Source organism: Phoca vitulina, unplaced genomic scaffold (assembly GCF_004348235.1).
Source record: "Phoca vitulina isolate PV1807 unplaced genomic scaffold, GSC_HSeal_1.0 scaffold9, whole genome shotgun sequence".
NCBI classification, from domain to species: domain Eukaryota; kingdom Metazoa; phylum Chordata; class Mammalia; order Carnivora; family Phocidae; genus Phoca; species Phoca vitulina.
In genome coordinates, this window is record NW_022589712.1 from 10,240,845 (window position 1) to 10,383,953 (window position 143,109).

General features: G+C 45.1%; 3 protein-coding genes and 1 non-coding gene across 6 annotated transcripts in view; 3 read left to right on the forward strand and 1 right to left on the reverse strand.

The window, feature by feature from the left end:
* ZDHHC14 (zinc finger DHHC-type palmitoyltransferase 14) overlaps positions 1 to 32,706 on the reverse strand; it is a 267,133-nt gene extending 234,427 nt beyond the window's left edge. For both annotated transcript variants that reach the window (XM_032407580.1, XM_032407578.1), the window contains exon 1: positions 32,425 to 32,706. In XM_032407580.1, the coding sequence (XP_032263471.1) occupies positions 32,425 to 32,669 (245 nt within the window). In that variant the 5' untranslated portion in view covers positions 32,670 to 32,706. The remainder of the gene's footprint in view (positions 1 to 32,424) is intronic.
* Positions 32,707 to 53,891: 21,185 nt separating this feature from the next.
* Positions 53,892 to 54,103, forward strand: LOC116634819. The gene has a single exon (XR_004300054.1). It is a non-coding gene; the product is annotated as a small nucleolar RNA U3 (small nucleolar RNA).
* A 20,768-nt stretch (positions 54,104 to 74,871) lies between these two features.
* On the forward strand, positions 74,872 to 105,162 carry TMEM242 (transmembrane protein 242). Of its 2 annotated transcripts, none has more exons than XM_032407583.1 (4): positions 74,872 to 75,184; positions 75,754 to 75,854; positions 81,208 to 81,345; positions 94,664 to 94,753. In XM_032407583.1, the coding sequence occupies exons 1-4, from the start codon at positions 75,097 to 75,099 to the stop codon at positions 94,703 to 94,705; spliced, it is 369 nt and encodes a 122-aa protein (XP_032263474.1). In that variant the 5' UTR covers positions 74,872 to 75,096; the 3' UTR covers positions 94,706 to 94,753. The 2 variants fall into 2 exon arrangements, with proteins under 2 accessions (XP_032263474.1, XP_032263473.1); XM_032407582.1 differs by lacking the exon at positions 94,664 to 94,753 and adding an exon at positions 103,109 to 105,162 and having other exon boundaries at positions 74,885 to 75,184.
* Positions 95,433 to 97,933, forward strand: LOC116634383 (L-lactate dehydrogenase A-like 6A). Its single transcript, XM_032407581.1, has one exon. It carries the CDS (start codon positions 95,490 to 95,492, stop codon positions 96,615 to 96,617), a length of 1,128 nt encoding a protein of 375 aa, XP_032263472.1. The 5' UTR covers positions 95,433 to 95,489; the 3' UTR covers positions 96,618 to 97,933.
* Positions 105,163 to 143,109: the final 37,947 nt, after the last annotated feature.

Consider the following 143,109-nt stretch of genomic DNA (forward strand, 5'->3'; position numbering starts at 1 on the left):
GGCTCTGATAAGAAGAATGAAAAGAATTCAGGATTAGGTCAGGCAGTTCAGAGAATCGTGAGCAAGCTGCGAACTTGAACCAGAGGGATGGAGACTTGAACGGAGTCTTCCCAAATAGGACATTAAAAATGGAAAGAAGTTGTGAAAGAATTTCACAAGGCTGTCACTTCAACTCAGAAAGAAATACCACCAACTGAATGGTATGGATGCTGAGTATTCTCTGACATCACGGAGTCTGTAAAGGGGGCTTGGGTAGAATCATCCCCACAGATACAGCCCATGGGCCTCTCGGCCCAGATGGAAATCTCAGGCTCCAACCACAGCCCAGCAGAAATGGCCGGCCTCTCGCCGCCATAAATCATCTTCCTGGTAACCTCAAGCTAGCAGTCTCAGCACTTCCCAGAGGACTCCCTCACCTCCCTGGCAGAACGCGAACCGATGCAAAATACCCGCTTGGGTTTCATTTCAAAGGTGGGAGGAGAAGAATTGGCAGCAGGAGAAACTGGCTCCAGTCATCAAAGATGCTAGCCAGCCTAATTTTATAGATTCTCAGATGGCCAGGGATGGAGGAAAGCTTCGAGGCCACTCAGCAGTTGTTACAGATGAAGAAAGGAGAGCCCAGAGAGGGCCGGGCAGCTGGCCAAAGCTCTCAACATGGTTGGAGAGCAGCAGAGCGAGGACGAGAACCCAGGGCTCTCTCCATGAATCTGTTATGCCTCTCTACACCCGAGTGTCGAAATTCACTTTGGATTTTTTTGTTAGAGAAACAAGCCAAACACTCAGTGTTTCGTGTACAGCGGCCTGCCGTCCGACTTATCAAATAACCTTTAGACCTTCTCCCTTACTTGTGAAAGAAGGGCAAGAAGTACAGCTCAAAGTCCTGTCCTATTGACAAGCCCAGGTCTTCGGTTCTTGGAAACCAATGGGCTGATGGAGGTAGTTGGCAGTTTGTATCCCAGGCGACGCCTTCTCCTCATGCAATCGAGCCAGCCCAGGCGAACAGGACAGGCTCAGTTTCCACCAAGAAGATCCTTGCCAAAGGCAGCGGATGGTGCCCTTCCCTTCCCAGTAGAAGATTCTAGCAGGTGTGAGGGAAATTCAGCCTCTGAGACCCCAGGTTCATTGAAAGCTCAACAGGGACTCCCACCTGCGGGCTCTGATGGCTGGAAACCAGGCTGGTGGGGAGAAGGGTAATTACAGGTGAAAATGGATGTTTGTTCTCAGTGTTTCCGCTCTCTGCTCTGGTCAATCATCTGACATGGTTGACAACATTCCTTTTTTTCTCCTTTGTCTTATGTCCCCCTTCCTTGGTAAGCACTGTTTAAAGATCTAGCTATGGCATTTAATTTTGTCTAACACATCATCACCAATGTTAAATGCTTCGGGAAATACTGTTTACTTATGGAAGTCCCCAAAAAAGCCTGGGATAGTTTCCCCATAAGCAGTGGGGTCTGTGGTACTAAATAAGATACGATATCACTATCCAGACCCAAATCCAGAGAGGTCAAATGAGAACACAGGGAATTTTAAAGTAAGCCTTTTGGCCATGGCCGGCTACATTCTGGACTTCCATAGTGAGAACCTGCCTTCCCCCAGGCTCCCCCGCAGGCCACGTGGAGAAGGGTCCCCCCGTCCCAAGGCCAAGCCCTCCGCCTGGGCTGTAGAACCTACACCTCCTGCCTTCTCAGGAACCCTGCACTGTCAAATAAACTGACTTTCTCTTAGAGTCAACCGGATCCTTGGAAATTTACTTAGGTGTCTACTATTTTAAAGAAAAAGGCCTCCCAGCCTCATACCCCTCTTCCAGCGGCTGACCTATTCCTTCCTTCCTGGCCAAACTTTTAAAGAGCTGGTTGCTTCCTGCCTGCCACTCATTCCTCAGCTCACTCCAATCTGGCATCCCTGCCACGGTTCCACCACAATGGCCCCTGTCAAGGTCACCAACGACCTCCATGTCACCAAATCCAGCAGTCCTTTTTAGCGATGGCATTTAATTCTGTCAACCACCACCCCTGAAACACTCTCTTCCTCTGTCTGTGCCCCAACAGCAGCCCCTCCCTCTCTGCCACTTCTCCGTATCTATGACATCCTCCTCTGCCCAGTCTCTATGTGTCCCCAGAGGCTTCTCCTTCATCGTAAACTCTCTTTAGATGCAATGCCCACCTGTAATACACAGATAACTCACAAGGTCCAAGAGAAGCACCTCAAACTCAACAAGTCCAAGCAAGTCTTCACTTGCTCTCTCTCCTCCTCCCTCTCCAGCCCCCTCATTCAACGCTGCAAACCAAGAACCCAGGAGTCATCCATGACCCCTCCTGTCCTTCACCCCCACCCTGATATCCAGCCTAAGCACGGTCAGCTCTATCTTCTCCAAGGTGTCTCACACTGTCCACTTCTCACCATCTCTGCTGCCATGCCTTGTCCACATGCCACCGGGTCTTCCTCAATAGGCTCCTAATTCTGCCTCCCAACTCCTGCCCCCTCTACTCAGCTCCCCACCCTTAAACCATTCCAAAGCACACTTCTGATAGTGCTCTATCCTCCATTTGAGGGCTGCTTGCTGTCTCCCTAAAAGGCCTGCACATCCATCTTCTCTCAGTGCCCCCAGGAGAGCCTCCCCTCCTCCCCGAATTTGCCTACTTAATTCCTCTGCACTCCTCAGACCTCAGCCTCCTGGGGAAGCCCGCCCTGGGCTGTCCCCTGCAGACAGAGGAGATCACCTCACTACACTCTCCTAACACTTTTTACTTGGCTTTTATTAGAGTTCTTCACAGCTCTAATTTTACAGTTGCTCATGTGATTATCTGGTTAATATCTTCACCCATCCTTAATCCTATGTCAGACATGAGAATGCGCTTCCCACACCTCCTCCTACAGGGAGCATAATGGACTGAGGCAAGTCCCAGCGTTGGAAATCCATCTCAGTGCGTGTGCACGCTGGAAGCCATGGCTCCTAGAGGGTTACCTAGTCAATGACTGAATTCAGTGAAAATACTCAGACAGACCCATTCTTCTGACTTTGTCTCAGGCACTCTGACTTTGTCCTCTGAATTTGACTCAAGGACTCCCCAGCAGCTTTGCCAAACTTCCCTAGACCACATGGGATGCTTCTACACAAATTTCTCTCCCTCTCACCTTCACTGGGGGTCAGATCTGCAATGGTCTAAAGGCTCTCCCCAAGTTTCCAGCTTCCTCCCCATGTTCTTCCCTCTTAGGGCATTTCCCCTAATAAAATCCTTGCACATCTGAGCCCTTTGCATCTGCTTCTCCAAAGACCCAAACTAACAAAACCCTCAAACGATAAGTCCCACGAGGGCAGGGACCTTGTCTGTTTGGGTTGCCAGTTAATTTCCAACACCTAATGCAGCCATGCTGAATGCATATTTGCAGAACAAATGAGTGAATCAATTAAAATACCATTTTTGAAGGAACTTAGAAGACAAACACATCCAGAATCTCTTATTGATTTTATGCCCCTTACTTACTGTCACCTACATCGACATAAAATACTGAGTAAATTCTCAAGGCGGTCACTGAGTTAGGGCAAGTTCCCAAGTGACTGGCAGGAAGTCACAGTGAAACCTAACCCGTTTGTCACACTCCAACGTGAGTGATGCACTAACTTCTATGAACTGTAAATAAGTACAGAAAGAAACACGTTGGATGCCCTTTGTGGTGCCACTCCACACTGCCTTTCAGGAGAGGAAGGAATACAGTGGCATTTAACAGACAGAAAACTTATAGCCCATAGCAAGAGGAGTGCCCGTGAGACACGGGTGGAACCCTGAACAAAATTTCTGGAGAAAGAAAAGAATACACTGTGGGTACACAAGAGTTTTGAGGTTCCATGGAGATATGCTTTCGACAGAAAAAGACATTTTAGAAAATGCAGTGTAGAAAGCTTTTCAGCACCCACACGTCCTTCCCACTAAGTATCTGAATGTGAGAAATTTTTGGCTGCCTTGTGACTTAAAAAAAATGCCCTAAAAGAGAGATACCTAAAAAAGAAAAAAAAAATCATCTTTCTGAAAGAACGCTGTCTGTTGCTCCAGGTAATTTTAAAACCATGATATAAGAAATTCCCCTTCTGAAGGCAAATTGTCTAAGGCAGTGACGTCACATCCCCGAGTACTGGTGACACAGAATCAGAGAACGTGTGGGCACCCGCAAGACACCAAATGGAATGAGGAGCGGCGTTGTTCATCAGCCTTCTCAATACATATCAATCTTTAGTGGCATCACATAAGCAAAACCTCCACATGTGTGAGGTCATAAAGATGAAGTCTTGACCTGATAGGCAGAGAGACAGGGGAACGATCTCCCACTAGGGTGCCGAGTCCCCATTGCTTCTACAAATATGCACTGCGTCTCCACGCTATGCCAGGCTCCGTTCTCAACATTTGAGAGGGCTTACCGCTCTCCCTCATTCACTGTCGCCCTCCCTTCCAAGGCTGTATTCCTCAAGTCCCACTTCAGTCTGTCATTCAGAAGTGCAAGCTAACCACCTTTCACTTCGGTGACAATCCCAAATAGCTAACTCCACCGGCTCTCTCAAACCCATGTATTTGAAAGCTGTTCTATCTGTAGCCCTTTTGCTTCCCTAGAGAACTTATTTTGCAAGCCTTTGTGCGTACTGGTGCTCTCCTTCGAGGTTACTCGCAGAATTGCTTGTCTAAAGTCTGACATGTTGCTGTGCTCTGACTCTGAACTGTGTATCTTGTTGGGCCCTCTCCCCTCCCCCGGTGAGCTGTGGTGCTCCTCCCTCCCCCGTTTACCGAAGTCCTGGCAGCTGTACAGGCATTTCCACCCGAATCTCCCAGCTGAGAGAATTCCCATTCCAAAGTGTGCTTCATCACGCAGTCACTGATAAATACTCAACGCACTTCAGATCCAAGGCCAATCTACCCGCACGCACCCCTGCCCAGTTCCGCACAAGCCCGACAGGCCCCAGGTGCGCACACATCCAAAGATTATGCAGTCTCAACCAGTGGTTGCGTATCAGAGGCACCTGGAAAGTTCTTTTTAACTTTTTATTTGGCAATAGTTATGGGCTCAAAAAAAGTTGTAAAAATAGTGCAGAGAGTATTCAACCTTCTCACGTCTCTCTACTTTCCTTTTCTTATTCTCCGACCTTAATCTTCTTGGCACAGGTCTTACTTTCCATGTAAGAATGTACCCATCGCTCAACCCGCCGCAATAGTGCCACCACACAAAACTAAAAGAAGATGGTTGGCACAGTGCAATGAGCTAAACCACAGGCCTTATCACACGGCACCATTTTTTGCATGCATTCCTTTGATATATCTTGTGTATAATTTTATGACATTTCATCTCTTAAACAGATTCACCAAGATACAGAACCGTCCCAGCAGCCCAAAGGGACAACTGGTACTTCCTGTTAGAGTCACACCTGCCCTCCAGGTCCCTAACCCCTGGCAACCAGGTGTCTGGTCTCCATCTCTACAGTGTTGTCCTTTGAAGAATCCCACGTATGAAATGGCATCGTACAGTATGTAAGCTTTGGAGATTGGCTTCTTTCACTCTTTGCTTGCTTTTAGTAAATGGCATCTCCTGAGCTTTACCACCCTCCCACCACCCGACCTACTGCTGCCCAATAAACATCTATTGAGGGACATGTTTACCCAGCGCCAAAGGGAGTGCTCAGGCCCCACGTCAAACGCCTCCCCAGAAGAGAACAGGTCACCTCAGAGAACACTACCTGCCCTGTTTTCTAGAGAAAGGAGCCCGAGGGTGCAGGGCTTGCTGCATGAGCCACAATGTGGGATAACCTGCTGCTCCTCGCCTCTGGAAGGTGGGTCCAAGCAGAGCTTCCAGAACCAGATACCTGATGAGCTGTCACCTCAATGCCACAGAGCCCCCCCCACCAGGTCCCACACAGAGCAGCCTCAGATGGTGGCACCCCCACTCTCTGTGTGGATTCAACACACCCACTTCCCTAGACACGCAGAGGCGGGAAGTGCTAGCTGTTCCTCGGTAACAGTTTGCCTCCTCTTATGTAATAATAGAGGGTTTAACGGGTCATGCAGAAGCATAAAGCAAAGACTCATTTCCCAGCTGTCTTTGCAGTGAGGTAGGACTATGACCTGGCAAATGGGATGCAAGTGGGATGTCACACAGCAGCTCTTAAAGAAGGCAGGTAGGGGTTCCTCTTTGTCCCTTCTCCTTCTCTTTCCCGTCCTTGTGCCCGGAACTCGGAGGCAATAGCCAGCGCTCTGGCTGTCACCTGGATCACAAGGACAAGAGTCACACCCTAGGGAATAAGGAAGGCTGAGCCAGGGGGAGCCCAGCTCTCAGAAGACCTCGTGGCGTAGGGTCACTACGCCTGCCTGCGCTGCCAACCTCTGACGTTTTCTATGGCAGAAATACAAACTCTTATCATAATTAACCCATTGTTATTTGGGGGCTTTCCAGTATCCACAGCAGACCGAATCCTAGCTAAAACTGGTGCATAAAACGGAGATACACCCGACATATCACATCCACGGAACAACATGACTTCCTAAATATTTGTCATCATTACTACATCTGACTCCTTCTTGGGCCTATTTCTACATTTGACCTTTATCATTTCTCAAACAAAGAGCTTCATATTTCCTAGCAACATGACAGTACTTGCAAGAGCATAGAGGACTCACATAAAAACAACCTGCTTCCTGATGACTTGAATCCTGAGAAGCAAGTGATGAGTTTATTTAGCCAGGTGGCCCACCCAACCAAAGTTTATTTAGCTCTCAGTTCACACGTCATCCTAATCAACCTGAAATAAATATGGATATGGGGCCAGGCAAAGAAGAAGTGCCTGTCCCATCAAAATGTAATTAAATGAATACTGAAGCACCCAGTCCTGCCTTTCTCGAGGGTGAAGGCACACCAATTTCATCATCATCATGTGGCCAAAGCACCAACAGTAAGTTTCAAAGGAGCCCACCCTTCCTTCTCCTCTAGGGCTGAGACAGCTACCATGTCTTCTCAGAGGAAAAACGACTTGGTCTGGGCAGTCTAAAACAATTATTTGAGGAATTTAATTTCATAATGGAAAGAACGCTAAGAGTTCATTTTCCTTACAGGGTACTGCTGGGAAGCTCTCTTGCATCCAGACAACTCTGGCTTCATGAAGGCCAGCAAAACCTAGGAAGGATATAAAATGGCTGGACCTTGATCCAAATGAGGCCTATAAGGCGGAAGGTTCCCTATCCGGAGACCACCTCTGGACTGCTGCCTGTACACACAGGCGATGCAGGGCAGGGGAAGGCAAGGTACCACCCCAGTGCCAGAGGGGGAGGCCTCAGGGCAGCCCAGACTTGTGGAGCTGGCTGGAGGGGCAGGGGAGGCTGAGGTCCACAAGGGACAAGAACAGCTCTGCAGCCCCGTGGTCTGAGTTCATATCCAATTCTGCAACTTACTAGATGGGTGGCTGTCCACCTGAGCCACAAGAACTGCCTACATTATAGAGCCACTTGTTATAAGGACTAATGATAGATATCAAAATTCCTGGCCCATAATGAGTGCACATTACATTTATAGAAATACTATTATATATCCAGGGCACTGCTAATCCAAGGTTGAGAATGGCACTGCTACAATGAAAAGCCAAGGCATGTATTAATGCCTGATACCCAGATATCTGGCAAGCAGGACTCTATCTCCTTTCTCCCTGCCTCCCTTTGTGACTTGCAGACAGGCACAGGCCCTTCTGCACTTCAGGCAGTTAACTCAGTGGGGACTGAGCATTGTCAGAGGGATGGAGAGAGCAAAGGACTAGAGAAATAAGAAGCAGGGCTGCATGTTCAGTTGCATAGTTTGTGCACTGAACAAGGGCATTACAAGTAAGGGGCACTATTTACATTGTAAACATCATTGAATTATGTCTTTATTTTGATAGTTTTCCAGCAGAGAAAAATATTTTGTTTTACTAAAAATATTTATATGATGACAATTATCTGACAGCTAGAGATAAACCATCTAGAAGAAGGAAACACTCTCAAATTTACACAAAGGTGTCATATGAATTAGTGATGCAGCAATCAGGACCCCTGATTGCTGGAGAACCCCTGGCTTGAAGAGATATTCCTTCTGAGTCTGGAACTGTGCCCTCTCCTAACTCAGCAAGCCAAATCCCATCTAATCCTTGGAGCAAAATTTTTCTGAAATCATATTCAACCCAAGTCATATTAATTCAGTGTCCTAGACTGTCAACCTTCATAAACTCAACATGACAACTATGATCCCACTTACAGCAAACCTATGGACCATCACTGGTTCAGGAAGGGCCAAACAGACACGTGGGTCCCTGTGACTTTGGAATCCCTTCAACCTTCTTTCTCCTTCTTGTGCTCCTCCCTCCTGGATCCCAGTCTCTGCACCTTCCCTCAATATCCCCAAACACAGCTTCCTGTTTAAGGCCTCAGGCCTGGTGAGAAAGTGATAAGCTAATGCACACTCTGGAGCTGGTGTGATACAAACTTAATGCATTATCTCTCCCATTGGGAATTAATATTTAAAAGAGTGTGACCTCAAAGGGATAAGGCTTAGCTCAACAAAAGACACCAAAGGTGACATTATCCCAATCAGAAGGGGGGCAAAGAGGAAAAGATGGCAGTGGTCAGGGTGGGTGGGGCTGGGGAACAGTAATCCAGAATTCTCAACTGAGACCCCATCTAAGAATTCATCTTCACGGAGCAGTGCATGCCCCTCTCCATAACACTGACTTATTACAGAATCATGGCAAAATGTCTTTGCTTGTACACTGTTTTATTTATAAGGCCGATCATCACGTCTAAGCACTGAACTACAGCCTCACTTGTAAAGTGAAAGCAATGCCAGGCTGTTATTAAAAACAATCACTGGGTCGCCTGGGTGGCTCAGTTAAGCATCCAACTCTTGATCTCAGCTCAGGTCTTGATCTCAGGGTCATGAGTTCACGCCCTGCATTGGGCTCCATGCTGGGTGTGGAGCCCACTTAAAAAATAGTAATAATAATAATCATTTATGTTTGCGTAAATCATTGGTCAAAATTCAGTTCCTTGTGCAAATATGTACGTATTATGATTATTAACAACACAATGTACTTTCCTCCTTCTCCTCCTCCTCCTCCTCATCATCACCCTTAAGACTATCGGTTTACTGACAAAATTCCCACAGTCCCAAAGAAAAAAGAACATTAAAAAAAAAGTTTTTTTAAGTCTACTCGGGAAAGTTTTGCACTGGATCTCGGTGATGCAAAAATGTTCGCAGATGGATGGCTCTCCTTGTTTCATATTTCTAGATTCAGACCTTAACATAATATATTTCTGAGCCGCTCAGAGTCTATTTTTTAATAAGCCAGGAAAATAAATAAATAAAACAGGAGATTCGGCTTCACAAAGGCTGGACTCTGCCACTTCTGAAGGCATAGGTGTATGAATGCTCTGCATCGACGGATTTGGGAGAATCGGTTTGTACCCACCGCTTCTAATTTGTTTGTATATCTCATTCTCAGAAATGTCAGTAGTGCCTAAGGAATTCATTCATTAACTCTTAACTCCTGATGAGAAAATCCATCAAGGGCTAAAAAGCATATGAGGAAGAGGTGAAATATGAACAAGCGAACTAAGAAGTTACCTAATACCATTTGCACCATTTTTCTGTAAATCTAAAATATGCTAAAATAAAAAGTGTATTTAAAAGCAAGCTACCTAACCAAAGAAAAGATCCAACTTCCAGAGAATGTCTGCGAGCCAAGCACAGTGCGAAAGGCTCCAGGTAGCTTCCCTCCTTGGATCGCTGCCAGGAAACTGCCAGAAGCTACTACTGTCCCATTTTTAGAGGACAAAACTGAGGACCAGACAGCTGCACATTTAAGAAAAACAATGGAGAGACTCTCAAGAAAGCAACTCACAAATATCCACTAAGGTTTCTGCCAGCACTGGGGGTCTACCTAACAAAGCAACAAACACAGAACAATGGCCCTCCTGATTAGGATAGGAGAACATAAACTTCTTTTTAGAAAACACCCATTGGCCACTTTCAGCTTTTATGGACAACACGCTCTAAAGATCTATAACTAGATCTGTTTTCTCATGTGTAATCGGACTGATAGCAGTAACTACTACCGAGGCTGTGTGAGGATTAAGTAAGATGATCCATGAAAGCCCCTCGCGGGCACCAGGCCCTCACAGGCAGGCCCCACAGGGAAATGTCCTCATGTGGAACGCTGCTCTGTGCCAACTGTGCAGGGCACCTGTCCGGGCGCATGCTGGTGCCGGTCTAGCAGGAGTCTGGGACAGGGGAGATGTGCACACCTTCCTCGGCCGCCTTTCATTCTCCCCGACACTGGTGCTTGACAGTGTATATGTTATGGTGTCACATTAGCTAATGAGATCATACTTGCTAAACTAAGCTAAGCTAATGAGCTCTGCTTAGCTAATCAGCTCCAAAGAAATGAGCTTTCTTTTTCTGGTGAACAGGCAGCCCCCTAAGTTATTTGAAACTGGGAATGTGTTTCCCCATAGAAGAGTGACAAATGAAGGCAGAGTTCTCAGGCCGGCCTCACACCCTTTTTATTCCTTAAGGAAGGGAACAATAGTGCACGAATTCTGGGTTCTAGGAGCTGTGGGTCTGTGGTACAGGAAAGAAAGAAATTGGCTGTTTTTCCCTCTCCTGGGTGCACAGGTTGGGTGAGGGTCGAAAATAGAAGAAAATAATAAACATCAGTGACAATTTCATTCTAACCCAACTAAATGACCACAAGTTTCACCAAGTGTATTCTCTGGTTCCTCAGCTCGAAGGTTATTTACTTTCATTATGGCTTGTGACAAATCAAAATGCTATGTGCTGAAAGGGACAAACCGAAGTAATTATATTAAGACCCTTTCCTACCCCCAAGAGTGCTCATTGGGAATTCTGTTTGTGTTTCCTTGTCTATATAAGGTCTAAGGCCAAATCTGTGAACTCCAGTGAAGATAAGCATGACTTTCTTTAAATGGGCCCCATGCCCAGCATGGAGCCCAACACTGGGCTTGAACGCATGACCCCGAGATCAAGACGTGAGCTGGGATCAAGAGTGCGATGCTGCTGCAGCAATGTCCGCAATAGCCAAACTGTGGACAGGGCCGAGATGCCCTTCAACAGATGAATGGATAAGGAAGATGTGGTCCATATATACAATGGAATATTACCCAGCCATCAGAAAGGATGAACACCCAACTTTTACATCAACATGGATGGGACTGGAGGAGATGCTGCTAAGTGAAATAAGTCAAGCAGAGAAAGTCAATTATCATATGGTTTCACTTATTTGTGGAACATAAGAAATAGCATGGAGGACATTAGGAGAAGGAAGGGAAAAAGGAAGGGGGGGAAATCGGAGGGAGAGATGAACCATGAGACACTATGGACTCTGAGAAACAATCTGAGGGTTTTAGATGGGAGGGGGGTGGGGGGATGAGTTAGTCCAGTGATGGGTATCAAGGAGGGCAAGTAGTGCATGGAGCACTGGGTGTTATACGAAAACAATGAATCATGGATCACCACATCAAAAACTAATGATGTATTGTATGGTGACTAACATAATAAAAAAAAAAAAGAGTGGGACACTTAACCAACTGAGCCACCCCAGCGCCCCTAGCATGACTTTTTATTGTACAATGCAACAAGTCCAGTCCAGAAAGCAATAGTCCAGTCCATCACCAGCCTGAGAATATTAATATCTTCCAATGAGAGATGAAATAGCAGTCTACTCATCACTTTTTTCAAGGAAGAAATAAAAGTTTGAAACAAGAAATGGTCAGAAGAATTTCACATTGAAGATAAGTTGTATTGACGGTTAGGAGGATGGAGAACATCACACTCCCTTTTGCTACCTGCCTTACCTTCCTGATGTCAAGAAGGGATGACGCAGTGGGGAAGCCTCAGACTGGCCATCAGAAGATGCACATTCTCGCCCTGCCTTTGACAGGATGCCTCTGTGTGACCATCAGTCACCTAGCCTCCTGGGCCCATTTCCTCACCTGTCAAATGGGGGAAATTTTACCCATTCTACCATTATATGATCAAAAGTAAGAGAAAAGGATTCCTGTATAGAGCTAACAAAATTCTAGAAACACTTTGCCAAAAAATTGACTAGAGTCAACACTAATCATGAAAAAGTCATTATTTTGAGAAGCACCTATTTTTATAAATTTTCATGCTTCTGAAAAAAGTTCTTAGAAGTCCATTATTTGTAACGCCAGTGTTTCTATTCATCTTTGACCTCTATGTCTAAACACTGGGTTCCTGATAAGTGTTATTTCACTGCCTCTTGTAGAAAGGCTTTCGCATGTGGCTGGCAAACACTCGTGTACGGAAATCTGGATGAAGATGTGCATGGCCCGAAAAGCAGGTTTGGGTTGGTCCTTCCGCTCAAGGGCATCATTGTTTTAATGCAGTTCCAGAATCATTGATTCAGTGCCCACAGTGTGCACACACTGGCCCCAAGTGCACAGGAACCAAAGAGCAGCAGGCCAGGCCATGGGCTCGGTGAGCTCACAGGCAGCAGGTAAGAAAGGCATGCACAGCAGGCTAGCGCACACGGCGAGCGCCAGAGACACGGGAGGAAGAGCGCTGTGGTCACATGGCTGTGTCCCCACCTCGGGTGTCAGGAAGGCTGCATAACACAGTATGCTTGAGTAAGACCAGGAAAAAATGGGTTGTTGCACATCTCATAGGTGCATGGCTGAAAGCAAGGAGAGGAGTGTGGGCAGAGGACACACAGGGGTGAAAACGGGAGAGGTGTGGGGACCCGGCATCCGCGGGAAGCAGTGGTGTCGGGCCTGCCAGGCTGTGGCTCGGGGTTCTCAGTTTGCAAGTTGTGGGCCACTAAATCAATTCAGTGGGTCAGAAGTATTTTTTAAGTGTAATATTCTAGAAGAAAACAATAGAGTTGATGAGAATAGAGCTCATGGCACAGGGTTCAAGTGCTGCTTTGTGAAATTTCCATTTTTGTTTGTGAGAGTGTATGTGCAAGTGTGTGTGGATATGGGTGTGTGTGTTGTGTGTCCTGGATCTCCATGATGTACTGCTGGGCGCAGGTCACTCTCTCAAAGTTTAAAAAAGATGCTGTTCAGGGGCGTCCAGGTGGCTCAGTTGGTAAAGGGTTCAACTCTTTATTTCAGCTCAGGTCGTGATCTCAGGGTTGTGAGATCGAATCCCAGGTCGGGCTCCGTGCTCGGTGCAGAGTCTTCTTGTCCCTCTCCTTCTGCCCGCTTTCTCTCTCTTTCTCAAATAATTTAATAAATAAAATCTTTAAAAATGAGGCTGTTCAGGATGCGGGGTACATTGGGAGCTACCCAGTTGCCCTCCCCAGCGCTGCCCCCCACGGAGCACAGTGGTAACAGCAGGTCTAGGGACAGCAGCAATTTCATGCCAGGCTGGGGGAGACACAGACAAGGGCTCAGGGCTGTGGCTGGCACTCTGACTCTATCCCAACAACTCTCTCGGGTGAGACCTCTGCAAATTACCCCAGGGCAGACCACACATCAGCTTAGGACATCAGTACAGCAAGAGCGTGAAGACTGGGAAAAGTCCCACTTCAGGGAGCTTATTCAGAATTCTGCCATTGTTAGAAGGTAAAAGTCTCATGATTTGCAATTTATTTTTGTATATAAGTTACATGTGGTGGGTGGAAAGGGGTTGGCCCCAGAAACTTCTTTGTGTTTATGGCTTTTGAAAGGGTCACCTGGTGGTGATGACCCAACTGATTCTGAACAAAACTCCCCTAGACCAGATAGCATCACCCCTGGCCCTTTGCAGAGTAGTCTGACCAGTCTTTGCTGGGGGCCCACCCAAGGCCTGCGCCCACAGTAGGCACAGTGTGGGCATCAGGATCAGGGCTGTCCTGACAGCCGGGGCCCCGGGAGGGGGTCCACAGAGCATGGGGATCAGGCACAGCCTCAAAAAAAGCTGCGCCGTGCAAAGAAATGTATGTGGGAAGAGCTCGTGTCTGGGTTGGCTCCAGCCCTGTAGAAAAGCCCAGCTCCAGGAGTGGAAAGAGTGTGAAAGGCAGAGTTTCTGGTTCCAGATCTTTCTTCTTCACAAAACCATTAACCTCTGCGGAGTCCGTTTTCTTCATATGAATGATAATAACAAAAACTGCTTTTGTACCTTTGAAAGAAGAATCTTAAGAGGGAAAAAGGCACAAGTTACAAAGAGGTCTCTGCCTGTCTAAAGAAAAGATGTATACATGCAATTTCTTCTCATAGATGCTGCAAACAACTTTATTTCTAATCTCATGGCCTGGTGCTTATTCAGAGGCTCAGAAAATACTGACCTTGGCCCTAACAGCAGACCAGAGCACCTCAATGTACACAGCATGGAGGTGCCCCATGATACACATATAATCCTCAAGACATGGCACCTCGTGTTTGTCATGCAGTACTCAACAGTTATTTATTGAGTAAAGGGACCAGAAATATTAGCAAAAGTAAAAAAAGAGTGAAAATCTCATGAAGGAAGATATGGAAAAAGTGTTGGGAAAAGCAGATGGTCTGAAGGGACAAGATGGAGCCCCTCCCCCCCATTCAGAAGGATGGTGTTTCCTATCAGTCCAAGTGTGGTAACCAGGAAAGCACAGTCTGATCAAACAGTCTGGAAACAGACAACTCGGTGTCCCTCCAGAATATTGCCTAGGTCCGTAAATGTCTTAATGATGTTGATCAATGTTATTAGACCAGACGCTTCAAGGAAAACCACTTTTCTTTGGAGGCTGAATGAACCTAACGGACTACAGAGATTCTGGAACTAAGCAGGCTACTTGCCAAACCTGCCCTTCATGTCTACCACACACATAGTCAGACTCTTCTCCTTCCCTTATGCTGCTCAGCGTAGCTGCCAAGAGCAGCCTTACTGGTAGAGGAACCATTAGGACTACAAAACGCCTTCATCTAACGAAAAAAAAATGGAAATAAATAATAAGTAAAAATAAGAATGACAATATTTCTTCTAAAATACAGAAGAAATACTTCAGTTTGGTACAACCTACTGCGTTCTTATAAAACATCTCCATGGTTTCCCCCCTGATTTGGAAGACAGAGTACTTCTTTACGCCTTTTTCTAGAGCATCACTAATTACTCCCATATTCTGTCTTTGGTGAAGATAGGGGAAGAAAACAATGACAATTTTAAAATCTTCTTCGGTAAGTGTTCATCCTTTCTGATGGCTGAGTAATATTCCATTGTGTGTGTATATATACCACACTTTCTTTATCCATTCACATTGACGTGGATGGAACTGGAGGGGATTATGCTGAGCGAAATAAGTCAATCAGAGAAAGACAATTATCATATCATTTCACTTATACGTGGAATATAAGAAACAGCACAGAGGATCATAGGGGAAGGGAGGGAAAACTGAAAGGGAAGTCATTAGAGAGGAAGACAAACCACGAGAGACTCTTTAACTATAGGAAACAAACTGAGGGTCACTGGAGGGGAGGTACGTGAGGGGCTGGGGTAACTGGGTGATGGACATGAAGGAGGGCACGTGATGTAATGAGCACCAGGTATTATACGCAACTGATCAATTACTGAACTCTACATCTGAAACTAAAGATGTACTATATGTTGGCTAATTGAATTTAAATTAAAAAAAATCTTCTTCGTGCCTTGTCAATTTTTGCCCTTCTAACTGGTGTAAGGTGGTATCTCAATGTGGTTTTGATTTGAATTTCCCTGATGGCTAATGATGATGAACATTTTTTCATGTGTCTGTTAGCCATTTGTAGGTCTTCTTTGGAGAAGTGTCTGTTCATGTCTTCTGCCCATTTTTTGACTTGATTCTTTGGTTTTTGGGTGTTGAGTTTGAGAAGTTCTTTATAGATCTTGGATACCAGCCCTTTATCTGTAGTGTCATTTGCAAATATCTTCTCCCATTCTGTAGGTTGCCTCTTTGTTTTGTTGACTGTTTCCTTTGCTGTGCAGAAGTTTTTATCCTGATGAAGTCCCAAAAGTTCATTTTTGCTTTGGTTTCACTTGCCTTTGGAGATGTATCTTGAAAGAAGTTGCTGTGGCCGATGTCAAAGAGGTTACTTGCCTATGTTCTCCTCTAGGATTTTGATGGATTCCTGTCTCACATTGAGGTCTTTCATCCATTTTGAGTTTATCTTTGTGTATGGTGTTAGAGAATGGTCGAGTTTAATTCTTCTGCATGTGGCTGTCCAGTTGGTTGTGGAGAAAGGGGAACCCTCTTACATTGCTGGTGGGAATGCAAATTGGTACAGCCACTTTGGAAAACAGTGTGGAGGTGCCTCAAAAAATTAAAAATAGAGCTACCCTATGACCCAGCAATTACACTACTGGGTATTTACCCCAAAGACACAGATGTAGTGAAAAGAAGGGCCATATGCACCCCAATGTTCATAGCAGCAATGTCCATAATAGCCAAACTATGGAAAGAGCCGAGATGCCCTTCAACAGATGAATGCATAAAGATGTGGTCCATATATACAATGGACTATTACTCAGCCATCCGAAAAGATAAATACCCAACTTTTACATCAACATGGGTGGGACTGGAGGAGATTATGCTAATTGAAGTAAGTCAAGCAGAGAAAGTCAATTATCATATGGTTCCACTTATTTGTGGAACACAAGAAATAGCATGGAGGACATTAGGAGAAGGAAGGGAAAAATGAAGGGGGGGAAATCAGAGGGAGAGATGAACCATGAGACTATGGACTCTGAGAAACAATCTGAGGGTTTTAGAGGGGAGGTGGGTGGGGGGATGGGTTAGCCCAATGATGGGTATTAAGGAGGGCACATACTGCATGGAGCACAGGGTGTTATGCGAAAACAATGAATCGTGGATCACCACATCAAAAACTAATGATGTATTGTATGGTGACTAACATAACATAATAAAATAAAATTTAAAAAAAAAAATCTTCTTCGGACGACAAAGTCTCACACTGAGAAGGAAACTTAGTTAAAGGTCAGGTTGAGCCTGAACCCCAGCCTTCTCTTCACCTTTCTCCCCACAAATGCAGGCTGGCTTGGCAGGCCCTAAGATGCAGACCCAGAGGGGACAGAGCAGCAAAGCCTAATGGTCAGGGAGGGACCTTCCCAGGCCAGCAGGCTGCTACTCCGCCTTCACACTGTGTCCAGGCCCAGCAGCACATCCCTACCCTGGACACCTCAGGCCCCTGCACTTGAGGCTCTATTCTGGAGCCTTGCCTGACGCCTTCAGGTCACTAGGGCCACCCCAATCCCATCGGTGGCCTACCAGGCTGGATTCCCTCTCTTTGTCCCCCCTCAACAGCCTGGGTCAGCCCCCCCGGGTAGCTGACCCATCTGCAACATTCAACTGTCACTATCTGTGGTGGCTGCTGTCACCAGCCATGCAGATGACCCCCTCCTGCCCCCACCCCACTGTCTACTCTTTTAGGACAGAAGCATTTGTTCCCCAGCTGCAGGAATCCGGGCATCCATCAGCTTCCAGCCAAGTCCCTCTCAGAAAACCACCTATGACTGGAGAAAGACATCGGGCCCAAGGTCTTGCCCCTTCTGGGGGACCCATGTCCAACTTCTAATCTACGGAATTGTCAGATAATAAATGTGTGTGATTTTAAGTCACGAAGTGTGTGGCAATCCATCATGGCAGCGACAGAAAACTTATCCAGAGGAAAGAGAGAACGAGGAGAGAGAAGAATAATTCCACTTATTTCTACACTTTAAATCTCCCTATCATGCGTGATCAGGGCTTGCATTCAGGAAAGCTTGAGACCTTCCTTGAAGACACCAACTAGGGTCAACTCTGGGTGATCGAACCAAGCCCAAAAGATCACATCCTCTTTAGAGAAGAATATTAAGCTCATGTTCTAGAGAACAGATCCACCATTCCTTGTATCACTATAACCATCCACAGCCAAGAGGAAGGAAGAGTTCAGTAAGGAATGAATGGGACTCTTTGTTGCCACTTCAACTTGTAAATAAAAAATAAAATGTTAATAGTTTTCTAGCTCAGTAAAGACATATAGTTTAAAAATAATACCCCTCACCTTTATTTTTTTATTGTGAGCCAAAGAAGAAATAATTCCTGTATATAATCTTATGCAATGTTAATCCTGACTAAAGAATAATTTTAGGACAAAGAGTAGGCTTCTCTAACTTTCAGTATCTCTTTACCTTTAAAAGACAAGACCATACCTTTTGGGGCACCTGGGTGGCTCAGTCATTTGAGCATCAGACTCTTGGTTTTGGCTCAGGTCATGATCTCATGGGTGCTGAGATCGAGCCCCATGTCGGGCTCCCTGCTCAGCACTCAGCAGGGAGTCAGCCTGAAGATTCTCTCCCTCTGCCCCTCCCCCTGTACACACTCTCTTACTAATAAATAAATAAAAATAAAAATAAAAATAAAAGACAAGACCATACCTTTTAAAATATCTGCACAAAATACGAATAAAGCTAATGGAGTAGAAACAGAAACACAAAGTCAGTGTGTTTCCTAAATACAGTAGTAAGCACCTCTTGAACGTGTGGGGGGACCATTCTGGCATTTGATTTGCATGTATTGCCATCTTAAAGAGAAGCAGGAAAATTTATACCAAGTTAGTAAGTGTGCAATCCAAGCAAAGAATTTTTCTCCCTGGTCAGAAAGACAAATAAGCTATATATATAGCTCCAGAATTTAACTTGACTTTGGCTTATATGTTCAAAAATGCCCTTATCTGTCATCAAGAATGTGTGTATGGGAAATTCATGGCATTAAAAGACCCCAAAATAGTACCATTCAAGATGATAAAGTGCATCTATTATATACTTCTAAGGCCCGCTCAAAAGATCAGATCACTGGGAGTCACTAGCTGTGTAGCTGCCCACTTCTGGGGCAACATAGCTCTGCAGACACAAGGCAACCATAGGCTGTTACCAGAAAGGCCTCAGTGGATCAAAAGTATGGCTAGGTAAGCCAGGTCTCAATATCCCAGGAAGAATGAGCATCCTAGTATACAACAATATAGAAGAGGAGTCCCTACTAGGGTCACGTTTCCACATTCAACCCTCTCCAAAATCAACAGATGATGGGTCTGCATAGAGATCTCAAAGAATATAGAGACTGTCATCTATCTTAATAAGTTGTGAGAAAAGTAGAAAGGTCTTGAACACCAGATTTCAACAGTTTCGTGTGGATTTACTTTTCCATGCAATGGGTGTGTGAGTCTATCACTATAAATGTAACAAACACAGCACAGAAGAAAATTTGAGAAAGAAGGCTGGGACTGTGGTCCAGGTGTGAGCTGATGAGGACCTACACCACTGAGCTCAAACTACCCTACAACAAAAACACCTCTTCCAAGGGAGACCCAGGGCTTGCACAATTGTGGATGCAGAACTGAGCTGCAACTCCTTCCTCCTCAAGGACACACTGGAATTGGAGCAGTGAGTGAGAAAAGCTAACCTTGATGTTACCAAAAGAAAATTTTCTTAATTCTCAAGCTACAGCACTATAACTTTAGTGTTAGTCACACATTCATTGCTGCATACTCCAAAACAGTCTCAACACTTCATTTGAGAATTTCTGGTAGTTAAGTTTTCCAGTCTAATAAACCTCCCCCAAAATGTAGTGGCTTAAAACAACAACTTTGTTCACAAATCTGCAATGTGGAGAGAACGTGGCAGGAAGTGTTCATGTCTGCTCCATTTGGCTTCCATTGGGGTGGCTCAAAGACTAGGGGAAGAGGGGGGATGGAATCATGTGAAGGTTCACTTGCATGGCTGGCTGCTGTGCCAGGAAGACACAAACAGCTGGGCGGAAAGAGCTGGGGGTCCATGGGCACCTTTCTTTTTTTTTTTTTTTTTTTTAAAGATTTTATTTATTTATTTGACAGAGAGAGAGACAGCTAGAGAGGGAACACAAGCAGGGGGAGTGGGAGAGGGAGAAGCAGGCTTCCCGCTGAGCAGGGAGCCTGATGCGGGGCTCGATCCCAGGACCCTGGGATCATGACCTGAGCCGAAGGCAGACGCTTAACGACTGAGCCACCCAGGCGCCCCCATGGGCAACTTTCTATATATGGTCCAGACTCACTCTATGTGGTCTCTGTACTATGGGGAGTCTCTATGTGATGTAGCTAGACTTCTCAAGTGGTAGCTCAGAGCTCTAAAGGTACACGTCCCAAATGAGAGAGAGAGAGAACTCATGCACTAGATGAAAGCTTCATCACATGTCCAACCTAGCCTCAGAAATCACATACATCACTTCTGCCATGTTCTATTCTTTAGAATGGAGTACTAAGGCAGACCCACATTCAAAGGGTGAAGAATTATACTCCATTTTTTTTTAATGGAAAGAGAGTTAAAGATTTTACGAATATGTTTGAAAACTACCACATCAGTATGGACACAGAGAAGAATACAGCCCAAGAGACATTAAAGGAAAGGATCAATAGAGGATGAAGGGCTGAAGTACGTGAGAAAAGGGGAAACTGCAGTACTGGGGACCAGGGAGGGATTCTCTTCACTCACAGTGATGGATCCAGGAACAACACATGTGGTGCTCTATGCCTTGCTCCCTGGGCATCAGAGGACACCTGGGGAAGAGATCTCCACAGACAGGAGTAATTCAAGACTAGAAGATTGGTGCTCCAAGTAAGGGAGAAGGAGAGCAAGAGATGAAAATCACATTGGAAGAGGCAAGAGGGATCACCATGATGATTCAAACTTGCTCGAGAAAGTAAGAAAGGGAGAAGGGGGATGAGCAAAATGAATTCAGGGCAAGCAGGAAACAACAGATATACAGAAGAAAAAGAAAAAGAAAATGGTAAGCAGGAGATGAACATCCTCAAGCTAAAGGAAGAAAAAGTTTCAAGTAAAGAGAAAGTAGTCACAATCCCCTACACCACTGACAGAAAGGGAAAAACAAAAACAAGAAAGAAGGACACTAGATTTTGTCAAGAAAGTAGTCAGGAATACACATTTTGGGGACTCATTTTATTTTTACTAGCTGTACAAGGGGAGGCAATAATTTCTCATCTCAGCAAGTAGAACAAACACCTCTAATAGACTCCAGTGTTTTGTGTTAAAATAAGCTGTTTCTCTGTATTCTTGAGAAGTGCCTGAAAAGACACCAGACTTAAGGAGCTTAAATCCCTTCCCAAGTGAGTTAGACAGCCATTCCTCTGCTGGTAAGGCTACCTGAAGGCAAACCACATCCAGCCCCAGAGGGCCACTGGCTGACACCCTCCTCTATCAGCCACCAGCCTTGTCATATTTGATGGCTCTCAACAGACCAGGTTCCCATGGACTTTGAGGTCAGCAATTTTTAAAACTCAGTTTGAAGATGTATGGAAATTATTGTATTCCTATTTTTAAAAATGGTGTGTTCTGTCCAAATGTGCTTAAAATGTTCTAAAATTAAAGGTCTCATTACAGTTGAAAGAAAGTCTACCTCAAAATTCTCTAGAGGGAGACAGGGAAGCCTATTCCAATGGAGTGTTAGCTCCCAGCTGTGAAGGGCCAAGGAGGAAGAGGCAAAAATAGGCCTAAATTAAGGATAGCACAGCTTCTACAGATTAGAAGAATGGAGTCAGGGGAAAAGGATACACACACACACAGAGTTGTCACCTCTCTCTTCATTCTGGGACTGCTCATGGCAGAGAAAGAGATTTTCTCTCTCATGTAGAGCACCAGGGAGACTGAAGAGTCTACAAGAGCTGAGGGCTGGCTGGTTCAATCATAAATCCCTTCTATCAGGACTTTCAACTAAAACCAGCCACATGAGAAGAGGTCAGTAACAGAACCTTCATTACTAGTACTCTGAGGGTTTGTATCTAAGCTAGACATGGGATCAGAGAAGAGCTTCCACACTCAAAGTATTATAAGTGGAGGACAAAAAGTTAAGCTTTTTTTTTTTTAATCAATGAAAAACCAGCATCAAATTAAAATGGCAGATGAAGATTTGTGATAAAGTATCTCATTTACCTGTAAACCTTGCTCTTAATTGTATATAACCTCAATGATTAGGTGATAGTTATGATTTATCTTTTGAAAACTACTTTATCATCATATAAAAGCATAATAGATTGAATCCCATACTAAATTCTGTTACCCAGGCCTAAGCATTTGAGCCCAGATGTCATAGTCATTGCCAGGACACACTTAGGAAATCAAAACCTATGAAGAGGCAGCTTTGCATATTCTACCCCTTAAAATGATAGTAAATGCCAAGAATCAGCAAGAAGTCCAAAAAAGAAAGATTAGAAATAGTATGAAGAATAAATTGAGTGTATTTATACAAACCAAATATGATAGCAATAAAAGTTAATTACATATATATGCAACAACATACATGAATCTGAAAAACACATTAAGTTAGAAAAATCACAAGCTGAAAGTTGTAAGAGCAATCACTCCCACTCTGACAATGAGAACAAGCCAGATTAGCTACAAAAGCGGTTTTTTTAAATATATCAGGGAACTGAGGATGCAAAGAAGCTTGAATGTGTTGAGCCCTTCCCAAGAGAAAAAAGGCCAACAGCTGCTCTCATTCCTAGCGAAGTGGCAGGAAGAACAGGAATCCACCATATCCAGGAGTAAGGAGAAAACAGGTAAATTTTTAAGCAGGTTTAATGGCTATATGGATGGCTGCATGGATAAGAATACTGGGAGCCTGAGCCACAGAGTAAGTCTGCACCACCATCCAACTCCTTCCCATAGATCCTTACCAAAAACACAGCAACAGTACGCCAAAGGCTGGGGGGTAGGGCAGGAGAGTTGAGAGGCAACTGCCCTGGGGATATAAGACCTTCCCAAGGGTAAGGCAGGGATCAGAGCATGAAAACTGAGAAAATCTCCCTTATGCGCTTCAGGCCTTCACTGTAGGCACTGCAGCAACCCTCCAAAAGCTGAGGCCAGACAGCTGGACCAAGAGAGGTGGGCTGAGATGAAGAAGGCTGGGACAGGGCTAAAAGCAAAGAAAACTCCCCAGTAACCCAAAATGCTAATGGACTGGCTGAGAAATCTTCCACAGTTGGTAAGCTGGTACTGGGCTGGGCTATAAAGCATAAAGAAATCTTAAGAATTCAGATCCCAATTCCTGCTAAAGGGAAAGTCTCTGCCCTCGAAACAGCTGAACTCAATGATGAAATGGATCTAACTAAAGCTTCAGTACAGACCACACCCATTTCAATAACAAATTAGATTTACTCAGCCCACACACTAGTAGCATGATATGCCCTTTTAAACTGCTGCCTCCTCGGGGTGCCTGGGTGGCTCAGTCGTTAAGCGTCTGCCTTCGGCTCAGGTCATGATCCCAGGGTCCTGGGATCGAGCCCCGCATCGGGCTCCCTGCTCAGCGGGAAGCCTGCTTCTCCCTCTCCCACTCCCCCTGCTTGTGTTCCCTCTCTCTCACTGTGTCTCTCTCTGTCAAATAAATAAATAAAAAATCTTAAAAAAATAAAAAAAATAAATTGCTGCATCCTCTACAATTCTTTTACACACAATATCTGACATGCAATCAAAAATTATGAGACACACAAAGAAGGGAGAAAATATAACCCATAGTCAAGAGAAGAAATAATCAAAAGAAGTAGACCCAGAGATGATACAGCTGCTGGAATCATTAGGCAAGAAGTTTAGAATAACTATAAAAAAAAGAAAAAGAAAAAAAAAAAAATATATATATATATATATATGTTAAAGGATCCGGTGGAAAATATGGACATAAATGGATGGAGAATTTCAGGAGAAGAATAGAAATTATTTTTTTATTTATATAAAAAACTATTTTTTAATGTAGAAATGCTCAAAATAAAAAAAAATAAGACATTACAGATGGTTTAACATAAACAAGACACAGCAGAAGAAAGGATCAGTAAACAAAGTCAGAGCAACAGGAATTATTCAAACTGAAACACACACACACACACACAGATTTTTTTTTTTTTAAAGATTTTATTTATTTATTTGACAGAGAGAGAGATAGCGAGAGCAGGAACACAAGCAGTGCGAGTGGGAGAGGGAGAAGCAGGCTTCCTGCCGAGCAGGGAGCCTGATGTGGGACTCGATCCCAGGACCCTGAGATCATGACCTGAGCCGAAGGCAGACACTTAACGACTGAGCCACCCAGGCGCCCTATTTTTAAAAATGGGATAAGAGAGGGACAAAAGAAATATTTGAAGAAATAATCGATGAAAAAGTTCTAAAACTGATGAAAGATATCAACCCACAGATCCCAGAAGTCTTAGCAAACCCTGAGCCATATAAGTAAAAAGAAAACTACACCTGGGCATGCCATAGTTCAGCTGTTGAAAACAAACAAACAAAAAGATAAAAAGAAAATCAGCTGGTAAAAAACTCACCCATTATATACCACAGAGGAAAATGCTAAAAATAAAGACTAACTTCTCATCAGAAACAAGAGACCAGAAGACAGTGGGCCAATATCTTCAAAGTTCTGATTCAAACGACTGTCAAACTAGAATCCTATATCCAGTGAAAATATCTTCTATCCTTTAAAAATGAAGGCAAACATTTTCAGAAAAAGCAAAATCTAAAAGAACTTGTCACCAGCAGCCCTGCACCAAGAAATGCTAAAAGAAGTACTTTAGGCCAAAGGGAAATGATATAGATGGAAGAAATAAATAGTACTAGAAATGGTAAATATGTAAAGATAAACATAAAACTCCATTTAAAATTATCTCTATTTTATATATGTATAAATGTATTTTTTTAGCTTTTATATGTGGGTATGTTTTATTTTAAATTATCATTGTTTCATACAGGTATATTTTACATACTATTGACAGCTTTAAAGTAGTAACATTACTGGGCTTATAGCACACACAGATATATAGTATATGACAACAGAGTTACAAAGGGTGGGAGAAGTAAGTAGAATTATAATGTTTTAAGTTTCCTACATCGTGAAGTACAGTATTACTATTTGGAGGTAGAGTAAAGATGAATATTCTGATCTCTTACATAACTATTAAAAAAGGGGCGTCTGGGTGGCTCAGGCGTTAAGCGTCTGCCTTCAGCTCAGGTCATGATCTCAGGGTCCTGGGATCGAGCCCTGCATCGGGCTCCCTGCTCAGCCAAAAGCCTGCTTCCCTCTCTCCCACTCCCCCTGCTTGTGTTCCCTCTCTTGCTCTTTCTTTCTCTCTCTCTGTCAAATAAATAAATAAAATATTTAAATAACTACTAAAAAAAATACAAAGGAATATAGCCTAAATTTTTTAAAGGAAGTAAAATGGAATATTAAAAATACACGGTTCAGGGGCGCCTGGGTGGCTCAGTCGTTAAGCATCTGCCTTCGGCTCAGGTCATGATCCCAGGGTCCTGGGATCGAGCCCCACATCGGGCTCCCTGCTCAGCGGGAAGCCTGCTTCTCCCTCTCCCACTCCCCCTGCTTGTGTTCCCTCTCTCGTTGTGTTTCTCTCTCTCAAATAAATAAATAAAATCTTAAAAAAAAAAAATACACAGTTCACCTAAATGAAGGCTAGAAGAAAAGAGAAATAATACATATCAGATAAGCACAAAACAAATACCAAGATCATCAACTTAAACCTAACAATAAAATTTGAATACGGACTGTGGTAGCCACATTAAATTTACTGAAATTGATACTATTATAGTTGACTCTTGAACAAAACGGGGGTTGGGTGACAACCCCATTCCACCCCACACAGTTGAAAATTGGTGTATAACTTTCAACACCCTCAAAATTTAACTACTAATAGCCTACTGTTGACCAGCAGTCTTATGGATAACATAAACAGTCCATCAACAGATATTTTGTATGTTATATGTATTATACACTGTATTCTTACAATAAGTAAGCTAGAGAAAAGAAAATGCTATTAAGAAAACCATAAGGAAGAGCAAATACATTTACAGTACTGTACTGTGAAAAAAATCCATACTTAAGTGGACCCGTGCAGCTCAAACCTGTGTTTGAGGGTTAACAATACCATGTTTACATAAGAAAATGTCTTTTCTTAAGAATTAAATGCTGAAAAAGTTGGATATAAAAGGACATGGTGTCTGCAACTTACTCTTTAATGGTCCAGAGAGAGGGAGGGACAAGGACAGAGATGGAGTTTTTTTATATCCATAAAAGATTTCTTTACTTTATATATATATACTAGAATCCGTTTTTTTTTCAGCCCAATGTGCTATCACTGTTTTATATATATATATATATATATACATATCTACTATCATCTACCATCAACCCCTCCGTGTTCTACAATGCGCAGCATGGCCAGCAACTGGCCAGAAGATAGGACATTTCCCATAGGTTTTCTGAGATGGTGGAAATTTTATATATAAAAAATATTATATATATATATATAAAAGAAATTTTTCTTTATATTTTTTGTATAGGAAAATAAGCCAAACTAAACAATCTATTGTTTGGGTATGCATACATTAAGAAAGCTTGAGGAAAAAGAGGCAAGGCATTAATAATGACTGAGCTCAGGTGGTGAAGACCTCAGGGAGGGGCAGGGAGATGGATCAGAGCTGAAACCCAGAGGGTGTGAGGAGATTCAAAAGCCCCAGTATTGATGTGGTTCTTGAGTTGAGTGGTAGTTGCACAGGTAGTCTTTACAGTATTTTATTTCAAAACTTGCATGTATGTTACATAGAATCTTCTGTATGAGTCTATTACATTTTTTAAAGGGCAGAAATTGAGGAGGTAGAAGATCATCCAGTTTATAAAAATTAGTTTGAATTGGGACCAACTTTTACATTTAGTGAACTAAACAAAAGCATTAATATGGTCCCCAACCCTTACCTGAGCCAACTTTTTTATCAGATCCAAATTCCTGGATGTAGCTAATTAGAAGTATCTATTGACCACCAGTGTTCTCCCTTTCCCAACAACCTCAGCTACAAAAAAAAAAGGAATACACTTCCCTGAAACACTTAACTTAAATTATCTTGCTAAGACATAGTAACTCTGCAATGAATAAATTACGTGCAACATTGCTCTGCAAAGGAAAAATCTTCAGGTTATGTAGATATAGCCCATTAAATAATTGACCATCATTACCCTATTTGGGGAACCTCAGGCATTCTTTCTGTATAACTTTCTACTTTCTACTAGCTGAGAGTCAACAGTATCCTTAAGAGTTTTATTAAATAAATTCAAGTATCCAAAGTCAAGAACCCATAAAATGTGAAATTATTCCAGGTACTGATGGTAGTTGGGTAACATTCTTATACATCACAGAGTGCTTTAGTTGCTTAAAGCATTTAGTTTAAAAATAAAGAAAAACTAGAAAGAAGTCTTAGTTAGCCAAGTGAACATCCCAACTCTGTCACTAGTTTTCTAAGTAACTAAGAAAACCTTTTATTTCCTCTGCTTCAATTAACGCACTTGAAAAGGGATGAGACCTGATTCTAAAATCAGAAGAATTACATCTAATAATCAAAGCTTCTAAGGCAAATGTGTTCTAGAAGGCATTATTAATTATAAATTTTATTAATGTTGACAACTTTACAAGATGAAAAACTAAAGCACAAGGAAGTTATTTTTCAGAGCCTTTCAATATTGCCATTATTCCATAAACAACGAATATTCACCGAGAGCCTGCTACATACCAGATACTGTTTTAGGTACTGAAGGACAACAGTGAACAAAACTAACACATTCCCTTACCCTCATGGAACTTACGTGTGTTGATCTTACACACAAATGAACGGGTTAGTGCCCTCATGTCAAGAGGCCAATAATAAGGTTTTGAAGCCAGCTAAAATTCTTGTGTGGATCCATAGCAAGTTATAAAGTGTCCTTGACACCATATACCTGGTTAATAGGGACTGTTCAGGGTAATATCCCGATGGTCATCTACTATCATCTACCATCAACCCCTCCGTGTTCTACAATGCGCAGCATGGCCAGCAACTGGCCAGAAGATAGGACATTTCCCATAGGTTTTCTGAGATGGTGGAAAACTTGATGCAGTTCTGAATAGGACAGCTGAGAAAAGAGAGGGTCCTTATATGCTACAAGGGTAGCATCTTCTACTAAATAATAAAGGATTTCCAATCTATAAGGGAGAAGTTATTATTGGAAATAGCACCTTTATTTATGGGGGACAGGCCCTTGTTCAATCATCAAAGCAAACTTCACCCTAGTCCCACTGACTACCAATTAGTCATTAATTATTTCAGAGGGGATTAGCCAAAGAAAGAAGGAGGAGGAGGAGGAGGAAGAAGAAACAAAGGGAAGGAGGGAAGGAGAAACGGAAGGAGAGGGGAAAAGAAAACATATGGCTTCAAAAAAAAAAATCATCAATGGACTTCTAGTGACAAGAAATTTAAGAATGTGCCCACATTCCCAAGTGTTTCAGCCCCAGTCACACCTCCAAACTGTCTGTGACCACAGCATGGAACTGGGAAACCGTCAAGTCCAAGATCGGAGCAGGCCTCCCCTCACCTCACCGAGGCTCCTGGAAACACCAGCCTCACCTGGCTGCCTGGTTCATCTCCTTCTTTCTGCCCCTGTGATTGGAGACTATGAGATGTCAATAGTTCAGGACCAAAGACTTTTTATTTTCAAAATTTCAACTCGAAACAAGGACAGACTGTAAGTATGTGTATGTCAGAGAAGAAGAGACATGAATTGATAAAGTTCACTGATCTTTTCAAATTGCACTTCTGGGGATGTGAGAATGAGGACGTTGCTGTGAGTCTCAGATGAACCGGGCCTTCAGTAACTGCAAGGAGCAGTGACAAGTCTCGACAGCACGGTGAGCAACTTCCTTCCATCTTGAATACAGCTACAAAATGCTAGCATTCTCTATCAGTACATATGCTGAACACAAGATGCCCCAAAATACATAGCCCGGCCCTACTTGAAAACGAGCGGAGTTGCATCAGGTAGCTTCTAGTAGCTTTCTTTACTGTCTTCATGGTTCTAAGATGGTAGCTCTGAAAATAGAAATGAAATCCAGTCCCTGCTTCTTGGAGGCTTCCTCAGGGCTCCTGCTCAGGTCTGGACAAGGAGGGTCCCAGACTTCTCTGCAGGACTCCCACTCTAAAGGGACAAGAGTGAAGCCACTCCTCAGACTCATATGAAGGTCTTTATTTCAACTGCAAACTACACAGATCTGCATTTTTTTCAGCCCAATGTGCTACCACTGTTATACTTGCTTATTAACCCACTTACTCCCTCCTTCAAAGGCTCTCAGAAAAGAGAGTCCTGGGAAGGCTACTTCTAAGGTTTGCTCTAATAATATGTGTTGCTTATGGAGTACTGCCTATGTATGAGACACTGTACTAACTATACTTTTTTATTTAAAATCCGTAACACTTTAAGGTAGATATTATTAATCCCATTTAACAGACTGGGAAACTGAGGCTTAGAAAGTCAAATTGTTTGCCCAGGGTCATACTTCTGTTTAGAATCTTGGGATCTGTCCTTCCAAAGTCCATACCTTTAAGCACTATTCTATACTTGGAGGGAGAGCACCGTGGGTCAGAAAGGGCATGGGCTTCGCAGTCTGAAGCCCTGCCACTAGTTGGTGTGTGACCCTTGGTTATTTCACTTCTCTATGCCTCTGTCACTTCATCTGCAATGTGGGAATAATCATTCCCACCCTGCCTTTTCCCCAGGGTTGGAGGGGCAGTATCAACACCTGTGGCCGTGCTCTAATAAGTAAGTCCCTTTCTCTTGGACAAACTTCCTTGTCCTCTGCTCAAGGTTGGGAATGAGAGATAGGGTGGGCGAAGAGTTACAGAAAAAGGAGGTCTGAAGCTAAGCCCTGTGTCTTCTTTTCAAATGTTGTACTTGCCTTTTGTTAACGGTATGGGGAAACATGGACTCTGTTTGATGTTTGAACATGAATTCTACTAATATTAAAGTTATCCAGATATGAAATTAATCCAAATAAGCAAACACATAGCATGTGCTCAATAAATACCTAAAGAAAGGGCAGAAGGAAGGCAGGCAGTGAGCAGACAAAACTGGCATTTTCTCTTGATCTCTTTTAGGCTGTGGCATTTCATATCCTATGCATGGAACTAATTGCTTCTCTGAGTCTATCAAATTAATTTGGCCAGAGTCATTTAATTTCACTTTGTCATTAGCGATGATAAAGAACTTAAAAGCAACACAGTGACAATATTCTTAGCCAAACCATTATATTCTATAGTTTGAACAGCCCTATGATTTTTCCCAACTGAGGCATCAGGCCAGGATTGGCCTATTTTCTTGAAATTTCAAATTGCCTAATTGAAGCAACACTCATGGAAACCGAATACACACACACACACACACACACACACACACACACACACACACACACACAGAGCTTCTCTAAAAAGGAAGTTACCAATAGTACCTAATAAAATCCTAGCACACATGTTTACTCCTACAGTCATTGGTTACCAAAATGCTGATGCAGAAAAAGATCCTTAACAACTACTAGTGAGGACTTTGGGGAACTCTTGGAAGAAACACACACAGAGCTTAAGACGCGAAAATGAATTTATGATGGTTTGCTTAAAAGCAATACTTGAATAAAGAAAATAAAAGACAGTAAGTACAACTAGATGGGATCTCTAAACATACAGTGGGGATTTGGGTGTACACAGAAAATGAAACATTCATCATCCTGCATGAAACACACCTGTGGCTGAAGCTCACAAAATTAACCCATTTTCCCCACTCTTAAAATTGCTAAAAAGAGCAAAAAATGCCAATAGAGATCAGTTCAAAACATTTTTAACATTAGGAACGTAGTGAATCCTATCTATCTCGAAGGCCACCTGTAAGGAAAGCCAATCGAAGGATGGCATTTGTGTTCAATCACATGGCATCATCACTCCAGTGTCTGAATCTATTATGACTCAGACCCAGGTCTGTAAGGATGAGTGGCTGCCTCTGGAAGGGGACAAGGGGAGCAAGAGAGGAGGAACAGAGCATTTCTCCTGCCATTCCCAAAGCCTTTTCATACCCTCCCCCTCCCATCCCGGAGGCCCCCAACAGGCTCCACCCTAGTTGCAAATGGGCCCCAAAGTTAAACTTCTGGAAGAGACCTGGGAAATGTACATAGTCAGAAATGGAGGGGTTGTGTGTGAGGCCTGGGGGCGCTGCGTGGCTTACCTCTGAGATCTTTCTCCTCACCTCAATCCTGCTAAAACTGTTCATCATAGCACAATGTTCAGATGCAAAATGTTTCCCCTCAGAGTCAGAGGGCTTTACGTGAAAAGTATTACATTGTCAAGAGATCATTCATTTCTGATTGAGATGGCATTTGGAATACCAAACACTGGGCACAAAATCAGAGCCTATTAATACTTACCAGAGACAAAAGTAAATAAACACAAAGGTTTAATTAACCCTATGCAACAGAAGATGGAGACTGAATGGGTACCATGTCCCATGATAAGCAGGATACAGGAAACGCGAAGAACCCCCAATAAATGTATTGTTTTTTGTGGGGGGAGTGTAGTGGGGGAGTAGCTACAACTTTTATTGTACATAGGATACCAGGAATTACATAAGAAGATGCATTGCAAATGTTGGACCCAATAAAAGCAATTGAAATTGATTCTGGAATGTGGTTAAAGTACTTTATCTAATCTATTAATAAATAAGAAGATCTTTCATTAGTTGGCAGGAGGACAGTTGCTACTAGCCAACTTGATTTTCCTGAAAACGGCAAAGACTTGCATGCACTTTTTTCAAATTAAAGCCCTAAAGTCCCAAAGTACTGTTTCTGGAAACAGAAGTTACCATTCAGTGTCATACTTTTCCTGAACAGGCTGAGAAAGTCTCCTTTCACCTGTTCCCCAACGGGGGGTGGAGGGGGAGAAAGTGTGTATTTCCAATATTTTTTATTGAAACTTTTTTTAAAAGTGAAGAGTTTAGAAACCTCATGATAAATCAGAAATTGTTGATCAAGAGTGATCACCTAAGGAGAATGAAAAAATGAAATTATCCTTCCAGGCCACCTTGGGTGGCCTACACTTGTAAACCTGAAATAACCAAGATTCTTCACTATTCAGCGAAGGTACCTAGAAGATTTAGTAAATGAGCTTAACAAGATGCCCTATAGCTTGTGAGCAAGAAAGGAAGTCAATTGTATTTATCCCTGACTGAGGAATCCGCCTCATCCTCCCTTCCCACACAAGGCTACATCTGGGCTGGCTTGCTAGTCTCCAAACTCAGTTGAGACAGCACCAAGAATCAGTCACCTGCGAGGTGCCAACCACCTTCCAAGCGTGCCCTCTCCCCTCTCCACTCCCAAAGCCCGATCCAGGACTGCATTATCTCTGGGGACCAAAGAGCAAACAGACCTTCAAAAGAAAAAGAGGGAGAAGTGGGTCTGCATTATATAACAATGTACAGCAAATAAGGCTTCTAGAAAACGAAAGTAGAGAAAGGAGGGGCAGGGGTCGGGGGAGGCGAGGGGAGCAGGGCGTCGCGGAGCTTTCGCTGCCACTTACTCGAAGGCGAAGAAGAGTCCGCTAGTGACCAGGATGAGGATGAGAGTCAAGTAGAAGACGCCCGTCTGCCGGGCCATCATGATCCTGCCGTTGCAGAAGAACTTGTTTCTTCCCGGGAAAACCTCCCATTTCCTCCGGGCCGCGATTTTCTTCTTCTTGTGGGGCGACTCCATGGGGGAGGAGCTGTGGGTGCTGATCTGACTGTACTCGCAGTCTTTCATGGGCCCGCCGCCGCCGGGAGGCATCCACGAGGGCAGCCGGCTGGGGGCGCACACCCCCAGAAGCCCCCCGGCCGCGCGGGCCCCGCCGAGCCACGACCGCCGCCGGCCGCCCGGCCGCCCCCCGAGCCGCGCCGCCGCGGCCCCTACGCCGGCTCCCGGCTCGGCGACAACTTTGCCGAGGACACCCAGGTTAACCCTTGCGGGAGTCCAGCTGTCATAGCCGGGTCCCCCTCCGGGAGGGACGGTGCTCGCCCGCAGCCCGCGGCGCCGGTCCTCAGTCGCTTCCAGCCCGCGTACCGGGGCTCCGGGGCCCCGCGGGGCGCGAGGGGCCGCCCGGCCGGCCCCCGGCTCGCCACGCGCCCGCCCCCTCGCACAGCCGCTCGCTCGACCCCGCCGCCCTCGGCCCGCCGGCCGCGCCTCGGCTCCGGCCCGCCGACCCCCGAGCGCTGCGCCCCGAGGGGACACGAGGCGGCGGCCCCGGCGCCGGCTTCCTCGGGAGCCACTTCGGCGCCGCGGCCAGGTTTATTCTAATCCTTCCTCCCGGCGGCGGATCCTCCCCAGGAGAGAGCGATGGAAACTGGGAGGCAGCTCGCGGCACCGGCAACCCCTCCCAGGGGTGGGTGGGGAAACGGAGCACGTTATTCTGTCAGGAGCGGGCTCGGCAACAGCCCGGGCGCTGCTCGCGCTGCGACCCCGCGCCGGCGCGCCTGGCAGCCGAGCCCAGACCGCGGCCCCCGCGCGAGGCTGCCGGGGCCGCCCCGGCCGAGGGTCGCGGCGGCGGCTCGTGGGCTGCAAGGCCAGCGGCTCCCTGGCTCCCTCCTGCCCCATAGGGGCCGGGCCGGGCGCAAGGAGGGCCGCCGGGGGGCGGGGGGCGGGGGAGCGGCGGAGCGCGTCTCAGGGCCGCGGGGCGAGCGCCACAGACACTTGTTTGCAACGCTCAACCCCGGCGCGCGCGCGGCGCTCCGAGCGGGTCCGCCTCCTCCCAGCCGGGTGGGCGGCGGCCCTCGCCGAGCCAGCCCGGCTCCTCCTCCCGCTCCTCCTTCTCGCCCGCGATGCCCGGCACCGGCACCGGCTCCGCGGGGTCCCCGCCCCAGTCCTACCTCGGGCGGGCCCGACGCGGCCCCCCGGGAAGGCGCTGGGCTCCCCCTGGCATCGCTCGCGGACGGCTCGGGTCGGTGCCCGCGGGCCGGCCGCGGCGTGCACTCGCCCGCAGACTCGGTCCGCCTCCCAGCCTCTCCGGGTTTATTCCCCGCCGCAGCTGCCGCCTCGGCACACACACACACACACACACACACATTCACGCAGCAACACGCAAATCCATTCTTGCCACTCCCGGGGACCTGAGGAACCCGCGCGGAGAGGTGACCCTCCCCGGGCCTGCCCCGGCTTTCCTTTTCCTCCCCCAGCGGGGCGCGTGGTCGACTTGCGGGGAGCCCTACTGCTGCCCGGGAGTGGGCGGGGGTGCCCGGCGACGGGACGGGGAGAGGTGGTACGAGGCAGGCCTGACTCCGGGATGAGGGCTGCGGGCCGGGGTTTCGGGGCCCGGCCGGTTTCCAGGTTTTCCCGCAGGGAGAGTGGAGCGGTCTGGGTCCCCTCCAACCCCGGATCCCTGCCTCCGTCCCGGAGGACAAGCCCGTGGCGGCCAGGCTCTGCGGGGGTTGCTGCCTCCCCAACCCTTTCTTTCTCACTTCTCCGACACGGGCGCTCGCGATTCACTCGTTTTATTTCTCCCCTTTCCCCTGCGAGCTCCCACGGCAGCAGAGGGACCGACCGCTCTTCTCTCCAGCCCGCGCCTCCCCTGCCCGCCCCGCCCCACCGTCCCGGCCGATCCGCCGGTGCGCTCGCGCCCTCCCTGGCTTTGCCGCGGGGTCGGAGCCCTCGCGTGGTGGGAACAACCAGTGGGCAGCGGAAAGCAAAGGCAGCCGGGCGGGGACGCTCGGTTTTCCGAGCCCCACTTTCCTTTCGCCGCCCACTGGGATGTGTAGTTCTTCCTCTCGCCGACTGGCTCCGAGAGGAAATACGACTTGGGGACCAAAAAACTACAAATCCCTGCATCCCCCGCGACGAAAGCGGGAGAGGCGCGGTGCTGGGCGTTCTGGTGCTCAGAGACTGGAGATGGGAACTAACAAAGGGGAATGGTGGGGAGCGGCTGTACCTTCCCAGTGCTGGGCACTTTACACGTTACACACGTTCTTTATCTAATCTTTGCTGCAACCCTGCGAGGCACTATTGTATCCAGTTTAGAGAACGCTCATGCTTGCCAGAGATCTCAAAGTGCCCCGGTGGTGGAGATGAGAGTAAACCCAGAGCGCCGAGAATTTCCTTTAGAAAGCGCTGCGTCGTTGAGCAGTGTCAAAGGTAGATGAGACTGGTTTATCCAAGAGAGAAAAAGAACTGGGGCCAGTTGGAAAGAGCTTCCTGCAGTCAGGGGAAAGTGGTAGGGATGGCAATTATAGTAGGACATGAAATTATAAGGTGTTATGAAAAAAGTGGCATTCACAAGGGTCCATTCCAGAGCAGGTTAGGGGAATGGGTCGGATCTTAAATCTACAATCAGAATTGGGTTTGAATGATTTTAGATTTTGTATGACAGATGAACATATGATAGGAACAATTAAGTACTTTGTGACTGCACTATTTAAAAACAACGACGACAATAACTGGCAAGGCTTAGACATTTCAAGTGAAAGGTCTCATATGCTTACGTGTTCTTTAGCTCATGGGATCGAGGGGATGTTACTCTCACTCAGTTTATAGAACATACCTTTTCTCCCCGCGTCCAATTAATATACTAGATCCATCAATTTCCCGGCTTTAAAAAGACTTCTATTTTGGTTCTCAGTGAAGCCTTAGTTTTTCTGGCATCACCGTTATACTTTTAAAAAGTCCTTCTCTGTTAGACATACTAAAGTATTTGTAAGTGTTTTAAAATACTCCAGCCCGACCATCCCCAAAACCATAACCATATTAATGGAAAAATACTGGCAAACTATGGAAAATTGTTTACATTGGGTGATATATCTGAATTAGTTATGTATTGCCGCAAATCACCACAAATTTAGCAGCTCAAAACAACACCAGTTTATTATCTCACACTTTTTATGGGTCAGGTGTCCAGGCACCTAGGGTCCTCAGCTTAACCTACCATCAAGGTGGTGACAAGGCTGTGTTTTATCTGGAGGCTCAACTGCAAAAGTATCCGCTTCCTTGCTCACTCAGGTCACTGGCAGATTTCATTTCCTTGTAGCTGTAGGACTGAAGACCCTGGCTTTTTGCTAGCTGTCAACTAGAGACTGCCCTCAGCTCCTAGAGGGCACCTGGAGTTTATTGTCCCATGCCCTTGCCCAACATGGCTACTGACTTCATCAAGCTAGCACTGAGAGTCCCCGGAGTAAGTTTGTTAGCAAGATGGAATCTTACATAACATAAGTCATCACACAGGGGTGACATCAAACTGCCATATTCTATTGGTTAGGAAGCAAGTCACAGTTTTTGCACACACTCAAAGGAGAGGATTATACATCCTGGATACCAGGATGACAGGGCCACGCTAGTGTCTGTCCACCACAGGTTACAAGAGGATCCATTATGCTAGTCTTATCTACATCTACTTGTGTTTATGTTTGAAATTTTCCATAATAAAAAGAAATAAGTTATTCCTTGTTTCTTCCCACTGCATGTTTACTTAGACCTATGGCAATAGATTCACTTAGGACACATACCCTAAAGAAGTTCATTAGAACCTGATGTGATGGCCACAGATTTTAGCTCACCATCTAAAAGCTACTCTATAAGGTATGGTAGAGTTTACTCATTCATTCATTTCACAATTGTTCATTTAGGGGCCTAGTCTGTGCCAGATCTGTTTTAAGTACTATTTTAGTGGCAGGGACATAAAAGAACCCCAAACAGACATTTATATTTGAGGACTAGAGGGAGAGGTGGGGAAAACAAACAATAAATGCAAATAAAATGCAAAAAACAGAAGCAAATAAATACTAAATGATAAGACGATTTCAGAGAGTAATTACAAGAAAAAAAAAGCAGGGTCGTGGGATAGAGAGAATTTGGTGGGGAGACACTTGAGCAGAAAACCAAGTGATGAGAAACGGCAAGTACAAAGGCTCAAGGCAGATCAAGCCTGGAAAATTCTAGGGGTACAAAGAAAAGACAGTCTGGTTGGAACAGAGTGAGGGACAGGTGAGTGGTAAGAGGGAAGGCTGGGAGGATACAGGATCAGTGAGGTGACTGGAATGATTCCACATGCACTGGGAAGGCACTTAATCAGTGACCACCACTTGTATTAAGTGGTGACTGGTCAGAAAGAAGAATAACCTATAGTACGTGGCCTTCAAGGAATACACAGATTCCACACTGTAATGCTACAAGGACCTCAGTGCATCTACAATAATAAACTTGAACATTGGTTTTGCATATGAGAAAACTGAGGCCAAGAAAAGGAATGCCGTCCTAGGAATTCCTTGAGAATGCCTCACAACAGCAAATAATCCATAAGCGAATCTTGAATGGAAAGAGTGCATTCTCTGATTTAAAACTTTAGAAAACTGACAACAAACAATTATTTAGTGCCTTTCATGTGCAAGACAGTGTGATGAATAAGTTGACGGTGGCAGAGAAGCTATAGTTTAGTTTGAGAAACAAGATGGAGACACGTAGAAAGTAAATAATGAATTTCTTCGTGATGCAATAAAACTATCTTTCCTGGAGTATCTTCTTGTATTGGGCAGTATCCTGGTTCTTTAGACATTTAGCTCACGAGATCCAGAGGACAACCCAACGAGGCAAGGATTCTTACCGGTATTTCACAGAGGAGTAAACAAGCTCAGAGAAGTGGGGTGATGTGCCCAGGGGTTCAAAGCTAGTAAGTAACTGAATCAGGATTCTTCAACCTGGCATATATGTGTGATCCCAACCCTTTCTACTCCAGCCTGCTACACAATGGAAAGAGTATACTGTGTCTGACTAGCTGCCAACTGAGTAGACTTTGCTCAAAGTGGGGCTGTGGGATGTGGCAATTTGGATAGGCAGAACCAAGGGGGCTAGGATCTTGGGGCAACGGGAGTGGTTGGGGAAACACATGACAAGTCTAGCTGGACTAGAACTGACAAGATTCAAGAGCAAGTAGTTTACTTGGGAAGGGATTCCAGAAAACACCAGGGATAGTGAAGTGACATAGAAGGAAAGAATCTTCTAGAGCATGCATTATGAAGCAAGTTTCCACCTCAGGTGACTGGACTCAAACCCTCCAGGGAGCACTGGGGAGTGGTGCAGAACCCACCTCACAGTTCCCCACTGGTGGGGTGAGGAAGCTGACCTTTATCCACCAACCCAGCTGCTGCTAGTTGAGAGCTCCCTCTGGGAGCATTACTCTATCTTCTTAACATCGGACCACCCTCCTAAAGCTGACATAGTCAGCACCACCATGGGCACTCAGAGCACCAAGCTGGGCCTCCCTGGATTGTTGGGGGTATCTTTGATTCCAGCGGGTCTTTCCCTGTTTACCTGACTCGGTGGGCCCACTGACAACAAGGTTATGTTATTAACAGAATTAGAGCTTTGTTCCTTTCATCTGAGCAGCTCAAAGCATTCCACAAACCCACGTCAGTAATTCTCAGAATTTACCTCCAGGCAGCCAAGAGGAAGAATGATTTTATGTATGGTGAAAGGGGAAGGCATTCAGATCCAGGACATTAGATAATTTATATACCTTTGGGGTCAGGATGAAAGTGTACCCAGCGTAGTCAAAGTACGTAGAGGTCAAAGGGACACAGTCCTCTAAGGAGAACCTTGAAGTCACCAGAAAGGGGTTTCTTCTGAGAGCTCTAGGACAGCAGGAAGTAACTGCTGAAACTCCTATATCAAATAGAATTCTCCAGAAAATCAGACACCCTAATTCCTTCCAACCCAGAGAGTTATCTCACATTTTTACATGTGCTCAGCACATCTGGGAACATCAGGGGTCAAAACACATAAGATGTTTAAAGTAATAAACTCAGGGCTATAGGAAAAAAGTGGATGAAGCAGAAAAAACTTAATCCAAAACTTTCTTGTAATTTTCCCCAAGTGAGTTTTTCTTGTCTTTTAACACTAAAAAAACCTACTTTTTGGTATTTTCATAAAAATAATACATGTGCATGGAAAAAATTATATTACAAAAAAAGAAAAATTATATTGCACATACATACAAAAAATGTAAAAGTTGTTCGAATTCCCATCACCTTAAGATAGTCATTGACATTTTGTTGACCATCCTTATAGAATTCATTTTACACACATACAACTATATCATTTAACAAAAATGGAATCATATCATGCATGCTGTTTGCATCCTGTATGCTTTTTATTTTTTAATTGTAATTTTTCCCTTCATTCCCAACCCCCACTCTTTCCCAAGTAACATTGGTAACAATATATATCCTTCTCCAGGCTCATATCGTTATAGGCAAACACACAGATACAGTCCACATTCCACTTTCATCAATTGTCCTAATACTGTTCTTTACAGTTAATTTGTCCCCACCCAGGCTCATACGAGGCACTTTGTATGATGTCTCTAGAGTCTTCTTCCATGGAACAGCCACATTACTTCCTGTCTTTTCTTTCTTGATCTTGACATTTCAGAAGAGTATAGGCCATTTATTTTTCTACAGTGTCATTCGATTTGGGTTTGTCTGGTGTTTCTTCACAATAAAATCCAGGTGAGGAGCCGCACCAGCTCCTGGCTTGTGCACACAGGCAACAACAGCTGAGACTATAAGACACCTGCCTCGTTCAGGCCCCTGGCTTCTTCTGGGCCTACGGTTCCTCACTTTAAGTTTTTTTTTAAAGTAAGTAGGCTCCATGCCCGGCGTGGGGCTTGAACTCACCACCCTGAGATGCAGAGTCGCATGCTCTACCAACTGAGCCGCCAGGCGCCCTTCCTCGCACAATTTTGAAGAAGCATGTCCATATGGCTTCCAGCTACAGGTGCTGGATAAAGCTGGAATGTGCCTGAAGCCCAAGCCAAAACTGACTCCCAAAATACAGCCATTTGTTAACTGAGAAGCAGAAGAGTACGCACTCAGTTTTAAAGCAGCAAAAATTATGAAGAGGGACAAAGTCTCCAAAAGTCCTTTGCTGATTGCTCATAAAACATGCAACAGAACATTAAGCATGATGGCGAAAGGAGAGTTTCCTACGGGCGATGAGAAAGAACAGTGCTCCCGCTCCCGTAACGACGCACCTGCTGGAGGACCCAGGAGAGTAAAGCTCCAAGTTCTGCAAGAGGTTCCAACTCGAGAGCCCAGCCCTGGGGTTCAGAACACCTGCAGCGGCGGCCGACGCCCATCTGCTCCTCGGAGGACCCGAGCACAACAAACACTTCTCTCAACTGAAAATTCTGCTTAGTCAGAAAGAATTCCCAAGGAATCCAAAGTGGATTTCAGAAATTTCTTGTCTCCTCTGTAAAGAACGGGTTTTGAGAAATGCCTAATGCTATTTCTGAATGAAAGCTAGCCCGTACAATAACGCGCGGGACGTTTATTTATTCTCTGAATACAGGGAAACCAAGTCCATATACAAAAGTTTCTTGGCATCCTTGGCATTTCTGGGAAATAAAAATCTCATTGGAATGAAAAACTGAAAGCTACCTACCTCGAAGGTTGGTTGCGAGATCAAAAAAATATACGAAAGTGCCTTTAAATAATAAATGTGTAAGTATTAATTGTATTTTTTATTATTTTCCCTTTTCTCCAATGTTTTTACTATTTATAATGTTTTCTTTCAAAAGGCAATTGAGACCTTTATGAAAGTGTCTACTTCTACTCATCTGGATTTCCCTGGTCAATAGCCTAACTCCTAATTCAGAAAAAAAAAAAAAAAATTGTCTTTGTCCTCCCAAAAACATCCTCATAACAATATATTTGTAAAATCTGAAGTTAATTCCTGTTTGGGGTGTAAACATATCAGGGATATTCTTAATTATAGGTAAATCAATGAGATAAAAAGTGCAAATATATTTCCAGAAATTTTCCTTTTTATAACTTTCTATTGTAAGAGACATTTTAATTTGTTCTAGTACAGACTTATTTCTAGGTTTAAAATCATTTCACAACATAACATAGTAAGCTATGCTTTAGCTCTCTTACATCTTTTCTGGAACGACATAGATATGTCATTGGGTTTCTGTGGGTTTTTTTTTTTTTTTTAATTTACGTGAGAGAGAGAGTGAGCGAGAGGGAGAAAACAGGAGCAGGGGGAGGGACAGAGGGAGAAGCAGACTTCCCGCTGAGCAGGGAGCCTGACATGGGGCTTGACCCCGGGACCCTGGGATCATGACCTGAGCCGAAGGCAGACGCTTAACCTACCAAGCCACGCAGGTGCCCCTAAGTTAGTGTTTTTTTAAATAAGCAGCATTATTTCAACCTTTCTATTTAGCCTATTTAGATATGTTGAAAAAAATAAGGTTATGCATTTTGGTAGAAGTATTAGTGAGGTGATCTTGTGCCCTTCTCAACATCAGGTCAAATGATATTGGTTTGTCCCAATATTGGTGATATTCATTTTGATCATTAGGGTAAGATAGTTCCACCAGATTTTTTCAATATAAAGTTATTATTTTTGGGTGACTCAGTTAAGTGTTTGCCTTTGGCTCAGGTCATGATCCCAGGGTCCTGGGATTGAGTCCAGCGTTGGCCTCTTGCTCAGCAAGGAGCCTGTTCTCCCTCTCCCTCTGCCTTCTGCTCCCCCTGCTTGTGCTCTCTCTCTGACAAATAAATAAATAAAATCTTTTTTAAAAAGAAAAGAAACAAAGGTATTATTTTCCCTTCATAATTAATAATTACAAAGAATATCTTGTTCTTCATCAAACTATCACCCACTAATTTTACCAATTGATGATTTCCTAATTTTATTCTTTTTCCTACCTTCCTTCCTTCCTTCTCTCTCTCTCCTGCTCTCCCTCTCTTCCTCTCCTTCTCCCTCCCCAACTCTCTCGCCTCTCCCCTCTCTCCCTTTTGTCCCTGTCCCCACTCCTGCCCCCTTTCTTGGTACTTCACAGTAAGGAAGAACTTTCCTTTCTTCCCCATTTATGTATCTGTTCACTCATTTATTTCAATCAGAATGACCTCATAGATGTTTATATTATTCAATGTGTTATTATCAATAGTTATTTTGATACTCAGATTGTTCCAGATTTGGCCCCTTCAAGCTAAGTCCTGAGTAATGTGATGTGACCCAATCATTCCTTGCTTCCCCACTAACTGATTCAATCAGCTGTTCCAGGCTCATCCTGTCCTTTCCCTGTCTTAGTCCTGCCAGTCACTTCTCCAAGGGGTCCTAGTTCGTTTTAGTGGAAAATATGTATGTGCTTGTATACCTCTATTTATTGCCATCTCTATAAAAACATTGGCATGCATAGAGATGTGCATTTATTTTTCTCAATGTTAAAAACCATGTTTTTAAACTGATACATGCAATTCTAATTAAGAACTCTGGGCTATATTGCATGGTTTTCTACTTTCCATATTTGAAGACCTGTACCATTATCCTCAATATATTTATTCATTTCCTCAAGCCTAGAATACAAAAAAGATTTCAGAACTACTAGCCCATGCCACCATGAAAAGCAAACCAGAAAACTAGAATTGAATAATTATTTACAGTCCTTTCTTTTATATTTTAAACAAAATAAATAAGTAAACAAATAAATAAAGATTGGACATCCTTGCATTGTTTTTAACCTTAGGAGAGAGCATCAGATATTTCATTGAGGGGTTTCCTTCTATTTCTGGCTTGATGAGTTTATATATACATAGATGTTGAATTTTGTAAGATGTTTTTTCTGTACCTATTGAGATAGTTTACTCCTTGATTCTGTTAAGTATGATAATTACATTGATAACTGCTAAAAAATATATATATTTCTGAGATAATCCTCACTTGTTCAAAATGTATTATCCTTTTCCTATATTGCCAGATTTGAATTAACACTATTTTGTGGAAAATAAGTTGCAGCTGTGTTACGAGGTTTATTGGTTAGTGATTTTTGTTTGTTTATTCTGTTATGTCTTTGTCAGGTTTGGTTTCAGGATTCTTCTCCTGGCCTCATCAAACAAGACAGCAATTGTTTACTCATCTATTTTTTTTTCCCAAGAGGGTTTTGTAAGGCTGCTATTATTTCTCATTTAAATGTTTGATAGTGGGGTGCCTGGGTGGCTCAGTCAGTTAAGCATCTGACTCTTGATTTCAGCTCAGGTCATGATCTCGGGGTCATGGGATCAAGCCCTGTGTCAGGCTCTGCACTGAGCATGGAGTCTGCTGGAGATGCTCTCTCTCCCTCTCCCTCTGCCCCCTCTTCCTCCCCCCCCCCCACATACACTCTCTCTCTCTCTCTCTCTCTCTCTCTCTCTCTAAAGAATAAAAATTAAAAATAAAAAAGAAATAAAATCTCTTTTAAAAAAATAAAGATAAATGTCTGATAGAACTCATCAGTCAATTCTTTTGGTCCTGGAATTCTATTTGAGGGAAATGTTATACAACAAATTCAATGTCTTCAAAAGATATAAAATGATTCTTTAGTTTCTATTTCATCTTGTTTCCATTTGGGCAAGTTATGCTTTCCAAGGAATTTTTCTCTTTCATTTAAGTTGTTGGATATCGTGGCATGGAGTTGTTCATGATATTCTCCTATTACCCATTTAATGTCTATAAGATCATTTATTGTAAATATTGGCAATTTTCTCAATCAGCCTTGCTAAGTGTTTATCAATTTTATTAATTTTTTCAGAAAACTGAATTTTTCCCTTGTTAATTTAAGCTAGTGTTTGTTTCCTATTTCATTTCATCTTTATAATTATCTTCCATTTGTTTACTTTAGGTTAAATCTGCTTATTTGTTTCTAGATTCTTAAGTCAGAATCTTAGATTAATTTAACTTCTTTTTTCTTTTCTAATAGAAGTATTTAAAACTATAAATTCCCCCCTAAAAATCACCTTAACTGCATCCCATAAATCTTAATATGTTATATTTTCATTATCAGAACTCCAAGTACTTTCTAATTTTCCTGGTGATTTTTCTTTGTCTATCCGTGTTTTATTAAGTAGCGAGTTGTTCAATTTCTACATATCTCATTGTTATTGATTCCTAATTTTTTTGTGGTCAGAGAACATACTCTGTAAGATTTTAGTTTTTTTAAATTTATTAAAACTTGTTTTATTTTCCAGCGTACGGTCAGTATGTCATGATTCCAGGTACACTGGGAAAGAATGTGTTTCTGCAGTTCTTGGGTCCAGTGTTCTTTAAATGTCAGTTAGGTCAAGGTAGTTGATAATTTTGTCAGGTCTTCTACATCCTTACTAATTTTTACTCTAGTTGTTCTCTCATGTATTGAAGGAGAGGTGTTAAAATCTCCAACTATGATTGTATGATTGTGGATTTGTGTATTTTCCCCTTAGTTCTTGGTTTTTGCTTCATGTTTTTGGAAGCCCTGTTATTAGGAGCATACGTATGTATGATTATTTAATTGTTATGTATTCCCAATGAACTAGCCACTTTATTGTTACAAATATATTTCTTTTCTCTAGTTACAGTCCTATTGAAGTCAAAATTGTCTAGTATTAATTTAACCAGCCCACCTTTCTTATGTGTACTGTTTGTTTGGTAAATCCCTTTTCCCATTATTTGGCTTTCAACCCCTGTGATACTTTATGAAAGCATAATTTTTTTAAACAGCATATAGTTAGGTTTTGCTTTGTTATCTAGTCTGGCAATCCCTGTTTTTAATGGGAGTGTTTAATACATTTACATTTAATGTAATTATTGATATGATTGGATTTGGGTCTACCATTTTATTTGTTTTCTATTTGCCTGAGCTGATCTTTTGTTTCTTTGCAACTTTTTTCCTGCCTTCTTTTGGTTTTATAAAAAAAAAAAAAACTTTATAACATTCCATTTTAGTTCCTCTATGGGCTTTTTAGCTATAACTCTTTGTCTTATTTATTAGTGGTTTCTCTAGGTATTAAAATACATATACTCGTCACAATCTTTAGAGTTAGTATAGTGTACATTTTAAAATCTTGAAGTAGTATGTTATTTACCTCTGTTTTGTACACTTGATGTCATTTATTATAACTATATGCTTTACAAGCCACAAAATATATGGTGACCTGATTTTTGCTTTAAATAACCATTTGGCGGGGCGCCTGGGTGGCTCAGTCAGTTAAGCGGCTGCCTTCGGCTCAGGTCATGATCCCAGGGTCCTGGGATCAAGTACCACATCGGGCTCCCTGCTCAGCAGAGAGCCTGCTTCTCCCTCTCCCTCTGCCTGCCTCTCTGCCTACTTGTATTCTCTATCTTTCTGTCACATAAATAAATAAAATCTTTAAAATAAATAAATACATAAATAACCATTTGGCACTTAAAAACATCAAGAGAAGAAAAAAATAGACTTTTATATTTAGCCACATATTTAACATTTCTGATTCTCTTTATTCCTCTCTGTAGAAACAAATTTCCACATGATGTCAATTTATTTCAGCCTAAAGAAATGCTAAAGAAAACTTTTCTTTATCTGATACTATTTTAGTTTACTTTCACTTTCTAAGGCTATTTTGATTGGATTTAGAATTCTGGGCTGATGGGTGTTTTATCCTCAGACATTTAAAGAGGATTCCACTGGCTTCTGGTATTCATTGTTTTTGATGAGAAGCAAGTTGTTTGTGCTATTGTTCCCCAATTTGTGATCTATCATAAAAAGTGCTACTCTCAAGACCGTTTTTCAGTTTGACTGCGATGTGCTGTGGTATTTTCTTTTTTATTTATCTTGCTTAAGTTTTGGAGCTTCTTAGGTCTGTAAGTTTATATTCTTCACACAATTTGGGAAAATTTTGGTCATCATTTTTTCAAACATTTGTATATGGCCCCATTCTGTCTCCTCTCATTCTGAGACTAATTCCACATATGTTAAACTGCTCAGTATTGTCCCACAGATTAATGAGGTTCTGTGCATTTAGTTTTTAAAAAGTCTTTCTTCTGTGTGTTCTTCAGATCAGGTAACTTCTATCGATCTGACTTCCAGTTCACTGACCCTTTCTGCTGCTATCTGCAATTTGTAATTAAACCTATCCAGTGAATTTCTTGTTTCAGATATTTTATTTTTCAGCTCTTGAATTTCTGTCTGGTCCCTTCTTAGAGTTTTTCTTTCCTGCTGAGCTTTGTCTGTCTGTTGATTTAGCATGATCATATTTTCTTTTAAGTTCTTGAACATATTTACAAGCACTCTATTTTAAAGTCCTTGTTTGCTAATTCCAACATCTGAGTTATCTCATGGTTGGTCTCTATTCACTGGTTTTTCTCTTGTACATGGGTCACATTTTCTTGCTTCAAATGTCTAGTAATTTTTTTTATTGTTGCTACATATTATAAATGCTACACTGTTGAGAGTATGGATTTTTTTTATCTTACTTTAGATATTTTTTTTCTTTTGGATGGTTAATTTACTGACACAGCAGCTTGAACATTTCAAGGTTTGTGATGTGGATCCAGCAGTCTTTACACTAGGGCTAGAGTAACCCTATCCCTAGAATGTTGAAATTTTGGCAGGTTGAGTACCCAGGATGTTCAGTGAGGTCTTTCCATTGGATTGTTGGAATTCCTGTATCTCTCGGTACTGTAAAACATTCAGGCCTAGTGGAGTCTTGCCCTTGCACTCACAGTTCAGTATATGGTCAAAGAGGTAAGGGGGTCCCTAAGCAGAATTTTGGAGCTCCTTTTATGCATAACTCCCTTTATTCTGATACTCTGCCCTATAAACTCCAGCTGCACTAGCAGCTCGGAACTGTCTTCTCTGCCTCCATCAATCAGTGGGCTAAAGGAGTGTGGGCTCCTCACTGCACCATGGTCCCAGGAATATCCTCAGGCAAAGAGCTGAGATTATTGTGGTGCTCACCTCAATTTCTGCCTATTGTCCAACATCCAAAGACAAAAACTCATACATTTTTATCAGTTTTGATGCCAAGCAGGCCCCTTGTATATTTTGATCAGTTTATGGAGAGAGGGTTATTTAGGTAGGTACCGGTTACTCTATCATGGCTTATGCTGGGAATCTCTGGATAGATGTTTTATAAGTGTTCTGTGGATACATGCTCCGTTGTGTTCTATGAGGGAAACTGATGCAATACAGTGCTGCCATTTCTCCCATGGGTCAATGGGTTTCCTTAGACCATGCTCTTTCCAGGAGAACCTTCCTGAAGCTCATCCAATCAATGGGTTTCCTCAGACCATGCTCTTTCCAGGAGGATCTTCCTGAAGCTCATCCAGATTCTCAAGCTCTTGGCTTCAGACTCTTTCACCTAGAAGAGAAGAGCCTTGCACTGGCTCTGTTGGAAGCTAGGTCACCCTTTAACTCTCAGCAATTTACTATCTCCACCTTAGGAGGAGAATTTAGTAGTTAAATTGAAATTGGGAGGGAACAATGTGGACTTAGTCAAATTGCCATTTTTCTATCAAACTCAACTTGATTACAATCCGCCTAAGGATTAATAAGACAGGAAAGTTTGTTGAGCACCCTTTATTGCAGAAAATGACTTTATATTTTTTATTTAATGCCCATTCAAATAAATCCCTGGCCAAGATACCGTTTCTTATGTAAACCTATGATTCAATATTTGAATCTTTTAATATCTCTATTTAAAGATGAAATTTGAGCAGCTTGGGGTTTAGATGAGTGTCCTCCAGTCCCTTCCCCTTGCCTAGCACCACATGCGGTAGTAAGTGTTGATGATGATGAAAAACCCCAGGTGAAACTATACCAAATAAATGCTGATGAGAAGGTGGGACAATAGCACTGGCGTATACCGCCCCAAACTGTCTTTAGTACTATTTGGAAGAAGACAGGTACAAAGCGTTCCCTGAAACACTGTGTTTCTTTCATAGTAAAAAGAATGAAAACTTGAAACCACCTATATGGCCATCAGTAGGAGACTAGGTTAAAAAAACAGTAGACTAAGGACACCTGGGTGGCTCAGATGGTTAAGCGTCTGCCTTCGGCTCAGGTCATGATCCCAGGGTCCTGGGATCGAGTCCCGCATCGGGCTCCCTGCTCCTTGGGAGCCTGCTTCTCCCTCTGCTTCTCTCTCTCTCTCTCTGTCTCTCATGAATAAATAAATAAAAAAATCTTTAAAAAAAAAAAAAACAGTAGACTAAGAGCACCTGGGTGGCTCAGTCAGTTAAGCCTCCGACCCTTGATTTCAGCTAAGGCCATGATCTCAGGGTCCTGAGATCTAGCCCTACCTTGGGCTCTGAGCTGGGTGTGGAGTCTGCTTAAGATTTCTCTCTTTCCCTCTCCCTCTGCCCCTCCTTCCCCCCTTCCCCACTCACACACCCACACACACTCTCTCTCTCTAAAAAAAAAAAGTGGACTATTCATACAATAGCGTATTATACAGAATGAGATGGAATAATTAGAAGTATAAGGATAAACATAAATTTTAAAAATAATATTAAATGAAAAAGAAAGTTGCAGAAGCTTAAATATATATGGTATCTTTTATATGAATTTTAATAGGATATATTATTTGTGCTCATATACATGGATACTAAAATTCCAAAAAAAATCCACAGGGATGGTAAACACAAAATTCAGTGTATTTTTTTAAAGCAAGGGAAGGAGTGAAGGAAAAAGAAAAAGAGGATCAAGAGTTTAAGCTGGACAGTCGATAGAGAAGAGATTATTATATTTTTATTATATTATTATCTAAGCTTTTTTATATCCATGCAATATTTCTTAATTATTTTTTGGAATAACAGGATTGCCCTTTTACTTCCATACCCCAATTTATTTAGAAATACATAGAAGAATTTCCAGACAATATATTTTCTCAGGTAAAAATCTAACCTCTGGAAACCACCAAATGTAAAGGATTTCCTTTTTGACATTTTCTATCGTATAGTTAGTGAGTCTCTTCCTGGCTTTGTCCTCTTTGATGAGGGAAGTCAGCATCCACATACTGAGAGAGAGAACAGCATTTTATTCACAGGGTTAAAAATTGAGGTTTAGGCAAAAAATGGGAGCTGTCCAACAGAGGTTAAAAGAAATACCTGAAAAAGAAGAAAGACATGTTTAGTTTACTAGAACAATGTAAATAAGGTCCAGTGCTAAGTTACACATTAATTAATGTTGTCAGGCCCCGTGAACAGCTCTGTCCACATGTAAAACCATTACCACAAGAAAAACTTAACATGGTACTTCATCTCAACCAGCTCTTATCTGATAAATATTTACTATCCCCCTAGCAAAAGGGAAAGTGGGTAAAAAAAAAAAATCCATTTTCTTAGCTTGGGTATCTTAACAGTGAAACCAATCTAACTATCTAGATCAACACAGATGTTCAGTGAGCTCAAGGCAAAGAGTTAAAAAATTTCTTGTAGGCTGGAAAAAAAAAAAAACTATGGAAGGGGAGAACTGAGAAGAAAAGAGAGACAAAAGGAGTCTAAATGATATGAAAAATGTAAGGTTTGAACCTTAAAAATTTGGGGTAGCTAAAAATTTCAGGATTGTCACTGAACTATATCTCATTCATCATCCTCAGAGTCCAAGGCATGTGCCATAGATGATGGGGAAGCAGAGATGCGCAAGATCTAGTCTCGGATGTTTAGTAACCAAAAGATAACTAAGGACACCCCCACAGGCAGACATTTGCCACAGTGATGGTGCACACAGCAGAGCAAATGGCCACAGATAAAGGAATAACTACTTGTGGACAGTTTCATGAGCAAGCTGACATTTGGTCTGGACCTTTACGGAAACTCTACTCATTCTCAACCAACGGGATAAAAAGAAAATTCCAAAACGAAAGATGAAAGACAACTATCATGGCATTGTTTAAATATTTGAAAAAAATGGCACGAATGAAGAATTATTTTTTAAAATACATGTGTTATGGGCTGAAGTGTGTCCCCTACCCCAAAAATTCATTTGTTGAAGTCCTAATTCCCAGTACCTCAGAATGTGACTGTATTTAGAGGTAGGGCTTTCAAAAACAGTGGGCTATAATCCATTTTCAAAGACATACAAAGAGGAAAATCACATGAGAACACAGAGAAGACAGCCATCTACAAGCAAAGGAGAGAGACCTCAGAAGAAACCAACCCTTCTGTCACCTTGACCTCAAACTTCTTGCTTTCAGACGTGTGAGAAAATAAATTTTTATTGTTTAAACCATCCAGTCTGTGGTACTTTGTTACGGTTACGGCAGAACTAGCAAACTAATACAACATAGTACATTTAAAATGACGGTAAAAATCCTGTGTTAACCTATAATATTCAAACTGTAATGTCTAGTTAAAAAAAGCAGACACGTGTATAGAATGATCCAATTTTTATAAAACCGTGCAACTAAATGCATAAATATAGATAGAAAGATGACAAATGTTATCTCTGATGTTTTGTGTGATTTTTAAAAAACTTTCTCCATTAGGCTTTTCTGCATTGGTCCATTATTTTAGTAAGTATGTGAGTGGATGAATTCAAGTGGGAATAAATATATAGAGCAAGAAAAGAATGTAGCTCAGGGCAGAACCTTGGGGAATGTTGATATTTAAGGGACAGAAGGTGGAAGCAAGCAAAGGTAACAAGGAAAGATTGGTCAGAGAGGAGAAAAACCCAGAGTATATTCCAAAGAAGCCAATGGAGGGCAAGGTTTTAGAAGGAACAGGGTGCTAACCAGGGTTCAAGGCTGCAAAGAGCTGCATGGAGCCTGGCAGGACAACATTGCATTTGGAAGCCAGAAGGTCATGCTGTCCTCAGAGAGCCGTTTCCAAGAGTGGTGAGGCCAGTTTGTAAGGGTTTGTGGGAAGAATTGGCAGTGAGGAAGGAATGCAGCAGCAAAGCCATGAATAGTGAGAACAATGACAGACCTTCAGGTATAGAAGCAGACTGTCATTATCATACCAGGAATAGCCTGAAGACAAACCCAGAGATGCTGAGATGCCAGTTACCCTAGAAACCCAGAGAAGAGTACCTTAGCAACATGTACCAAGCTGCTGTATTCTGCACGGTACCTAAAGATGTTTCTGGACCCACTCTAGTGTAATCTGTCAATTAGCCCGGAGTCTTTGCTTAATGGGAAAGATGCTTCTATAAACCAAAGGCCTTGACAATGAAATCACTTAGCAGCCTCTCTAGAATGACAAAGGTGCTGGCAGCAACTAGCACTTTGCTATTAGAAAGGTTCCATAATGTGACAAGAAAGCGTTTCTAAACTGATATGACTTTGAGGAACATGCTTTCTTGTCTAGTTTCTGTACCTCTTAGCCAGGTTCCCTTGGATGAGGGCACAATAAGACAGAAGGAGAGAGGGAGGGAGAGGGCATGTGTTTAGAAAGTGTGCCAGGCACTGATGTTTCTTCCTTCATCTTAGCCAGGTAGCTCTGGGATGACGTATCGTCAGTGTTATGACATATATATGTATTATATTTATATTTATATTACATTGGTATATAATATATATTATATTTACATTATATTATATTACATTTACCAATGTATGTATTTGAATGTCATGGGCCAAGCAGCATACTACGTACTTTACTTGAAATATTTAATTCCATTTCTACACAATCCCAATTAGGTAGCTACTATTATTATCCCCTGTCTATAGATGAGACTGAGGCTGAGAAAACTTGTGTTATTTGCTTGAGACCACACAAACTACTTGATTTAAGGTGACTTCTTGGCCACTACTCAGGGCACAAAGTGATCTTAGACATTATTACATCCCCTGAGGACCCTGCACCAGGGTCCTACAATCAGGCACATACAGACTGAACAACACTTAAAAGCAGAAAATAGATGCTGTAGGAGAGGGGCTGGGTGTCCGCTCCCGGCTGGGCAACCAGAAGATTTCTGAAAAGAGAGAGTTAACAAGTGGAGATGCCTTTTGCCATAAAATCAAGACAACATCTGTCTTTTCTACCTTTCTTTGTGTTCTTCCTTCCCAGCTCTTTCCCAGCTGGCTCTAGCTAGCCGGGCACCACCACCTGTTTCCCGCCGCCGTCTTTACTTCCTTGCGAACACCAGCCTTGCGCAGAGCTGCTCATGCTCCCAGGCTCAGACGCCAGAGCGTGTTGTCATTGCTAGTCAGCTGTGGGATGTCAGTAAAGGACCGTGGCCTCTTGCCTTTGGATCGGTATCTCTGAGTGCTGTGTGGACTGGCCGCTAGGGCAGGCATCGTTTGAGGCAACCCGAATTCATGCTGGAGGCCTTTCTTTCTTTCTTTTTCTTTTTTTTTAAATTTTATTTATTCATTTTTAAAGTATTCTCTGCACCCTGTGTGGGGCTCGAACTCATGACCTCAAGATCAAGAGTCAGATGCTCTTCTGACTGAGCCAGCCAGGCATCCCTGAAGGCCTTTCTGAGTACAGCTCTGTCCTATGTGAGCTGAGTTCACCTTTAATTGTCATCTGGTAAATAAAATTCTAAAATTCTTTGTGTCCCGAAAGTTGGAGGATAGAGGAATTGAGCAGTCGAGTTCACATCGTGAGCCAGGGCATGAACCTTGATGGGAAAGTCCCTTTGGACGTTCTCCCAAAACTCTGTAGCACTCACATCTAACCTCAGAATCAGTCTCTAACTGGCTGAGCTGCTCCATCAGAAAGCAGAAAGTAATTGTTAAAATAAATCAGTTTTTAAAATATTAATAACACTGTTCACATCGCGCACAATCAGATGTCTCCCATTTCATAATCAGAAGAGAGAGGACATGTTTTTTAAGAAGGGTTTCTTAAGCGCAGAGTAATTTCTGGATACCTATAGAAAATAAGCCAAAGATATTGAGGAAAAATTGGAAAGAGTCATTTGGTCTTATCAAAAGCAAATTATCTCTTATGAGAAGAAAAGTTTATGACCATTGGTAACTCAGTCTGCTGAAAGATACCTCAACAACTAAAGAAAAAAGCTCTCATTAGACCAGGGGAAAAAAAGAAAGAAAGAAATATAGATAGATAGATTTGATCGCAGTGCCAGAGTTTCATATATTTGACCCAAAGAAAAGACTGAAGATGTTTCATTACCTCTTTCAAGCACATGCACAATATGAAGAACTAGATCTTCTCCATCGTTTTCTTAAGATTTATTTATTTATTTATTGGAGAGAGAGGGCACACGAGCATGAGGGAAGAGGAAGAGGGAGAGAGAGAGAATCTCAAGCAGAGTCCACACAGAGCACAGAGCCCAACGTGGGGCTCAATCTCATGACCATGCGGTCACGACCTGATCCAGAACCAAGAGTCAGACATTTAACGTACTGCGCCACTCAGGGGTCCCCCGTCCCCATCTCTTGAGGAGTTTAGTTTTAAGAACAGTTTAGATTATATAATTGGGGGAACTTATATCTAGAATGACAATAAAATAAGATTCTAAAATGATTGTGGCTTGAATTGTTCCTAAGAGTAGGATAGATCACCTCCCACTGACAGCCCTTACTTTCAACCCTCCCAGAATGCATTCAGTGGACACTGGAGGTACGATCCACTTTGTAGTTCCAGGTAATATAATCTAAAGAATGTAGCAAGAACTCTGAAAAACCGAAATAGCTGAATCTCCAAACATTTCCTCTGTTATATTATTTTAAAATCTGGATACCTAAAGTGTCATTTTTTCCCCCAGTTTAAAAATAATGCTATTTTTATTATTGTTTCCTATGGAAACCGTTTCCCTAGGCATGGCAACAGCCATGTTTTAACAGAGAATTATTTATTTAAGCTGGTTTTTCTTGCTCAGCTTTGGATGACAGAAACCCATATTTTATCCCAGTGGATTCTTCAAGATTAGTCCCTGCATACTCTTGGAGAATCATTTAATGCTGCCACAGCCACACTCCCAGTGGCTAAGCAGCCAAGGAGAACCATTCTGTTCCCCAGAGATCAGTTTGAGGAACTTCAGGTCCTCGGGGACTAATGGAAAGTTACAGCAGCTGTGACGAGAACTCTCCAAATCTGTTTGAGGTCAAATGTCAAATACAGCAGTGATACTCAGAAAGTACATAAAAATCACAAGAAGACTTCCATGCTTGCGCAGGAGAGAAAGAAGGTTCCCTTCACATAATACGTATTTCTGACAACGTATTATTCTTCTTTAACCATTAAGGAATGGGAAACTTCTATTTGCCCCTATGAATGAGTAGCTTGTATTAGACTAACTTTCCCAGAAAAATAGCCATAAAAACACTGCCTCTAAATTAAACAGCTATTAAGACTATACTTTCAGGGATCATTTCTATAGTTTGTTACTAGAGAAGTTTCTCTGAACGTGTAGAGTACCCAAAACCACGAGGAGGAGGCGCAGTATCCTTTCCTGAGCATGAAGTTGGCTCTGGGTGTTGCTTTTGTATCGGCCCTTTGTCTTTGATGATCGTTCTTCTTCTCTCTTGGAGAAGTTAGAGGGAAGGGATGCTGTCTGAGTGAAAAAATAAAAAATAAAAAATAAATAAATTAAACAGCTATTAAAACAATGGAGAGTAACCAAAACAGCCATGACTTAAGTGGTCAAGATCCTGAAGAGAAATTAAATAAACAAAAGTGAGCCAGATAGTTAGCACTGCTATTCCGCAGGGAATTTGCTGAAGTATAGAGGCCACACACACACACACACACACATGCATGCATGCATACGGATGTGCATACGGACGTGCATACGGATGTGCGTACGGACGTACATACGGATGTACATTAAGTGATCAAATGCTATAGGAGTCTCACCGGGCTAGGGAGATGAAAAGTAGAATTCAGGGATCTCAAACTGAAAGGATGTGGGGATCCAGCATCCCAGAGAAGTGAATTCCATATTCCCTGTGCAATTTCCCCTCAAGGCATTGACCTTCCCCTAAACTAATTAGACAAAGTCCCAGAGGAAGAAACCAAGCAACCACGCAACAGACAATTTCTTGGACTAGGTCATCAGGGACTTTAGTGGTCTATGATGCTAGGAAGACAAAACTTGGAGTTCAGGAGTCCTGGCACACACCCCAAACTTTCAGCTGAGACCCCTGAAGGACCATAACCTAGGAAAAGGTGCAATAATTCAGGGATAGAAGAGCCCTTACAAATACTGAAACTCAGCTCCAATCAGCTCAATTCCTGATTGGGTCATGGTGATCTGCTTGCTGAAATCAAATTAAATCCTCTCTGTAGGAAGGTAGTCATCATCTAGAGTCTCTATGATTTGTTACACACGATTCCCATCATTCAATCCAAATTACCAGGCATACCAGAGAATATGACCAATGACTAAGATTTAAGGGAAAAAAGCCAAGACAATAGAAAGAGAAACACATGTGATCCAGATATTAAGGTTCTCAGACCCTGACTTTAAAGTAACTGTGATTGAAATGGTCATGGAAATAGATAAATATATGGAGGATTTCACCAAGAACTGCTATCTATTTTTAAAAAGCATTAAATGGCAATTCTAGACTGAAAAGTGCAATGACTGAATTGAGAGCTCTAAAACTGGATTTAATGATGGATTATAAGCAGAAGAGAGAGTTAGCAAACTGGAAGATAGATCCATTAAAAAAACTCAGATTGAAGCACAGAGAAGCGAAGCCTGAAAAGAGTGAAAGAGATATATGGTAGATAGTGGAAAACTTGAATACATGTGTAATTACAGCCCCTGGAGAGGAGAAAGAACAGGGCAGAAACTATTTCCCAAAACTGACAGAAGACATGAAGTCACAGATTCAAGAAGTTCTGTGACCTTGAAGCAAGATAAATACAGAAGTAAACCACACCAAGACATGTCATAGTAAGACTGAAAACAAGAGCTAAGGGGGAAAAGTCATATAGTATAGAGAAAAAAGACCTATTTCCTTCAAAAGGGCAACAATAGGGGCGCCTGGGTGGCTCAGTTGGTTAAGTGTCTGCCTTCGGCTCAGGTCATGATCCAGAGTCCCAGGATGGAGCCCTGCATCAGGCTCCCTGCTCATCAGGGAGTCTGCTTCTCCCTCTGCCCCTTGTCTTCCCTCTGCTCGTGCTCTCTCTCAACCACTCTCTCAAATAAATAAATAAAATCTAAAAAAAAAAAAGTTCAAAAGGGCAACAGTAAGACACCTTGGAGGCAAACACCGTATTTCTGTGTGCTAGCCAAAAAAAAAAAAAAAAAAAAAAAATGAAATTTAAAAAACAATATCACTTACAATAACAGCAAAAAATTGTCAAATAGATAAGAATAAATCCAACAGAAGATGTGTGAACTCTCTTTGCTGAACACTACAAAACATTCCTGAGAGCATTTTAAATAGACCTTAATAAATGAAAGAATATACCAAGTTCATGGATTAGAAGACCCAATATTTTAAGGATTAATTCTACTCAAACCAATGAATAGACTCGATGCTCAGTGCAATCTCCATTTTAAAAAATGCCTGAAGGTGGCTGACAAATTGGAAATTGACAAATTGATTTTAAAATTTATATGGAAATGCAAGGGCCAAAAAAAAAAAAAAGGCAAAAATAAGCTTGGTGAAGAAAAGAAAGTTGGAAGACTTACACTGACAGATCTCAAGATTGATTGGAAAGGTAAATTAGATAAGGAAGCAAAATAGGTCACTGCAATATAACAGAGTTAAGGAAAACAGGTGGCCATTTCAATAAATGGTAGTGTATCAAGATGGGACAAAATTAACCTTAATCCCCTACCTACACCCCAAAATCAATTCCAGGTGGATCATTAGCCCTAAATGGGAAAGGTAAAATGATACAGCTAATCTAAGATAACCTAGGGCAATATCTTCATCACCTGGGGTAGGCAAAGAGTTCTCAAACAGGACATGAAAGGCACTAAAAGTAAAAAAAATGTGGAAAACTGGACTTTATTAAAATTAATAACTTCTTTTATCAAAAGACACCATTAAATAATGAAAATAATGAAAAAGCAAGTGGTAAGATGTAAGCATATATAAGTAATGAATCTATATGTATATGTGTGTGTGTGTCCTATAAAAAACTGAGAAGACAAATTTAATGTTTAATATAAAATGGACAAAAGGCTTGAATAGGCTCTTTCAAAAAAAGTGCATCCAAATGGACAATCAGCACGAGAAAGATATTTGGTATCAGTAGTCATCAGGAAAATAAAAATTTAAAAACACAATAAAATGCCACCACTCACCCAGCAGAATGGTTAAAATGAAAAAGATAAACAATCCCAGGTATGGGTGAGGACATGAACAACTGATCTCTCATGCCTGCCGGTGGGGTTATAAATCAGGGCAATGCTGTGGCATATTTAAAAATGGCCACAGGCTATACCCATCTGTGTATGTGTTTGCAATTGACACATACAATTTGCAACTAATGTTGCAGTTTCTCCCTCCAAAAGTTCTATTTCTCCATTTGTTCCTTGAATCTGGGCTTGGCCATGTGACGTACCTTGGCCAATAGGACATTAGCAAATGTGACACCAGAAAAGGCTTGAAAAGACGTGGTATGTTGGAGTTTGCTCCCTTTTGCTGCTCCTGGCAAACTGCCACCATCACCATGTGAATGAACCCAGACCAGCTTGCTGGATTATGGCTGCCCCATTGCTAAGTTAGCCCCATTGCTCCTACTGACGACCAGCCAACTACCAGACAAGTGAATGGGGCCACCAGCCACCAGCTGACTGCTAATGCAGGACTGAATCCAGCTGACACACACACGGAGCACAAAAGAACCATCCCAGATGACTCCAGTCCACTGCACTGATCCAGGGAACAATGAGTTATTGTTTTAAGCCACTGCATTTTCAGGTGGTTTGTTATGCAGCAAAAACTAACTGAAAAAACCACTTTGGAAGAATGATTTGGCAGAATCTGCTGAACACATAACTATTCCCGAACAATTCCACTCCTAGGTATGTACCCAACAGAAATGCATCAAAAGACATATACAGGAAGAATGTTCATTGTAGCACTATTCATAATAGCCCCAAACTAAAAATAACACAGATATCCATCAAGAATAGAATACATAAATAAATTGTGGAATGGAGTACTATACAGCAGTGAAAACAAACAAACTATTGGTAAATGTTCAGCATGGATGAATCTCACAAATACCATGTTAAGTTTAAAAAAACAGACACAGGACAAAAAAATGTATACTGTATGATTTCATTTATAGAAAGTTCAAAAACTAGGAAAAATCCACAGTGACAGCGATCAGAATAATGGTTACCTTTGGAAAGGTATTTGGCTGGAAGGAAGTGTGAAGGAGGTTTCTGGGTGCCATCAATGTTTCATATTTTGATCTACTCATTTGTGTCCACTTCATAAAAATTCATTGAACTGAGTATCCAAGATGTGTGCCCTTTACTGTATATTATACTTCTATTATAAAAGTGTAAAAATGAGTAAGAAGTGGTTCTTGGTTCTATTCTCTACAATGTCTTTTTCAGGGAGCTTATCTACCTCCCCCCCCACACACACACACTTTTAGTGACTAGAATTTGCCTTGGTATTTGCTGATTTCATTCTCCAATCCTCACATAGACATCTGTACTTACATGATCCACTAGCATGGTGGATGCAGACTAAAACTGAACAACTCACCTACCCCACATATCTGGGCTTGTGGTGCTTCTCATTTCCAATTACATTTCATGGCACCTCTCATTGCCTTATCTTCCTTGTTCCCCACATCGTGTTGTCAAGTCCTATTGAGCCTTCCTTTGAATTTTCCTTCAACTTGGTCCCACTCTCCTTTCTGTTATGTCAATCAGAGTTTGGAGGCAGGAAACAGAAACCACTGCAGTTACCTTGAGCAGAAAGAGATTTAATACAGGGAATCCAAGGCTTAAGGAATTATTGGGAGGCTGGAGAAGCCTTCTTCAGGCGGACCTCCAGGAATGACCCCCAGAGCAAGAACACTCAGGTGGATCTCTGGTGAAGATGGCCCTCATCTCTCTTCCCACTTCACTGGAGTGCATGAATTTGGTAGAATGAAATCCACATGCAGAACACTGTTTGCATGGGAGTCTGGGAATATAGCTTTGGCTTTCTGGCCTCTGCAGTACAGGAAGGTCACCAGAAGGAAATTGAAATAAGTACTGAGGGTCCATCCACCTTGTCCATTGCGCATTCAAGCCCATATCTCTTATACCTGGACTATTCCTTTAGTCATACAACAGGCATCTACTCAGTGTCTGCTGAGTATCTGGGATTGGACTAGGTGCTGGGACTACCAAAAAAAAAAAAAAAAAGACATAGTTCCTGCCCTTGAGGAGCTCTTGGTCTAGAAAGGAAGAGAAACCTAACAACCAATGATCCCAAGACAGAACGGGGAAGGAATGTGCGAAGGTTCAGCAGCTGCACTTGGGGAATATGGAAAATATGCTTCTATCTCAACTTGGGAGAATAGGGAGGCTTTCCCAGAAGAGGCCCAATCATATTTCTGAGTCTTTTATAACATCATTTCCTCTCTCTGAAATAGATCTTCCACTCAATCTTAATAAAAATCTTGTGCAAGGACTCACTCATGAGTTTTAGTAGCTGAAGGCAAATTTAAGTTAGAAAAACTTTGGGGCTTAGGGGGTGGTCTCTCCGGCCCTGTCAAGTATGGTCTGATTTCATCCCATGCTGGCCCCATTCTCTGAGGCCCTCTTTTTTTTGGAAGAGCCTGCCTGGCTTTCTGGCAGTGCACCTGCCCCAGAAGCAGAACCAGATCTCCTTTTGATCCTTGAAGCAGGGTAAGTCCCTGATCCCTTCTAGACAGGCAGGAGCACATCTCACTGCTCATCCCCCAGGCTGCGTGGGCAGCCCCTCCACGGATCTCATAAAGCCACAGGGACCCCAGAGCCTCCTGTGCAAAGGCCTTAGGAGACTGAAAAGGAGAAAGGCATGCTGGATTTTCAAGATGAGTTTTCCTTGGGCTTCCAAGTTCAAATTACAACTCTTAGTCTACTTACACATCTAGTAAAACCAGAATAATTCCACTTTTTCTTTCATTAATGGCCAATTATATCAAGTTGAACAGACTAAACTCCCTTAAACAATCACGCCCATTTACATCTTGGTTAATTAAATCCCCTCAAATATGTTAAACTGCAGGTACAAATGTAACTTATTCAATTTTCTTTTGAACTACTTCAAATGCCTACCCTAAGCAGCAAAGCCTTTCCAAGTACTTATACAACTGTAATAAATCTAATAAATTAAACCTATAACTACTGTGACTCTCCAGTTCACTTAAACATTCAAATACTGTTTATAAATTTAATCAGATTTTTGTACTTTATATAAAGCACAAGTCTAAAATCAATTACTTAATTACACATTTTAAATTGGGATCACAAGGCTAGTCTGTCTTTGTTCCAATACATCCAATTCTCTTATTACAATGAAATCCAAGTACATCCAGATTTTCTCAATGATTTCAAACGTATTCCTGAACTACACAAAAGTATGAATATTATGGTTTGATTTATTTCAGCACCTAATTCTAAACATTCCTAGGGCTGGAAATACAGTCCGTCCATTGAGGGCACAATTTCATCACCCCAAAACAACTTGTTTTGTCTTCTCAAGGTATTAGAATCACTACTGGCCAGGCAACTGAGTCCTAGAGAAGACTGCATTTGTCCCGGGCAGTCCTACCTGCATCAGTGGTGGACCTGTGAGTTTTCTTGTAGTCAGACAACAAGGGACTCCAAGTCCTCATCTTGCCTAGGGTGTTAATCTTAAAGCTCTTGCTACCTGGGTTCAGGAGATAGCATAATCTTCCAAAATTTCTTTCCACATTACTACCTGATGGGGCATAATGGAAACCCCCATCCCCATTAAGATCTCAGTTAGCTTTGTCTAGTCCCTCACTGCTTGTTTGAATTTGTATTCTTTTCATCTTCCCCAGGGGCCAGGCCCTAAAGCTTATAGACATCTAATCGACATCTGATTGGTTCTACGGTTCTCCGCATGTGTCTGCCCCGCCTGGGTCTGTGATCATGCTAATGATGCCAGTGTCCCCTCACAGTGCCTTCTCCAGTGGGCCTTGATAATCCAGACCAGAAGTGGCAAACTTTCTCTCTTTCAAATACCCCTGTAAACCACTGATCTAAAAACAGGTAGGCTTCAGGGGTCCTGGGTGGTTAGTCCATTAAGCTATCCGACTCTTGATCTCAGCTCAGGTCTTGATCTCAGGGTTGGGAGGTTGAGCCCCATGTTGGGTGTGGAGCTCCACTGGGTGTGGAACCTACTAAAAAAATAAAATAAGTAAATAAATAAATAAATAAATACAAACAAAAACAGGTAGGCTTCCTGTTGATGAAAGTCACCACGAAGTGACTGGAGAAATAAATAAACTGAATGTAAGTTATGAACATTGATTCTATCAGGTGCAGGTCAGGTATTCACTTCTCAAATATCATCAAGCCCTTACTGTGTACCAGGAAGTACAGATATAGTGATGAATAAGACCTACCAGGTTCCTGCTGTCATCCCAATGGGAGAAAACCAGCAAATATGTAAGCACACAACTGGAACCCCAATCGTCTCCAAGATCCACACGGCCCCCCTGTAGCTGAGGACCCCAACATCTACCCTCTGCACCCTGGGCATTTGCACACTGGGGCCCACTTTGTGGCAGCACCCGCTGCTCCAACAGTCTACCCTCCGGGAATAGAAGGCTTCCGCCCTAACTGGCTGAGTGACCTGGAGCAAGAGATGAGAAACTCCTTGGACAACAGTTTCTTCCCATGCCGAACAGAGATAAGAGTACCTACCCCACAGGTGTGGGGATTAAACAAACTCATTCAGGTAAAGCACTCAGTACAAAGCCTGGCACAGAGCCTGTGCTTGATAAATGATAGCTAGTACTGTCTTTAATTTTAGGTATGTGTCTTAGTTAGCTCAGGCTGCCATCATTGAATACCACAGATGGAATGGATTAAACAACAGGAATTTATTTCTCACAGTTCCCGAGGCTGGACGTCCAAGATTAGGGTGTCAGCATGGTCAGGTTCCCTTGAGGATTCTCTTCCTGGCTTGCAGACAGCTACCCTCTCACTGTGTCCACATGATAGACAGAGAGAGAGAGAGAGAGAGAGAGAGAGAGGGCTCTGGTCTCTTCATCCTCTTATAAGGACACTGATCCCATCCTGAGGGCCCCACCCTCATGACTTCCTCCACACCTAATTACCTCCCAAAGGCTTCACTTCCAAATACCCTCACCCTGGGGGTTACAGTTTCCTCATACAAATTTTGAGGGGACACATTCAATCCATAATAATATATTTCTCTGAGACTCCACTGAGCTTGAGCTGGGGGGGTGTTTGTCTTTTGTTGTTGTTTTTTTAATCTCTTGAAAATGATACATTCCTGAAACCATGCACAGAGGAACCTTGAGGAACCATAACTAAAGCTTGCCAAAATTGTCCTTGATGTGTTATCTCCTTTCAAAGAACAAAACTTTCCTTCAGGGAATGAGCCAGTCATTCTCCACGTGTGCCCTCAGATACATTTCTCACCCTTCCTGTCTTCTTTGTGCTCCAAAGAGCTTTCATCGTGTCCCTTTCAGCGGATTTCTGTTAGGATGTGGCCAACAGATGACACCAGAGGACGGTGGAGGGCAGGAAGCAGGGCAGTTTTTCCCTGTTTCCTTCATGATTTGGTGCCTGGTTCTGGGAGTGGCAACATCCTTCCACAACAGCACCTCCTGTCAGGGAGAGCACCTTCTGCCTGGCTCCAAATCCCCACTTCCCCTCAGGCCTAGGGTTCATCACCGCTTCCTACTGCTGTAGTCTCTAGGTGCCTTGACCTCTCTTAGTGGTTCTGTAACCCTGCCCATTCCTCTGCAAAGAGCCCCTTCATTAAAGAATCTTCTGTTGAACTGCCTGAGAGGTTTCTTATCTCTTGCTGGGACCCTGGTTGCTAGATGTAATTATAATAAACTTCAATATTTTCCCATGCAGCCTACTTCCCTCTCAGCCATGCTCTTAGTTTAATAAAATATTTGCCGTCATTAAAAAAGAACATCTAAAGAATTTCCAACTGGCACATGTAGCTTTTGCAAGGTCATGATAATTGCCTTGAGGGAAATAGCCATTTTTAGTATTACTTGGAAGTAAGGAATACAGTAAAGGGAATACAATCCTTGCTGCTATAATACATGGCTGATGTATTAAGAAATATGAAAAATGAGAAGTTAGAAGTCAGCACAGGAGTTCAGAGTCAAGTTGTCAGAAGATCCTGCCGTCATTGCTCTTTCTATCTTCTCCAAGCTCCCTCCCTTTAAGGCAAATTACTAATTGTCTTTCAAGAGGAATCCAACGCCTACCCCTCAGCCAACATTTAGGAGCTACCATGAGGCCTACCCCCATCTCCCCCCCCTCCTCCAGATCTTGGAAATCAGGAAACTAAGATGAGTCTCAGAGAGCTCAACTTTAAATCACATGTCCTGGATCAGAACAGAGAAATGCAAAGTCACCTTATAAGTTGAAGGACCCTTAGAACTGTAAGGCGTGGCTTTAGCTGAACTGGATTAGAGACTACCTAAAGCAAAAGTACATCAGTCAGAAGAGGCCAGGAAAAGGAGAATCACAGAAACAGACATCAACTGTGCTCCATGAATTAGCTTACAGAAGAACAAGCTCGAATAACTCAGAATGTTCTGATATCCTTCTAGTGAGACAAACACCTCAGCTTCTCTCAGTCAGATACCATGAAATCATCAATTCTTCATTCCCTATGTTTCAACTCTGTGCTCACCAAGGAATGTTTTTATAGTTATGATATTTTCTTATTTCTTATTTCAATACATTTTTTTAAAGATTTTATTTATTTGTCAGAGAGAGAGAAAGAGGCAGGCAGAGGGAGAAGCAGGCTCCCCACTGAGCAAAGAGCCTGATGTGGGACTTGATCCCAGGACGCTGGGATCATGACCTGAGCTGAAGGCAGATGCTTAACTGACTGGGCCACCCAGCCCCACAATACATGTTTATTACAAAAATAATCAGAAAATGTGGACCAAGCCCAGGGATGACGTTAATGCCTTGATTTATTTTCTCCTGTGCCATTTTCACACACATAAATACACAAACATACATAGTAACAAAAATAGCAATATTTCATCCTTACTGAGGTGTTTTTCGACTTCACCAAAAAATAATGAACATCTTTGTGTGTTGACAAATATACCTCCACAGCAGATTAATGCATACATATTTTTAAGGTGGGAAATCCTACCTTTTATTTAACCAGAGCTCTATTATTGCACATTTCTGCCATTTCCATCATTTTTCAATTACCAAAAGCACTACAGGAGACAGACTTGCAGCAAATCTTTGCACCTCATTAACCATTTCTCTGCACAGACTCCCAAAGGGCATGGGCATTCCAAGACTTTTGATACATTTTGCCAGATTGCTTTCCAGAAAATATTATAATTGTTCCAGTGTTTGCCAATTTTTATAGGTGATAAATCCTTAGGTCATTATTCTAATTTGTATTTTTCTGATTACTAGTGAAGCTAAAATTTTTCTCATGGATTTATTAGGCATCTGAGTTTTATATATTCCTATTCATATTCATTGCCCATTTTTATTGGGGCATCTCTTCACAGTATTAAATTGGCATTTGGACTCAAGAGCCTGATTAATGTGATTCTTCCTGGAGAGATAAATCAGCTCTCACTCTGCTGACAAACCCAAGTTTCAGAGACAGCAGAGCTGAGCTAACAGAGCTGCAACATAAACCTTCTTGGAATTTCTACCTTGTCACTAGGCCATGAATTTCTTCTATATCATGTCCATTAGATGTTAATCCAACTTCTGCTCAGAAAGTCTTAGTGATAGAAAACAATATAATTCAAGTTCCTCATTCCATTTGGGGGACATTTCAAATTTTTAAAAGGTTTTTATTTGAAACAAAATCTACCTAGTCTATCTTTTCCCCATGGTTCTGGAGAGACTCTACCTCTTTCTCTAACACTTACCTTCAACTCTTTTTTCTTAGACCACATGGTTAAGATTTCCTATCTCCCAGTCACTGTTCCCTACACCTGCCCTGCATTCTGAGGATGTGAGTCCTCACACAGGCCAAGTAAATGATCCATGTCTTTTTCACAGGAAGTGCTCTAAGCCAAATCTCCCCCATCCTGCACTTGGTTATTTTCTGCAAACTTGATTTGTCTTTGTTAAAGCCCATTTTATTTGTTTTAGACTTTTGTTGAGTCTGCCTAAGCCATCTTAAGACATTTCTCTCATTCATCTCACTCATTCAATAATTAAAGCTTCCTGTTCTGTGCCATCTGTAAAATGTAATAGGCATGGCTTCCAGGGTCTAGGTTCAAGTCACTTACAAATATGTTGAAATGGCCAGGGCTGAGGAGAGAGACCTGCAGCATGGCCTCGGGGGGTTCCTTCCAGGTGATACAGAAATCAAGACTCTTTGGGCACCAGGGGCTCAGCCAGCTTCAAAAACATCCAAACCTTATTAATAAAGTTATGAAATGAGGGATTTTGTCAAAAGTCTTCTGAAATGCGAGTACAGTAGTGCCCAGAGTTCTGGTTGACCCGCCAGGGATGTGGTCGGTTACGGGTGCTGTGCTGCAGTGGAGCAGGGCAGATGGGGAGAAGCCAGGACCTAGCCTAGGATATGGCCCCTGGAGTGACCAGCATGATGGGCTGGCGGTGGGGGTGGGAGCATCAGAACTCAACGCAAGTAAAAATGGGAAATATAGGGGAGCCTGGATGGTGCAGTCGGTTAAGCGCCTACCTCTTGATTTTCGCTCAGGTCGTGATCTCAGGGTTGTGAGACTGAGCCCCACGTCCAGCTCCAGGCTCAACAGGGAGTCTGCTTCTCTCCCTCCCTGAACTCATGCTCTTTCTTTCTCGCTCTAAAATACATAAATAAGTCTTTAAAAAAAAAAAAATAGGAAGTGTAGCCAGCTGCTCAGCTCCTGGCAACCATGTGGGCCTTGGCTTCCAGAGGGTGTGTGAGTCGGAAAGCATGTGGCGCCAAGTGTGCAAGCATTCAATGGTTTACTCATGTGGGACAATTTTATGTGAGAGAGGGTGCGTTTTTCTACTTCTGGCAAAGAGGTGTAAGGGGTAGCGACCACACCATGAAAGACCCCTCCAGGGACAGTGTGGCAGCCAGAGGAAGGCAGGCTGAGTAGGACACCTTAGAGGACAGCTTCAGGACATGCAGGGAGGGAGGAGCAGAATTGAGAGACAGAGAGTAGCTAAAATATGTGTTGCAGATTGGGTGAAGCAGGTAGTAAGTGGGGCTCCTCCTGGGCAGAGTTGCTGGCCCACAGATGACTGTCTTTGGGTCTGATGGTGATCCTGGTCCACTTTGCTTTGGCCAGGACCACTGGACCATGTGACATGAAACTCAGAAGCCTCTGCAGGTGGAACCGCCTAGAGCCAGTTTTCTGAGAAGCTGAGGATGAGATCGGCAGACTGAATTCCTCCAGGACCAATGGCTCCCAGGACCACAGCACACTGAGCTCCTTTAAGAGAAATTACGTGTAGATAGGATGTGCTGAAGCCAACTGGTTGCTCTACGATCAGAAGTCAAGATGGACCTCCTGCTGGATCTGTCATTAGGAGCATTTGAGTGAAATCCTTCCTGGACACAAGATGATCTGCTCCATGACCTCAAAAGGTCACTCCCATTTCCATAAAGTCATGCAACACTGAGAAAAGCAACCAAATAAGGATAAATATATAGCAGGGCTTGAAATAGTAAATCTAATTCTACTGTAAGTCAGTCTATTTTGGTTTCTCAACTATACCAATTCAGAATGTGCTTTGGGGACTGCATTTTTCTTCCTAATTGACTGGAATGAAGTAGATTATTCATGACCATTTTGGCTCCCCCCCCCCCTCGACAAATAGCTCTCTTTCTTCTCTCTTAGAATGCGAAGAATAGCTTTAAATTTGACATGGAAAAGTGAGAAATTATTTTTGGCTTGAGTAGAATGGAAGCTTCGACCCCTGAGTGAAATCTGGTCTTCACTCTTCTGACCACCCGGTAGGTTCAGATGAACTGCATTGGAGTGGAGACATTAAATTTTAGATCTGCCCTTGAGCTGCAAGAGGAAGGCGAGGCATTGCTTTCTACCCTCTAAACAGAATAACCTCGTTTTTCTCCAAACTGAGCTAGAATCAGAATTTGGGGGAGTAGAAACAATCCTAGTGACCAACTAAGTCAGTCTTTCTCAAACTATAGTCTCAGGTACCCAAGATACTCCTAAACAGAGGGTTCTTTGGCCAAATCAATTAGAGAATCATTGCTAACTGTGTCCTCTTGATGACTCTGAGAAGACCCAAAGCAAAGAAACCGTTATATTTTCTTTGCCAAACTTATTTGAGCACAAAACCTTTTTTTCCCCCAGGTAACACCTAACAGCTTCTGGAACTGACATGCTATGAAAGCTACTTTCTTAGTGCTGATCTATGCAATCCTCCCTTTTATGGAGGAGGCAAATGAAGCCCAAATTAAGAGATACGGAGACAATGATGCCCCGGCAGGGTTGGCTTCCAGAAAACTAGTCCAGGCTCTTTCTATCTTTCTCTCTTTCTACCTTGGTCATAGCTTTGATGTATCCCTTGGCACATTTTCATTGTCTGGAATTTGAGGTTGTATTTATTTATAGTGCACTCTGCAATGAATCCATCAAATGCTTTGACTGTTTTAAAAAGGGCATTGGGTCCTGGTACAGTTGACCTAAATAAGACATCATCTTTTAAATGGCATGTAATTTACTATATGGTGAAATATTTTATCACACTGTACAATCACATTCTAAGAGATTATTGCTTTTACACACAAGAATAAATCAAAGGGGTCAAATCTCAGTAAAATACATTACTAAAATGAAAGTATACTGCCCAGTGAAAAGTAATTGTAGACGCTTCTTTTGTAACACAGAGAGAACAATAGTTGGTGAGCCAAAATTACAAAAAAAAATTGTTGAAAGGCCACAGGTGTATTTTTTAAATGTAAATTCAAGGAGTTTAAGCATGCTGGCACTCTTCAGAAGCAACATTTTTCTGACTTATTCTCTCAATTCCAAAGGTACTTCGAATCTATATGCATTTTAGCACCACACAGTTCTTTCTGACACTCCAGCCCTGGATACTTTGGAATCTTTCTCATATTTTTTTCTGTCTTAATACAAGGTATTAGGGTATTATTATATATTATATATATATATATATTATATATATATTATATATATATTATAATACAATATATAATAAAAATATATTATAATACTATATATATAATACAATATATTGTATTATATATATATAATATATATATAATACAATATAATACAATATAATATATTATATATATATATATATTATAATACAATAGTTGGGATATTTTTTAAATTGGCTCCTAGCCTCTGAACATCATGTTTTCAAATCCCATACTGGCCCAGGTGGTACCATTTTGTGAACAGAAAAGGTGACCCTTTCCAGAGGCAGTGGGTGCCCTGCACCAGGGTACCAGGCTTGGTGAGCAGAACACAGGCTGGTTTCTAGCCCCTGTCCTCTGGGTTGGAGACCCGTGTGCACATAAACAAGTCACACAACTAAAGGCAGGGGCCCTGTCTGCTTCCCTCCCTGTCCTCCAGCCCTCCATCTCTAGATCCGCCTCTAGACCCATCTATAGACCCACTTATAGACCCAGCCTTCATCCTGAGCTGACTTTATGGACTCTATTTCTGGACTGTGGACCTCTCAACTCTCCTCGCTGACCCAGTACCAGAAGCCCACTAACTCTATCACAGCTGGGTGCTAGATCATGGTCTCTTCATTTTGACTGGATTGTGCCTTTGCATTTAGCAGTTAGTTACTAGGTCTTCGGGTCTGCAGAGGGTCAGGCTGCTGTTATCCATGGGCAAATCTCTTGGTGGTGCTAGCCTTCCCGCCTGAAGTTCTGAACTCCCTCCTTTGCCCCGGATTCTGGAACACCATGTTAACTGCTTAGACAGCCTGCTTCATCTCACAACCAGACCACCAGGACTGCAGACCTCTCTTGCCAGGACCCCATAGGCATGTGCTTTGTCCCCCAGGACAAGCCTACTTGCTTCTGAATCATTTGTGGGGCTTCAGTTGCTGAGCCTACTTCTGGGAAATAGCCCTTTCCCTCTAAGTTCCAAGACCTGGGCTGTCTAGACTCAGCGCAATCGCAGACCCATCTCCTAGGTGTTCTAGATCCACGTTGTGCAACCACAGTTGATATTCAGAGGAGTGACTTGAAGTACTGCAGGGGTCACAAGCAGGAAATAAAAATGTTGCTTTAGTCCATATTTTACTTGTTAAGGCAGAAAGTAGAAGAAATGCGGTTAGGAAGAATATCAACCCCGAAGGTGAAAACGGAAAGATGCTTAGATGAAATTGTCACCGACTTAGAAAATAGAGGGTCGTGGAACTCTAAGCTCCAACGAGCCAAGGACTATGCCTCTTTCTTTCACCAGAGTAAATCCAGCGCCTGAGACTATGATAGGTATTCAGTTAAACCTTGCTGAATGAATGAGAACGAAAATCAATCTAACCATGGTATTTGGTCAAAAAGGTTTCAGTAATTTGTGTAGTCACTCCTTCATCACACATGTGATAGAACCTGCTTTTAGTCACTTTGTAGTTTATAGTCTTTAATACATCAGGAGAGAATAATTCATAAAAATAAATACAATAAGCACAATAAGCATTAATGAAACATATGTGCCTGTGTACGAAATACTGGCAAAATGAAATGCATATATGGAAATATATTTTACTTTTGGCAGTGTTAAAGGGTTTTTCTCTGACTGGGACATGCATGGGACTAAAAATAAGAACGCTTTTATTGCCAGAACACTTGACAATTTACAAAATGCTTGAACACATGTGAGCATATCTGATCCTCACAACATAGAGGAATGTTATTAAAGGAAATTATATGCATCGCTCTTTTATAAGAAAATATCTGTGGCTCATGAAATAGAACAGCTTTCAAAAAGGTTTCTGGTCTATCATTAACAGTAACAATCCAACTGCTAACATAGAAGGAGATAGGAAAGATACTCTCTACCATAAAGAAAAATTGAAAGGAGGGTACCTATAATGGCAACTTCCATTTACTGTGATGAAGACAGACTTCTATTATTCAACCTGGGGCTGTTATAGAATACTATTCTAAGAGAGAAGTAATGAGATGCCGGAAGTGAGTAATGAGATGCAACCTTTGAAAGTCAAGTTTCAGCTCACTGAAGAGGAATTATTACCATACTTAGCACTTCTATTGCACTGTATTGATTATAGTGCACTTCAACGTACCTATAACTCTGGGAGTCCAGAGCAGATACTGGGAAGAATTCGAGAGGCTCTGGTAACATCAGACTGGAGGATACAAATTTGGCAAGGGCTCTCAGCCAGCCTAAAGTCTCTCCGAGGGACATATGTTTCTCACTCTTACTTCCTTGCTATCCAAGAGTGTTGTCACTGGATATCCTGCTGAAGAGTTTGGTGAGTTACTCTGGAAACCTACATAATATTTCTACTTAAACAGAAAAAAACATCGATCTCTTTAAATGATGTGATACATTTTTAAAGTATTTTCATTGTTTTTCTTCCTTTTTTCCTTTTCATAAAAGTAATATAAGTTTCTTGCTAAATTTTTTCAAACGTTATAGAAATATGTAAAACCGTTGCTTTGGTCAGCATTTTGCTCACTAGGACAGAAAGATGAAATACAATTAGAAAGTTTCACCTCCCCCCTTCCCTCAAGGTAACCTCTGTTAATAATTCCGCATAAAGCCCAGCAGATCTTTTTCCTATGTACACACTTAATTAGGCAATAACTTTTAAAGATCTCTGCACTCTATTTTTGACAACTATCTTATATCAAGTAGCAGTGAGAAGAATGACCAATATGTGACGCCTATCCGATTTTAAAAAAGAATTCAGCCTCATATTTTAAACAGGGAGAAATTGAAGCTCCAAAGAAATATGTTTTAAAAATAGATGGGAAAAAAGCCTGTCAGTGTTTGGAACTAGAGAGAGCGAGGGTACCCACATTCTGGGAAACTGTAATGCTAACAGGTTTTCTAGCTGTCAAAACTTGAAATAGAATCTACAGGGGCCCAAAGGTTTGAAATAAGAATGTGGTCAGATGCATAGATGGTATGGACTTTCAGCAGACTAAAACAAACACCAAAATAGCAACAGAGTCTGTCTCAGATGAGCTTGCTTTCCCAGCAGCCTCTTTGCTTGCAAGACATTTCTATTACATTTTCCTAAAAGGGAATCACGCTTCCCTTGAAACAACAGTCCTGCTCACATGCATGGGGCACCAAACTTCTGCAAATTTCTGACCATGGGGGCCCATGCTTAGAATATGCCCCATCTTGCTGTTTCAAAACTAACAATCCCTATCTTGCTGAGACACCATGTTCCAAACACCTGCAAGTCACCTGTTTGGAGCTTGCATCACACATTCTTACAGAAACCAGTCTAGGTAGGATTTGAGGGTCCTGAGAGCAGGCCAGTTAATTCGATGGCACCTGAAGTACCTAATGGTGTGAACTGCAGAAATAGGAGATCTTGGTTAACGTTGTCTTTAAAATGCATTTTCTTTAAGCGTCCTAATTGGGGATGCCTGGAATGTGGTTCTAATCTCAAGGCCAGGGACTCCCCACGCAGGCTTTCCAGGCCTTGGAATCACCATCTTCCCGAATATGGAACAGAGCAAATGACAGGAGCCTAGGGCCCGTGAGGAATGGGTGGGAAGTTCCCCACACAATAAGGTCACCTCGTCCAAGGGGCTCTCAGTTTCTCCTCTCAAGGCCTGTAGCTGACAAGGATCCTCAAAGTGCAAATCACTCACCATGGCAAAGATGACCCATTGGTTTGCTCTCATTACCTCTGCACCCTCTGTATCCTGGGAAGTTGAGCTTACGTGTGGGAAGGAGGAATGTTGTCCTTTACTTTGGGGAATTAGAATGAAGGTAGATGTTCGTGAGGTGCAGCCCTTGGAACAGAAGCAGACATGGGTCCAGCACAGGTTGTTGTTATTGCCTCAAAATGGAAAAAAGGCTCTAGAGTACAGGACGCTGTAACATCCCTAAATTTAAACACGTGTTCTCTCTCTTCTGTTCCTTTTAGTAAATAGTAATATAATTCTTAAAATTAAAAATTTCTGTGGTTTTCCGGGGGATGGGGGGAGAGACCAGCAAACACGGGGAGTTGGGGAGCCTGTACATTTTCTCTCTGAGCAGTGTTGGGAGAAGAGAATTCCAAGGGTTAAAGTGGATGGTGTGGCTTTAAGAGGTGTAAACTGTAAGAGCAAAGCAGAGAGAGGACCTCTCTAACCAGCGGCATCAGCATCACCTGCCAACCTGTTACACATGAAAGTTCTCAGGCCCCACACAGACCCACTGAATCGAGAACTCTGGGAGTGAGGCCCTTCAGGGGAATTCCAGTTATCAAGCTCAAGCTTAGGGACCACTGGGTGGGGATAAGGACTTGGACAGAACTACATTTATTTATTTATTTATTTATTTATTTATTTATTTATTTTCTACTTAATTTTTTACCTCGTTCACCCATTTCTCCTACTCTCTACCCCTTTGCCTCTGGCAACCACCAATCTGTTCTCTGTATCTATGAGCTTATTTCTTGTTTGTTCTTTTTTTAATTTTTATTTTGTTCTTTTAGATTCCACATACAGGAGAGATCATACAGTATTTGTCTTTCTTTGTCTGACTTATTTCACTTAACATAATGCCCTTGAGGTCCATCCATGCTGTTGCAAATGGCAAGATTTCATTTGTTTTATGGCTGAATATTCCATTAAATATGTATACCACAATTTCTTTATCCATTCATCCATTGAGGGACATTGAGGTTGTTTCCGTATGTTGGCTATCGAATAATGCTACAATGAACATGGGTATAGCTTTTCAAAATAGTGTTTTCACTTTCTTCAGATAAATATCCAGAGTGGAATTGCTAGATCATCTGGTAGGTCTATTTTTAATTTTTTGAGGAGCATCTGTGCTGTTTTCCATTGTGGCTACATCAATTTACATTCCTACCAACAGTGCGGGAGGGTTCTCTTTTCTCCACATCCTTAGTGACACTTGTTCTCTCTTGTCTTTTTATAAGAGCCGTTCTAACAAATGTGAGGTGATTTTCACTGTGGATTTGATTTGTATTTCCCTGATGATTAATGATGGAGAGATCTTTTCATGTGTCTGTGGCCAGCTATATGTCTTCTTTGGAAAAATGTCTATTCAGATCCTCTGCCCATGTGTGTGTTTTTCTTTTTTCTTTTTGTTATTGAGTCCTATGAGTTTCTTATATATTGGATATTAGCCGCTTATCAGGTATATGATTTGCAAATATTTGCTCCTATGCAGTAGGTCGTCTTTTCACTTTGTTGATGGTGTCTTTGCCGTGTAGAAGTTTTCGGCCTGTGGTAGCCCCACTTATTTCTTTTTGCTTTCATTGCTTTTAAAAATAGAGCTGCTTTTATATCCTGGCTCTGCTTTTTAACAGCTGTGTGAGTTGAGCAAGCTAATTAATCTGAGTTTATGAAGAAAATTAAATGAGATAACATATTTGAGGCACTTAGCACAATGCTAGATATATAGAAAGCACTCAGTAAATGTTAGCTGCTGTGATCACCCTTTCGTATGAGGGGAAGGAGAAAGGATGAGTCCTAAAGACTGTAAACAAGTTAGCACAGCATTTGCCTGTTGAAAGGGCCCTTTCAGACTCTGGCCTTGTGTTTCCAAGGCATCCACAGTTTAGATAAATTCTGTGTGGTTCATCCACCCAGAAATTTGAACAGAGCCGTAGTTCTCAACCTGACTGATCATCCGAATCTCCCGTGGAGGTTTTTTTAAAAATATCTTTTATATATTTTGGGGGGGGGAGGGGCAGCGGGAGAGGGAGAATCTTAAGCAAGCTGCGCACTGGGCAGAGCTCAATCTCAGGACCTTAACTGACTGAGCCACCCAGGCACCCCTAATTTTTTTAATTAATTTTTTTTTTGAGAGAGAGAGCCGCCCCCCCCCCCCCGAGCTTTTAAACTGCCCTGCCTGGACCTTCAAGCAATCATCTTCAGCAGTAGGCCCTGGGCATCTATAATTTAAAATTTTCCATAGGCAACACTGCAATTCCACTGGAATTGAAAGGTATGCTAGCTAGAGCGAACAGGTAGTGAGTTTCTGTTTGTGCCAGGCACTATGCTACCTTCTTTATTTATATTGCTTCCTTTAATTCTCACAGCAACTTATAAGGCAGGCACTGTCAGTTTCTCTTATATATGAGGAAACTGAGGCAAAGGGCCTAAATAACTCAGCCAAGTTCACAGAGCCGAGAAGTGACTTAGGACCTGAACCCAGGTTTGAGCTACTAATTGCAATTAACTAATGCATCCATTTACTCATTCACCCAAAATTTATTACGTGTGACCGGGTAAGGAGTTGAGAGCCAGAGAATCTAAAATTGAACAAAAATCCCCATCCCCGTCCTCAAGAAGTTCATGGCTTTTGTGCGTGTGTTCAGAATGAACAAATGACAGGCTGTCTCGTTTTAAAGGATGATGTCATGTGTCGGTGTTTGAGAGGCTGAAAAGATTTTCTATGACTTCCAGCCTCTTCCTCTCGGTGACCATTTATAGAATCCACCGCTTTGGCACATCAGCCTCCCAGACTGGGAAGCCCCAGCGCCGTCGGGGGGCGGCCCGCACCAGCGTCTCCCCGCAAGAAGGGCTCCAGCGCAGGCTCGCCGTCCGTGTTAGCCCCTCAGGGTGGTCCTCAGCTGCCCCCGCTGGGTTGTCTCACTTCGGTTCCGCACCTCTCTTGGTAGGTCCATCAATCAAAGGGCGGGGAAGGAGGTGTCTCACAGCCGAGCTGCGGGCTGACTCTCTTCCACGGATAAAACCTGTCCCTTACACCTCAAGCGAGCACTGCTACGAAATTTCCCAGAAAAGTACAGAGAGAAGAACGAGACCTGCTTTTTAGAATCGTGAAATCTTAGCGCTGGTTAAATCCCTGGACGTGACGGAAGGCTGATCAGGAAACGGAGCGGCAGGGTCTCGACCCCCGCCGGCCCTGGCTCGCGGCGCCATCAGCAACCGCTCACTGCCTCCTACCGTCAGAGCCGAGCACTGTTTCACACAAGACACAATATTCAAGGGCGGCGACCGTCACCGTGGAGCAGGCAAACGGCCCAACCTGGGGGCGGCCTGGGAGGACACCACCCCCCGGGGCTGGGGTGGGGACACCCACGTGCAGCCACCACGTTTTCCTCGCGGGTCGGTGGGGGAGGAGAGAGGGTTTGGGGTCAGCGGCCGCTCCCGGGACCAGTATTCAGAACGCACAGGGAGAGGTGGTAGCGGAACCTTTCTCCTCCGCCTCGCTCTCGCTTCCCCCCGGAACCGGTTGGCGTCGGACCCAGTGGTGGAGGCTTCTAAACATGGAGACAACCGGTGCCGGGCCTGGGCCGTCGTCCTCTGGTCTCGACACTCCGGGATCCACAGACGATCGGCTTTTCCTGGTGAAAGGTGTGGTGTGGTGAGGTGCTGGTGTCGGGGCGAGCTCTTCCGGGGCCTGCGCTGGAGCCGCCATTCCCACCCCCCCCGCCGCCCTGGGAGACCTTCCCTTGGGTTGCCCCTGAGTTTAGCTGGTGGAGATCGGCCAGTCAGGGGTCGTGCGGGGTGGAGTCTCCCCTGAGCTGTGTGCTGTGTTTCCCCCATCCCCTCTATAGTTTCTCTTGTGCCTTCCCCTACCTTCCACTAGCTTGTTTTCCTCCCCGGGAGAAACTTCAAACCGTCCCCGGGAAGAGGGGAAGGGACCCCGGGCCAATTCTCAGCACTTGGGAACGGTCCCGCAGAATGATCTCAGGAACCAGAGGTCAGGAGGTCACGCAGGTTTCGCACCGCTCTCGTTTACCTTTATGGCCAGAGCTGTCTAGCTTCCGTTCTCAAATTTCAAAAGTGACTTAAAATGTAATTTAAATAGTGTCTGGACTTACTTGGGTACGTCTTCTTAAGGTGTTGTGTTGTGTTTTTTTTCTCTCTCTCTTTAATCTCTCTCCTCCCCCTCCACGCCCTACCCCCAAAACTCTTGGCAGGTGGAGTTTTCCTTGGTACTGTGGCTGCCGCGGGAATGCTAGCTGGATTTGTTACAACGTTATCATTGGCTAAAAAGAAGAGCCCTGAATGGTTCAATAAGGTTTGTGGCACGGAAATCCATTTATAGCGTTGTTATTGTTTACAGATAATTGGCAGCTGTTGCGCATAGAAGTAAATAAAATGTTGGTGGCCTTTCATATTGTTTTAAGAAGTAAACCTATATACATCTCATAGATTCAGGAAATGTACAAATTAATCAGTGGTCTTTATTTTCATTTAGAAAGAAGTATTTAGGGACTCCTGGGTGGCTCAGTTGGTTAAGTGTCTGCCTTCAACCCCGGTCATGATCTCGGGGTCCTGAGATCAAGCCCCATCTGGGGCTCTTTCCAGTGGAGAGCCTGCTTCTCCCTCTCCCTCTGTGCACTCTCTCTCTCAAATAAATAAATAAAATCTTTTAAAAAGAAAGAAAAAAGAAAGAAGTATTTAGTTATGTGCTTTCTTTTTCTTAAATTTTAGCAGAACAAGACTTTGAAAGCTCATCCAGTACATTTCCTATTCACAACATGACTAAGTCTAAATCTGGGTAATTCCCTATCAGTTGTAAGAGGCCCCGGTATTTTATGTATACCACTAAGGAAAAAAAAATGCCAGTTAAATTCTTGACACAATACTGATTGCTAGAGGCATTTCTATTTATTTATTTATTTAAGCTCTCCACCCAGATCAAGAGTCTCATGTTCTATTGACTGAGCCAGCCAGGCGCCCCACCAGAGGGCTTTCTCTTTCAAAAATGTTCAATTGTTGAAGTAAAGTGCATCTTATCATTGATGAAAAACATGGATCAGCTCCTTGAGCCCAGAGATCACACGTGCTTTGTGCTGCTTCATCCCCGCTCCCCAGAAAAGTGCCTGACACATAAGTGCTCAATCAGTTTGGGTTGACTGACCATAAGCTTCTTAAGGCAGAAAATTCTTAACTCCATGAGCAAGATTGAGTAATCACTCATGTGGTCATACCCCAGCTGTTGAGGATTGTTTCTTCTCATTGACTTGTAGACTTGCAGTTACTTGTTAGCATGTGTTGTCCTGTCTCTGCCCTCTCCATCCTGTATGGTTTATTTAGCCATCATTTCATTGCTTCAGATGTTAACTTGGGATCTTTTATGTGTCAGGCACTGTGCTAGCTCGGTGCAAGAGATAACAAAAATGAACCAATGCTTGCCCTTCAGGAAGCTAGCATCTGTGCAGGAGACAGATATTAAATATTGACGCAATTAACTATATAATTATAATTCGATGTTTGCTTGGAAGAAGAGTGTTATGTGAAAAATCGTAAACTAGTCGAGTTCCCTTTCCACTTACATTTTTAATAATCTGATATCATACTTAAGCACTGTAGATACTGTAAAGGAAAAAGACCACATTTAAGGTGCTTTTGTTCTCCATCTGAATACTCAAGGCTTAAATGGAGCTACCCAAATCACTGTGATGAACCCTGTGGTCATTTTCACCCTGTATTATAGAATATTTTCAGTGCAGAAATATATCTTGTAGAAGGAATCAGTAAAGCCTAACTGATAGTGATGCTTTAACAGTAGAATTTGCATTCATTTCTAAGCCTAAATTACCAGGTTAACCTTTGGGTCACAGACCTTTCTGAGAATCTGATGAAAGCTAGGGATTCTCAGGAAAAAAAAAAAACAACCCATACCCACATTTACAACTTGGCATTCTATTTTGTGGTTCTAAGATTTGATTGTCACACATGCCCTATCAAACACGGTGGTTGTCAGGCTGTGGTCCATAGAACCCTAGGGATCCTTGAGACTCTTTGGGGGTCTGTAAAGTCAAAACTATTTTCCTAACTAATAGCGAGGCATTTGCACTAATGGTATAGAAGCACGTGGGGTAAGAGTGCTGGTGCCTTAGTGTAATCAAGGTGGTGGCAGCCAGCTGTACTGGCAGGCCTGGTGGTCTTCACTACTGTGCATCTGTAGTTTAAAAAAAAAAAAAAAGCCCTCATTGCATAAGAGTCTCCTTGTTATAGCAGTAGAATTACTGATTTTATTAAATCTTAACCCTTGATTATACCTCTTTACTATTCCATGTGAAGAAATGGGAAGTACGCATAAAGCCTTTCCGATTTATATCAAAGAAAGACGTTTTTCTCCAGGAAAAGCAATGGTGTGATTAAATTGCATGCTGAACTAGCTGCTTTTTTCCCCATGTAATAACATATTTTATTTGAAAGAGGAACTGACAGACTATAGTTATTCAGAAGTGGGTATTTGACAGACATTTTCTTCAAAATGAACAAAATGAGCCTGTGTCGTCTCTTCAAGCAAGCGCTTGTCAGTATTTGTTACCAATGATAAAATTGGAGCTTGCAAGTGAAAATTAAATCTTAGGAAACTTGTATCTGCCATTGTCAGCTTAATAGGTACTCAATACGTAAAGGCTTTTCTGATGAGATTGGTGGTAGTGTTAATGATGTGAAATTTTAAATGTTTAATAAATGGTGTCAACATTGGAAAGATCTGCATAACTTGGTAAATCAGTATTTTCTGAATGATCATAATGCATGGATAAAAGGTCCATTAGAAATACAAAATAGACTAATGGATTTTAATGTAACAAAGTCCAAAAAACTCATCGGTGTGACTTCAGATCCCAGAGTGCATGCCGCTATTTGGGAAGTTTTGGTGGAGCATCAAAGAAGGAAGGCTATTAAAATACTTGTCCCTTTTCCAACCACAGATCTCTGTAAGGCTGGACTTTATGCAGATTCTTCAATCAAAAAACATTGCAACAGATTGAATACAGAAGCATTTATGAAAATTCATCTGTCCTTTGTTAAGCCAAACATTTAAAAGATTAATCAAAATGTAAAACATTGCCTCCTTGCACTAAATTCTTTTGTTTTGTAAGGTAGCTGTTTTCATAAAAATAGGTTTATATATATATATTTTTAATTTATTTGTCAGAGAGAGAGAGAGAGAGAAAGCATAGCAGGGGAAGCAGCAGGCAGAGGGAGAAGCAGGCTCCCTGCTGAGCAAGGAGCCTGATGTGGGACTCGATCCCAGGACCCTGGGATCATGACCTGAGCCGAAGGCAGACGCTTAACTGACTGAGCCACCCAGGCATCCCAAAAGTAGGTTTATATTAATCTATACTGGGTTTATTTGTAAATGAATTAATACTTAAAATTTAAGAATTTCTTAGCTTTAATTTCTAAAATATTAATTATTATTAAGTATAGGCCACATAATCAGAAATCTTTGGGATCCAAGTATAAATGGATCCTGAGACCAGAAAGTTTGAGAACCACTGTTCTGGATGGTTAAATATGTTGTGTAAAGTTCTGCCTCCCCTCTGGGGAAACATCTGAATTAGAGCATTACCATTGATCCAGACTCTGTTTGAGAGGCTCAGAGGTTCTGGAGCATTTAATGCATTTACACTTAGCAAGCGCCAGTTTAAGAATACCACTTAGGCAGTGTACTGCCTGGCAGTTTTCTCTGACATTAATAGTGATAATAATATCTAGCATTTGAATGCTTACCATGTGCTACCTGGGCTGGGGTTCATTGAACCCCCATCACAACCCCATGAGATGCTGTTATTATGTTGTCCCCATTAAACTGAGGCACTGATGGATTAAACAATTTGCCCACCATGGCACTCTTTCCATCTTTGATTATTTTTGGAGAAGAAACTACACTATTTTTAGCAATTTTTTATTTAAATAGATTTCTGTCCACTGGCTTGGAATCTAGACATTAACTATAATACAGATTCAGATTGCAACTCAGGACTTTAAAAATGATCAGCTTTTAGTTGGGGACTGCCTACATTGCTATTATTTCAGGAGGATGGTCATCATTTCTTTAAAGTCTTAACTGCATTGTCTTAGCTGAGTATCAGGCTAGAAAACTGGGAATGGAAAGGCAGTAGTAAGTGCTGAACGAACATTCATTTTTCTTTGTCCTTCATTGAATAAACAGAGGAAGGCGTAAGCTAAGGTGGCTTTTAAAAGCACATGTACATATGTAACACATATATAATTTCTGTCCTTCCCAAGGAAATAAGTAATTTTTTAACTTAAGTTTCTAAAATAAAATTTAGGCACTTAAGTTGACCCTGGTTTAATAATATTTGGTTAACGTTACTGCTTCTGGATGAAAATTCAGGCCAGTTAGAAGTTAGTGAATTTATATGAGATCTGTGATATCTAGAGAACCACTCTGAAATTATAGCAACGTGAGAAAAGGGGTAAGAGAGTTTGTTTTGATCATAGAAAATAACTAAAGAAACATCTCTTGAAAATCTGGTTGGGTCTCAGGTATATTACAAACAAGTGTTAAGTCAGCAAATAATATCTTCTGGGTCAGGGCATGGTGCGAGACATGAAAATACAGGTAAACCAAGTGTTTCTGTGTGCCACCAATAACATTCATAATCACAGCACACATGCTACAAACCTTTATTCAATGGGTTGAGCAATATAAAGAAAATTATTCTAAAAAGGGAAAGGCTTGAGTAAATGGAAATTTGTTTCCAGAAGAAAGACCAAACATAAATTTGCTATCTTATCACATTAGCTAATCAGTTTGATGACATTCTAATGAAAATGCCAATGAATGGGACTCAGAGAAATCTTGACAGAATGTTTTAGGGCTTTTCTGGGAAAATTAGTAGGCAAAAAACAGCAAAGAAAAGTTTTGGAAAAAAATAATCAGTAATCGGTGTTTTCAGTGATGGGGTGGATATTCCCTTTTGAAGCATCCATTGCATTCCTATTCTTCTCTAGTCAAGTTTTCATGCTGATAGTCTGAAAGTTGTTCAGTTATTATGGTATAGATTTTTACCTTAATATGATGCCTTGAAACCCAAGAGGAGAGTCATTGTTTATTTTCTAGTTTCTCATGACTAGCTGCCATAAGCTGGGTTTCTACTATGTGCCCTGCATTTTGCATATGTATTTAAAAGTCTTTGTAGTGACTTAGATTAGCTCACCTCTTTGAGGAACCCCTCCTTAAAGCTTCCTCTAATTGCAACAACAGATGAGGTATCCTCCTCTGGGACTGTGCTGCCCTGTGCTTACAGTTCTATTGTCGCACATTCCATTTAGATCATAATTAACTTTTATGTGTCTGTGTCCTCCCCCCGCCCCCCCATTGACTGGGATCTTTAGTCAGAAAGAAGTTACTCTATTTGCCTTTTTCTCTCCAGTACCTAGCACAGCTCCTGGCAAGACCCTGAGTACTCACATATCTGTCAGTCAGAGAAGGGGTGACTTCTCTGCAGTTATTAAGTAGCAAAGCTTCTTTTTGGACTTCAGTTGGTCTGGCTTCCCAAAATTACGGTGACATTCAGAGAGTCATGAGTTTCAAACACTCCTGAAATAATTACTTTTTCCGAACTGATGATTTTTCCTCTCTGTCTTCATTGCAGGGAAGTATGGCCACAGCTGCCTTACCAGAGAGCGGGTCTTCCCTTGCCTTGCGAGCCCTGGGTTGGGGCTCACTTTATGCATGGTGCGGGGTTGGTGTGATCAGCTTCGCAGTCTGGAAAGCTTTAGGAGTTCACAGTGTAAGTAACTACAGTCCTGTAATTGGTATCTGGAATGTTTATTCCACTTTCTGTGGTCTAAATATGCCTTTTCAAGAAGTGTGTGTGTGTGTGTGTGTGTGTGTGTTTGTGTGTGTGTGTAATTTATACCTCAAGTTAAAAAGCTGTATATTAGGAATGATTGGCTTTTTTTAAACTACTGGTAGGAAGTTCTGTGGACAAGGCTGCACATGTGTGACAGGTGAGAATTGACGGTGGTTTGGAGTAGGTGGCAGCAAGGGAATTGAGGTAAAGAGGTTCTGGATATATTTTGAAGGTAGAGTCAACAAGGACTTGTTATACGTCGGATGTGAGAGGTGAGAGAATAAATGAAGTCAAGGATCTCCAAGGCTTTTGGCCTGAGCAGTTGGAAGATGGATGGGAACCAGTGTGAGAGGAGCAGGTATTCAGGGATAATGCTAGGAGCTCAGTCTGGGGCCTGTGAGTTTGAAATATCTGTTAGATCGCTAAGTGGAGAGTCAAGCAAACAGTTAGATATAGAAGTTTGGAATTCAGAGGAGAGGTACAAGGTCAAGATGTAAATTTGAGACTCTTCAGTATATGGGTAGTGTTCAAAGCCAGGAGACTAGATGAGCTCACCAAGGCATTGAACGTAAAGAGAAAAGAGGTCCAAGGAAGGAGCTCTGGGCACTCCCAAGGTTTAGAGGTTGGGAAATACGGAGCAAATTAGCAAGGGAGATTTCCCTACCAAAGGAGAAAACCCAGGAGAACCGGGAGAATGGTAACTTGGACACCACGTGAAGAAGGTGTATGGTGGGGTTAAATCATGTAAGATGAGACTCAGGAGTTTGCCAAGTTAGCCTTGATGGCAGTCCTTGGTGGGTAAAGCCTGGGTGGAGTGGATCCAAAAGAATGGAGGAGATTGTATGTACAGGCACGTCTTGAGTTGTGCTTTACAGGGAAAGAAAGAGATGGGGTCATAGCTGGAAGGGGGACTGAGATCAAGAGAGGTGTTTTTTTGTTTATGTTTTTGTTTTTACGTTGGGAGAATTAACAGCATGTTGAGTATGCTGATGGGAGTGATTCTGTAGACGGGGAAATTGCAAGGGAGGGGGGAGTGATAAGTAATATAATTATTATAGGCATACTGAGTTTTTTATATTTGGTTTAATCATAACTGAACATAGGCATTATTGTACTTTTCACTCAAAGTATACTGATAGACAGATAGATGTTGCTTTTCTTCTAGTCCGACTAACCTTTATTTTTAAAGTAACTTTGCTGCTAGTAATTGTTTATAACAATAAAGTTGTGTTTACTTGGAAAAGTTAGAAAACCCATTACTGAAGATTTTGGATGATTTTTGTTGTTAACCTCAGTTTTGCTTTTGACCAGTATAAAATCTCTCCTTCCATTGCAGGCATTGTACCAGACATTTTAGGCATAGCAGATTATTTAATCTTCACAATAACTATGAAGCAGTTAGTAACATCCCCCATTTTATAAATGAGGAAATTGGGACTCAGAGAGGTTAAGTCACTTGTCCGAGATCACACAGCTTGTCATTGACAGAGTCAAGATTTGGATCCAAGTCTGATAGTCTTTAGAACCTAGATTTTTTTTTTCCAATGTTACCTCCCCTAGCTAAGATTGGAAATAAATGAGTAGTTGGAAGGAGCCAGAATGAGGAGGAAGGAGGTAGTAAATTCGGTTTTGATCGTGATGTGATCCACACATTCTTGATAACTTGACAGGTTTTCCTGGGTATCTTCAATGTGGGCCTCATCTCCCAACATTGTAATTAATATCAGTCAGGTATAGGACCGGGCCATTCTTTCCTCATAAAAGAGAAGGTCTCCTTTTAGCCTTCATCTTCAGTAGACAAATGCTTAGGGTATAATGGTAAAGCAGGATTCATTTGTATATATAATATGAGAGCAGTTATTTGAAAACAGGTGGAAAAAACGGGGGGGAAATATGCCCGGTATAAATGGGTGGATGAATTATGGGTGTGGGAGTGAATTTTTTTTTTTTACTTTTCTGTACGTTCTTAAATATGTATTGCTTTAACAGTAATCCTACCTTTAAAAAAAAATAGTGCTGGATTTTATTTTTTATTAATTTATGCTAAAAATGAAGGACAGCTGCCTAGAAGTTCACAAAACTTCTTTGACTACATGTGAAATATACTTGAGGGCATGAAATACTTAATAATAGGGTTATTAAGCTTTTAGTTTCTATAAAAATGATGGTCTGTTAGCACTTTATATTGACTTCATGGAATTGTTAGGTGATGTTTCCAGAACTTAGTAATGTAGGTCATAAACTGAGTAATAAAGTTTTAAGATATTTTAAAATATAAATAGCCTTTGAATGAGAAGAGTCATAATGAATTGATCCAAATTTTCGTAGACCAACAAAGTAAAGATATTTAGATTAAGTTATATGCTCAAGACTATGGACTGTCCGGTGCTATTCTAGTTTCTAGAATGTGAACTTCTTTGTTTTATGGCCTAAATAAAATAGTTGGGCAAGAAAAATTATTTTCTGATTGGCACTACTGAATACAAGGACACTTGGAATCTTTTTATATCTTCATGTCTTTAACTAAAACGTGAGCATACAAATGTACTGTCCCCCTACCTGTAGGTCATTAGGAATATCAGTTTGATATCCATATCTGAGAAGTCTCACAGAAAAATGAACCACTGATAGTTTTTCAAGGGCACACCTTTTAAAAGCAGTAGTGTTTATTAATTTGTTCATTCAAAAGACATTTGTGGGCCTACCCTGAGCCAGGCACCGTGCCTAGACAGGGTTCCCCAGTAGACCGTTATTATGGACACCTTCGGTTTTAAGACCCTCTAAGCAAATTCTTATTATATGACCCACTCTGAGTCTTGTGGAGAGCAGTATTACATTTCAGTTCTCCTTTAGAGAGTTTTGAGGATAATTGTGAGATTGTCCTGAGTCCTGGGAAATGTTATCTTTCCATGACTAAAGAAAACAATCTTAGAAAATGCTGGACAGAAATGGTCCAGGTCTCTGCACTCAATAAATAATTGATATGATTATTCTAGGTAAATTCAGGTAAATCAAAATCAATCCCAGTGTCAAATAATTGTTGGTAGCAACCTTGTATCATATTAAAGTGTCATTATAAACCCAGTTCAAAAAAAAAGAAGGGTGCCATCTCCTGGCTGAAGGAGAGCAGTTCACATTCCCTATTTTAATTCACAGCTACATCTGCTGGCCTAAACAAGGGCATGCTGCAGTGCTTGAAGCTAAGCTCTTCAGTTTCTTAGAAATATTTTGGATTTACACTTTGTTTATTCGTAGTTATTATGGAATTTATTTCACATATAACATGTATAATACATCAGATGTAAATTTATATTTTACACAATAGTGTTATCATTTAATTAGAGATTCCAAAAAAAGGAGAGCTAGTGGAGCTATCTTGTCAGCAGACTGAAGCCAGTAGGTGTGCCCAGGATTTAAGGTGGGAGCCTCCCTCCCTTCGTGTACGAACCAGTCCAGATTCAGCCTGGGATCACCTCACCAGTTCCGGCCTGCCAGCATGGGGGGCCAGCAAGCAAGGCCTGATTGCTCAGTATGGATTCACCAATTTCTTTGAATTATGGTATTTTATCATCTGATTATGATTGAGGCAGCATTAATTTTATAACAGTAACTTAATTGTGAAAAGAATGAGCATTTACTATGGGTCTGTGGTCCCCTAATGCAGCTAATGATCCCAAAGGATCCCAGATGATCCTGGGAGACTGCCCTGTTCAGGCCAGGTTCACACCGCGGCAGTATGATTAGATTCTTTTTATTAGGGGCAAGTATTTTAAGTTTAGAGTAGTTGAAATAAACGCTTGTCAGTGAGTAAATAAGGATCTCTAGAGATAACAACTAGTAATTCCCCAATTATCAAAAGAAAAAACTAGGGCACCTGGGGGTGGCTCAGCCGGTTAAGCATCTGCCTTTAGCTCAGGTCATGATCCCAATTTCCTGGGATTGAGCCCCGTGTTGGGCTCTCTGCTCAGCGGGGAGTCTGCTTCTCCCTCTCCCTCTGCCCCTCCTTCCCCCCTCATTGTGCGTGCTTGCGCGCTCTCTCTCTCTCAAATAAATTTTAAAAATCTTAAAAAAAAACACCATGCCACTTACAATTATTTACATGTTACTCAAACACAAAGACTTAACGTTTGTATCTTTTCTTATTTATATTGAAAGGATTTCTAAAAAGATTGAGCATATTTATGGTTAGACTATTTTGCCTTTTTTTTCTCCCCTTAGAAGGAAAAATGTTGGATGTATAAATAATTCCTGATTGATATGACTGGGAGCTTTAGGGCTTATGCCTGTGGACTCATCTCGTTCAACATTTGTTGGAGGTGAGGCTGTCTCAGAGTACGAGTCAGAATCACCATTGCTAACATTTACTGTACCTTGTATTTAATATATTCATGATACCTGGTATAGTTAGAATTCACAGATAATTTATAGTTCTTGCCCTCAGAGGAGCTAAAATCTCAATAGTGATAAAACCATGAATGAAAACATTTTTAGTTATTGTGAAATACTTTAAATTGTCCAGAGACTTAAATTTAAAAATTAACTTGTAAATAAAGGGAATTTTTAGTTTAGTTTGTTTTTTACCATGTAATTAGAGGTATTTGTTTTTATTTACATATATTGCTTATTTTTAAAGAAAAACATGTTTAGGACCTTTTTTAAAACAAAGATGGCTTTGTGTTTCTTTTGTTAAAATTAGGTACTCATTGTAAAAACAACAACAACAACAACAAAAAGAGTGTAGAAAAGTACAAAAAAGGAAACAAAAATCACCAGAAATCTCACTGAGTTATAATCACTTATTACAATAAAAACATCCCTTCAGACTTTCTATAAGCCTATTCATATAATTGTAGGTAAATGTTTTACTGTTCTATTCTGGAACCTTTTTTCACTGAATAGCCACAAGAACGTCTTTGCACAGTAGACTATATAAATCTCCATCACTTTTAATGGCTACATGGTGCTCCATTATATTATAATTTACTTAATCAGTCTCCTGCCCATAGCATTTAGATTGTAATTTTTCACTATTAAACACCATAGTGAACCTCTGTAGGCATGCACCTTTTTGTACTTTTCTTGGTCAGGAAATTTGTCCTAAAGACAAATGTTATTGTTGAATCCAGGGGTATTTAAAAACTGTTTTTGATATCCATTGCTAAGCACAAAATGTATACACTTAGAAGATACTGACAGTGCATGCAGTTTTCCTAGCACCCTCGCCATTAATGGCTTCTTCTACTTTGAAATGTTTGCCAATCTGAGAGATGGAAAATAATCTCTTTCTTCCTTTACTGCATCTCTCAGGGCTTTTATGCAGATAATCTGTGATTGAAGTCATACACATCTCCAGCCTCAGTCGCCTCCTGATCTGCTGATAGAGGTTGCTTCTTGCTCAAGAGCCCAGGCTTCCTTTTCCTTAAGAACAAAAAGTAAAACATGTAAATAAAACACATCTTAAATATTTCTCCAAAAATTGGCATCTGTCTTTCTTATACTAAGAAAGATTTTTTTTTTTTTTTTTAAGATTTTATTTATTTTTTGACAGAGACAGCGAGAGAGGGAACACAAGCAGGGGGAGTGGGAGAAGCAGGCTTCCCGCAGAGCGGGGAGCCCGATGTGGGGCTCGATCCCAGGACCCTGGGACCATGACCTGAGCCGAAGGCAGACGCTTAACGACTGAGCCACCCAGGCGTGCCGGGTTTACACTCATTTCTTAATGACCTTATGACCAGCTTTGAGGGCTTTTGCTAATTACAGTAAAATCTCTTTCGACTTTTTGCTAATTTCTGGTAGATCTTGTATTAAATATGTTTATTCCTACACAGTTTTTAAGTTATTCGTCTCAAATGAAGCAACATTTGTAGGTGAATGCTAGAACCACATATGTAAATAAAACTATGAAAAGGCTTAGAAGTTTTTAACATCTGAGATATCTAAGAAGGAAATAGACTGTAAGCTTTGTACTTTTCTTTGGTTTCGGTCAAAGGTTAAAAACAAATCCGTCTCCTGGCAAATTGTTTAATGGTAGCCACTTCTGAGGGATCTGCAGGGGAAGTCTGAAAAGTGACTGAAATACGTCCCTTCTGCATCCTTGCCTAATCTAATTTGAGAGCTTCCAAACGTCTCTACCAGCTTCTGTCCCCGAAGCAAACTTCAGTTCCTTACTCTGATAACCATAACGTCAGCAGACCCAGCTTCACTTCCACTTGCTGATAGTACTTACTAGAACGCCCAGAACACAGAGTCATCATGATCTTGCACAGATAGTTCTGTCAAGCTGAGGGCCTTCAAACAGTGTAAGCATTGAGGAATATATTCCTGGAATCATTTTTAAATTAATTGGAAGTGGCACTGTGCATCACTTAAATTTAGGTCTGAGGTGACAAGAACATCTCTATAACCCTTATTTCCCATTCACTGCAGCTCTAATGGGCTTGGCATCTGGTGGTAAGAGGCACTCGATGTAATGTGGAAGGGCAATTTGGTGACAGAGAGACCGAATCACAGGGACTTGCTCAGTTTAAAATGGGAGGTAATGACCAATGTCGTATTTTGTTTTCTGTGGGGGGGCCTAAGGTTGGCCTAAGCCAAGAGGGCAGGAAAAAAAAAAAAAAATCGGCTTTTTTTTTTGGCATATTGCCAAAATACCTCTTCTAAAAACCCACCAGTTTCCTTTTATAAGTAAAATAGGGCCGCAAGCATTTTATAAAGTGGGAATGTGCAACAATTACTAGAAAAGATAAGCTCTGCCATGAAAGCCTTCTTGTTTCAAAGCCTGACACAAATCAGGCTTAATCACCTCAGGAATGTTCCCAGCCTTATTCCACTCGAGGAGAAGTATCCTTGATTTCATTTGGGTTTTCTTTTTCTTTGTCCTTATTTCTAATACTGAGCATAGAAAATTGGACTCCCATGAGCAGATCTCTCTAAATAAAGCACTGTGGAGTGAAGACCTGGTAACCTACGCTTCCCCCCTACGCTTTGTTGTGAAAGGTACCTGTTATTGGTTGGTCACTTAGAAATATCTAAGAATCTATAAAACATTTTTATATGTGTATGTTGATATATTTATGTATATTATTATTCATTTACCAGTGTACCCGATAATGAAGTGGTCACTCAAATTGAATTTTCCTAACTGAATAATTTCTAACAATTTTAAGAAGAAATCTTTTTTTTTAATGTGCTATGTATCTTTCCACAATGTAGACTGTGCCGAACGTAATTTTACTAGGTTTTGATGACTTAGATATATCAGTTATTATTTGCTTCTTGTGTTAATGGATTCTGGCCTTTTATAGTTCTTTATTCTTTTTGTAATTTTTCTCGATCCTATTTGGCTCTTATTTTTTCCTTCCCCTATTCCATTTACTTCTGAAATGCTGCTGCCTTATTTTATACATTTTATGCTAGGTTCCTTGCTTTGCCCTTAAATTTTCTCCTTCACAGGGTCCATCTGCTCCGGTGGCTTCATCCACACGCAGAAGGCTGCCAGGTCTGCATCTCTAGTCGACCTCTGAGCTCCTTGCCCATAGACCCACTTGCCTGGACACTGATGCTTGGATGTCCTGCAGGCATCACGTGTGTTCCCACCTGAATGTTATTTACTGCCCCTCACCCCGTCCCCACCCTGCATCCTACTCCTGGATCACTCACGGTGAACGGCAGCGTCATCCATAGAGCTGCCTAGAGAGAAAAGCTGGATTCTGTTCATGACCACACTCTTTCTCACCCCTGTATCTAATCACTCACCAAGTCTTGTTTCTCCCACACTCCCACTGCCATTGTAGTTGGAGGTGTCTCCCTGTCCCAAGATTGTCACGACGGACCTCTGTTTTCCCTGCCTCCAGCCCAGCCTCTCCATAGTCCTTTCTCAACACTTTGCAAGAGGCTCTGGCCTTCATCTTCCCCAGACTTCTCCCTGCATCTCTTCCTCACTCGGCCTTTCTTATGTCACCCTGGGTAAGGTGTCCATGCTGCTCCCAAAGGCCCACCACGGCCATCTGTCAGAGGACCTTGCTCCCAGAATTATCCTCAGCCTTTGCTGAATGTCAGTTTTCCCTCCACTGCAGTGTGTATGGACATGCTCCAGTTTCTCCCGCCTCTACAGATTCTGTCTTGATGCTCCTCATCTTGCTCCACCTGTCAGCCCGTTCGTCTCCTTCCCTTCCCTAGAAAAGATTTCCTGAGCGATCTGCCGTGGTCACTGCCTGCACTCCCCCCCCCCCCCCCCCCCCCCCCCCCCCCCCCCGGGGGGGGGGGGTGGTGGGGGGCCCCATGTCCTCCGTGTTGCCGCACCCGGGTCTTCATCACCCCATTACTTGGCCTCTCCATGACGTTTGGCGCAGTTGAGCATTCTCTCCTCCACGAAACACTGTCTCTTGGCTTCTGAGACACCTTCGACCTCACTGGCTATTTTTGCACATCTTTGCTGGCTGCTCCCCGGCAGACCTCTAAACATGGGGCTATCCAGTGGCTTTGTATTTGCACCCTTCAGGTTTCCTTCTGTGCTCGGTCCCTCAGTCCCCTCAACTATAGTCCTCGGCATTTTAAAACAGTCTGTACAATCTGGTGTCGGGTTTGCCCCGCAACTGCATGCTGTACATCATCGGTTGTGTGTCCCAGTGGCACGCCAGCAACCTGTGTCTTACCCAGAACTCTCGGTTTCCTCACCACCTCCCCTCCCGGCTTGCTGCTCCCCTCGTCTTTCCCATTTCAGTCCGAGTCACTCCCATGCCCCCAGCTGTTCAAGCCAGAAACCCAGCAGAGACTCATCCGGGCTTCTCCCATTTCCCTTCCTTCCTTTCATGTCGTCTGTGGGCAAGTCCTACTTGTGGGCTGTGCTGCTAAACACATCTTGCATCTCCCTCCACCTCCATTCACCTTTTGCCTAGCATAGTGAAAGCTTTCTGGCCTCTCCTCGACTTCCCCGGAACTTCTCCTCCACACAGCAGCTGGGGATATTTGTAAAGTGTCAGATCATGTCACTCCTCTGAAAAACTCTTCAGTGGCTCCCAGTGAAGAAGTCTCACGGGATGGGGATGCCTGGGGGGCTCAGTCGGTAAAGCGTCTGCCTTCGGCTCAGGTCGTGATCCCAAGATCCTGGGATGGAGCCCCGCATCGGGCTCCCTGCTCAGCGGGGAGCCTGCTTCTCCCTCTCCCTCTCCCTCTGCCTGCCGCTCCCCCTGCTTGTTCTTTCTCCCTCTCTGTCTCTCTGTCAAATAAATAAAATTTTAAAAAATCTTTAAAAAAAGAAGTCTCATGAGATATAGCCCCACCTGCCCACTGACCTCCTCTCGCCCAACAGCCACCCCTCCCACACCGCCCCGTGGCACACTGGCCTCCCCGCTGAGGGACCTTCCTCCAGCTTTTCTAGGGGACTCCTTTCCCAGGTCTTCGCGTGGTGGCTCTGTGTTGGCATTTAGAGTTTCAACCCAATTCTATTTCATCTCCTCAGAGAAGCTTCCCCAGACCATCTGGTCTAAAATAAAGTAGCCTCTTTACTCCCACCACCCAGTTCCTCTCTGACAGTATCCTGTTTTCTTCTTTACACAGCACAATTGCAAAATGAAGTTATATTGACCATTTTCTTGTTTTATGTGTCCTCACAAAAAGAATGTAAATTTTAAGAGAATAGAGACCTCATTTGTCTTGTTCACTGTCATATCCTCAGCACCTGTAAGAGTGCCTAGCACAGAGGATGTGTCCAGTAAACACCTGTTGGATGAAATCTGATCACAGTTTCTGCCATTTCAATGGCTCACTCTTCCCTTGAGAATAAAGTCCAAGTTCCTTGAAATGGTTTGGTCCCTCTGTGATCTGGCTTCTACTTATTCTTTAACCCACGGGTTCTTAATGAGGGCATTTTGACTTCCCCTCCCCACAGAAGATAGATATTTGGCAACATCCACAGACAGTTTTGGTTGTCATAACGGTGGGGGTGCTGCTGGCATCTAGTGGATAGAGGCCAGGGATGCAGTTCAGCGGCCTGCACTGCCCAAGACAGGCCCCACAAAGAGGGATCTGATGCAAATGTCCGCACCGCTGCGCTCGAGAGTCTGGCTGGTTCTCTGTTGCACTCAGAGTTCTAGCCTTGCTGAAAGGCCATGTTCTTCTAGCCTCTGAGCCTTGTCCTTGCTAATGTCCCCACTGAACACTCCTTCCTCTTCCTACTGTTCTGCTGCTGGCTCTGTTCCTTGCCTAGATGGGGTCTTGAGGCAAACTAATCTCTAACCGTTACAACAGGGAGTTAATCCGTTCTGGCAGTTGTGAGACTATAAAGGTAATGTAAGTTTCTATCTTCAGGTAAATTTAAGTTTTTACCTAAATTGAAGGTAACTTCGGTGTACAAACATATTCTTCATGTCATTTTGTTTAGATGAATAGAACTGTTATCAAGGACTGTGGTATTATTTCTATTAATCCAACTGCAGAGAATAATTGGAGTGAATTAATAAAACTGCACCTATGCAGTTAAAGCCTAAATCCATAAAATTTAGTTTTGTCAGTTTTAAGCTACGATTTGGGCTATTTAAACACCTACCAGTGAGTTTTAGTTTCTTTGTTTTTCATGTTTTGTGCTTCATTAAAATATTTCCTTTTGAATGATTAATACATGTGGCTCTTTTAAGTGCATCAAAAATTATGTGTAGATGATGCCTTTAAAGAACAGAAGAAGTGAGATTTGGGTACTTTGTTAGATGAACTTGCCAATTCCTGTTATGATACTTGAATACCATCAATGGAAGTTGATTGCAGTGTTTTGACTTGACAGTCTGCTTTTATCAGGAAACAAAGCTTTGTGGCCCTACTTTTGTCCCTCCCCAGGATTCCTAGTATCACGGACAAAGGAAAATGCTTTAAGGTGCTCGTATTTGTAAAGACCCCCGCACAAGGATTACAAAGTTATATAGATTTTAGTATAAGAGCAATAGAAGCACAGCCCACTAATTCGACTTAAAACTACAATTTGCATTTTATGATTTTTAAATCACTCAAAGAAGACTTTTAAAATAATTATGTTTATATAATGCTCTGCTTGCTGGTGAGTTTATAGCTTACAATATTAATTAATACTGCTTTCATTGCAGCTTCTCTTGCGCTTTTTTTTTTTTTCATATCAGGAATTTTGTGCAGTGGTTATTTTTTAAAAGCTTTCCAAAGAACAAAACATTTTTTTTTTTAAGAATGAAAATATTCTCTCTGCCATTGCATATTTGTTTTACTGTGTTTCTAGCACTGTAGAATTTCTTTCTTTTTGTATGTTCTGACTTGGTAGGTATTGGCTTTGGCTTTGAAAACAGTTAAATCTTTTAGCTTATCCATATCTTTATCTGAAATTTATACATCAGCCTTGCTAAGAAACCCCAAACAGGCACTACACATTTTACCTACCCCTTAATTTAGAACTTTGGCACCAGGTGGATTCTCCAGCTATGCCTTCCCATTTCTCTCACCTTTCTGCCCTCTAGCCTTACTTCACTGGGTTCTATACTCGTTCTTTTCTACCATGAATATTTACTGAATTCACTCACCAAGCTCTGTCCTAGAGGGTAGTGATAGGCTCTAAATACAAGGTGATCTCTTTGGAGTGACAAATTCCCAAGTAATTACATTTAATAACGTGTGATAAGTCCTACAATGGAGAGAGGTACAAAAGACTCTGGTGGCGTAGGATTTTTAAAAGTCACTTCTGCTTGGGGGATTGAAGACTGAGAAGATGGAATACTTGAACCAGACTCCTAGATAGGAAAAGGGCAGGGGAGCTGGGGTGAGAGTCCACACAGCAAGAATAGAATGACTTACTTGCAGCCATTGCTGGTCCAGAGACTTGCTGGTCATCTTCATTTCCTGCTTCCTCCCTCCTAGGTGATATAATCAAGCATAATCCTGCCATCAGCTATAATATTATGCTGTATTTTGAATAGATAATTTGAGTTAGGTTTTCCATTCAAAAGGAATAAAGAGCCACCGAAGACAGGTCATTAGGGAGCTGTCTGGCTGTATTTAGCTTTGCACATCTTTGAGTAGACCTAAATCTGCTCTGGAGGTCATGTACATCTCTTTGTCTTTCTTAGTTCTTCCCTTCTTATCTCAAGACTTACTGTAAATAAAAAGCTGCTTTGTTTAAGGTATTTTTATTTTGGAGAGTGTTATTTTCTCAAAATTGATTTAGTTGTGGCTAAGGGGAAAAACTGAAGAGGCAGCTGTCAGAGATTTTATTTCTGAAGAGGTTCAAACTCTAGAAAGAAAATTACTTTAGAAAGAAGTCATCTAGCTAAGAGTCTTTATGTGCTTGAATTTCATCCTCAAGAACACTTATCTTAGAAAATGACTTGACTGGTCAAAGGAATCATTATAGGAAGAAGGTGGGAACAGGCATCAGGTTAAAACATTTCAGTTATGAATGGGATAAAAGAAACTGTCAAAAGTTGGTCTTTTAAAAGGATCCCTCTAAGATGTTAGCCATCATTAAATAAAGATGATCATTTTAAAAATTCCAGTTTTCAGTTTGACAAATGGTTACCATAAATCTGACCACCATTGTGGAGAGGACTCAGGTATGTGGTGCTCTCACCATGGTGTGTGTCATGGAGCTTGTGACCCCATACTCTCTAAATGGGGTGTCTGGTCCCTGCTAGAGTGCCGAGTCACACTGAAACAGGATTGCAAGAACTCCACTAATAGCCACACTTTTCCAGCCCTCACCAACTCCTTTGCTTATTATTCCTGTCTTTCTGGACGGCATTTCAGTGGCAGAAAGAATAAGAATAGCTTTCCAAGTCCAAAATATGAAATATTCATTTTGTCAAGATTTGGTGTTCTGAAACTGAAATGCTTTTGCTCGTTTGTTTGTTTTCTGACTGGGAGGGGGCTGTGAATGCTAAGAACCCTATTAAGGAAGAGCATATTGCTTGCTTAGAAGGAGAGGAGAACTTTGAGGAATGATTATATGGTCAGAATTCTATTTATGAGTGGGGAGAAAGTGCCATTATTTTTATTTGGACTTTTGTAGTTTACTGGGTTTATTAGAGGATATATATTTCATCAGATGTAAAGCTGCTATCTTCTTAGTAACTTCCAAGGAAGTTCATAAGACTGACCAGAGAAATGCAGAGGAAGGCAAGATATACTGATGCCCTGTTGTGTACTGGCTAATATTTGTTTTACTGTTTTAATCAATTATCTGATTTGTGCGTTGGTCAAAATTTGCCATTTTAAAGACATTTAAGATCTGTCTTCATTTTAATAGAAGGCTATCGCCCCACCTTTCGACTTGAGAAGTCGTTTTTAATCAGGACTCTGAATCACAGGCTTTCCTTTGGCATGAGAAAGAAGTAACAGCGTCTCGCCGTGAGTTCTCACTGTTGGACTAGCTAGCGCACAGTCGGCCACTTCCCCTGTTGTCAGCTGCTGTGACTTCCCACAGCTGTGGGTCATGGTCGTGACTGCTACAAAGGCAGTGGGACCTTTCCAAATAGAAAGTTCTCAAATTGGATACAACATAAAACAGGAGCCCCACTTCTCCTACAGATGCAGAGAAATGGTGAAGGCGACCATTTGGAGACAGAGCACACACACCTTATTCTTCCCGGCAGGGATACAGTTCAGAAAACTTAACCCTATTTTTATCTGTACTTATTGGGATTATTTTTACTTGGCATCTGTAGCAAAAATAGAAAATCAGTAATCCCAGGGATCTGTGTTGAGCCATCATACACGTTAAAGATTGCAGAGAATTCGTGTTTATAAAACTTTCACTCCAGAATTCATTTGCTAGAGAAGCCCTTTCCCCACCCCAGTCCGAGGCGAGTACTTTCCTGGAGGCCCTTGAGATGCCCCGCGGGCTGGCCGCCAAGCGCAGCCGCAGTAGGGGCTGCGGGGCCCTCCGACACCACGGCCTCGCGCAGCCGCAGTAGTGGACTGGGGGGGGTGGGCCTCCCAACAGCCACGGGCTTGCGCAGCCGCAGTAGCAGGCGGAGGGGAAGTCTAACGGTTACCAGCCGCCTTCCTTCACGCTTGAGAGCTTGTCTGTCGCTTCCCTCGGTTCTCTTCCTCCATCTCTGGAGTAAGTGGCCATGAGGTGGGCTGTGGGAGTCCTGCGGGCCGGCCGGAGAGTGGGCGCTGGGAGAGTGAATTCGCCGTGTCCCCGCCGGCCGGCGGGCCTCCCGCTCACGGGCGCCTGGGCCGTCACCCCCGTGTCCAAGATGGCAACCGTCAAGGGTGAGCTTATCAAGAGTTTTACTTCCGAGGAGGCCGTTCATCACAGCAAGGTCTCCATTATAGGAACCGGATCGGTCGGCATGGCCTGTGCTGTCAGCATCCTGCTAAGGGGCTTGACCGATGAACTCGCCCTTGTGGATGTTGATGAAGACAAACTGAAGGGTGAGACCATGGATCTTCAGCATGGCAGCCCTTTCGTGAAAATGCCGACTATTGTGTCCAGCAGAGATTACCTTGTCACTGCAAACTCCAGCCTCGTGGTCATCACAGCAGGGGCACGCCAGGAAGAAGGGGAGACACGCCTTAATTTGGTCCAGCGAAACGTGGACATCTTTAAATTAATGATTTCCAGCATCACCCAGTATAGCCCTCGCTGCAAAATGATTGTTGTTTCCAATCCAGTGGATATATTAACTTACGTGACCTGGAAGTTGAGTGAATTTCCCCAAAACCGTGTTATTGGAAGTGGTTGTAATCTGGACACTGCCCGTTTCCGTTTCTTGATTGGGCAGAAGCTTGGTATCCACTCTGAGAGCTGTCACGGGTGGGTCCTTGGCGAGCACGGAGACTCGAGTGTCCCTGTGTGGAGTGGAGTGAACATCGCCGGTGTCCCTCTGAAGAGTCTGAACTCAGATATAGGCACTGAGCAAGATCCTGAGCAGTGGAAGAATGTCCACAAAGATGTGATTGCTAGTGCCTATGAGATTATTAAAATGAAAGGTTATACTTCTTGGGCCATTGGCCTATCTGTAGCTGATTTAACAGAAAGTATTTTGAAGAATCTTAGAAGAGTGCATCCAGTGTCCACCGTAATTAAGGGTCTCTATGGAATAAACGAAGAAGTATTCCTCAGTGTTCCATGTATCTTGGGAGAGAGTGGTATTGCAGACCTTATAAGGATCACGCTGACCACTGAAGAACAGGCTTGTCTGAAGAAGAGTGCGGAAACACTTTGGGAAATCCAGAAGGAGCTCAAGCTTTAAAGTTGCTTGAAACTACCTTTCTGAAGTTACTGAAGGGGTAGTAGTTACAGGGTTTTGTATGTCTAATTTTTTTTTATAAGCTTGAATTTCTAGAAGTTGGAAACAGGAAAGGAAGTAGAGTGAGTTACCTGTTTATTTAGCCCCCCAGCTTTTTTGTTTAGTATCCAGATGTCAGGATGATTTTTTTTCCCCGCAATTATTAAGTGATTGCATCAAAGAAGGTGTTTTTGTACCACTAATGTACCAGTACTTGCTGTGTGTGTGTGGTTGCGGTTGCTCTTTGGTCCAAAAAGGATTAGGATGTAGGTGTTTGTGTTACAGAAACGATAATTTTCATTAAGTACATGTTCTTTCATTCTGGATGGCTTATACTTACTGTGTTCATTTATATACTGTTTTTAAGATGTTGTAATTTCCTCTACAATGTAAAAATAAATGTACATACAGAAGTACTTTCTGTAATGGAGCCGTCAGCTGTCTTCATTCCCCTGTGACTATCAGCTGGGCCTTAAAAAAAAGGCATTATAAAACAGAGGCTGTGAGTAGGTCCTGTTTGTTGGGGGGGAGGGGCACACACACGCTCGTGTATGGATGCCAGTGAAGCAGGATCATCAGGTTAAAATATGAAAATAGGAGTCATCTGGTTGGTAGCACTTATAAAGTGTTTAATGCAGTAAAATGTAAAGCTTTTAGAAAGAGGCCTGACAGAGATGGCAAGTGTTACTGTCATTTGTTCAGCAGGGAAAGGAAACATACTTAAATTTTGGAGTTGATAAAAACAAAGCCTGACTAAAATTATTTTGGAACTGGCTCTGAGATCCTGACCTGTTAGCAGGTTAAATCAGGAAGCGTGTTACAGACTGTTCTTGTTAGGCCTGGTTTTATCAGCAGAGTGGGCCCGGGCCCTAAGATGCTCCAGGGTCATCCCTGTTGCTCAGTTTACTTCACATTAACAGAAAGCTTTTGTTTTCGAATTTTGCCCTGTTGTTAATCATTGTCATAAAAATTGGTTATTTTAATGAGTACTTCAGAGATTTTATTTCTCAGAAAGTTACACATTCACTTTTTATTCCTAAATCAGTTGACTTTACTATAGATTCTAGACTATGCGTGTGATACAGTGTGGGTTTAGGAGAAAGTGAAGCTGCTTATCAGACCTTTACCTAAATGATACACTAATAACTTAGAAAATAAGATTTTTTTAAAAGATCTGTTTATTTTAGAGAGCGAGCCCAAGCAGGAGGGACGGAGGTATAGGGAGAGAGAATCTCAAGCAGACTCTGCTGAGTACAGAGCCTGACGCAGGGCTCCATCTCACGACCTTGAGATCACGACCTGAGCTGAAGCCAAGAGTCGGATGCTTCACCAGCTGCACCACCCAGGCGCCCTGAGAAAGATTTTTAAATTCATGTTAGCTTTCCTAATGCAATTGAATATTAAATAATATGGTGTGTTCAAACATATCTCAGGATCCATGTGGATATCTGCAGGGCTAAACAAAATTGAAAGGTATCAGCATCTCCTTTCTGAAGTCAGTCCTGGGGCACCTGGGGGGCTCAGTTGGTTAAGGGTCTGCCTTTGCCTCAGGTCATGATCCCAGGGTCCTGGGATCAAGTCCCACATTGGGCTCCCTGCTCGGCGGAGAGTCTGCTTCTCCCTCTGCCTGCCACTCCCCCTGCTTGTTCTCTCTCTCTCTCTGACAAATAAATTTAAAAAAATAAAATAAGCCAGTCCTGCTTAGTTGATAGACCTAGGACAGCAATTCACCCCAAAAAATGACCCTTTACCATAGTGATCAGAACTCCCATACTATTTTATTGGAAACATCTAGAAATGTTCTGATTACCCAGGAAGTAGTATCATATAATGGGACTAATTGTTGTACTGAGCTCTCTGAAAGTGGGAAGAATGGTGGTTTGGTGGTTCCAGCTGATTCTAAGAGCTATTTAAGCTTAACTGCACAGAGTTTCTCTTCCCGTTTGTCCAGCCCTTGAGTTTTTATTCAGCCATGTTTCGGCCAAGTTTAGTGTAATTTTGAGGGGGATCAGAGAATGCCCTAGGTCTGTTTTGTAATTCTCTTCACTATGTCAGTCAGGATAGGCTGGGTTATACTACATTGAAAAAACAGTCTCCAGATGTGTGGCTTAAAATAACAACGGTTTATTTCTCTTGTAAAACCCACTGTGGGTTTACTTGAGTCTCTAGGGGAGCTGTCCTACACAAGGCGGCTTCGTCCCTCAGATTGTTTGGATCTTGAGGCACCTCTGGAGTAACAGGTTTCCATTATTTCCATGGATTTAATTCCAAGCTGCAATTAAATGCTTCACCCTGCAAGTGATGCACATTTCTTTTGCCAGAACTAGTCATGTGGTTACCTAACTTCAAGAGGGTGGAGAAGTATAACCTCCCTATATCGAGAAGTACGTGATTTCTGGTTATCAGTGAACATTGATAATAATCTGCCATACCATTCTAAATAAAATAGTAGCCATTGTAAGAGTATATATGCTTTTGAAGTCATTTTTAGTGTAAGCGGGTGTGTGATTAGAGGTTATAGAGGTACCAAGTCTCCAGGTCACAGAACCAGAGTGGCTATGGAGAAAGAGCCTGGGACATCATTCAGTCAGTTGTACTTAGAAAGCACGTCACCATGGCTGGGTTAACCTCTCTGACCTCTGGTTTCTCATATGTAAAGTGGTGGTTCTCATTTCTGCCACATAGAATTATAAACACTAAATAATAGCCTGATGCTTGGTACAGTGCCTGGCACCTAGGTAATCTCAAATGGCAGACATTTTTATTCCTGTTCAAGTAACAGTTATAGTCTTATTTCATTTTATGGAAAAGCTGAATTTCCAGGTTTTTCAAAATTACTCTTGGCACCATAATTATTGACATATCCAAAGGCTTTCTTATCAGTTGGTTCTATAAAGCTTTCATCATTCTACCTCCAGCACTGAAGTCCTGCAAGAGGTAATTGAAGTTAAATGAGCTAGTCAATGGCAAAGACATTTTACAACTTGAGCTTTTAATTCCAAATAACTGCTTATTTTTTTAAGAATAGATGCTGTAAGGGTTTTCTCAAATTAATTGGGTACATATCCTGAGCTTTTAAGGAGTTTTTCGGCACACCGTGTATTAGAGCAAAAGTCTTCATGTGTTTTTTCCTGCCAAGACATGCATGATAAATGCGCAGCAGTATCCCGTGTTTCACTCCTGGCATACTAGCTATATGGCCCTTCAAAAAGCTGGTGTAATGTGAATGAGGAGTAACATTATTAGAGGCATAATCTTGAATCTGTTCTAATATCTAAAAGGTTGCTCCTACCCAGTCTTCAGAATGTCCATATTAGTGACAAAGTACTTATAATAGGTTTCCCAACTGTCATGACATTGTATTTGAGAACTGCCTTTAGAAAGTAGTACTTTCTGATCATATGACAACCCATCACTGGGGGACACAAACACTGGGACTTAAGGATGAGGTTCTTGAGCAGTAGGCTCGTTGCCCAGGGGGTGCCATTCCTGTCTTAGTCTTTGTGGAGGGCAGCGCCTGGAGTTGTGCAGTACACACAGTGGCCCTGTTTAGAAGGGTAGCCCTGTGACCCATAGCCAAGGTCAGATTCTCCCTGATCAGAGGAAAGAGGGGAAGAGGAGAGAAGAGATCCCAGAGTTTGCAAAATGCTGCAGAGTAAAACTGAGTTACTGGATAGAGACTAGTTCCCAGCATGCCCCATCCTCACCGAACTTTTGGGATATAAGGTAGGGCATGGCTTATGGCAATAGCTGTCATTGTTATTGTGGAATCCAGTACATTGGTGTTATAATTAAATTTGCTTAAATTAACTCAACCCCTAAATCTTTTCAAGCACATTTTTAAGCAGGAGAAGGTTCTGTTGGCCTGTGATAGAGTATCACTGATAAGACCAACACCTCTGAACTGCATATCAGAAATTGACAGAGGTAAAAAAAAAAAAAAGCTTTCATTTCCTATCCATATAACAAAAATAGAACAAACTTAAAAACCTGCTGTGGAAACCCTTGTTTAAGGCAACATGAAGCCCTGTTTATAACCTAAATGTGGACTCTGGGTTTCCATTTCCACAGCTGTAAAATTAAAGAAGAGGCCTAAATGGTGTTCTTTATCTACTTGCCTCCCTTCCTTTACTTCTCTTTGAAGCCTGTCTATTCCTAATTGGCTCTTTTTCAGATATGATTCCTTCCGGTGGTTCAGTAACTCATTTATGACTCTGGGAGCAAGTAAATGATACAATACTTGGGAAATTAAAGACAAGAAAAAAAAAAATCAGTCCAAGAGGAGGAAATGAGAACACAGGTCCCCATGCTAAAGTAGAGCAGTGACTCTACTCCTCCCCAGACCTCATCTGCGTTCCCCAGCTTCTCCCTTCTCAGCAACTGCCCATGTTCCACATCCCTGAGAAGGTGAAATGGTACGATTCTCTTCATGTCCTCACTCTCTGACTCCCCATTTGAAAACTGTTGTTAGGTTTAGTTGTGACAGATGTTCAACCAGTAAACGTGAAGGGAAAGAACTAGGCAGCACATTGCAGACCCTGGCCAGAGAGGTCTTTGAACTGAGAAAGTCTATGCAAAAGATTCCTCAACGGGGCCATGTTGGTATTTTAGACAACGCAATTCTTTTTCTTTTCTTTTTTTTTTTAAGATTTTATTTATTTATTTGAGAGAGAGCACGAGGGAGAGGGAGAAGCAGGCTCTCTGCTGAGCAGGGAGCCCGATGTGGGGCTCGATCCCAGGACCCCGGGATCATGACCAGAGCCGAAAGCAGACGCTTAATGGACTAGCCACCCAGGTGTCCCCAAAGCAATATGTTAGATATTTAGAATCTGCCCCCCTGCCGTGCAAATAGCAGTTCCCTGTGATTTTGACAACCAAAATGTCATGACACGATTTGAGAACTGCTGTTTGGAACTACGGTTCCAACCCCTCCCCAGTACTGCCTCTAGTCGACAACCTCTCATGAAGGATTCGCCACAGTACAAGCTAGAGAGCTGCATGGGAGACAGGGATAGGGAGAGACATACGTGCCATGGACGTGTGTGTCTTGAGTACTGGTGTCTGGGACCCAAACATTGAGATGGTTGGCATGGACCTCCTACAGACTACATAGAATGGGTAACCTTATGGATCTCCCAATGTCAAAATACTTAGACCAAAATGATATTGAACTACAAAGTAATGCTTTTAACAAACCCACCATATTATATATATCCATGTGGACTTTGTTTTTGGAACACAATACTGATGATGCTATAATGACAATAGCTAATATATATTGAGCGCCCCCATGTGGTAGGTGCTGTGCTTTCATCCTCACCACCCTGTAAGCAGGTTAATGATCGCCATTCTACACACATGGAATCTACTGCTTAGAGAGAGGAAGCAGTTTTCCCAAGTAGTGGAGTTAGGATTTGAACAGAGAGGTCTGTCTGATCCCAGAGTCCGTGCTGCTAATAGCTGGAGCGAATGCCTAGGAACTGACAAGTCCTGAACACGACCCACTTGCTGAATTTAGAAACAAGGTAAGGAATCGGCTTCACAATGAAGTGAAATAAAAAAACATTAGCCGACTCTCAAAATAACCACTCCAGGAAATGACTTGGTGTTGTCAGTGAGTCCACGGTGCTTCACAGATCTGACTGAGGGGATCCGTATCCTTGAGAAATGCAGTTAGGATATGGCTGATGAGAATATCGTAACGCGGCGCTGTAGTCCTGAAGTGATACCTTCACAGCAGGACCAGATAGATTAAAATAATGAATCAAACTGTGTGGCTGGGACTATCTAATGTAAAGATTATCCAACTCCCATAAATGAGCGTTGCCCTCCCTTCGGGCCGTGCGCTCCGTACGTGAGCCAGGTGCTCTGGGCTGACACTGCGTATTGAAGATCTTCAGCCCCCTGCCCCAGCTCCTGGGTTCCAGATCCACCTCTGCCGGTAAAACCTCTACACGGATTCTTCAACGCTCTCTGGCATATGAGAACATTCTAGTTTATCTGCCATCCACTGGTTCATTCTTTATTAACCTCCTACTGAGTTTCTTCTCTCCACTTCTTCCTTTTGGCTCCAAAATTCTTGGTATATTTAAGATAAACAGAACCCCCCCAAAAAAAAGAAACCCCAGAACTCCCATTCTCCCATCTTTATATATGAAAGCCAACAATACACAGCATTCTTCTGGTAGGAAATAAATATCATGGAGGGTTGACAAATTATGTTGCCTTCCAGATTCAGAATGGCGTTTTATGTTAATTGAAAGCCCATAGATTAATTCTTGGAAGAAGAAAAGAGGTGTCTCATTTCCTTTTAAGGTAGCTGGAGCAGTCTTTACCTTTTATTGTACCCACAAGCAATGAAGCATCATTCGGGCAGCAACAGGGTCTCTCTCTAATTGCTTTGGCTCTTTTCCCCTTCTTTTAATTTTGATAACTGATTTTTCTTCTTCTTTCAGATGAAAGACTTCCGAAGGAAACTGCAATCAATATTTCCAGCAATTCCCAAGAACTCCAAATCTTCTCTTGAGTGGGAGGAAACATTGAAATCCAAATGAGATGAGCATGGTGGGGAAAGTCTAAAACTGTCATGGCAAGGGTAGCTTTGGAGATGCCACAGAAGCAAAGGGACTCCCCTGATTTGTCATCAGCAACATGCACCTTGGTGACTGAACCCACGGGATGGATGGCGTTCAGTGTCCACACAGGAGGCCCACGGTCTGTGTGCTTTACTTTAACATTGATGTGGGCGTGTGTGTGTATTAAGGTTTTCCCAAAATTAGGAGGATCCTTTCAAAATAATTATATGGATAAGTTCTTGGTGGAGAAGATCCCAAGGGAAATACTTCTGTTAGTAACAGCTAAAACCAAGTTTTGTACCTGAAAAAAAAATGTAAAATAACAGACGATGGAAAATCATTATAGACAAACTCCTACCAGCACTAGTACCTCAATGTGTCTAATTAAATGAGTTTCCACAGCCTTTCTTGTTGGTATGTGATTGTCAGGACATGGAAGGCTCCCTCCTGTTAGGCCAACTCCACAGTGACAGGTGAACGGGGAAATCCTGTCTGTCAGGCCCCAGCGGGTGTGTCCTGTTGTCCTGAACGCAGCCCTGGATTTGCACCTGCTTGTCAGTTAGCTGATGAGCTCACCTCAAGGCCCTGGAAATTCTCAGACATAGAGAAGAAGAAGCCAGTAACAGATTATGCTAACCTGAAAAGGTAGTCATCTAAAATAATAATGATATAATGGATATAAAACGTTCTTTTTTGAGAAGTTGGTTCTGTGTCCCTAAACATTGACTAATAGTTTGTAGTTTTATCTCAATTGTTAATGTAAAAATAGGCCAGTTATCACCTATCTCAAATATTTTTAACCAGAAAGTTACCTAGGTATTGAGTCTCAATATTAAGTAGTTAGTTCTGCCACCTCATGGATTCTTACACATAGGCCCAGCCCTTTCCTGTCCTCCATGATATCTTAGAGAAAACAGAGGATAATGCCTACATGCAATTATTTTTACTGGAGATGAACATTTTTTAAAGAAAGTACTTTAATATGTCAGTATATCCCAAAATATATGGTTGGATATCAGTAGTGCAATTTCTTTATAATTACTTAGGCTCTAATTAGCAATCCGGTTTAATAAAGTACGTTTGAAATTTTTCTGTTATAATGAAACCTTTTAGTTCTAAGGAAAATTTTTAAATGAAATGTCAAGTGCATAATGTAACATTTTTCTCTGGACCGCTTTACCCTGTTAAAGTTGCTGTGTTGTTAATTAATTAAACAGGTGTAAGCAGCATCTGGGATTCATATGTAACCTGTTAAAAATCCAGGACTAAAAGGAAAGAACTGTGGAATTTATCAGGGCATATGGAGTAGCTAAAACTCTTCACCCAGCTTTCATTTTTAACTAAATCTCTGCTAAGAAAAGATTTCTAGCCTCTGAATGGGAGGAAGGAAGGAAAGGCAAAAGCCAAACTGAACAGGTTGTGTCCATATTACTGGCCTGAGTCTAGGAGCATGGTGGGTATGCTCCATTCCCACAGGCCTGGGACATGGGAGGCCTGAGGAATGAATGTTCGGACACATACCTCTGTGGCATGCCTCATGTTTACAAACCCTTCTCATATACGTCTGTCGTCCTTGAGGGATGGCAAGGTGGCCCCATAAAGAATGATCGTGAATCACCTGCAGAGGGAAGGTTGACGGGGACAGACTCCCTAGAATAGGCGTAGGCTGCAGTTGCATTTTAAAAGCAGAAATGAAGTAACACAGATGAAAGTTTAAAGGAAAACAAGCAATATGACTGAAGTGATATTTTTCTACAGTCAAAACTCAGAAGATTTAGTCATTTGTCTATTCCTTTTATACCAGAGGCATATTGTTAAATTGGTTAATGGAAAGGAAAAATGTTTAACAGATAATGTTATTCTTTATGTGAAGTACCATCTGTGTATTGAGTTCTGAATGTTCCTGGATATGGAAGAGAGGAAATGTTACGGAATTTCAAGTTTGCCTTCTTTGCTGTCTTTATCTTGGGTAGAGTATGACAAACATAATCACATTTATCTCCTGGAGCATAAAGAGTTTTAATCACCCTATTAACCAGGATGACATTTTTCACAGACTTAAAAAGGAATAGAACAGACATTATCTCCCCATAAGCAATCCATTTCATGGAGGCTGAGCACTAGAAATTTTTTAAAGGATGGATAACACAAGCCATTTCCATTTCATGCGTAAGCCAACATTAAGGCGGCTTTCCATAAGAATGTTGCTTACGCTGGTTGAGTGTTAAGCTTTACGTTTAGAATCTCAGCACCAAAAGAGCTATTAGAGAAAGCAATATAGAGAAAATGCGATGGGCAGGGCGGGGCGACTTCCTAGGCCTCGGGATTCATTCACGAAACAAAAAAAGAAAAACACATGTATTCCGGGAAGTTACTGCTGCCCCATAAAAACGTATCCATGGGCTGCTCTTACCTTCAGAGTCAAGAAAATATGATTTCTAAACAACCCCAGAATGAAAAATAGGGCACGGGAAGGGCCTCACATGATGCCGAGCTGCCCATCTCCACAAGAAACCGGGATTCTAATGATCCGGAGTTGGAGTGAGCCACTGCGGGGCCCAGCAGCACTGAGGTGTGACCACAGGTGACCCTCGTTCTGTCGCACTGACACAGGCCGACGTCGGAAAAACCGTGCTTAGTGCTCAGTCAAAAGGTGGCACCTAATCACCTCCTCTGTCATACATTCTGCTTCGCTTCATGGACAGTATGGGACTCAACTTGCAAATTAATCATGCAACCTAAGGGGAAAACCTAAGAAATTAAGAAAAAAAGAAGCCCATGGGGACAAAAGTAATTAAAATCCACTGAATTTAGCTATTTCACTTGGGGCAAAATTTAATCTCTCCTAGGTTTGGTTCATGGAGAATATTGTATATTGTCACCAATTTTCATGTATCTTCTTTAAAAATAAAGCAAATAGTTAAGTATAAAGTAAAATCAGCCAGGTAGACTATAAAATTATTTCTCCAAATAGTTAAATTTCTCACGAAAGGCAGTAAAATACAGATTCTTGTAGTATTTTATCATATTCAAGTGAGATGCTTTTCCTTTCTGCCAAGAGCCATTGAATAATATGTCAAGTATTGGGGTTTCTATATTGGTGTTATCAGGATTAATTATCAAAGGCTGTGCTTATATAAGAGGAAAGTAAGCATCTCTTGCAAGCAGTGACATTGATCTGTAATAATGAGTGAGGCTGTTAGCAAATTCTGTCTGATGGTAGATAACTCAGTTTGGGAGAAAATTAGACCAAGAAGCACATAGAGCTCAACTTTTCTGCCCAAGTAGTAGAGTGATGCAGGACCTAATTTGTATTTCTCATAGAAGCTTGCCTCATTATCATTTGGTGAGGCAAATGATAATGTTAGTTAGTTAAAAAAAAAGAACACAAAACAATAGTGAACACAGGCAAGAGATCATGTGAACGTTCTCAATGACAGAAGGGTAAAAGCCATTTTTTTTTTTAAGATTTTATTTTGAAAGAAAGTGCGCAATCAAGCATGAGCCGGGGAGGTGGGTGGGTGGGGGGCAGAGAGCCCGATGTAGGGCTCAATCCCAGGACCCTGAGATCATGACCTGAGCCACAGGCAGATGCTTAACCAACTGAGCCACCCAGGCGCCATTCTTAAAGGCCGTTCTTTTTTTTTTTTTTTTAAGATTTTTATTTATTTATTTGACAGAGAGATAGCGAGCACAGGTAGGCAGAGCGGCAGGCAGAGGGAGAGGAAGAAGCAGGCCCTCCGCCAAGCAGGGAGTCCGATGCGGGGCTCGATCCCAGGACCCTGGGACCATGACCTGAGCCAAAGGCAGCTGCTTAACCGACTGAGCCACCCAGGCGCCCCTTAAAGGCCGTTCTTAAAGGACTGTCTTAAGAAGGCAAACCTCAGTACCTTGGCACATTTATACAGCACCTATTACCTGCTCACCTGAAAACGTTCCAAAATCCATCTTCATGCGGCCCCTGCCTGATGCCTCGGGCTTAGCGTGGGAGTCCAGGTCTGCAGCCTGACTGATGACCCTCCACCACATACAACCAGGTGACTGCCTGGAACTCGAGGCTCCCAACCACAGCCTTGGGGCTCCAGCCAGCTTGGGCCCGCTGTCTGAAGAGAACACAAGTGGCCACAGTGACTTAGAGATCCTTCAGTTGGGATAGAGGTTACAAAGCTAAGAAAATTAGAGTGTCGTAAATCTCATGCAAAGCTAACAGAAGACCTCTCGTCAAAAGATACGAATGATTGAGGAAACCCTTTGCTTTGAAACTTGCTTGTGGGCCAGCCCTGACTCTCTTAGAGATTTGTATTACAGATGATTGTAGTAAAGTATCCGTGGGAACATTGCATCATCAAGCCTACCACATCCTTGTCTAAGGGAAGACTCTTTTTATGCAACTCCCTAGCGGTCAAGAGAGATGGCCCCTGGATCTTGTTCAGGCTTTTCCAGAATTGGAGGCAGATGGCCCTTTAACCTAGGGCTCTCACTCAACAAATCGACTTGCGTAGCCGTTTTCCCTGTGTCTTTCCAAATATCTCTCACATACAAAGATGTTCCTATGGGAATTGTCCACATTTGCCATCTCTGATACGTCTACTGACAATGAGTTTGGGGGTGGAATCCATATTCTTCACAGGCGTACCTTTGCTTTAATTTCTCAATATTCCAAATATTACCAAAGGAGTAGGGAATGAAGGGCTAGGTTAAAAACACAGGTCTGGTGAGACCTGAGAAAAACACCTGCTCCCCAACAGGGAAGCGGGCGTTCATCCTTGCATAGTCTCTCCAGGTTCAGGACTAAGCCCATAATAGGCCCTTAGTAATTACGGGAAGGGAGGGAGGTAAAGGAGGAAGGAGGTGGGGAGGGAAGGGGATGGGATAGCAAGAAGGAAAGAAGAAAAGAGGAACGGGGAAGGGGGAGGAAAGGCAGGGAGAGAGGAGGCAGGGGGAGGGAGGGACGTCCTCACTGGGAAGAAGGTCCCTGCGTCCAAGACCACAAATCCAGCTCCTGGTGAAGCTGACAGATGACCCTCCCATTCTCACTCATGCTGACCACATTGACCTCAGCCACCAAATCTCAAGAAAAATAAAAATCACATGAGAATGATGAAAGATTAGTATCTGCAGTGGGTTCTGGGCCCTTGCAGGGGTTTCTAACTCCCAGTCTTATGACCAGATGGTCCAAAAATTAAAAATCAAAAGCAAGATCCTAATGCATTTACCATCTCTGACATACTAAGCAGGAAGAAACAGAGATGAGCCATGCGAGCAAGTATTACTCAGGATGACCCTGTGTCTGGCCTCAGAGAAGGTCGCCGTGCAGAAGCTGGTCAGGTTCCCAGAAGTAATGATGGTGGAGCATTCTCTGAAAACAAAAGATAAAAAAAAAAAAATCCCTGGCGCTTCTCACCTCACTTTAGAAACCTCACTGTCTAGCAGCAGCATCTGAACATAAGCTTCCTCCTGCGTCTCCGGCCGAGGAATTTTATTTTGTGCCCGGAGACCCCGAGCTGGAGTTTGACCCCGAGTACCCGGGAGCAGGAAGGGCACACACACCGTGGGCTCAGCTCACCTGGCCTGGAAAAGTGAGACCGAAGCCGCCCCACCAGCCACTTCCCCGTGAACCTAACACGCCCTAGCAAGAAGTCTAATAATTCTACCTAATCTACCCAATTTGTGCCCGCGTCCCCTCTCACTGCTCGGCCAGTGGCTAAATCACTCGGCACTGAGTGCCATCACACCTGATTGACCTCGCACAACCGCTCAGGTGAGCTGCTTTGCTTGGGTGGCACCTGCTGGGAGGCCGTGGGGGTTATTAGCAGAGTTCCGCTGGCAGGTTAATATCCTCCCACCCGGTAGCCACGTGTGATGCCCCACTCCGTGCCTGGGCTTTAAGAACGGAAATTAAAAACAGCTCTCTCCAGCACACGACAGGCCGAGTCTTAACGGACCCGGAGCCGTCCTGACCCGGTGCGATGACTTGATTCTCCGAGGCTCCGAACTTGGACATCACCCTCCCAGATCAGCTGTTCGCTGGCCCAGGAGCTAGGTCCCCCCCGCCTCACTCTGGTCAGTGCTCATACCCCGGGGGCGGGGTGGGGGGTGTCAGCCACAGGGCGGGCCAGAAGGCGGGCGCCTTGTCGGAGAAGGAGGCATCCCCAGCCGTAGGCCGGGGACCCATTCCCAAGGCCCCAGGTGGCGGGTCGTTCTGAGTGCCTTCAAGTGTTCCGTCTGCCACTCAGTCACTTCAGGCGACCCCTGCTGAATGCCAGGCACCTCTGGTTTGGAAGCAGCTTCCCGGACAGCCTCCGCTCGTCTCCTTTTCCTTCTCTGTTTATTCCGTAGTTGCCAGAAGATGAGGCCTCCCTCTCGGCCTGGCTTCTGACTCAGCTGGACTCTCTCCGCCTCCTTAGTCTTCCAGGCGCTCCTCCACCCCCTTCACGAACACCTGGCAAAACAAGACAGGAGCGTGATCCTATGCATAAGCGGAGGAACATTTACTCCAACCTGGGGGAAGTCTTCTCAGCACCTTACCTGGCAGAAGGTCAAGGCGGGGGGGGGGGGGGGGCGGGGGGGCCGGGGGCAGTCACAGTCCTTGGGTTTTTGATCACTTCTCGTGTTCGTCAGGTGTCCTGCACCACCCCCTGTGGACACCTGCTCACATCTATCTTCTCCCGGGGTTATTCAGGTGGATCCTACCCCAGGATCAGCCCTAGCTCTCCAAAAGGAGACTCAAGTGAGCAACATGTTGGCAGGTTAAAGTAGCCTTAGCTTTGTCTTTTTTTTTTTTCCCCTTTCAGAACAAGGGCCGGTTGATGAGTGATTTTGCAAGCCTCTTTGGAGGCTCATAGTGTGGGATCCCCTGTGTGGCCCAGGAGCTCTGCCCAGAGCCTTCCTCAGCTAGCAGCGTCCTTCCCGGCCCTGGGGAGTCACTTCCCAAACCTCGTCCTTGTTCACAGTGAGTTACTAAGAGTCGATTCAGTACTGTGATAGGCCAATAAACATTTTCTCCACAGCTAAAACTCCTTTATGACAAACGCCATTATAAACATTTAAAAAATTCTTCACAATCGCAGAGTACCCATGTAACCAGGTTGTCCTCCCTGAGGAGGATCTCCTGGAGCTGGTGTGGTGAGGGAAGATCTGCGTCCCCTCACCTAGGTCCTCCCCCACCTGCCTCCACCCTCCAAAGCCCCTCCAACCCTCCTCCAACCTCCCAACCTTAACCATAAGCCCAGCCCCTCCGCTTACACTTGGGATGACTTTGGGCAAATGACCCATGCAGGCCCAGTGTCTCCATCTCTAAAATGGGTGGAAGGAGAACTCCCACATCACCATGTTCTGGGGAGTGCTTAACAAAGCAGCCTGCCTGTGTTACAGGCACACTCGATCTGATCCTGGAGAGCAGCGTGGGCCTCCTCCTGCAGCATTCTCCTATGCTCCCCACCCTCCCAATGCTGGGGCCTCCAGATCTTAGCCTCGGGGGGAGGGTGGGAGCCCTCTCTGGCCTGGGCTTCAGGGGCCACACCTGCTGGTGAGCCAGGCACCATCAGGAGAGAGCCCGCCCTCCAGCCTGGCATGCCCCTGAGCACTCAGGGACCGCTGGGCAGCCACAAGGGGAGCAGGGAAGGGCTCGGATTGGGGAAAGAGGGCTTTGTGCACCTTCGTTACTCTGCCGAGACCCATGGTTCTCAAACCTTACTTGGAGCCCTTGAGAAAACCCAGGTCCTGGCCCCACCCCAGAGCCTCCAATTCAGTGGGCTGGGTGGGGCCTGAGAATCTGCATTTCTGTCAAGTGTCAGGGGAGGCTGACGTGCTGGATCAGGCCCACAGTGAGAACCAGGGCCGCATTCTGTCTCTCTGTCTGAGCACGGCTCTAGGGAGAGGAGGCGTCGCAGGAAAGCACCTTTGCTAATCCTTCACTTCCTACCACAGGCCCCCTTCTCAAGCTCCTGCAAAAGCTACAGTTAGTCCCACCCTCCTGATTCTGCTCTCACCTGCCCCCAAAACATGTGCGTGGCTGTCACTCTCCAAGCCCTGACTCTGCACCTTCCCCTCCCTCGTCCCCTTAGAATGCTCTCCGGGGCAGCCTGGCAGGAGCCTCACTCTCATCTGGCTGCCGGTGTGCAATGAGCACCTGCACTCCCTGGCCCGGGTGTGATGTGGTTACAGGCAACGCGGACCCCCAGACACGCTCAGGGGGTCGTCGGAAATGAGCAGGGAGCACTTGGAAGTGGCTGGCTGGTCTCAGTCCCCAACTGTTTACGGTATAACTGGGAAAGGAGACAAGGTCACGTAAATATAACCGAGATGGGGATGATTACCCCTAGGGGACAGTGAGGACGAGAGTCCTTCCCCCAGACCTGGTCAGAGAGGATGAGCTGGAGAGGACAGGGGAGGGCGGGCCTTGGAGCTGGGTGCAGAGGGCAGGAGAGGCGTGCAGGAGGCGTGGGCCCCTGGCCAGGAAGTGAGTCAGTTTATCCAAGGCTGGGCTGCCAGATGAGAAGTTTGGGTTTTGCCTAACAGCAATGGGAAGTCCATGGAGTTTTCCGAGCTTGTGATCTTAGGAAGTTGGCATTTCCTTTCATTCATTCATTTACTCACTTAAAGCACGATTATTAAGTGGCTGGTGGGTGCTGGGTGGGGCCATACCATGATTAGAGTCTCTCCTTTTTAAGATTGGACTGGAAGCCGGCCTTGGCCTGCCTTGGGGAGGCACCTACCGCAGGCGACCAGCAGGAGGCGCCAATGACCGGAGACACTGCTGAGCCCTGAGGGGCGGGGGCCGGCAGGGTGTGGGTTGAGGATTGCACGTTAATAGGTAGGTCTCATTGGCACTAACTTTCCTCTTTTTTAAAAGAGAGAAGCTGGGAGCGCCTGGCAGAGCTGTAACTGAGCGGGACCCCGCGTCCTCTCTGGGGTGAGGTGTCTGAGCTGCCCCGGGGCCCAGGGAAGGGGGGGTCCGGTCCCGCAGGCGGCGGCGCCACTCGCCCGCTGAGCACCGGGTCTGGTTCCGTACTCCGGGGTCCCACAGGCAGGGGGACTCGGGTGAGACCCACTTAGGGAGGAACAGCCACGGATCCAAATAAGAAGAAGAACCCTGGCACCTGCATGGCATTTACCGTGTGGGGGGAACTGTTCTGAAGACGCGCATCTTTAAACTCATTTAATCCTCATAAACACCCCAGGAGATGGAGAGGAAACTGGGGCTTTGGCCGGGGATGGAACTGTTCCCAAGGTCACAGGCTGGGGCTCAAGCCAGGAGAAATAACCCGCCCGAGGTCACACATCTAACGGACGCCAGAGCTGGGATTCCACTGCGCTTCTGACCTGCAAAGCCCCCTCTCCACCTGCCCTGGCGGCCCCCCAGGAGGGAAAGGCCATTGCAGCTTGCAAGCAGTGCAGCTGCAGCCCCGCGCCCCCCCACCCGCCGCCCCAGGGCAGAGCTCTAGGAGGCCAGCGATCCCCAGGCCACCACCAGCACCCCTGCCATGCCTCCGGCCTAGGGCTATGAACACCTGCGGGGCAGGCCTCTGGGAGAAGATGGGTCCAGGGCTGGGCTGGTTGCCCCTTTGCAGCCCCCCGCGCCCCACCGGAGCCCAGGCCCTCCCTCAGCTGTGCACTGTGTTTGCTTGACCCTGACCCTCTAGCCTCGGGCTGTGAGAGCTGGACCCTCCTGGCACGTTCCTCCAGAGCCCCTGTAATTGCCACCAATCGAACACAGTGCCGGAGAAGCGCTGATGTCCCTCAGAGCGCTAATGGACTGCTTGTGATTTGCTTTTCTTTACTCCGATAATGAAGCTGACACGGGCTTCACGTTTCCATCCTTGCTTTAGCTACCAGGAAGCTCAGCACGACGCTGAACCTAGAGTCCTAGTAATTTTATCACCTTCCTCGCTTCCTCCTCCTTCTGTATGACTTTTCCATTTTCTAGTCCCATTTTAGCAACCTAATGTTGTACACATGTCTTGTATTGGATGCCACCTCTAATCCTTTCTAGAAGCTGACAGGGTATAAATTATAAATAAAAAATAAATACTGCTGAAACCTTCCCATTGTCGCTTTCTTATTTCTAGAGTTATCTGAAGGCCTGACGTGGCATTTGTGATAAATTCAACATAAAACCTTTTATGCACCGACACGTTTTCAAAAATTTCTGTTTCTGCAGGAGACCCTGGGTTGCTGTAATCCTGGACTCCCAACTGAAAACTTTTCAAGGGAAAGCAGTTTATAAACATTGTTACTTGGAGCAATTGCTGTTTGCAACACCTCACCTGTATCTTAAGTATTGTTTAAAAATTGGGGATTATTCTTAGCGAGCTGGGAATCGCTGAAGTGCGGGGGTGGGGAAACTTAGCACAGAGTCGCTTCTGGTTGGAGAAGATGGGTCTTGGGGAATTTACACTTTAGCAGAGAGATTCCAATGTCGTTCCTTTTCTTTCTGCCGCCCTGAGAGGGACCCCAGGAAGGAGGGACATCCTGGGTGATAGGATAGGGCGGGCGTGCAGAGAGGTAAATGAAGGATGCGATTAACTCTAGAGGGCGTTCTGCTTCTGAGGAGAGACTCCTGAGCTACCCAGGGTCAGGACAAAGGCACCTTCTGACCTAGGGACGTGAGAAAGGGACGGATGGGCCTTTGTTACAGGCTTGAGTTTTTGAAGTCATAGCCTGTGAGATTAGATACTTTACCAGTTAATGCTATCAGTATTTCGTAGTTGTAATAGAAAGCAATAATGGAATGAAATGGAATGGCGTGGCACAGCATAGAATATGATAAAATAGCACGGAATAGAAAGTTGTTCAAAAGTGTGTGAATGTGCCGGAGAGCTTGCCACTGACAGCTGGGTCTTTCACGAGCTTTGTTCTGACTTTCCTTCGACTCCTGTCCACACCCGATTTGGCCCTGCTCGAACCCTCTAGACCCTGGGGTCTCTGTCACCCCATTCCTGTCCCCTCTTGACACCCTGAACTTGGAGTGTGACCCTCTCCCTCAGTCACAGGCTGGTTCTTCCAGCCATGATCCTGATTATTCACCCTGGTGGTATCTCCTGCTTCTGTCCCTGGCCTCCTGGCCCTGGGTCCTCCTCCCCCTGAGCTCACCGAGGCTCGCCGAGAAAGATGCCACTTTCCTCATCTTCTGGGCTACATGAGCAAAGCTCTTGCCACTTGCAGAGGCAAGTCCTAATTGCTGGTCAAATTTTGAGAGAAGCACAGTCTTAACAAGCATCTATAAAACCAAATTTATTAAGTGCTGGCAAAAGCCACAGCTCAGGCAGGCTGGCCATGTGGCATTCTTCTCAACGTGAGAAGTGCCATCGAACTGTTTGCATGCAGCTACCACTGGGTGCTGAGGTTTGGGTGATTTTTAAAACCTTCTTTATGTTCTTGGTACTGTTTGATTTGTTTTTTCCCCTGTGAGCATGGATCACTCTTCTAACTAGAAAAAGTGATTAAGCCCTTTTTTTAAATTTTGGGAATAAAAAATTATTGCCTATAGTATATTGTTGATCTAAACCCCAAACAGTCCCTAAGTCCAGTCCCTCGTGGGGAAGGAGACAGGCCCCAACTGCCTCCTTCCAGAATCACAGCCTCCACCTGTTGGAAGTGTTTCCTTTGTGGGTCCTGCCTTCCCCGGGGACGCTCAGATTAGATGAGATCATCGGGCTCTCCCTGTTTTCTCGGCCTCTGGAGTGGAGCCCCGAGCTCCTCTCTGGACATTCCTGAACACCCAGGAAATAGAGACTTCACAGATGTTATCAAGTATGACTGGTGTCCTAAGAACAGGGGAAGAGACACAGGTGCACAGGAGAAAGCTGGCCATGTGAGGCTGGAGACAGACGTGGAAAGATGTGTCTCCAAGTCATTGGACGTCAAGGATTTCTGGGAACACCATAAGCTAAGAGAAGGGCATGGAACAGAGTCCCCCTGGAGACAGAGAGTGTGGCTTCTGGCCTCCAGAATCAATTTCTCCTTGAGGAAGTACATTTCCATTGCAGCTGCCCCAGGAAGCGGCTACATGCCCCCCCCAACCCTTTCGCTCCACTCCCACCAGCTGACCCAGAGCCCGCTCTCTGCGGCCACCTGTACTACCCACGGCTGCCCCACTGAGCTGGTTTGCCCGCCTGTCCCTCTCATACCGCGCCAGCTCCCGGAGGAGTCGGGTGCACGTCGCTCTCCTCCGCCTCCCCGTGCCCCCCTCGCACTCAGCACTTCGCATGCAGTAGATGCTGAGCACATGTCCTCACGTCGGGGGACCCCGTGCGACGCCGAGGTCAGCCTCTCCTGCCCTCCTCTGATGCAGCGCAAGGCCCTTTCCTTCTAAGACCAGTGCACACGTCCACCCCCAGCCCCGTCCCCCAGCCCCGTGCAGCGTCTTCCCTCGTTTCTGTGCTCCCTGTGCCTCGGGGAGCCCCCCGGCTGCAGGGCACGCGGGCCGGACCCGAGGCGGCCCTGCGCGCTTCGCCCAGCAGAGGGCGGCCGAGCCCGGGCCCCGCGGCCGCGGCGTGTGGCGGGCCGGGGCGCCGTCGGGGGCCGGGGCCGGGGCGGCGGCTGTCGGTCTGGGGACTCGGCGGCCGCGGCGCAGGCTCCTCGCAGCCGGGGGCAGCCGCCGCCCTGCTCCCCGAGTCCCGCCAGGTCCTCCGCGGAATGGGCCGGAACGAGGCCTTGCTCTCTCTCCTTCTTCCGCCCCGATCCCGCGACCGGCGCCCACGGGGCACCCTCCGGACCCCCGCGGCCCAGAGGCGCGGTCACGGCCGCGTGCTCACGCGTGCAGCCCCCCGCCCGGGTCCGTGTCCGCGGTCTGCCCTCCTCCCGCCCCCCAGGCCCGGACCGAGGTCCCCGAAGGTGCGCAGCGTCTGTGCGCCCCTGACAAGGCCCCTGGCTGCCCCCGACCCAGCGCACTGCCCTCCGCGCTCTCCTTCCTAGGACCGCCCCCCTCCCCGCCGGGGCGGCACGTCGCGCGGCCTCCGCACTGAGGGTCCCTAGCTGCAGGGGCAGGCCCACCTCTCTTAACCGCCTCTTGGTGTCCCAGGCGCTGTTTCTGGCAATTTGGGTTTTCACGTGCCTTTTCCCAACTGTTTGCCTTTGAGTGATTTTTTACCTCCTCCCAGTAACTACAATGTTCAGCGTAGAAAAATGACAGACAAGCGAATGAGTGAAAAAAGCCACCTGAAATCCCAGTTTCTGCCCCTAACCATACTAACATCTTGGTGCATCTACAGTCACATTTTGTCCCGTGTGTGTGTGTGTGTGTGTGTGTGTGTAGAGAGATACATACTATTTTTCCAAAATAGGAATCACATCCTCTCACTGACCTCTGTCACCTGCTTTTTATTTTTTTTAAGATTTTTTTTTTTTAATTTGAGCGAGAGCACGTGGGGGGAGGAGCAGAGGGAGAAGGACAAGCAGACCCCACACTGAGCTCAGAGCTGGTCAGGGGGCTCCATCCCTGGACCCCAAGATCATGACCTGAGCCGACATCAAGAGTCAGATGCTTAACTACTGAACCACCCAAGTGCCCCTGTCACCTGCTTTTCCACTCAATGCAAGGGGCACATCTCTCTATGAGGGGCTGCAGTGAAAAACGCACCCAGGAGTCCCCAGGCCCTGCCCAGCCGAGGGCTCTGACTGGGAAAGTTTCTGGGAGCAGGAGGGTCATGGGCCCCCGAGGCCAGCATTGCTCACACCCTCAGTCAACTCTGTTGGTGAGCTCTCCTCCCCACCGCAGCTCCCAAGGCTTCACTCTGTCCCTTTCAAGAGCACTCTGAAGAACACCCCATTCCTGTACCTTTTCTCTAATCTTCCCTGCCCACCTTTGAGTTGAAACAACTCTGCCCTTTGGAGAGCGCTTCTTCTCTCTTGTGTGACTTTAAATATGAGCAATACAAAATGAATCTTACTGACACATGAAGGAACATCATTCTTTCTGCATGTGGGACAGGAAAGATGGGCCTCCAGATCGTGGTGTTGGGATGGGTGGGGGGGGGGGACAGGTGATTTTGCCCCCCTGGGGACATGTGGCAATGTCTGGAGACACTTTTAACTGTCATGAGGGGGGACTGCTCCTGGCATCTAGTGCATGGAGATGCTGCTGAACTCCCCATGACGCACACGACAGCCCCCAGAAATAATTAGCCACCCCAAAGGTCCAGCACCCCTGCTCCAGATGTTTGTCAACACCCTCTCTTGGGGTCCAAGAGCCCCCCAGCCTTGGTCTGCCTGCAGCACTGCCTTGGGGGTCATGGCCTCGACTGGTCACTCCTAGGCCCTGTCCTTTACGCCCCAGACATGAAAGGCCTGGTGACAAAGAAGGGCAGGAGGTGGAGAGGCAACAGAAATGAGGGGCCAGGAGCACTCGGGGAGGTGGGGAGGAGAATCACTCAGTAGGCGATGTGCTGTTTTGCTTTATTTTGCTGAGCATGGATTCAGATCGTTTTCCCAGGTTTGGGGGGGCGGGGGGTGGGGAGGAAGACATGACTCATTTCAGCCCTTCTGACTGCAGAATCCCAGAGTGTTGGAGCTCAAAGGAACCGGAGACATTTTCTTCTCTGACCGTTTCACTTTCCACATGGGAAACAGGACCCAGACACGGGTGTACATGAAGCCCCTGCGCCTCAGTTTCTTAAATTACAAATAATAGCATCTCCCTTTCACCAGGTACCACAGTGCCTTGGGTACGCTCACACATTCCCTGCCATGCCCATGACAACCCTGTGAAGGAAGCCTGACTCACCCACTTCGCAGGTGAGGGCACTGAGCTATTCAGGCTCCAGGCAGCTTCCCTGAAGCCGCAGAGCCAGCAGGTGGAGGAAGAAGCTCACCAGGCTTCTCTCACCCTGAACAAGACCAGGCCACTGACTCTCAAACTTGGCTGCCCATTAGAATCAGCTGGGGCATTTGAAAATGCACATGCCCAGGTCCCCCCTCAGAGATCTGACTTCATTGGTCTGGGGTGCATTCCGGGCACTGAGATTTCCAAACACTCCCCTGGCGGGGGGGGTCTAGGTGCAGCAGGTGTAGGAAACCCACTCAAGCAGACCCCCTCTGACCCATAGGACACGACCTGCGTTAACGTCCTGGATGTGTCGTGAGGGCAAGGAAGGATCTGTTTCAAGAAATTTTGAGGTCTTAGTGTATCTTCTTGGTAAACGCCCCTATTCTGTGTGTCTAGAACCATTAGGATTGGCTTCTAATGAGGGTTCTTTCCATCTGAATACTGAGGTCCCCAAACCTGGTCTATTTTGACACCTGCATTTTCTGGCTGCTCCCTGGATGTTTGGAAGGCTGATTTAATAGCTTAAAAACTACTCCTGGGCTGTAGGGCGAGGGGCTAACCGGAACATCCCAGATCGGGGTGGGCAACAGGGGCGCGCAGGCCTGGAAGCTACAGCCCGGTGTTTACCTAAGCCCTGGGGACACTTGTACCTTTAGCAGAAGGTCTGGAAATGGAAAGGCCCTCGGATGAACAGCCTGCCAGAAGGGGCGTCCCAGGCGCTGAGGGGGAGGCGGTGGACGACTGGGGCAGGGCAGGGGCTTCGACCCCACAGCCCTCCCACACTTCTTCTTTCTAGTCTGGGGCAAAGGAACACATAGTTACACACAACTTGAAGCGGCCTGTTCTTCCCTGCAGGGGCAGACATCTGCGCTCGGGCCCTTTAGCCAGAAGAGCACTTTAAAGCAGACATGCAGTGTAGCTCATTTAATCCTGGCAACACCCCGGGGCGGCTCCGAGCCCAGGCCACCAGAGGCCCCAGGGTGGCCTCTGACTCAGTTGCCCACCTGTCCGCCCCCCCAAACCTGGGGCGCTGGTTGTGTCTGAACCCGGGTGGTGGCTGCATCGACATACCGTAACGTGGCCAAGCTGGTCTGCCCCTGGGAGCTCAGCCCTCCAGGCCTCTTCCTCGGGCAGGAATCCCTCTCTTCCCGGGGCCTCACCCCAGCCCGTCACTGTGGCCTCCATGTTCTAGAATTGTTCCACCCCCCACCCAGGGCCGCTTCTGTTTCCTTTAACCTCAAACTTTCATATTTTCAGTGGAAGCCCCAAATTCACATCTCTGGGCCAGTATTAGGATGCTACTCTTCTCAGCTGGCTAAAGTGATTTTAATATTTCTATCTCACCAGTTTATTGTATTTTTATTTCTTCACATTCCAAGCTCTATTTTGACAGGCATTTTTACATAAAAAAGGATTGCTCCATCCTGCAAGTGTTTATGCATGTGTTTGCGGTGTGTGCGCGCACGTGTGAGCCGTGTGAGCGCGCACGTGTGAGCCGTGTGAGCATGGGTGTTTTAACTGTGCTGATTCTCAAGTGTGGTTCCAGAGCCAGCAGCTGGAGCACCTGAGAACCAGTTAGAAATGCAAATCATCGATCCCGATCCCAGAGCTACTGAACGGGAAAGGCGGGGGTGAGGCTCGGCAGTCTCTGTTTTAACAGGAACCAGGGATCTTCAGTATAATCCAGTTTTTTTATCATCTGCTTAAGACAGAAACTTATGATCTGCTCTGTTAAGATATGAATATGTAAACAATAAGAGCTCTGACGTTGCTGGAGAGGGGTCAGTAGACTTTTCCTTTTTTCAAATTTCCTTGTTCAGATTTAATGGGTAAGACAGACGTGCGTGTGCGCTCACACACTCATTTCACCTCTCCTCAGCCCCTGGCTCTACTCCTAGGGACATTCAGTCATTGAGAAAAGCAAGTCTGAGTCTCACTACTTGACACCAAGGTAATAGTTTCAAAAAGAATGGCCGAAGAAAGCAATGATTAGGTCAAAGGAATAAAACTGCGATGGTTGGTATTGGTGGTGGTGGTGGTGGCAGTGAAGGTGGTGTTGGTGTTAGTGGTGGTGGTGGAGGTGATGATGGTGGTGGTGATGGTGGGGGTGGTGATGGCGTTGGCGGTGGAGGTGATCGTGGTGGTGTTGGTGGTATTGGTATTGCTGGTAGTGGAGGTGATGATGAGGATGGTGGGGGTGGTGATGAAGGTGGAGGTGGTGGAGGTGATGAGGATGGTGGGGGTGGTGATGAAGGTGGTGGTGGAGGTGATGATGAGGATGGTGGGGGTGGTGATGAAGGTGGTGGTGGAGGTGATGATGAGGATGGTGGGGGTGGTGATGAGGGTGGTCTTGGTATTGGTGGTGGGGTCAGTGGTGGAGGTGATGGTGATGAAGGTGGTGTTGGTGGTGGAGGTGATGATGATGATGGTGGGGGTGGTGATGAAGGTGGAGGTGGTGGTGGTGCTGTCAGTGTCATTGGTGTGGGTGATGACAGAACCAGTGCTGCTTACATAGCATCCCTCAGATCGTATTACCCGCCTCCCCACTCACCCAACAGGTCTGCCCTGCGTGTACCACGGCGTGGGCCGCGGTGGGTGCCGCCGTGCACACGCACTTAGACTTATATGGGCCTGTGTCTGCCACTTTGGCTTGAGGGCCTCCGAAGTTTACAAAACCCCTAAAGCTTTTAAAATAAAAATAGGGGTTAAACCATTTGGATCTTCCAAATTAGAAAGAATAAATGAACCACCCAGTTGTAGTTAGAGGCAATTAATGTGATTCTGGGAGGGCTTCGCGGCAAGATAATGGAAAAGCTGATTATAAACGAGCCAGGAGTAACGAGGGAGGTCAGAGCGGTCCCTTAGCTCTGAAGAAGCCGGGGCTCGGCTGCATCCCGCGCCGGCGGCTTTGAGGTGCGGGTCCCCTTCCGCGCTGGCTTCCAAACCCGGCTGCCCACTTGGGCCGAGGCCGCCGGGCGGGGCTGAGCCGCCCGTTCACCCAGGCTGGGGAGGCGCCGGAGGCCCGGAGCCTGGCCTCCTTTGTGCAGCCCCTGCAGCTTCAGGAAGAAAAGACAGCTGAAAATAAACCCAGGGAAGGGCAAGGAAAATGAGGGCAGAAAGGGAGAGAGCAAGAGTAAGGTTCCCCATGAGAACAGACTAAAAACAGGACTTCTGACCTGGAAAGACACGGGCAGGAGCCGGGAGACGCGAGAGCATGTGTGAGTCAGGTAGTTGATGGAGGCCTCTTCGCTCCTGCAGGAGGAATCTTGAAGCCCCTGCACGACCACTGACCACGTGCTCTTCAGGCCGACCCCCGTGGGCTTGCATATTTGTGTTCCAATTTTATCCTCGTCTTGAGGTGTTTTTTTTTTTTTTTTCACTCTCCTGGGTCTTTTAAATACATATAAATTTCATGTTTTGTTTTCTTATATCCTGCAAATTCTTTTCTCTTTTCTTTTTCTTTTTCTTTTTTTTTAAAGCAGACTCCGTGCCCCATGTGCAGCTCAACACAGGGCTTGAACTCACGACCCTGAGATCATGACCTGAGCTGAGACCAAGAGTCAGACACTTAACCGACTGCAACAGCCAGGCGCCCCAACAAATTATTTTCTAAAAACAAGTCAGAGCATGAATGAACAAACAAGTCCGAAGTACTTTACACTCGGAGCTTCTACCGTGAGCTGACCCAGTTACCAGGCAAGCTGTGGTTCGGGATGAGCTAGAACAATTTTCCAACCACAGCCTTTCTGTCTTCAGAAACTGCAATTTGGGCGACGCCCTCTCCCTGGAGACCTGGCCCCTGGCCAAAGGGGCCTTGCACTTTGTATGTCAAGCCTCTGGGCCTCCTGGTTGGAAAGACCTGCTTTCTGGCCCTATTCAGCCCTGGAAGGAGCTGTGTCCTCAGAGACCGTAGGGGTTCACCCTCTTCCTCTGACAGTTTGGCTGTAAGGAGCCCTCCCCCGCTTTCAACTCCCCCCGATGCAGGAGGAACACTGTGGGATCCTTAGGGGATAGTCCTACCCTTTGGAGAACAACCACTTCCCCTTCAAACCCAGTGTTGTCATACTGGACCTTGTGAATAATTCATGTGACCCACTGTGGCCTTTATATGGTAGTATGTGTGGCTAGGTTGGGAGTGAGCCTGAGAATTCCCACCCACAGCTTGTAAAGCAACAGCACCAGGCAGTGGCTAAGGGCCTGGGTTCGAATCCCAGCTCCTCTGCATACTTGCTGGGAGACTTACTTAGCCTCTCTGCACATCAGTGTCTTCACCTGTCAAGTGGGGGTAGTAATAAACCTCCCTCACCGAGTTACTGGGAGTATTTAGAGATAAGAGATTTAAAGTGCTTGGTTCAGTGCCGGGCACGATGCAAATTAGGACGATGATCATTTTTATTATTATTTCCCTTGGGTGGCATGCACTGGCCTGCTAGCCTGTTGGAGAAATTGCACCACTAGTGCTTTGATTGGGGTTCAAAGCAGGGGCCATCAGAAGCTGCAAAAGCCCGGTAACTGGGACATTTGCCCTGTATGACCCCCGCCCCAGACCTCACTGGGCGGCAGAGGCTGTCCACATGCCCAGTGCTGTCACCCAGTCCTGCCACAGTCTTTCCCCACGGGACACCATGTTATTACCGCCACAAAGACTGATGTCCAAGACAAATGGGTCTTGGACAGAGGAACCAAGACCTTGGCCTAGGTGAAGTCTATGTTTTGAAGTTTCCGTTTCTTCTGGTGCCCAAGCTCCCTGTGGCGTCCATCTGTCTCATCTGCAGCTACATGATTGTCTGCATCACTTTTCTACATTTGAGGAAATCTTCATGCTGAGAGTCTTGATTCGATTCCCAGCTTCCCTTGCAGCTAGGAAGACCTGCTTTCTGGCCCGTCCATCAGACATGATCACGCAAGACCTCAGTTCAGAGGTAGGCCACGTGGGGGCTCCTGTTTTGCTGGCCCTGGTGAGGCAAACGCACCCAGTTTCAAGTGAAGATGGTGGCTGGGGCTGCAGAGCCCATCCTGGGCCGCCAGGTCCAGTTCCCGGAGCAGAAGTGGCAGCTGGTGGCAGCTGAGATGGCAATGGGGCTGAGCGACTGACATCTGGTGCGTCCAGCGATTTCAGGTGCTGATGCTGAAGGTCAGCCTCGCTCTGTTTCACCAGCCCTCTCGAGGCTTCTGTGGACCAGCCAATAACTAATCATGTCCTTTCAGCTTAAACTAGCCCGGGTATATTCTGTTGCTCTCAACCAAGCCAAATGAGTGATAAGCCACCATTTACTGAGCATTCGTCGCGTGCCAGGACCTCCCACTGGGCACTTGAGGGCGCCTTTCCACCGAGTCTCACAACCCCCTGGGGACACAAGCTACTGAGTTCCAAGAGTCAAGCTGCCTCATGTGTCAGTCTCAGGCCAAGCCATTTGGGGCCAGTGATAGGTCTCTTCAAGGAAGAGAGTAATTTTTAGTCTTCAAACCTAAAATGCACTCCAGATCTTCTCTAGAAGGGACTGAAACCTTGAGACGGGCACTGGAGCTACCCAGTCTCCCAAAGGTGCTCCTTGGGCTACGTGGAGCAAGCTGGACATCCCTGGGTCATCTGCACCCCAGCCTCCTTCTCAGCCCGAAGCCGGTGGGCCCAAGGACAGGGGCGGCTGGAGCCTGGGGCTTCTGCGGAGGGGTGCGTACCTCCCCGGGGCCCACTGGCCACTGCCCTGGCAGCCCCGTCGGACCTCTGAATCTGGGGCTCAGTCTACCACCCAGCTGTGGGCAGAGACCTCACAGCTGCTCAGAAGGGCACTGCCTTAGGCTCTGTGGGCACGCTGTGCGTACGTATGTGTGTCTCCGTGTGTGTGTGCATGTACGGGAGGTATGTGTCTCTGTGTGTGTACGTGTGTCTTTGTGCGTGCATGTGTGTGCGTGTCCATATGTGTGTCTATGTGCATGTTTATGCACATGTGTGTGCACACGTATGTAAGGTACTCTTCTTCTGGGCCTTGTTCTTTACTTAAATCATCAGAGGTCTTCACCGAATACTCAGGATATTCAAGCACATCTATGCAGAAGCTGGGGGGCCAATACCACCAAAGGGACAGTTGTACTCATCCTGTCCTTCAGATGACCCCTGTCCCAAGTCATCACAGAACAGCTAATGCTTTCTGTGAACAACACTTTTTATCTCCCTACTTACTTCCTTCAAGCCACAAACAGAACCTAGGTTCTGGAATCAGAGTTTTATGCTCTTCCCTTCTGATGAACATACGTAATGGGCATAGTGACACATGTGTATCGAGTGCTCCCTCGGTGCCGGGCACTACCCGTGGGGACCCTGGTGTAAAAGGGAAAAGCCGGGCATCGAGCGTAATGGAGGGGCCCTGAGACCTCAGCCTCAGAAGATGGTTGGACGGGAGGCTGGGTGCTGGGTGGAAAACGCACAGGCGGGCAGCCAGGGAGTGTGGGTGGGGGTCCTCTCTGAGGCCGGCTCGCTGAGAAGGCAGTGACCACACGGAGCGCTGGCGAAACCGCCAAAGCTCAGGAGGACGAGGACACTTGGGTGTTCCAGCGACAAGAGAGCTAAGTGCGGCAGGTGGTGGGGACCGGACGTAATTCGTGTAGGCCCCTGCTCAGAAATTATTATGAACTTCCAGACGGCGACAGCAGAGTAAGAAGCAAGCCTGGGGCCCTGCGTGCTCGAGATGGGGCGCCGTGAAGCCGGCCCTGAGTGAGGACGGCATTGAGAGGGGGGCAGGGTCAGACCTTGACGTCTTAGATTTTCTTCCACCTGCAACGGAAGCCGTGGGAAGGGCCCAAGCTGCAGCAAGATGTGACACGGTGCTCATCCTCGAACCATGGCCTGGCTGCTGGGAGGAGCTTAGGCTGAGGGGGTGAGGGCAGGTGCAGGGGGACCAGGGGTGCTGCTTGGCCTGGGACCAGATGAGCAGAGATGGCGGGAGGACGGCGGGTTGTAGAGAGAGCTGATGGATTGGCTGCAGGCGGTGAGGGGACGGAAGCCCTAGAACCCCTGCTTGACTGGCAGTTCGCCCTGGCCAACCCCGTGGGAACACGGCCGGTGCCCTCTCCGGGGGAGTCAGCGCCCCTCTTGTGGACGCCCTTCCTCTCTCCTCACAGAGGTCTCACCCCAGCTCACGCCCAGGACAGTGCTTGCCAGAGACTCATCACAGTCAGAGCCACGCTGCCAGATGCTAAATCTCCCCCAGAAGAAATCTGAAGACAAAATGTGCAGTAGCTACTGTCCAAAACCAATATGTACAGAACAGCCCAGAGCCGGTTAGAGCAGCGGCGCTGCAGAGGTAAACATGGAGCCGTGTTGACTTTGGCAAGCTCATGCGTGTCTTGTCATGGAAAGAGAGTTTATCGAAATTAAAAACTGGGACAAGACAGCTCAGCAAGGCTACCCTCTCTGTCATCCAAAGTGGTGTTAGGAAGCACAAGAGTTACCATTTCCTGAGTGCCTGGCACGCGCGTGGGAGGGTCAAATGCCCCAGAGACCTTCCACACATTTTCTTAGTCCTTCCCACAGCCCCCTATTTTCCAGATGCTGAAAATGGGGCACAGAGGAGCTGAGTGACAGGTTCAAGATCACACAGACACTTAAATGAAGCCCAAATTTAAAAAACCAGGTGGCGGATCCTGTGAGCATTATAATGGGTCTTAGCCGGTCACCAGAATCCTGTCGCCCTTTGCCAGTGGTTGGTGTGGGAGTGAGCATGGGACCCGTTCTGGCCAATGAGATGGGAGAGAAAACTGTGGGATCAGGGGCCTCTGGGAAAGAGCTTCTCCCTGATAGAAAGGGGTGAACAATTCGAGAACAAATGCCCTTGGACTCCTCCACCTCTCATTCCTGCTGGTGGGCATGTTGTGGGAAGGTCAGATGTGTGGCCTGGGACAGCTTTTAAAGATCCACGAGGTGACAGGTATAAAGGCAACCAGCTGAAGATGCAAAGTGAAAGTTTAGAATGTGTGACCGCCGGCCTGTCAAACCAACCTCAGGACCTCCCACCTCCAGACTTGTTGAGTAAGCAGTAAATGTCTTTATGGTTGAAGTCACTGTTACTCAGGTATTTATCAATTATTTTCAGTTGAACACCTCCTAACATAAATCCTGGGCTGGTCTAACTTCAAAGCCCCGTGATCTTTTTTCCTATTATACTCTGATGCTGTCATCTGCTGTCCACTGTCAACCTAGTGCCCAACAATTACGGAAACAATCAGATTTAGAAACTGGAAAGTAAACTTCCAGCTTAAAGAAGGAGAGGTGGTCAGTTCAGCAAGATCAGAAATCTGGCTTCTGACCTTCATTATTCTTGGCACGAATCCTAGCAACACAGAGCTTCAGAGCTGGAACACACCAAAACAATCATCTGGTCCACCCCCATATTATAGATGGTGACACTGAGCCTCTGAGAGGCTAAGACTTGCCCTGAGGCCCGCAGGTAGCATCAGCCCCCAGACTGGAGCTCCGCTCTCCTAGCTGGCTCTCAGCTGAGTGATCTTTTCCCTTGCTCTCCACACAAACTCTTTATCGACTTGGTCCCAAACTCTGATTGGCCTCTCATCTCAAATCAAAAAGAAATTCTCAATTTAATCACATTCTGGTGACAGGATGAACTTTGGTGTCATTAACTGAGGTTTCTTTCATGCATATTTCCTTGTTGTGTCCAGTTATCACCCTCTTCCCATGAATTCAGCAGCACACCCTGCCCAGAAAATAAAAAGAACCCAGAGGCAAGAGCGTCGAGTTCTTGGTTTTTCAGATTAAAATTGGTTCTTGAATCTCATCACAGAGACAGCTGTCTTGAAAGCAAGTGTTGGGCATTTGGAGGTTGAGAGACTGAGCTCTGACGGCATCCAGTGGCGAGCGTGGGCCACAGACCATAAATTGAGAAGAGAAGAGCCGAGGGGTCAGAGCACCACACCCCTTCATGAAGACTTCCCAGGCTGGACAGAATGGGAGCTTAGGTGCTGGAGAAGCCCTTAGAAGGTGACTGATATCCAGGGAGAAGGGGCAGGCAGCACAATGGGGACACTAGGGCAGACCTGCTGACTCCGGCATTTCCGGGCACTGGCTGCAGGTGTCTGTGCTGGGTGGTTCCGCAGGGGCACACGCTGAGGCTGTCCCACCCGGTTTACAGAAGCAGCAGACCATCCCGGGTTTCCCTGCCAGCTGGGATCCCAGAGCCTCCAGGTCTGAGATCCACCTTTTCCTGAGCCCATCTCTGATGCCCAACCTCTCCATCCCCAACCTCTGCCCCCCACCTGGGAATAAACGCCCGCTGGGGACGGAGAGCCACGGCTCTGGGATGAGGGTATTGGGGCCCACGGTCTCTGCAAGTCCTTTTGTTTTCACATCCTGAAAACTCTCCCCCAGTTGCACCTACAGCTCCGGGGACTTGGCCTTGAATCAGGGGGTCCGCAGCCGCACGTGCAGCAGCTCCACTCACCCTCAGGCCCCAAGAAGATGGTGTCAAGGAAACCCAGCCCTCCCGCGGGCCCTTGCTTTCCAATGCGGACAGCGAGAAGCGGTGCGTGGAAGGCGCACGGAACTCCCCATCCGTGGCTGCCCAGTGCTAGCGCGGAACGCCCCTGCGGTCCAGCCAGTCGTGGGGAGCTGTGGGTCCCAAGGCCATCCCTCCACCCATCCGCGGGGCTGGCGGAACCCCGACTCTCCTGCCCGGGGGCAACCAGAGGGGCCCACAGCCTGCACACCCCACCCAGCGCTACAGCCCACTCCCACCTGCGCTCCGTGCTGGGCTCCGCGTGATGCCAGTTACTGGGAGGCATCGGGGGGTTTTGGATCCGTCTAGATGACTTGTGTTGGGGCCCGCGGCCCCTGCGTGCCCGGAGCCCCAGCTGGCCGCTCACTCAGGACGGCAGCCCAGCCGTGCGCCCCCACAACTTCTCCCTGGTCCCAGTACATTCCTCTGCCTCGTGCCGCGCCGGGGCGCCCAGGCGACGCCGCCACGGTCCTTCCTGACACACCCCCAGCGCGGCGCTGCCTCCTGATTGGCCCAAGCCCCAGAGCAAGCTCATCTCCCTGGCAGTGATTGGTTAGAGGTGGGCCTGGGGTCCAGCCGGGCGGGTTTCCTGGCTCCCCGCCCCTCCTCGCGAGACTGTGTGTGGGTGCACAGCCCAGAGCCCCACAGGCCGAAGCTGGTGCCCCCCTACCTGCAAACGCCCGGTGTGAAGTAACACATCGCACCATCGGCTTCAGTTTTCGGCGGGATTTTCTGTTGCCTCTGCTGGAAGCATCCTCGCTGCTCCCTGAGTCTATAAATGCCGAAAACACCTCCTAGGTCTCTCTGGAGTCAAGTTCTGCTTTGGTTTCGCCCCTTCTCACATGGGGCATTTCCCTCTGTCCCCTCTTTGCATGCTCTTTGCTTGACCTTCTCTAGCGACCAGCTCTGCAGTGAGAATCTCCTCTCTTTACTCTTGCACCCAAGTCCGCCTGCCAGCCGAGAAGCAGTGAAGAGGCTGCCGTTTCCTGCCCCCTGTCTGTGGGTCAGGGACTTGGAGGTTGGCAAGTCCCTGATTTGGATCCAAACCCCCCCGATGCCTCCCAGTAACTGGCATCACGCGGAGCCCAGCACGGAGCGCAGGTGGGAGTGGGCTGTAGCGCTGGGTGGGGTGTGCTAATTCTTTCCCTCACCTCTGGGCCATTATTACCCTGATTTTACATACACGGACACGGAAGCCCAGAGAGGTTAACTGGCTTGTCTGAGGTCACAAAGCCGGCAGTTGACAGGAACAGAAGCTGAGTCCTTATTAGACTGTCTCATGGCACCTGGGCTGCTCCACACCCCTCCACTGCCCACCCCCTCTCCCCTCTGCCTTCTGTCCACCCCCAACTCTTCACCACACCCTCAGCCTGACCTGGCTTCACTGTACAGGAGCTGGGGCGTGAGAGGCCTCCACGGCACGGAAGAGGAAGGAAGGGGGGTCAGGTAGCATTACCACACTCACTGTATCGCAAACCACCAAGGTCCTCAGTGACACATGACGATGAGCCAGACATCCCTGCTACACGGGCTTCGTGCTTGCCCACATGGCTCGCTTAGGCAAGCAGGCATCTGGACAGAGTCACACATGATGGTTCTGAGGAGAACTTGTCTGTCCCATTTGATTTCTTGCACTTTTGCCATCACTGTGAGAAAAAGCTTCTTTGGAGCAGCTGCTGCCCCTTGAGCCTGGGTCCAGCACGCACACACCTGGAGCCGAGTCATCCCTGAGCTCTGCAGGGAGAAGCGGAGGCTCCCAGCCATGCCCAGCCTAGAGCAGCGACTCCAAGCCAAGTGCAGACGCTGAGCTTGTAAATGACACACTCATCAGGTGTCACTGAGGTTCTTGGTTGTTGGCTACATGTGTGGTGGTGAGGATCCTAGGTGCTCTGTTTGAGCACCTATATTTTCATAACTGGTACTGGTTTATCACCTCTTTGACAAAACAAAAAAATTATTTTAGCCTTACAGTGCTATTTCTAGAAGATCTTATGGGTAAAGCACTTAATAGTGGACCTGGTATGGAGTGGACACTTGGTAAATGCAGTGGTGATGATCATGACAATGGTGGTGGTGGTGATGATGGTGGTGGTTATGATGATGGTGATGGAGGTGATGGTGATGATGATGATGGTAGAGGTGGTGGTGATGGTGATGATGATGGTGGTGGTTATGATGATGGTGATGGTGGTAGTGATGGTGGTGGTTATGATGATGGTGATGGTGATGATGATGGTGGTGGTTATGATGGTGGTGATGGTGATGATGATGGTGGTGGTTATGATGATGGTGATGGTGGTAGTGATGGTGGTGATGAGGATGATTATGATGATGGTGATGGTGATGATGGTGGTGGTTATGATGATGGTGATGGTGATTATGATGATGGTGATGGTGATGATGATGGTGGTGGTTATGATGGTGGTGATGGTGATGATGATGGTGGTGGTTATGATGATGGTGATGGTGGTAGTGATGGTGGTGATGAGGATGATGATGGTGATTATGATGATGGTGATGGTGGTGGTAGTGATGGTAATTCTGTGAAGCATAATGAGCACGCTGGTTGCTCAGGGTCACTCCTGAGCTCCTGACTTCTCCACAGAAGGAGAACTTTCTTCCAGAAAGAACTTGGTGCCACAGAAAGTCTCAGGCTTGCAACCTGAGCAGCACCTCCTTAATCTCAGTCCGATTACACAGCAGCTGGCCCAGGCCTGAGTGGCTCTCTCCCAGCATTTACCTGCTCCTGGCATTTTGGCTGATAAATGCAGAAGATAACTCTTCAAAAATATTAATGATATTATTATGGAAAATAAATAATCATCAATGAAGACATCACAGAGAAATGTGGATTAAAATGAACTGTATGATAGACTTTCCATCTTGTTATTTCTGGCAGGGGGCCAAGACCTAAAAAATAATGAGGTGACAACAAGGAAAGAGAAAGGCTGTCATCCCTCCGTCACCTCCTAGGCTTTCTGGGGCAGGTTTGGGCCTCTCCTCTCTGTCCCCAGTGGGTTTCCTGGAGGCTTAGGCAGCCAGGGCTGCACTTCCCTGGACGAAGTGGGTTGGGCATGCGGCTGCGGTCACTAGAAGGGGGAGTGGGCCACCGAGAGGCACAGGTGAGAGCCAGATTCGCTTACTGCGAAAATGTGCCAGGCCCCCAGGGGAGAAAATGCCCCTGTATGCAGGGACGTTCCATTCAAGTGGGAAAGATACTTTCCAAACACATAAATGAAATGATTGCAGGTACTAACAAATGCTTTAAATAAAGTAAAGCAAGCCAAAAAAAAAAAAAAAAAAAAGGTAAGAGAATGTTGAGGTGGAGAAAGGGGTGTTAGGGGTTGAATTCTGTCACCCCAAAATTCATATGTTGAAGTCCTAACCCCTTGTACCTCAGAATGTGACCACATTTGGGGATGGGCCTTTAAAGAGGTGATTGCATTAAAGCGAGTTCAGTAGAAAGGGCCCTAAACCACTATGACTGGTGTCCGTATTATAAAGGGAACTCTGGACCCAGACACACACACAGGGAGATCATGATGTGGACGGAAGCCAGCATCTACAAGCCAAGGAGAAGGGCCTGGAACAGGTTCTCCCCCCCAACAGCCCTCAGAAGGGACCAGCCCTGCTGACATCTTCAGACTCCAGGACAGAACATGCAAAGTGAGTCAGTTGATTTTCCAGGCTCTTTAGCAGGATTTGCTGTTCTTTGCAAGCGATCAGTTACTGAAACCCATCCTTGACCTGGTAGAGACTCAATCACTCACCGCCCCTCCTGCCCGGCCTGGAGAGGTTGGGATAAGCGGAAAGGACAGGAAGCTTTAAGAAGGGCTTTACCACGGGCACAGCTCTGGAACCACTTTCAATCCCAGCCACAGCATCTGCTTGCTGAAGGCAGTCCTTACCGCCCATAGGAACCGGCATGAGCTGCGTGTGGCTGCAGGCTCAGGGCTCCCCGTGTAACCAGCTCACCATCCTGCCACTGGCGGCCTCTGCTGTCGCCACTGGGGAAGCCAGTTCTCAATTTCCTTTCATCTTTCTCCAACACTCAAGGCGTACAGTGATAAGAAAATAATCTCGACAAGGGTCAAGCTTGTGGATTATACGTCTTTGTATAATGCTTGGCCCATTACTTTGCGTAAAGCCGGGAAACGATCGCTCTGTGCAGTCCGCCTGAGCACGTGCTCAGCACAGAACACCCTCAGTAAGTGATTTAGAGAGCAAGATCGATCCTTCTACGGGGGTATACATTTCTGAGTCCTCACCATATACCGTTAGATAAATTATAAGCACACACTCTCAGTACTTCTTTTCAGTTTGACACACTGGGAATAATGGCCAGGCTTTCAGAGCTGCACCTGGTCTATCTTTGTAGTTCCGAGTCCGGCCTCTTTCAACACCCCTGGTCCCAGGAAGGCAAGCTCAAGGTCGTTCCCTTGAGTTTTGGCAGAAAGTCCTTAAGGATTCTGGGCTGCTGTGCTCAGGGGGCCTCAAGCTTGCAGAACTCTGAGTCCATTCTTTTTTTTCTGGGCACAGATCCTCATCTCCTTTGAAATCCCTGTGGGTAAGAAGGCGACGCACAGGCTCCCAGCAGAGGTAACTGTCATCTGAAGGCTGAGCGACTAGTTGAACAACTAGCCCTAAAAGGTGCCCCGGAAGCAGAGGGGTGTAGTTCAAAGGGCTCTTCAGGGGAGGGCCCCCGCTGTCCTTGGCACCTCCTTGTTCTGTATGTGTGTAACGCCTGGATGCAGACATGACCAGGGCATAGGAAACGTATTAGCCTAGGACTTAAGAATCCAGGCTGGCGCTAAACTGCTCTGAGGTCCAAATGAAGTCCAGCTCTGCTACCAGCTAATTATCCTGGGTGGGGCAGGTTATTTAACTTCTCTGTGCCTCAGTTTACTCAGCTATATAATGGGGGTCATAATAGTCTTGCCTTTAGAATTGTTGAGAGTATTAAGAGTTGAGACTCGCAAAGCATCTAGAATTTACCATCTGGGTGTTGGGTGTTATTACCACAGCTATCCTGGTGATGAGTAACAAGGAGGTGGGGCACTGGGGGTGGGAGGAGTAAATGCACCAGTGGACAGAATAGGATCCAGAATATCTCACTGAGTCATGGTGATGAGTGAATTTAACAGTGAAGCTGACGTTGTGTCCCCAAGCCCCCGGCTGTGCAGGATGAGAAAAACACGGTCTCTCAGGGCACCTGGGTGGCTCAGTCAGGTAAGCGTCTGCCTTCGGCTCAGGTCATGATCTCGGGGTCCTGGGACTGAGCCCCACATCGGGCTCCCTGCTCAGCAGGGGAATCTGCTTCTCCCTCTCCCTCTGCTCCCTCCCTCTGCTTGTGCTCTCTCAAATAAATAAATAAAATCTTAAAAAAACAAAACAAAACAACCACGTCTCTCAGTGGTACAGGGAGGAAATGACCCGGGGGACTGTTCAGTAGTAAGTTACATAGAGGTCAACCACAAGGTGGGCTCCCCTCCCAAAAAAGCTTATGTCATCTCACCCTATATCCCTAGATATGGGTGATTGGAAGAGGGAGAACATCAGCCTTAGTCCCGGACAGACAAACCACACCCGGGCCAATTTGGGGTGCCCACTGTAAAAGGAGTGTAGACAGGCAGGAATGTGTGCAGAAAGGGAACTGGGAATGCAGGGGCTTGGAAGCATGTGGATCCAAGTGATGCTAGCTGCAGGAACAGATAAGGCCCTAGCCATAGAGACTGCACACAACAGCTTCGTACTTGCTCACGTAACCGATGTTCCTAAGTGGGGGTCAGCCGTCCTCCAGCAGCGGTGCATGGTGTCTCCCTGCGTGTCGAAGAGCATGGAGCCTGTGAAGGTAGGTACCGGCCAGGTGTGGAAATGACCCCACGCTCTCTGCTCCATGCATCCTGTGACCACAGCAACCTTCAGGAGAGGGTGGGACGTGCAGTCTGGCCACGAGCCCAGAAGAAGAGAAGCTCGGTCATCAGCCAGCAACCTCTGCTATGGTGCACAGTGTGAAGAACATCCAAGATGGGGCGCCTGGACGGCTCAGTGGGTTGGGCGTCTGACTCTTAATTTCGGCTCGGGTCATGACCTCGGGCTATGAGATGGAGCCACACGTCCAGCTCCACGCTCAGCAGCGAGACTGAGATGATCTCTCCCTCTCCCTCTGCCCCTCCCCACCCCTGCTCTCTCTTTCTCTCTCTCTCTCAAATAAATAAATAAATCTTAAAAAAAAAAAAAAAAAAAAGAAGGTTCAAGAAACTGAGGATGTCAAGCCTGAGAAGACTTGGGAGGACCCAAGATGTGTCTTCAAACAATGGAAAGGTCTTCTCGTGAAAAGAGAGGATCATCTTTGTGTCATTCCAAAGGGTAAGAGTGAAACCTGTGGACGCACAGAAGACCTAGGGAGGCAGGTGGGGTGAGTCAGCTATCCCGCTTTGCCCGGACTATCTGGTTTTAGTCCTGAAAGTCCCACCAGGGCACTTGGTCATCCTCATCAGGGCCAACTTTGGGTTGATACACATGTGTCTATGCTAAGAGTTCTCTCTGTAACACACACTCCCCATCCCCCACTTATTCAGATATGAGTTATAGTGTTGTTGGCCATGAGTTCAATGTTAATGAACCAATAATATACATTAAAGAAGGTGTCTTTAGGCAGAAATACGTATAAAACGAGGTTATGTATTGATTGATGACAATGTTGTGACCAGCGGCTTGCAGAAACCTCAGCCCGCACCCCCTAGCAGCAATGGCGCAGTGGTTGCTAATTCAGTGATCGTGGTGACTTTATAGAATGTAACTACCAAAAGTAACAAGGCTGCATATCTATGCCATGGAATAGTTTGGGGCCATAAAAAAGAAATGAAGTACTGATACTACAACGTAGATGAACCTTGAGAACATGATGCTGAGTGAAAGAAGCCAGCCAAAAGACCATGTATTGTAGGATTCCGTTTTATGAAATGTCCAGAATAGGGAAATCTATAGAGACAGAAAGATTAGTGGTTGCTTAGGGCTGGGGGAGGGAGGGGCGGTGGAGAGTAGACGAGCAATCACTAAAGGACGCAGAGTTTCTTCTCAAGTGATGAAAATTGTCTAAAATTGACTCATGATGGTGGCACACATCTCTGAATGAACTAAGAAACACTGAATTGTGCATATAAACAGGTGAGTTGTATGGTATGTGAATTATATTTCAATAAGCCTGACATCACCCCCTCCTCTTCACAGGAGGGCTCAGCCCCTGCCCTGGCATCTCTTGTGGGAGCGGCCCCCATGCCGGTCTCTCCAGCGCCATTCCCTCCAGAACACAAGCAAACTGGATTCTCTCCTCACATGAGGACTTCCCGGCAGAGGCGCCCAGTGTAGCCCAGGAGCTCCAGGAGAAAGCAGGTCCTCTTCTTTGCTTGTTTAAGCACAGTTTAGAAGATCACCCCGTGGGCACGTTAGAGCAGGAAGCCAAGCAGCCCATAGCCGTGATTCCAGATGACAAAGCTGTGAGGTCCCTTCCGACCCGGAGAAGCTTGTGTCAGTCAGGAATGCTTCTGACCGCAAGTCACGAGACATCTGACTGAGGGGTGACGAGAGGTCATTATCGCACATGGCCAGCAGTCTGGACATCGGCTGGCCCAGGATGGGTGCAGGTGCTCGATGGCTTCCCAGTGCCCCACTCCACCATCCCAGGCCTGCCACCTCGCGGTCACAGGACATTGCCAAGCCACCAGCATCACATCGGCACACAAAAGTGTTCTTCGGGACGGGAAGGGGGCAGAGGTGCAGAAAGGCTGTTTCCTGACTTGCCTTTGTCTAGTCAGCAGAAAAAAAGTCTTTCCCAGAAGCCCCATCAGCAGACTTGCCCTGTGTCTCACTGGCCACAACTGGGTCACATGCGCAGTCTCCGAGCATCATGGAATCGCAGTGACGTGCTGAGATCAAGCACAGTGTACCTTGGGGGGTGCACAGCATGGAACCCCTATCCCTCTACCTCAACCAAATCCAGCTGCTCCTGGAGGTGAAACGCCAACAGTGGGGAGCGGCTCTAGGTGGGCCCTGAACACCGTGGGATGATGTAGTGAGAGGTGGAGGGAAGCTGACGGTGTCCTGCAGGAACACTACTTTGACATTTGGAGAAGCACCAGAACAGACTTGGATGCTTGATTCAGAGTTAGGAGCTCTGACTCTAACCAAGTTCCCCCAGAGGGGGCGGCAGCTCTAGCCCTAAAAGTCCCTGGGACTTAAGACAGTGGAGCCCTGGCTTGGGTGGTGGCTGGGACCCAGCCTGCCTGAAGAAAGCGGGTGCCAGCCCCTCTGCCTCCCCAGGGAGCATTTCCTCGGTCCCAGGAGGTGACGCTTTATTGTGTGACGGGGGGGGGCGGGGGGGGAATACATCTTGTGGCTGCTTTCTGGCCTCTGCGTGCCCCTTAGCAACTCCCGATTCTTTGGGCGCGGAACGCACTCTGCAACGGATCTGTTGGCATAGACGAGGCTGACGGAAGGACGGCTCGTATCTGGAGATCTGACGCGTCCGCGACGAGCGGTCGGATGCCTTCCACACGTGTGTGCTTTCGCAGACACACACCCTAAATGTGCCCACCATGTCTTGTGAATACAGCAAAACAGCTGCAACCTCCTAAAAATTAATTGGTTTCTGGATCATTTGCATTTTTTATAGTTTGCCAACAAAAGATAGGGAGAGGGGAGGGAATTTATTAATGTTTGAAGAAATTCTCCAAAAGGGGAGGAAGCGAGCATTCCCAGCGCGACAGACGCCGCTCCCGATGTGACCGCACGCTGCCTTCCCCGCGGCCTCCCCGGCAGCCCTCCGAGGGCACAATTGATATGCAGCTCCCGGCGCGGGCGGCTGCGCGGCGGCCAGAAAGCGCCCGGGGCTCCCATTATTCCAGTCGGGGTCCGCAGTACGGTTTGCGGACGGCCATTTGCAGACAGCAACCGAGGCAATTTCGGGATTTGCTGTCACAATAGGCGCACTAAAAATAAAGTCAGCATAAATAGATTAAGAAATTGACAGAATAACAAGGCATAAAGAATTAGAATGAGCGCACACGCTCCAAATGACACCGCAGCGCGCTGTGCGCGGAGGTGGGGGAGGGGCCGGACTCTGAGCTGCTGACTGGGTAGTTTCTCTGTTCCCCCGGCGGCGGGGAGAGCGTCCCCCAGGGGCAGTCGGCGCTTAATCTAATTCCGCAGTAGTGCAGGCCGAGGCACTAAGCTGAGGAGGGAAAGCCACTTTCCTTGCAGGCTCCCCCCCCCCTTTTCTTTTTTGGTGGCTGACACCCTTGAAATGACTGGAAGTTTTCCATAGCTGCCCCCTAGTCCCAAATGTGAGTTTGGAGAAGGATAGGGATGTGGTACAGAAGTGGGGGAGGGATAGAAAAAATGTTTTTAGGGGCGCCTGGGTGGCTCAGTCGGTTAGGCATTCGACTCTTGGTTTTGGCTTAGGTCATGATCTCCGGGTGGTGGGTTGGAGCCCCAAGTGGGGCTCCGTGCTCAGCGGGGAGTCAGCTTGTGTCCCTCTCCCTCTGCCCTTCCCCCTGCTCGTGCATGCTCTCTCTCTCTAAAATAAATTTAAAAAGAAAAAAATGTTTTTAATTCAGCTGTGATATTTGGGAAAAATAAATCTCTGGCAAACTAGCATGAGAGGAAAGAAGAAAAAACTATGTTCTAGAAAAGCTATGTCATCATAGGTCCATACATGCTAACTTTGGGGAGATGGACTCTGCTGATCTAGGGGTGGCCGGCTAGTCAATGGCAGAGCTCTGGTTGGGGTTTCTGCAACCCATCCTCCTCGGCACCCCCAAGGCCCCCCCCTCACACACACACCAGCGTGGCTGGAAGATGTCATCGCTTCTTCCCACATCCCGAGCTGGGTGCCAGGGAGAAGCAGGCAGGGAGCCCGGAAAAACCCCCAATTCCTCATTGTCTTCACCCTTCACTGATTCTAAGTTAGCTGAATAGAATAAGGGAGCAGACACTCTTTTTATCAGAACATCTTATGGCATTTTGGGGAATAACTTTTCTCAGCCGGGTTCCCTGGTGTTAATAGGTGTTTGGTGAAAAAAAAAAAAGTGTTCTTAACATAAGTAAGTTTGGGAAATTTGCATTAGGACTTCTCAAAGCCCTTAATATGATCTTGCAGGAGGGATAAAGCAGATGGGTCTCTCAAATGAATTTTACCACCCAAACTCACCCTTTTAAGAATTGTGTGTGTGTGTGTGTGTGTGTGTGTGTGGAATATCTGCGAGGAAGTCTCTGGAAATATGTTTTGTCCCAGATGCAAATCCCATGGTTTTCAGTCAACCGAACGTCCTGAAGGCTGTGCCTCATCCCGAGAGAGGTGGGAAGGTTGAGGAACACAGCCCTCTGCATTTTTGCCTGGCCAAGACCAGTTTTCTTTGAAAAAGATAACACTTTTATTGTGTGTGGGTTTTGGGGGGATTTTTTTGTGGGTTTTTTTTCTTTGTTTTGTTTTTTTCAGTTCAGTATCCATTCAATTGTCTACAGGGGACGTGGGTGAAAGATTGAGGACGATGGCATGGAGTTCTCTGGCTTGGGGAAGAAGGAAGGGACCACAAGGTCAGTCTAAACCTTGCCTGGTGGCAGATGCCTCCCTCGTGCTTTTCCATGCTGTGCTAGTATTTTGGCAGACATTCATTAGAGGTCAATAAAAGTTAAATAAATGAAATGGGGCTCCGCGGCAGAGACATTTAATCATTTCATCAAGCAAACTATTGTGTCCAGGTGCTCTGCCAAGGGTAGAGCTGGTGATGACTTCATCTAATTCCTAACTGCTGGGGAAATCAGTGCGAGATTCTTCTGATGTTCCTCCCTCTTTGTGCAGCCCTCCCCAGGCAGCTGCAGGAGGACAGGCGGCCAAGACAGGCTGCCGAGGAGTTAACCTTCCGCGTTTTTGAAAGGCAGACAGAACTTCTAATCAATCCTTCTCTTGAAGTTTCTCTAGCCTGATTGGAATTAAGAGAAGGCGAGGAGGGGAGGTCGTGTACTGGGCTGGGGATTGGGAGGATGTGGGGGAGCTCTGGGTCCTCCAGCTTGGCCAGGGTTTCAGAGCCTCTTGAGCATCCAGAGCTATGTTCCACAGTGGGGAGTGCACTTTTGCAATAGAGGCTTCCTGGAAAATGTGGTGTAGGGTGCCCCACTCTTGACCTCTGGGAGATCTGTGCATTCATCTGCAGCCAGCCCCACTAGGGCAAGGCTCAAGAAGCTTCAAGGTTGTAGAAGAGCAGTCAGTGCTGCCTGTGGTGGGGACCCACCAGTGAGCAGTGCTCGTGGAAAGAGAGGGGGCCCTGTCCGGGTATCATGGCAGCCGAGAATTTCAATACAGGACTCTCCAATGGAAATCAAGATGCTCTCCAGGACAGACCCACACATAGAGGGTCAACTGATTTTCAACAAAGGTGCAAAGGCAACTCATTGGGGGAAAGGATGATCTTCTCAACAGATGATGCTGGAATAACTGGATATCCATATGCAAACCATGAACCTGCATCTAAACCTCACACCATAAACAAAGATTACCTCAAAATGGACCATGGGCCTCAACGTAAAGCCTAAAGCTATAAAACTTCCAGAAGAAAACATAGGAAAAAATTTTCTGACCTTGGTGTAGGCAAAGATTTCTCAGCTATGACACCAAATGCAGGACTCATAAGAGGAAATAAAGATGATAAATCGGATTTCATCAAGATTAAAAACTTTTGCTCTCCAAAAGAAATTGTTAAGAGAATGAAGATACACTATAGACTGGGAGAAAATATTTGAAAAATACCTATTGGATAAAGGAATTATACCCAGAATGTATTTTTTAAAACTCTCAAAACCCTGTAACAAAGAAAATGAACAACACAATTGAAAACTAGACAGATCTTGCCAAATTGTGAGATAACACCAAATTGTGAGCATGGATGGCAAATAATCACATGACAGATGCACTATTACAGAATAATGGTTAATTTGATGTCAGGAACCCAAAAGTGTCCAGGGTGAACACAAAGAAGATGAGGCGCCCCCCGCCCCCATACATAGCTGCCCTCTCTGTGTGGTGGTGCCATTATATGTATTCTGGGACTATACAGAACTTTTGGATAAAAAATGTTTGAAAAGTTTGGAAACATAAAGAGAATCTCTAGGAAGAACAATGGGATTTCTTGATGAATTTTTTTTCTTTCTTATAATTTCTCTTTCTTTCTTACCCTCAACCAGAATGGAAAAAGTGAAAGACGGACTCTTGATATACTTCCAGACTTGTGCGTGTGGACCTTAGGAAGATTGCCAGAAGTTGCAGAGAGTTGTTCATCAATCACCTAGTATTTGCCAATATTTACCTGTTCTTAGAATAGGCCTTAGTATTTACCTACTCCTAGAGAGGTTTTTTTAAAATGATAATGCCACTGAATTTCCGAAGGAAAGTATGAATGGCCAGATTTTAGAGATGATTCAACTGGCCTTCAGAGAGGTTAAGTAACTTGCCTCAGGTCACACAGCTAGGAAGTGGCAGAGCCAGGGCTGAAACCCAGGAATGTCTCTTGGACTCCATCATATGTCTTTCATCCTTTATATTTATGTAATGGTAAGAGGTCTGTGTTCCCGGTTTGCTCCGTAATCTCTAATGGCTACTTGGTCATTCCCCCACCCCATCCGCAGTTTCTAAATACTTCCCGGGCTGTCTCTTCTTTTCTCCCCTGCTTGCCTCTTCTTCAGCACCTTGGCCTGTTTCACTAACCCCAGAGAGAAAGCCTAAAACCTAAAGCCACTCCAGATCCCAGAAGAGGAAAGTGGCCTTGGCCCAACCCCCCCTTCGGGCCTCAGTATGGAGTAATACCGCCTCAGAAAACCTCTGGACCTTCCGTAATGGGGTTGAAGTTGGCGGGGCGGGGGGGGCGGGGGGGGCGGAGGTGCTTCAAGAATTCTCCGATCAGCTATGAAAATGAGGTCATGTTTGATAAGCGGCATTGTTCTGTGCCAGGAGCAGTCTACGCACTTGGCAGGAATAAAGACTTGGAACAGGCCAGCGATTATTTTTAATTGGATGGGCCTCGTGGCTGTAACAAAAATCAATGTATTTCGGAGGCGGCTGCAGAGGCGCTGATCCGACTTGGCCCCGGCGCTCCGGGCGGCCAAAGGCGGCTGGCGCCAGCGGGGAGGAGCCCCTAGGCTTTGGGGGCCAGGGGCGCAGGTGCCTCTCTGGCTCCTCCTACCTGCTGGGATGATCCACTACAGGCCAGGGCCAGCAGGGGTGGGGTCGGCGGGTGCCAGAGGGTGCAGAGCGCAGGCAGGTGCGGGGCGCACGGGGAGGAGGGAGATGCGTGGAGGGACCGGCTTGCACTCCCCAGCCCTGGGCTTGGAGGGTCCGACAGTTCGTGGAAAATGCAGAGCCCTGATGAGAATCAGCCACTTCGTTGGGGGGGGGTAGTCCAGACCCCATATCAGGGGTGACACCGATCCCCTGCACAACAGGGCCGAGACAGGGTGCCTTGTAATGCTCTTGTTTCTGGCTGGCATCGCCACTGTGAGATATTAAAGCTAAAACAACAGATCGTCGTCTCCTGGACATGGATGAAATGCATGTCTCTCCCCCCTGCTGGCGGCCGCCCAAGGTCTTTGGGGTGATGGGTCCTTGGTTGTTGTTTGTTTTTATGTTTTGTTGCGTGGGAGGGGGACTGCTTGTGAGCAAAGTGGGTAAAACGAGTGTTCTATGGGGCCTTTAACATTTTTTTCTCTTTCTTTTCAAAATGATGCATGACGGAAAGAAAACAAGTAATGGGCACTCACAGGATTAGAGAAGCCTCCAATCTGGTTTAAAGGTTTTTCTCAAGAAAGACAAAGGCTTGGCGTCCCTTGCTGGGGGGTTGTTTTAGGCAGCGTGACCCCTCTTGTCGGCGAGCCCGGGGGGACCCAGAGCCACAGCGTGGCTGGGGAGCTGCCCTCCGCTGACCTGCCTGGGCCACAGACAGCACGCGCTAGGCGTGCAAGTTCACGGCTGTGACCTGGGATGCTCCGCACGCCGAGCTCAGCGAGCGAGCAGCTGCCAGGGCAAAGATGGGTCTTTTGAGGGATTTTGGAAGTTGCTTCTGGACAGCCTTACCAGAAAGAAAATGGGGAATTCCCTGTGGCATCTGGGGGTTTGCTGCGATGCGTGTGAATTGTGCCAAGTTGAGGCTCCACTTGTCCTTACTGAGAAGTTCCCAGTCAATAACATCAAAAAGAAGTTTTAAGTTCTTTGGTGTGGTAAGACCAATTACAGCTTTTGATCTTTGTCCTGGGTGGGTGTTTAGCCCCCTCTCCACTGCACACACATCGGAAGAAGAAATCGCAGAATTCAGACAGCCCCGAAATCCACCTGAGCCTGGCTCTCTGGAAGACACCCTTAACATCTACATTATGAGCCCGAGGAAGTTTTGCTTGTAGGCTGGGTTGCATTTCCTACAAAGCCTCTGATTTTCACAGCCACAGAAGCTATTTCTCTCTCAAGGCATTGCTTTTGTGTAGAAATTTATATTTTTTCCCCCTCAGTCCAGAAGTGAATTATTATTATTTTTTAAATTGAAGAAAATCCTTTAAACTGTTTTGGATTTAATCAAGCATGTAAAAAGGGTATTTTCCATCCATAGTTCAGATGCTTAGTATGTTCTCGAATAGTCCAAATAATTTGAATTTAAAACTTTGAATTGGGCCTCTTTTTGTAACATCTTAAAAAGGTGCCATTTATGAAGAAAAATATGGTCATGAAATAAAGGATATGGGGAGTAAGTGATCCTGCTGGCTACAGAAATAGATGGGGACTCATAAATCTTAGTTTCTATTCTTGGCTCTGGAAAGAATTTATGTGTTCACTGCGTTTGGCACAGGGAGGCAACAGGGAGATAGTTTCAGGAACCTGGATACGAAGGAAATAAGATCTTCCTGTAAAAGTGAAATTATGAAATCCACACATAAGAGACCCGAGCAAACACGTGCACAACCACCTTAAAGAAATGTAACAATCAGCAACTCAGATGGAGGTCAGCACAGGGAGAGTCATGGAAGAAGCTGCTGGTCGTTCCTATCCAGGCTTGGGGGAAGGAGGAGCTGGGGCGCACAGGGCAGACTGCGGAGGTCACCGGACAACTCTGGGCCGAGCACTGCAGTGTTCTGCATTGTGGGAATCAGTAGAGTTTCAACCTCCTGCTCTGCCATTTACTAGCTGTGTGGTCTTGAGCCTCTCTGAGCCTTTAACCTCTCTGAGCCCCAACGGTCTTATTTGGGACAATGGAGGTAATGGTATGTACCCTACAGAGTTGAAGAAGGATACAGTGATGAAATGTGTATAAATCACTTAGCAGGATTGTGGGTGGTGACTGGGATGGTAATGGTGGGGTGGTGGTAATGGTGGTGTGGTGGTGATGGTGGTCACAGTAATGGTGGGAGGGATTACAGTGGTGGTGGTGGTGGTCATAGTAATGGTGGGAGTGATTGTGGTGGTGGTGGTGGTGGTGATGGTGGTCATAGTAATGGTGGGAGTGATTATGGTGGTGGTGGTGGTGGTGGTCATAGTAATGGTAGGAGTGATTGTGGTGGTGGTGGTGGTGGTT

What these genes read in the sequence shown, in the direction of transcription:
- TMEM242 (XM_032407582.1), top strand. Translation starts at nt 75,097, where the DNA reads ATGGAGACAACCGGTGCCGGGCCTGGGCCGTCGTCCTCTGGTCTCGAC. An exon ending in GCCCTGAATGGTTCAATAAG is followed by an intron (nt 75,855 to 81,207) that starts GTTTGTGGCACG and finishes TCTTCATTGCAG; the next exon opens with GGAAGTATGGCCACAGCTGC. An exon ending in AAGCTTTAGGAGTTCACAGT is followed by an intron (nt 81,346 to 103,108) that starts GTAAGTAACTAC and finishes TTCTTCTTTCAG; the next exon opens with ATGAAAGACTTCCGAAGGAA.
- LOC116634383 (XM_032407581.1), top strand. Translation starts at nt 95,490, where the DNA reads ATGAGGTGGGCTGTGGGAGTCCTGCGGGCCGGCCGGAGAGTGGGCGCT.